Source organism: Castor canadensis, chromosome 6 (assembly GCF_047511655.1).
Source record: "Castor canadensis chromosome 6, mCasCan1.hap1v2, whole genome shotgun sequence".
Lineage (NCBI taxonomy): Eukaryota > Metazoa > Chordata > Mammalia > Rodentia > Castoridae > Castor > Castor canadensis.
Window position 1 is genome coordinate 7,238,264 of NC_133391.1, and position 136,203 is coordinate 7,374,466.

Sequence of the window (136,203 nt, forward strand, 5' to 3'; positions counted from 1 at the left end):
ACATAGAATAAATATGAGAAGGGCAGCCTTAGACAAGAACTTTGGAACCGTGGGGAAGCAGAGCCCAGTCCTGCCTGAAAGATCCCCATTCAAATTAAAAATAACAACAGCTGGGTGTGGTGGTACATACCTGTAATCCCAGCACTCTGGAGGCTGAGGAAAGAAAACTGCAAGTTCCAGGACAGCCTGGGCTACACAGTGAAACCTTGACTCAAACACACACACACACACACACACACACACACACACACACACACACACAATAACAATGCAATAACAATATTAGCAAAAACTAAACATGTGCCACCCTGGCAGGCAGGACATGGATCAGCCCCAATGTCAGTTTATGACCCTTGACCTTGTCATTCTGCCTACCATACATACTCCCCAGCCCTGAATTTCTCCTAAAAGACTGTCTCCCAAATCTCAATGGTGGTCTCCTGTAAGTTTAGTGACCCTACTGACCGCCCCCTCCTAGTGTGGCTCTGTGGCCTGACCCCTGCCCTCTGCACCCTCTGAGGACTCAACAGTGATTCTTTCTTTCTAGCCATTCTCACCCAGTGTGACTTTGAGGATGACTCCAAACCCTTTTGTGACTGGTCACAAGTGTCTGCTGATGATGGGGACTGGGTTCGAACCAGTGGGCCCTCCTCCATGGACAACTTCGGTCCTCCTGGCGGGTACCCCAATGGAGGTGAGGGGGCCCACCGGAAGCCTAAGATTTAAGGAGGATGATGGGGCAGTAGGTGGTGATTTGGATGGAAGGAGAAGGGGGCTTCTGGAAGCAGCTGGGGTGCGGAGGGTCGGGGTGGCCCTGGGGGATAGCAGAGCCTCAGCATCCTACTTACCCCAAAAGGCTACTACCTGCACATGGACTCCAACAGCCTCCCGGAGGGCGGAGTGGCCCGTCTGCGCAGCCCCGAACTATGGGAGCAGGGCCCGCTTTGCGTGCATTTTGCCTACTACATGTTCGGCCTTTCATGGGGCACCCAGCTCAGGCTGCTACTGCTCATGGGGACACAGGATGAACGTCCCAATGTGCTCTGGAAACACGTGAACACCCAGAGCCCCTCTTGGATGCCCACCAGTGTCACTTTGCCTGCAGAGCTCATCCTGCCTAGCCGGGTGAGATCAAGGGCAGACCCAGGCCCCAGGGGGATTCTGGGTAGCCCACGGATGGGGCTGTGGCAAGGCAGGGGCATGGGGACCAGGCTATCTGAATTCAATAAGGAAACCAGGAGCCAGAGGCAAAGGGATAGGAGGGAGACCTGGCCAAGTGGCTCATGGAGTTGGGGGTCCCTTTGTCTCCATCCTACAGCTGATATTTGAAGGAATGAGGGGTAGCACCGCATACCTGGACATTTCTCTGGATGCCCTCTCTATCCATCGGGGCACCTGCAGTCGGAGTGAGTCCCTGTCCCTCCTCCCGCTCACTTGTCTCTTCCTCCCTGACCCCTGCAAAACTGCCTGGAGTGGGGGTTAGGTCACTTAGAGCCCAAGGTCCTGGCTTTTTATAGGTTGAGGCTGTTGGCTTCTGGCAGCCACCTCACTTCACACCTCTGACTCCAGAAGCATCTGGTCCATCCAGAAATGGCCCTCTAAGCCAATGTTAGAGATCTGAGGAGAGCAAATTCAAAGGAAAGAAAATTTCAGACACTGGGTGAAATGAACCAACCCTGAGCATAGGGATTGGTTAGAGGTTCACACACAGTTCCATGGATTGAAATTGCAGCTCCACGGAGCAGGAGTTCCCAGTTTATAGATGATTAAACCGAGGTTGGGCAGATTATATCTGGGTACATAATCAGTACCCAGAGCACAGCCATGTCTGGCTCTGAATCCCACCATGGTTCAACAGAGGATGGAGATGGAACCTCAGCATTCTGACTCCAGACTGAGGCATCCTTTTCAGACCCACCGCATCTCAGAAAAAGCTCTTCCTTTCCTCTCAGTCTGCCCGATGCAAATGTGCAACTTTGATACTCTAAATGATCTTTGTGGCTGGAGCTGGATACCGACTGCCACTGGAGCCAAGTGGGTTCAGAAGAATGGGTTGTCGGATCAGCCGGGTGTGGGGCCAGAAGATGACTTCTCTAGCCCTGGTCGTGAGTACTCACCATGTTCCCTCCTTTGACTTTCTGGGTGGCTCTAGTGACCTCTGCACACCCTACAACAGCTGCCTTGGGACAGTCAGGGTAACCCCAACAGCCTCAAGCCTCTCTCAGCTCAACTTTCAATGGCAGGAAGTAAATGTCATACACTCTCCCCACCTCCAGTTTCCTCTGCTGCCATCCCATGATCACTAACTGGCAGATCCAACACAGCCTATTTCTTTTTTTAAAATTGGGACTGGGGTTTGAACTCAGGGCCTCACACTTGCTAAGCAGGTGCTCTACCTGAGCCACTACCTGAGCAACCTTGAACCACTTTGTCAGCCTTTTTTTGTGCTGAGTATTTTCGAGATGGGGTCTTGCAAACTATTTTCCTAGACTAGCTTCAAACTGTGATCCTCCTGATCCCTGTCTCCTGAGTAGCTAGGATTACAGGCATGAGCCATTGGTGCCTGGCTACGCGGCCTGCTCCTTACCTCCTTTCCCTGGTGGCTTTCATTCTTCATTCATTCAGCCATTCATCTGATACTTACCAAGCATCTACAATGTGGCAGGCAGTGTCCTAGGCACTTGGGAATCAGTGTGCAAAACAGACAAGGAGTGGTGCCAGGGAGGGGAGTAGACAGTTACCAAAAGAGTCCTATGGAAAAAATAAACCACCGAATAAGGGAAAGTTTGCAAATTTTAAATAGAAATTTTAAATTTTAAATGAGACCTGTCAGAGCAGGTCTCATTCTGGTCACAGGTGAGCACAAACTTGAAAGAGGTGAAGGAATGAGGCATGACAATATTGGGAGTGGGGCAGAACATTCCAGGCAGGTGGGCCAGTTGTGCAAATGCCCTGAGACAGCAGCAGCCTGCAGGGGAGGAAGGGCTTTGAAGTTCAGCAAAGAGCCAGGTGGGTAGGATGGGAAGGGTGAGCTCAGAAATATCACAGGATCCTGTGGCACTTTAAAGGCCATTGTTAGGACTGTGGCTTTTTTAAATTTTATGTGAATAGGGGGCAGTTGCAAGATTTTGAGAAGTATGACTTGATCTGTTGTTTTTATTATGTGTAGTGCATGGGATGGAGCCCAGGGCCTGAAGCATGCTAGTCAAGTGCTCTACCACTGAGCTACATCCCCAGCCCTCAGATTTATTTTGAAAGGACCACTTGGGCAAGCCGGACATGGTAGTGAACATCTGTAATCTAAGAATTCAGGAGTCTGAGGCAGTGGAATCACGAGTTTGAGGCCAGCCTGGACTACATAGTGAGACCCTGTTTCAGCAAGCACAACAAAAAGGACCACTTGGTTTGTGTGTTAAGAAGCAACAAAAGGGGGAGTGGTAGAGTGGTCCAAGTGGCAGAGCCTCTGCGTAGAAAGTGTGAGGCCCTGAGTTCAAACCCCAGTATTGCCAAAAAAAAAAAAAGAAAGAAAGAAAGAAAGAAAAAAGCCACAAAAGGAACAGCAAAGATAGATGGAGACCATTTAGGAAAATTTGCAGTCATATGGTGATCGCCATTCCTCCTGTTCTTTCTATCCACAGATATTCCTTGCTTCCCCCACCCCCTTCCTTTTTTAGCAGTACTGGGGCTTGAATTCATGGCCTCACACTTGCTAGGCAGGCACTCTACTACTTGAGACACCCTGCCAGCCCTTTTTTGTGTTGGGTATTTTCGAGTTAGGGCCTCCAAACTATTTGCCTGGCTTGGAACCACGATTCTCCTGCCTCTGCCTGCCTCCTCAGTGGTGAGTTTACAGACCGCACCACCATATTCGGCTCCTTTTTTTCATACTTCTCTTCCATTTTTCTTTCACCATTTTCCCATTTCCTTTCCTTACCTTTCCCTCTTTCTTTGCTTTCCCGCCTGATCCCTCCACTTCAGCCTTCTTCTCCGTCACCCCCAAGCTCACACCTGCCTGGCATGGCGCCCGAGCGCTCCTCCTCCCAGACCCAAAGGGAGGCGGGTCACGAGCCAGCGGCCTCTTTCCTCTTCACCCTGACGACTAGTTGCGTCACGAGGTGAGATCCAGGCTGATTGGCTGCTTGAGTTGGAGGACGCGTGGGATTGGGAGCTGAATGTTCTTCAGCGTCTTGACTGGTGCTCTCTCACCGGTTTGTGTGACTCGGCCTTGTCTGGTATGTCAAGGAAAGAAAAATTTCGACTAAGGTTAAGGGACCTGAAGAAGGAGCCCTCTAAGGACACAATTCAGGCTGCTGTTCTGAAAGGATGCTGGCCTTTACTGCGGTGCCATCCACATGTTTTATTCCAGTCCAAGTGTTTCTGGGAGGGTTGGCAGCCTTAGCAGGTGCAGGCTCACCTCAGCACTGACTGATTCTAGGTGGATGTTGGCGCTCCAAAGGGCTAGGTTCCCACCCTTCCTGGGGCCCTGTCCCTGTGGTTATAAGTCCCCTGAATTCCAACTGCTCCACCTTTTCTTTTTATAGGTGGCTTCTACATGCTCCTGGACCCCAAGAATGCAAAGCCAGGGCAGAAGTCTGCCCTCTTGAGCCCCCTGAGCCAGTCCGATGGCTGTCTGACCCTTTCCTTCCACTACATCCTGTGGGGCCCGTCTCTTGACACAGCCCTCCGCGTCTATGCTTCAGTCTTAGGTTAGAAGGGAGACTTCACTGGATTTGTACTGACCTGGGTGTATCTCCAAGGGCTGAGCTCCTAGGCGTGCTTCAGGATCTAGGGAAATCTGAGATTATACATGAGATTATTTCTGAAGTGGAAATAGGTAGGGCACTGAATTCTAGAAAAGTAGGTAAAGGTACCTAGAGAGAGAGATAGAGGGAAGGGAGGAGAGAAGAGGAGAGAGAAAGAGGGAGAGAGAAGAAAGAGAGGGGAGAGAAAGAGGAGAAAGAGAAAGAGAGGAGAGGAGAAAGGGTCGGGGGGAGAGGGAAGAGAGATGGGGAAAGGAGTATTATCCAAACACTTTCTGGACAACTCCTCCTTCATTTCCCGGTATCCACTTCTCTTTCTCTGATTTTTACCATCATAGGCAGCATGCGGAAACACACACTCTTATCAGCAGAACCCGGACCAAGCTGGAAGCCTGTTTCTGTCAATTACACAGGACAGGGGCAGATACAGGTATAGAGGAGCAAGGGGTCGTACACATGGTAGGTACCCCTGATGTTGGGATGAATTCATGATCTGAACACCAAAAGCAAAATGGAAGAACCAGATAGGAGGATGTGGGGGATTAGGCTTCATGCTTACTCTAGGCCCCTCTCCCTCTCTCTTCAGTTCACTGTGGTGGGTGTGTTTGGAAAGATCCCAGAGGCAACAGTGGCGGTGGATGCCATCAGCATTGCTCCCTGTGGGGGTAAGAGCATGGGGCTTGGGAGACCACCAAGAATTGGAGGTGGGAGTGATGGGGAACCTGACTTGAGTTTCTCACACCTCCCTCTTGGACCCACTAGAGAACTTTCCTCAGTGTGACTTTGAAGACATTGCCCATCCGTTCTGTGACTGGACCCATGAACACAGTGATGGCGGACGCTGGACCTGGGGAAGTAACAATAACCCTATCCCCATCCCAGACTCCTTTGGAGACTCCCCATTTAGAGGTGAGGAGATTGGGGATATGTGGCCAGTGAATCACTGAGTGTGCTCCCAGATAGGTGCACTGGCTGGAGCCCGTGCTCTGGAGGATGTGGTTGGAGGGGGTGAAGATCAGCCAGCAGGTGTTTACTGAAAAACTGCACAGGCTAGAGATGAGGCGTTATGGGTGCTTGAGGATCTGAGATCACTATGACCCCACAGAAAATCCATGCTTCCCACTTCACTAAGTCCAAGGCTTTAAAACCCACTATCTCAGGTTGGAGGCATGGCTCAAGCAGTAGAGCTCCTGCCTAGCAAGTGCAAAGTCCTGAATTCAAACACTAGCTCCTCCTCGCCCCCCAAAATAACCCCACTATCTATCTCATTTTCAGCCAAGACATTTGCGGGCACTGCCAACCATGGAATCTTGGTGGCAGGCTTGTTTTCTCTGTAAAGTCCAAAATGAGCAGAGAAAAATGCTGTGGTATATGGTTTGGTTGCTTTCTTACACAAAAACTTGGAAAGTCAAAGGTTACAAAGCTCACGCCTATTATCCTAACTACTTGGGAGGCTGAGATCGGAAAGGACTGATGTTTGAGGCCATCCCACGCTAACAGTTCTCAAGATCCCATCAGCAAAACAACCAGAGCAAAAGGGACTGGCTCAAGTGATAGAATGCTTGCTTTGCAAGTGTGAAACCCAGAGTTCAAATCCTAGTCCCACACACACACACAAAACGCCATATATGACTATAGCAGAAATAGACTTGTCTTGTATGGGGGTCTTGCCTTACTGGTTCCCCTCTTTTCTCCAGGGCAGCACTATGTCTATTTTGAGGCAGAGAAATTCTCTCAGGCAGGACAGTCTGTCAGACTGGGAAGCCGGCCCTTCTGCGCCCCAGGGGACATCTGTGTGGAGTTTGCTTATTGCATGTATGGCCCGGGAGATGGCGCCACACTCAAACTTCTGCTGGGCAGTCCTGCAGGAAGTTCCCCTATTTCTCTGTGGGACCGTGTTGGCTCTCAGGGCTCTGACTGGCTGAACAACTCTGTCACCATCCCTTCGGGATATCAACAGCCCATGCAGGTAAAAGAAAGAGGGTCCTGTGTATGTCTGCATGGGGCATGGTTAAGGGGTCCAGGGATGTCGGGTGTGATGGTACACGCCTGTAATCCCAGCTACTCAGGAGGCAGAGGTAGGAGGATGTCAGTCCATGGTCTGTCTGGGAAAAGTGTGAGATGCTGAGAAACAAACTAGAAAAGCAAAAGTACTGTGGCCTGGTTCAAGTGGTAGCACCTTTGCTTAGCAAAGTACCCTGAAATAAATCCCCAGTACTGTCAAAAAAAAATTGGGGAGATGGTTCAGAGTTGGATGATGAGCTGAGACTGTAGAGGCTCCAACAAGTTGACATTTTTTTTTTTTTTTGGTGGGACTGGGGTTTGAATTCAAGGCTTTGAGCTTGCAAAGCAGGTGCTCTACCACTTGAGCCACTCCTCCAGTCAATTTTGCTCTGGCTATTTTTGGAGATGGGGGTCTCTAGAACTGTTGTCTGGACTGTTCTCAAACTGTAATCCTCCTGATCCCAACCTCCCAAGTAGCTAGGATTACAGGCATGAGTCACTGGCACCTGGTTCAAGGTGACATTTTGGCAGAGGACATGCTCAGGGCAGAGATGCCAGAGACTGATTTTCACCTCTCTCTCTCTCTCTTTCTGTCTTTCTCTCTCTCTTCCTTCCTCCCTCCCTCCCTCACTTTTGGTGGTACTGGGGTTTGAACTCAGGGCCTCACGCTTGCTAGGCATGTGCTTTGCCACTTGAACCACATCCCCATTCCTTTTTTTCTCCTTCATTGCTTTCAGTTGTTCTTTGAGGCCACCCGGGGTGCAAACAGCACCTTTGTTATTGCCGTGGGTTTCATCCTGATTAGTCACGGGATCTGTCGAGGTAAGATAAAAGTCAAAGTCCCAGCAAGGGTGCCATGCCTACCCTGGGTTTCTCTCTGCAAAGTATGAAGTATGTAAAATGCAAGTCCTGTGTGCCCAAGGTCTCACACAGCTGTCATTGTTTTCTGTATTCTGCTACTTTCCCTTCCCTGCACCACCAGGATGCTTGCTTGAGCGAACGTGTCTTTGATACCGTGGATTCTTTTGGCTGGATCTAGAACCCTCACCTAGTGATCTCAAAGACAGGGCTCATTTTCTATCCATTTTATTCATTTTTGTGCTTTCTTCTTCTTTTTTTTTTTTTTTTTTTGTTGGTGATACGGGGGTTTGAACTCCAGGCCTCACACTTGCTAGGCAAATGCTCTACCACTTGAGCCATCCTGTCAGCCCTGTTTTGTGTTGGGTATTTTCAAGATAGGGTCTCATGAACTATTTGTCCAGGCTGGCTTCAAATCTCGATCCTCCTGATCTCTGCCTCCTGAGTAGTTAGGATTATAGGTGTGAGCCACTGTGCCCAGCTCATTTTTTGTATTTTCTAAACCCAGCACAATATCAGACCTATGCTGGGAGCACGGTTGAGTGTTTGTTAAGTGAATGAAGGTTGAAAGTTGGGGAAGAGGAGAGGTGACTAAGTGGCTATCTTGAGCCCACACTCTCCGGTTAGATGTGGTGAAAGGGGAGTGTATGTCATTCTGGCTAAACTACAGGAATTTGTTTCTCTTTATAGCACCTGTGCCAGAAATGATTCCTACTGGACCTGCAGTTCCACCCACTGGCCCTTCTAAAGCCATTGTCCCCACCGAAGTGACCACTGTCCCCACTGAAGAGGCCACTGTTCCCACAGAAATACCTACTGTTCCCACTGAAGAGAGCACTGTCCCTACAGAAGCAACCACTGTCACTACTGAAGAGACCACTGTCCCTACTGACGTGCTTGCTGTCACCATTGAAGCGACCACTGTCACCACCGAAGAGACCACTGTCACCACTAACGCGACCACTGTCCCCACTGAAGAGACCACTGTCCCCACTGAAGAGACCACTGTCACTACCGAAGAGACCACTGTCCCCACTGAAGTGCTCGCTGTCACTATTGAAGCGACCATTGTCCCCACTGAAGCGACCACTGTCACCACTAAAGAGACCACTGTTGCCACTGAAGAGACCACTGTCCCCACTGAAGCAACCACTGTCACCACTGAAGAAACCACTGTCACCACTGAAGTGACCACTGTCACCACAGAGAAACCCACTATTCCCACAGAGAAACCAACTATCCCCACAGAAGTCACCACTAAAGAGATCACTGTCACCACTGAAGAGACCACTGTCACCACTCAGCAGCCTTCACTTGCTCCAACGACCTCCACGACCAGTACCACCCAGACCACTGCCACAACCCCTACACTTACCACAGGTATGAGGTGGATGGAACGTTGCCCAAATAGCTGAAAATAGGGCTGGGGATGTAGCTCAGTGGTTAAGTGTTTGCCTAGCATGCACAAGACCATGGGTTCGATCCCCAGTACCACCAAAAGAAAAAAAAAAAAGCTGAACATAAGAGACACTGAGTAGGAGAGTCAGGAAAAGGGATTCTTCCAGTAGTAAAAGTGCATTCTTAGTGGACAGATGAGACAGTCCACATGACTTTAAAAGAATGGTGAGGGCAGGAGTGGGTGGGAGTGGTTGAGAACCAAGTGCCAGGCCTCCTTTTTACTCTTGTTTATTTTTTTGTTTTGTTTTCTTTTTGGCAGTACTGGGTTTGAACTCAGAGACACACTTGCTAGGCAGGCGCTCTACCACTTGAGCCATCTCCACCAGCCCTACCTTCTTACTCATGTGTTTTATTGAGACACAATTCATATACCATACAATTTACCCCCCCTCCTTTTTTCTTTGGTGCTGAGGATTAAACCTAAGGACTTATGGGTGCTAAGCCTTATGCTGTACCACTAGGCTATACTGCTAACCCTTATCCTTTTTGTTTTTTGTTTTACCCCTTTAGCAGCCATGTCCTATTCCCCCATATATTCTTAGATTTGTCTGTTCTGGACCTTCCTTCCATTTGTTGTTTTTTACTTGTGGGAGGGGGTTGAGCTTTTTGAGATAAGGCCTCAGTATGTATCCCAGGCTGGCCTCCAATTCTCAATATTCCTGCCTCCACCTTCCAAGTGCTGGGATTACAGGTATATGCCACCACACACAGCCTGTGTCCAGCTTTTATAACAGAACATAATGTCTTCAAGATTCATCCATATTGTAGCATGTGTCAGGACGTCATTCTTTATTATTGTTATTATTTTGGTGGTACTGGGGTTTGAACTCAAGGCATCATGCTTGCTAGGCAGGTGCTCTACCACTTGAACCATGCCCAGCCCTTTTTATTTTTTAGTTGTTTTTCAGATAAGGTCTTGAATTTTTCCCCAGGGTAACTGAAGACCATAATCCTTCTATCTATGCCCCCTGCATAGCTGGGATTATAGGTGTTAATCACCATGCTGGGCCCAGTATTTCCTTCTTAGGGCAGGATGAATTTGGCTGTTCTTTTCCAAGAAGTGAGCGGCATCTTAGAGGGAATGACTGTGTTTTCCCTTCAGAGAGCTGTCCCCTGAATGCCCACTACGAATCCTGTGGATGTGCTGCATCCTGTGAGAGCCCCAAGCCCAACTGTGGGCTGTTCTGCCGGCCGGGCTGTGTCTGCAACCCTGGCTTTTTGTTTAGTGGCAAGAAGTGTATCAATGCCTCTTCCTGTGATTGCTTCTACAATGACAACTACTATAAGGTAAGACCACAGGAATGCCTGGCTTCCCTGCAGAAAGTTGATGGCTGAGCACCTGGGCCCTGAGTGCAGCTGCAGATGCAGTTTTTTTAAAGAAATGTTTTTCACCCTGGACTAGTTGAAAGTGCATATGTGAATCTTGAAAATACAGAGGCCTGACAGTACAATAGCAAATATTATTACAATTTTTTTTGTGGGACTGGGGTTTGAATTCAGTCCTCCACACTTGAAAGCAGGCACTCTACCACTTGAACCACACCTCTAGTCCATTTTGCTCTGGTTATTTTGGAGATGGTGGTGGTGCAGGGGGGTGTCTCACCAACTATTTGCCCTGGCTGGCCTTGAACTGTGATCCTCTTGATCTCAGCCTCCCAAGTAGCTAGGATTACAGGTATGAGACACTGATGCCTGGCTCTGCAAATATTATTATTTTAATGTTTAATCAAAAAAGAATTATTAGAGCTGATGTCTGACTCAATGGTAGGTCACGTGCTTACATGTGCAAAACCTTGGATTTCATACTCTGTTCCCAAAACCAAAAATAAAAAACTATTGATGAGATGCTTGACTTTTTTCCCATACTAAATCTGCAAAATCCAGTGTGTCTTTTACACTTACAGCACATGTGAATTTGGACTGACTGGTGGCTGGTGTCTAATGTAATAGACAGGTCTACAGTCAGACAGACCCACACTTGTATCTGGGCTCTAGTGTTCATTTACTGGGTGACCTTAGGACAGTTTGGTTTTTTTTAATCTCTTTATTTATTTTCTTTTTTTGGAGGTACTGGTGTTTGAACTCAGGGCCTCATGCTTGCTAGGCAAGTGCTCTACCACTGAGCCACTCCAGCAGCAATTTCTTATCTTTTTAAATCTGTATGTCTCCTTATCTATAAAAGTATGCACAATAAGATTTTGTCTCATGTGATACTGTTGTAAGGACGAAATTTGATTCTACACTTCCCAATTAACTAATGTTCATTATTATAGTTAACAATTTATGATAAAGATCATATGCAACTTATTAATTAAAAGTACATTAAGGGATTGGGGAGGTGGCTTCATGGTAGAGCACTTGCCTTGCATGCACAAGGCCTTGAGTTCAATCTCCAGCACTGCAAAAAAAAAAGTGCATTAAGTGCATGTCATTAGTCCCAGCTACTCAAGAAATGGAGACAGGAGGATTACCATTTGAGACCAGCCTGGGCAAAAGTTAGTGAGATACTAGCTCAAAAACATGCTGGCCACCTGGCACCAGAGACTCACGTCTGTAATCCTACCTACTTTCAAGGCTGAGATTTGGAGGATTGCAGTTCAAGGCCAGCCTGTACAAATAGTTCTTGAGATCCCAACTCTAAAATAACCAGAGCAAAATGGACTGGAGGTGTGGCTCAAGCTGTAGGGAACCTGCTTTGCAAGTGCAAAGCCCTGAGTTCAAACCTCAGTCTTGCCAAAAAAAAAAAAAAAAAAGCTGAAAAGCTGGGCATGGTGGTACACACCTGTATTCCCAGCTGTGAGGGAGGCAGAGATAGGAAGATTGAGCTACAATGCCAGCCTGAGGAAAAAGCACAAGACTCTCTCTGCAAAATAACTAAACAAAACGGGCTAGAGGCACAAGCACAAGGCCCTGAGATCAAACCCAAGTACTGACAAAAACAAAAGTGCATTAGGCTATTCGCTAGTGTCCGGTGCCTCCTCTCAGCCCCAGGTGCTCTTCCTGTTGCCCTCAGAGCTCCTCCTGTCTCTTCAGGGGCTGTTTCCTCCCCTTAACCCCTGTTAACCATTCTCCATGGGTCCTAAACAGCCATGACCATCAGCATCAAGGGTCTTTCCCAATCAGTTGTGTGGCATGTGCCTGTAATCCCAGCACTTGGGAGGTGGAGGCAGGAGGATCTCAAGTTCGAAGCCAGACTGGGCTACATAAGACCTTGTCTCAACAAAAAAAATAAAAAAAGAAAAAAGAAACAAAAAGAAGGATCTTTTCCCTCTGCCCTAGAAGGTATAGTTAACTTATTGTATATTCATTGATGAATTTCTCAGGCTGGTGGAGTGGCTCAAGTGGTAGAGCACCTAGCAAGTACAAGGCCCTTGACTTCAAACCCCAGTACCGCCAAAACCAAACATTCACTGCTTAGGTCTTTCCACCCTCCCTAAGCCCTCCTGGTCAGGAAGGGCTGGGGAGCCTTCCTGAGAAAACTGCCTTTATCTGAACTCTGGTGGTTGCAGAGGAATGATTTAGAAAGATGGGAGAGGGAAAAGCATTCTAGGATGAGAACTCAGCATGTGGTCAGTGGGGTGGGTTGGGGGAGGGGGCATGAGCAATCTTAGGTCTGTACTTGGGAAGCATCCGGTTCCCTGTGCACAGTGGAGGAGGAGAAGGAGAAGGACCCCAGAGCTATGGTTTTGTGATTCCTGAGCTTTGGCTTCTAGCCTGGGGAAGAGTGGTTCAGCCCCAACTGCACAGAACGCTGCAGCTGCTGGCCTGGCAGCCGGATAGAGTGCCAGATCTCTCAGTGTGGGACACGTACGGTGTGCCAGGAGAAGAATGGCCAGTATGGATGCCAACCCTATGGTAAGCATCTCCCCCCATGCTATTGGAATGGGCGGGGCACCAGAATCCTCAGTGCCCCCCCGGGGGGTGGGTGGAAGGGAGCTGGATGTGGGGCCCGGTTCAGTGGAACAACAGAAGCAGCTTCCTGTGTGCCCCCTTTCCCGCCTTTGGCAGGCATTGCTACCTGCTTCGCCTACGGAGCCCTGCATTATGTCACCTTTGACGAGAAGCACATTGGTTTCATGGGCAAATGCACCTATATCTTGGCCCAAACCTGCGGCAAGTGGACAGGTAGGGGCTGGAGATGCTGACCACAATCTGGGGCAGAGATCTGAGGTTAGAGGTGCCAGGCATGGGGACATGTGGTGGGGGGGCAGGGCAGGGCTGGGCCCAGATGATGGGAAAAAGTCATATTGGAGCAAAGTCCTCTGCAAGGCAAGGGTTGCGATGTACAACCTACAGGCCACTCTCTCTGAGGCCTGGATTACTAGGGAAAACGCAGTTTAAGATACCAGATAACTGCTGGGGTACCTGTGGCTCATGCCTGTAATCCCAGCTACTTGGGAGACTGAGATCGGGAGGATTGCAGTTTGAGGCTGGCCCAGGAAAATAGTTCTCAAGACCTCATCTCCAAAATAACCAGAGAAAGTGGCTCAAGTGGTAGAGCTCCTGCTTTGCAAGTGTGAAGTCCTGAGTCCAAATTCCAGTCCCACAAGAAAAAGAAAAAAAAAAAGTTATCAGGTGTTTGCTGCTATTGAGGGTCTGTCTAGCATTGTGAAAATCGCTATAAAAGAGGAGAGTCAAGAAGAAGTGTAGTCTCCTGGAGGATGTTCCAGTCCACCGAGGAGAGACATACAGGCAGTAGTGACGGGTTGTTCTGGCACAGGTCGTACATTCATGCCCCTTGCAGGATGAGAAAGGAGCACGTGCAAATGGCCTGTGGTGGTGGTAACATGAGGTCAGTGGAAGGACGAGGGAGTGTGTGCTTTGGGGAGAGCATCCTCACTCTGGGCATGGTGGAGGAGGAAGAGGAAGGACAGAAGATCTATAGCTTTGTGACTCCTGACCCCTTGCTCCTAGCCTGGGAAGAGTAGTGTACCCCCTCTTTTGGATCCTGCCATAGTCCCTTCTGAACTACAGGGGGCTTTGTTACTGCAGCCTTCAGCCCTGCAGTGCCAGGCTCAGGCCCACAGCTCAGAAATGCTTGTTGAATGACTCCCTGGGTTCTTTTCCTCCCTTTCCCCACCCAGACCCATTCTTCAGGGTGACAGCAAAGAATGAGGAACCAGAAGTTAAAGGCGTGTCCTGTCTGAGTAAAGTCTATGTGACCCTGCCAGAGACCACCATTACCCTGTTGAAGGACAGACGCACACTGGTGAGCCTAGTCTCCCTGCTGACCCTTGCCAGGGCCACCAGCCCTGAGATATGGCCTGCTCTTGGCCAGTGCTGCCAGGGACAGCCTTAAATAAAATAATGACAGATGCCAGTGGCTCACGCCTCTCATCCTAGCTACTTGGGAGGCTGAGATCAGGAGGATTGTGGTTCGAGGCCTACCCTGGGCAAATAGTTCATGAGACCTCCCCCCCACCTCCAAAATAACCAGAGCAAAATGGACAGGAGGTGTGGTCGGGAGGTAGAGCGAGCACCTGTTTTGTTAGTGCAAAGCCTTGACTTCAAACCTAAGTTCCACCAAAAAAAAAAAAAAAAAAAAAAAAAAGATGATGAAACTGGAAGCAATTCTAAGTGAGAGGTTGGTAAGACGATGTGGAGGACTTCATGCCTTCCAGCCACGGACAGGCTGAAAGGGTCCTCCTTGACCCCCAGATCAGTCTTTCTCTATCTCTTTTTCTTCTGTGGCACTGGGGTTCGAACTCAGGGCCTCACGCTTGCTAGGCAGGCGCTCTACCACTTGAGCCACTCTGCCAGCCTCTGTCTCCTTTCTGTGCCAGGTCGGGGTTCAGGAAGTTATCCTCCCAGTCATGCCTTATAAAGGTGTCTTTCTGAGCCTAAGTGGCCGATTTGTGGAGCTGAAAACAGCGTTTGGTTTGCGCGTGAGGTGGGATGGCAACCAGCAGCTGTTTATATCTGTGACCAGGTGAGGGGACGTCCCAGCCAGGCAACTGCCACTTCTCCCTGCTCCACACTCTCTCCTGGAACCCTCTCAACCTCACTCTCCTTCCTTCCATTCCGAGCTGCATCATGTCTGTACCTCCCAAAGGGTAGGAAGCCCCTAACCCAAGAGGACAGGGAAACAAGAGGAAATGGTTTCACGGCAGTGGGATAATAGCAGGGTGTATACACAATGCTTTGGGAATGTGCTAGAAGGAATTGTTCAGGGGCTCTGTGGGCTTCTAGAAGAACTGTCGAGAGAGTGGCTCCCCAGATGGACGGACAAGGGAAAGAAAGACTTTATAGAAATAGTGACTAAGCTGGAGAGGTGTAGGGCCACCAAGAAAAGCTTCATGGCTGGATGACACGCGGTTGAGCAGAAGGGACAGAGGGAGGCTGTACAGATGGCTCGTGGTAGGGCTATGGAGTCCTTATGTGCACCCCTCATCCCCCCTTCCTCCTCCTACCTCAGCGTTCTCAGCTCACTGTCCCCTCTGATGACTAAGTCCCCTTCTCCCCATTCATTGTCACCCCTGCCTCCTGGGCCCAACAGCACCTTCTCTAGGAAACTCTGTGGTTTCTGTGGAAATTACGATGGAGACAGCAGCAATGACAACCTGAAGCCAAATGGCAGCCCAGCACAAGATGAAGAAGAGTTGGGGAACAGCTGGCAAACAGCTGAGGATGAAGACAAGGAGTAAGCGGGAGTCCCCACTAGTAGGGGACAGGGATGATGTCCCCTCCTCCCCTTCTCCACCCTTCTAGCCTTTGCTTCTCTTTAAAGATGGACTAGAGCCAGGCGTGATGGCACACACCTACAATCCCAGCACTCAGGAGGCTGAGGCAGGGGATTCACAAGTTCGAGGCCAGGCTGGATACATAGCGAGACCCTGTCTCAAAAATCTAAGGCCTTGGGCTGTGGCTCAGTGGCAGAGAGCTTGCCTAGCATGCACGAGGCCCTGGTTTGACCCCCAGTACTGCAGCCACACAAACGAATGAAAACTGGAACTGGGCACAAATGAGGCCCACTGTAATCCCAGGTACCTGGAAGGAGACTGAGGCAGGAGGATGCATTGAGATCCAGAGTTCGAGGCCAGCCTGGACAGCATAGCAAGATCCCATCTTCCCCCCATCCCTCCTCACCCCAAAAAAAGACCAGGTTGCATTGCCCTTTTCTCTTTAACTTGCTGGACACTCCAGATTTTTTACCTTCTTTGGGCTCAGGGCTTTCTTTTAGCCTTGCCAGTTTCTGGCTCAGGCCCCTAATGGGAAACAAGCCTGAGCCCTGAGTGTTTGAGCTGGGTCTCTTCTAGGTGCCAGAAGAATGAGGAAAATCTCCCATCCTGTGACACAGATTTGGTCAACAAAATGTCAGGCCCCAACTTCTGTGGCCAGCTGGTGGACTCCGATGGAGTTTTTGAGTATGGAGGAGGGCAGATGGGCCATGTGGGGCTGCTGGACCCCCCAAGCTTCTGCCCCTCTTGCCCTCTGACTCGGCCCTCTGTCTCTTCAGGACATGCCTGCTGCACCTGAAGGCATCTCCCTTCTTCGACAACTGTATATCTGACATGTGCAGCTTCCAAGGATTCCAAGAGATGCTGTGTGTCCATATGTCAGTCATGACTGCTGTCTGCCAGGATGCTGGCTATGAAGTGAAACCCTGGAGAAAATCCTATTTCTGCCGTAAGTTTGTGTCTAGATGCAAGGGAGAAGCTAAGGGGTTCATTTTCTTTCAGATGCAGACAGGGTGTTCACTGGGGGGTGAGATGCACCAAGTTGAACCCACTACACAAGGACAGGGCAGTGGGAAAAGTTAGTAACATCCCTGAGAATATCACAGTCATATTGCAAATGCCACAATGTATCCCCCACCCAGCACAACAGTAAAAATAGATAGATAGACAGACAGAAAATCACAGTCACTTGAAGGGCTGGGGTGTAGCTCAGTGGTACAGTGCTTGCCTAGCAGGCTCAAGGCCCTGTGTTCCATCCCTAGCACCACAAGAAAAATAAATCAATCACTTGAAAACTCTAAAGGAGCCAGGAACAGTGGTTCATACCTGTAATCCCCGCTACTTATGAGGCAGAAATAGGAGAACTGAGATTCAAGACCAGCCTGGGCAAAAATTTAGCAAGATCCTATCTTAAGGAGCAAGTAGGGCATGGTGTTTTACACTTGTAATCTCAGTTATAAAAGAGGCAGAGGTAGGAAGATCTTGGTCCAAGGCCAGCCTGGGCAAAAAGCTTGAAACCCTGTCTGAAAAAGAACTAAAGCAACAAGGGGAAGGAGGGTACGTGGCTTGAATGGTAGAGTAACTGCCTAGCAAGAGCAAGGCCCTGAGTTCAAACTCCAGTACCACCAAGACAAAACAAAGCAAGATTGGCCAGAGCCTCTCAAGATGGGGCCTTCTGAGCACATTCTTCCCTTTTCTCCCCTGGTCTCATCTGTGTCCTTCTTACCCAGGCTTCTCTTTCCACAGCCCTGGACTGCCCGCCCAATAGCAAGTACTCCCTGTGTGCCAAGCAGTGCTCAGATTCCTGCCAGAAGGTATACTCTAACACACCCTGCCCAGAGCAGTGCATGGAGGTCTGCGAGTGTGACCCTGGCTACATCCTCAGTGGCTTTGATTGTGTGCCCCCATCTGAGTGTGGGTGCATCAGCTCCTCAGGGGACTACTTCAAGGTGAGCAGGTGGGGGGGCATCTCAGCTCTAAACTAGAAAAGACTTGCTCTGTGTTCCAAAACCTTCAGCAGACCCAGGTCAAGAGGCAGGGGAGAGAAGGCCAGGGAAAAAGTCAGGATTTAGGGCTGGGATTAGGGAAATTCTGGCTTGGCTCTAATTTAGCCTTCCTCCCTACTTCCTCCCTCCCTTCCTTCCTTCCTTCCCTTCCACCCTCCCTTCCTCCCTTTTCTTGTTTTTTTTTTTTTGGAGGTAATGGGATTTGAACTCAGGGTTTACCACTTGAGCCATGTCTTCAGTCTACTTTTTTTGAGATAAGGTCTCACTTTATACCCGGCCAGCCTGTACTGTGATTCTCTTACTTATGCTTTCCATGTAGCTGGGATTACAGGTGTGTACCACCACTCCCAGCTTTTATTAGTACAGGTGAGATTTGGTGAACTTTTTGCCTGGGCTGGCCTCGAACTGTGATCCTTCTGATCTCTGTCTCATGAGTAGTTTAGGATTATAGGTTTGATCCACTGCACCTGGCTCTCTCTTTCTGTCTTTCTTTCACTGGGAATGGAACCCAGGGCCTTAAGCCTCCTAGGCAAGTTCCCTACCACTAAGCTACCGAGGCTCTCATAAATTCCCTTTCACATTCTTCAGCCCAGTTTTTTTTTTTTTTTAATGAGTACTGATGAGTACTGGGGTTTGAACTCAGGGCCTCCCACTTGCTAGGCAGGTGCTCTGCCACATCCCCAGGCCTCTTCTGCTTTAGTAATTTTCCATTGGGGTTTCATTTTTTGCCTTGGGCCAGCCTTGAACTGAGACCTTCCTACCTCCAATTCCCATGTAGCTGGGATTATAGATCTGCACCACTGCACCCAGCCATCTCTGGTCCTTTTTTACAGAGACTGAGATGGGGTTCCAGTACAGTTCTTTCCCACACTGCCTTGCAGAGCCTAAGATCCCTGTTCTGTCCACTCCCATTTTCCCAGCTGCCCCTGTCAGCTGTCACTTCACAAAATCATTTTGCTTACATGTTCTGTCCTCTGAACGTTTCTGTACTCTTTCCAAACTCTGTCTTCTCTCAACCAAGGGTCCCTTTCTCACTGAAGGACCTCAGTCCTTCCCTTGTCCATTTTCACCGTTCTTGGAGGCAGCATTTGAAGCCGGGCCCTTATCTGACACTTCTTCCTTCTTTCCTTTGCCTGGCCCCTTACTGAGACACATGAAAGGTACTGGTGTCCAGCAAAGCTCTCCACTATCAGATGTCCACCCAGCCTTCATCTCCTGCAGCCCCTGTTCCAGGCTGAATTCCTGAATCTCTCAGTCCATGGCCTGTTGTAGCCTGTTTTCCCCCTCTGTGCTGGGGATGGAACTCAAGACTTTATACAGCCCTGGCCATGCTAGCCCCTTTCTCCTCCTCCTCCCCTTCTTTCTCTTCCCCTTCCCCTTCCCCTTCTCCTCTCTCCTCCTACTCCTCCTCCTTCTTCTTTCTTCTTCCTTCTCCTCCTCCTTCCCATGCTAGCGCCTTTCTCCTCTTCTTCCTCTTCTCCTCCTCCTTTCTCCTCCTCCTTCTCCTCTCTACTCCTCCACCTTCTTTTTTTTTAGATTTTGAGACAAGGTATCACTGTGTAGCCCAAGCTAGCCTAGAACTTGTGATCCTCCCACTTCAGTCTCCTGATTGCTGGGATTACAGGCAGGAACCACCACACTTGTCTCAATGTCAGACTTTTTCAGCTAAGCATGGAGCTTCAGGAAGACAGGATGTCCCCATGAGTAGACCAGCGATCACCATTGCAGTGGGCTCTTAGGTCAGACCCGGGAACAACTGCTTTTCCTTCCTTCCCTCAGATGGGGGAGCGGTGGTTCAAGCCAGGCTGCAAAGAGCTTTGTATCTGTGGACACAGCAACACATTTCAATGCCGGTCCTGGAGTTGTATGGCCCTGGAGACCTGTGGCTGGCAGAATGGCATATATGGCTGCCATGCCCAAGGTGAGCCACCAGGGTGGAAGGTGAGCAGGGAGCTTCAAGTAAGGGCCTCACCAGGGAGCAGGGGCTCAACCATGGGTTGTATGTCAGTCAGCTTTCTGATGTTGCAACAAAGTACCTGAGAGAGATCAACTTACAAAGAAAACTGGTTTACTTGAGCTCACAGTTTGGGAGGTTTTAGTCTATGGTCAGTTGGCCTGGTTGCTTTGGAGCCTGTGGGGAGGCAGCAAGTCATGGTGGGGTCATGTGGCAGAGCAAAAAGCTGCTCATCTTATGACTGGGACATGGGGGAGAGAAAGAAGAAGAGGCCGGGGTCCCATCATTAGGCTTAAAGGTTTCACTACCTTCCAATAGCACGAAGCTGGGGACCAAGCCTCTAAGGCATGGACCATCTGGGGACATTCCAGATCCAAACTATACTTTGTTTTCTTTGTGGTTGTTGGTGGGAATCAAATGTAGGGCCTTGTGCATGGTAGGCAAACACTCTACCACAAAGCCACACCCCCAGCCTCCAGATCCAAACTATAAAGGCTGTTAGGTGGTTGGCCAGAACAGAAGCAGCATCTTCAGGGCTCCGAGAGTGAAGTTGGGGAGGACCACCCCTCTCCTTGACATCCCTGAGTCAACCACACTTCCTAGAAGTCCACCAAGTCCAAGCACAGGCATGAGCACCATAGCAATGCAAGTTCGCCAAGATGGCAGCCCTGCGTCAAGGTTTCCAGGGCATGGAACAATAAGTCTCCAAAGCCTGTCCTCTCCTCCCCAGGTGGCGCCACCTGCACTGCCTTCGGGGACCCCCACTACATGACATTCGATGGCGCCCTGCATCACTTTATGGGTACCTGCAATTATATCCTGACCCAACCTTGCTGGCATAGTTTCATAGAGCAGTACTTTGTCGTGAGTGCCACCAATGAGATTCGTGGCGGGAAACTGGAGGTCTCCTACGTCAATGCTGTCCACGTGTGGGTCTATGACCTCAGAATCTCATTGCTCAAAGACCACAAGGTCGTGGTGGGTGCCTCCCTCTGCCTCCTGGACCCCATGTCACCCAGCCTGCTTAGTCCTTCTTCCATACTCCTCCTCGTCTGCATGCACCCCTATCATATCGTCATCATTTTCTTTTCTTTTTTGGTGGGACTGGGATTTGAGCTCTGGGCTTTGAGCTTGCAAAACGGGCACAATACTGCTTGAGCTATGCCTCCAGTCCATTTTGCTCTATTTATTTTGGAGATGGGGGTCTTGTGAACTATTTGCATTGGCAGGCCTCGAACTGTGATCCTCCTGATCTCAGCCTCCCAAGTAACTAGGATTATAGGTGTGAGCCACTAGTGCTCAGCACCTCTCAGCTTCTTAGAGCCCCTTAAGGGTACCTCTCTTTCTCAGACCCCATTGTACCTCTGGGAAACACCCTTTTCCCTCTCCTGCTGTCAGGCTTTTGGGCTCCATTTGGTCTTTATCCCAAGTTCCTGACTCTGCCTACTGTGTCCCCCCAAAAAAAACCCGTCTCTGCAGCTGGACGACCATCGGGTGGCCATACCTTTGTGGATTTCAAAGGGCCGGGTGGCCATTAGGCTTAGTGGCTCCTTTATCCTGCTCTACACCAACTTTGGGCTTCAGGTTCGCTACGATGGGAAGCACCTGGTGGAGGTGACAGTACCTTCCTCCTATTCCGGCAGGCTCTGCGGGCTGTGTGGTGAGCTCCCTGGGAACCTTTGGGGAAAGCCAGGACACTCCCATCTCCATTAGGTGTCCTCAGAACTTGTCAACTGATGAATCGGTTGAGGATACACTGGGCATGCAGAGTAGGTGTTCATGAAAGTCAGAGATGAAGCAGAGAGGACATCGAGTCAGGGCCCTCTTCTAGTCGGGAAGGTGGTGGCCCCAGAGCTGGGTGTGTCCACAGCTCCTCTGTCACTCCTGTCATCCTCCCACCTCTGCAGGGAACTATAACAATAACAGCTTTGATGACAACTTGCTCCCCGATAAAAGCCCCACAACCAACTCTACCCAGCTGGGGGCAGCCTGGAAGACACTTGAACTTTCTGAGCATGGGTGAGCTGGGGACTGGGACTGGGAGCTGTTCAGGAAATGCTGGACCTGGGGAAGAGCCTCAGGGAAAAGCCTGGAGGTGTCTGGGCCCTGTGTGTCTCCAATCTGTTTTGTGCTCTCTTCATGTGTCCCTTGGCCAAGAAACTGGCCAAGTCTCTTCTTCATTCTGAGGTTGAAGTTTTGAAAAGTTGTTCCAAATTCCCATGTCTATGCCAGCACTGCTTTGGAAGTCCCTCCTGACATCTAGCCTTATTCCTTTCTGCTGAATCTCTTAGCCATCATAGTTGAGGACACTATTTTCTTTTCTTCCCCTGTTCCCCTCCTCCCCTCCTTTTTATTTATTTATTTATTTAGCCTCTCTACACTTGCTTCGATTTGCAGAAAGTTTCCTCAGCCCTAAATTTCTATTTTTTTGGTGGGGGGGGTTACTGAGGTTTGAACTCAGGGACTTCACCTTGAGCCACTCCACCAGCCCTTTTTTGTGAGTTTTTTCGACATAAGGTCTTACAAACTATTTGCCTCCTGAGTAGGTAGGATTACAGGCATGAGCCACTGGAATGGCTCTAAATTTCTATTCTTTTCTCCTATTCTCACTCAGCTGCTTCCCTGCAGCTGGCAAGCCCTCCAGCTGCAATGAAAACAATGTAGCAGTGGCCTGGAATAAGACCTGTGAGCTCTTGATAAACCCTGAGGGTAAGACACATTTCTAGCTGGCCTTTTGTCCTCTCCTCAGGTCAGGAGACCAAAGAGGGACACTGATTAGGGAAGGAGAAAGAGCGAGACCAGAAGCAGATTTTGGAAAGTCAGGGAGGCCACTGGAAAAACAGAGTGGCCAGTGGTCGCCTTCTTGGGTGTTATGATTGAACAGCCCTCCTTGGTGTCTCAGGTAGTAGGTTCTCAACTGGGTGCCAGTGGCTCACACCTATGATCCTAGCTACTCGGGAGGCTGAGATTAGGAGGATTGTGGTTGGAGGCCAGCCTGGGCAAATAGTTCATGAGACCCCCCAAAAAAATCAGCAGAGCAAAATGGACTAGAGGTGTGGCTCAGGCGGTAGAGTGCCTGCTTTGCAAGCTCAAAGGCCTGAGTTCAAACCCCAGTTCCACTCCCTAATTCCAAAAAAATCAAGTACTAGATTCCCAATAAATCCAGGTTTTGATGGAAGTAGAAGTCCCTGCTCCCATCTCAGGCTCACCCTCCTCTTCCCCACCTGTCTCGTCCTCCAGGGCCTTTCTCCACTTGCCACCAAGCTGTGTCCCCGCAAGCCAGCTTTGCCAGTTGTGTGCGTGGCCAGTGTGGGACCCAGGGCAAAGTCTCGGCCCTGTGCCGCTCCCTGCAGGCTTATGCATCCCTATGCGCCCGGGCCGGCAAAGTCGTTACCTGGCGTAATGCCACCTTCTGCCGTAAGTGATCCCATCGCCCACTCCTGCAGGCTGGAGGGAGCCCCAGAATCCCGTCCTTTCCACCTCAGCCTGTAGGACAACCGCACCCACAAGGGCCTTCCTCCCTTCCCCACTCTGTCTTCTCCATCCCTCCTGCTTGTCTCCATGCCTTCACGAGCCTCCTCCATCTGATTCTCGTCTCATCAGAAAGTTCTGCCTTGCCCAGGTGCCAGTGGCCCATGCCTGTAATCCTAGCTACTCAAGAGTCACAGATCAGGAGAATCAAGGTTCAAAACCAGCTCTGGGAAAATAGTTTGTGAGACCCTATCTTGAAAATACCCAACACGAAAACAGAGTTGGCAGAATAGTTCAAGTGGTAGAGCACCTGCTTAGCAAGTGTGCCTGAGGCCCTGAGTTCAAACCCCAGTATGACCAAAAAATAAATAAATAAAAAGTTCTGCCTTGGTTAGGTGCTGGTGGCTCACACCTGTAATCCTAGATACTTGGGAGGCTGAGATGGGGGAGGATCGAGGTTTGAGACCACCTGGACCAAATAGTTTGAGGGACCACCATCTTCAAAATAACCAGACCAAAATGGACTAAAGGTGTGGCTTAAGTGGTACAGTGCCTATCTAGCAAGCATGAGGCCCTGAGATCAAATCCCAGTACTTCAAAAGAAGAAAGAAAGAAAGGAAGAAATGTTGTTAGAGGCAAAATGTGGGAACAATTCGAATTCCTGTCAACTGAAGAATGAATAAGCAGAGTGTGGTCTATCCATAAATGGGATATTATTCAGCCATAAAAAGGAATGAAGTACTGACATCCACTGAAACATGAATGAACCTTGAAAGCATTATGCTAAGTGAAGAAGTCAATCATAAAAGATCATATGTGATAACATTTGTATGAAATGCCCAAAACCATTTTAGTCATTTTTAAAAATTATTTATTTATTTTCAGTACTGGAGTTTGAACTCAGGGCCTCACACTTGCTAGAGAGGTATCCTACCACTTGAGCCACTATGTCAGCTCTTTTTTTGTGATGGGTTTTTTTGAGGGGGTCTCAAGGACTATTTGCCTGGGTTGACCTTAAACTGTGATCCTCCTAAGTAGCTGGGATTATAAGTGTGAACCACTGGTACCAGGCTGTTTTGATGTTTTGTTTTTGTTTGGTGAGACTGGGGTTTGAACTCAGGGCTTCGAATTTGCCAACAAGGTGCTGTGCCACTTGAGCCACATGTCCAATCCATTTTAGCCATTTTTAAGAGGACAATTTGGTGACAGGAAAGACATTCACATTGTTCTGCCTCCATCACTGTCATCCATCTCATAAGCTTTTTTTTCCCCCCCAGCTGAAACCCGGACCCCATTCAATCCCATCCCCCCCTCCTCCCAGTACCCAGCAACCACTACCATTCTCCTTTCTGTCTCTATGAATTCAATTCTTGTAGGAACTTTATATAGAGGAATCAGCACTAAAAGTGTGGCTCAAGTGCTAGAGTGACTACTTTGCAAGTCTGAAGGACTGAGTTCAAACCCAAGTCCTGCCAGAAAAAAAAGGGTAAAAGAGTAAGAGGAATCATACAGTATGTGTCTTTTAGTGATTGGCTTATTTCACTTGGCATCATGTACTCGAGGTTCATCCATGTCGTAGCATGTTTTACGATATGCTTTTGTGTGTGTGTGTGTCTGTGATGCTGAGGTCTCAGGGCCTCTGCAGGTGCTCTACCACTTGAGCAAGGCCTTCAGCCCTTTTTGCTATAGTTATTTTTTCAAATAGGGTCTCTCTTTTGCTCAGGGCCAACCCTAAGACCTTGATCCTCCTATCTCTGCCTCCCAAGTAGCTGGGATTACAGGTGTGAACCACTACTCCCAGATTATTTGGGGTCTTAGTAACTTTCTGCCTGGGTAGGCTTTGAACCATAATCCTCCTCTGCCTCTAAAGTAGCTTAGATTACAGGCATAGGCCATCAGTTCCCTGAAATCCTTCCTTTTTAAGGCTGAATAATAGTCCATTATAGGGCCAGGCATGGTGGCCCACACCTGTAATCCCAGCACTCAAGAGGGTAAAACAGGAGAATCTTGAGTTTGAGGCTAGTCTCAAACCCAAGAGGAATAAAAACAAAACCAAAACCAAAAACAAAAAAACCCCACCCTGGAAGAAATGGTCAAAACACAAAACAAATTTAAAAAGTGGGAGAGGTGGCTCATACCTTAATTCCAGCTACTTGGGAGGCAGAGGTAGGAGGATCCAGGTCTGAGGCAGGCCTTGGGCAAACCAGATGCTATCTAAAAAATTAACTAAAGAAAACAACAACAACAAAAAAGGACTGGGACTGTGGCTCAAGGGACAGAGCATTTGCCTACTCTGCTCTTCCTAACATTCGTGTTCTTCTTAGCTCTGAGGTGCCCACCCAACAGCGCCTACAGCCCCTGTGCCAGCCCCTGCCCGGACACCTGCCTTTCCCTGAGAATCCCAAAGGAATGTCCGGCAGCTGTGCCCTGTGGGGAGGGCTGTGAATGCCAGAAAGAGCACATCCTGAGTGGAACTTCCTGCGTGCCCCTCAGCCAGTGTGGCTGCGTGGACTTCGACGGCTTTTACCACCTGGTGAGCAGCCCGACTGAGGGCAGAGGGGATACCCTGTCCCTTCCAGTTCCACCAGTAGCAAGGAGCAGGCAGGACGAGCCCTGGCCCGGCAGCAGTAGGGCACCGAGCCCATAAAGATGGAGGACAGGCTAGGGCTGGGGGAAGAGGACAAGGGCCAGATGTAAAGCTATGTCATCAGGCATCAACCAAGCGCAAGGAGCCTGGGAGGGTGGCGTGGGGGGGGGGCGGGGCCATCTCCCCGCTGCCGTGTTCCTATTGGCTCTGCTGATCCCTGTGCCCGCAGGTAGGGGAGCGCTGGTACACAGAGAGTAACTGCACCGTTCAGTGCACCTGCTCGGTCTATAACAACATCACCTGCAGCCACACCGCCTGCAGGGCTAACCAGAGGTGCTCATCCCGGGATGGGCTCGTGCGCTGCCGGACTTCAGGTAGGAGACCCCTTAGCTAACAAGAGCAGCTCGCCAACGCCCCCCACGCTCTCTCTCTGACTGTCCCCTGTAGCACTCAGGTGTGAATTTGCAGCCTTGCTATACCAAACTGCTTCTGGCAAGATAGATGGCCCCCTGCTGCCTGGAAGACCATCTTAGGGTTTACCCACTGTGTTAGTAGCCATTTTCTGTTGTTTCTAGTGTTCCAGAATCCGGGTAATTTATACGGAAAGCGATTGGGAGTGAGGGGTGAATTGAACCCAGGGCCTTGAGCTTGCTAGGCAGGCCCTTTACTACTTGAGCCATACCCCCAGCCCAGAAATATACTCTCTGGCCCTGGGGGTGGGGTGGGGATGAAATTCAGGGTCTCATGAATGCTGGGCAAGTGCTCTACCACTGAGCTACATCCTCAGCCCAGGAAATGCATCCCTTATAGTTCCAGAGGCTGGAAAGTCCAAGGTTGAGGGCTGCTTATGGTGAGGGTCTTCTTGCAAGTGGTACGTGGCATGCCCAAACAGGCTTTTATACAGATCCACTCTCACGATAACTAACCCACTTCCTCAACTCGTTAGTCCATTAACCTGTGAAAAACCCATTCATGAGGGTGGAACCCTTGTGAGCCAATCACTTCCCAAAGACTCCCCCAAATACCATTAACACAAAACTTTGGGGATGCAATTTGCAATGCATGGATTTTTTTTTTTTGTGATACTGGGGCTTGAATTCAAGGTCTACACCTTGAGCCATTCCACTAGCCTTTTTTCGTGATTTTTTTTTTTTCAAGGTAGGGTCTCACAGAACTACTTGCCCAGGCTGGCTTCAAACCGTGATCCTCCTGATCTCTGCTTCCTGAGTAGCTAGGATTACAGGTGTGAGCCACCAGCACCTGGTACCAATGCATGGATCCTGAGGGAAGAACATTCAAACTGTAGCATCCATCCTTCTCTTGGAGTGGCCAGGAACTTATATGGATATTATAAACCCTTTGCTGGCCAAATCACACCCTGTTTGCCCTCAAGTCTCACTCCATCAGGTTCTTGGGCCTTGATTCTTTTCCAGAACATGGTCCTCCTTTTTCCTTCTTGGGTCTCTCTGACCTTTACCAGGCAGACAGAATGCAGAATCACCTCCCTAGGGACCTGTTCTTGCCATAGGTGGGACAATCCCTCAGCTACCTCTCTCCCCTCAGGTGTGGGAATGTGCTATGTCTCAGGGAATTCCCAGTACATGAGCTTCGATGGCAGAGGTCATCCTATTTTGGGGATGTGCACTCATGTCCTGGTAAAAGTATGCCACCCCAGCATGCAGCTGCCTTTCTTCAAGATTAGTGCCAAGAGTGAGAGTCATGAAGAGAAGACCAAGACTTTCCGCCTCCACCGGGTCTACATAGATGTCTTCAATTTCCATATCATCCTGCAAAAGGAACACCAAGTGCTGGTGAGTTGGACACATTGACCAGGCCAGAAGAGTAGAAACAAGTTCTGAGGAAAGGACTCTGATCTTTCTTCTTACTCATGCATGTCACTTCCTCTTCAGATCAATGGCAAGCTGGTCACACTTCCTGCCACCTCCCAGATCCAGGGAGTCAGCATCACTTCCAGAAGCATACACACCATCGTCAATATTTGGAAAGAAGTAGAAGTCAAATTTGATGGTAGTCATTTCTTACAGATCAAAGTCCCTGCGTCCTATTACGGAAAGGTGAAGAAAATGCCTAGCTCTCTTGGTGTGGGAGGTGTCCTTTGGGGGACAGAGCAGCATCCCCCATCCCACTATACCAAGAGGTCACTTCCCAGTTCAGAGGACTGCTGAGTGCCTCTTTCCATGTAGGGTAGACAAAAGTACTCCAAAGCAAAATGCCCTAGTTGTGGTGGTGCACACCTGTAATCCTGGTAGTTAAGAGGTTGAGGCAGGAAGATTTCAAGTTACAGGCCAGCCTGGGCTACATAGTTGGACCCTGTCAAAAGAGAGAGAGAGAAGTGAGGAAGGAGGGAAGAACGGAAAGAGGGGAAAGGAAGGAGAAAGAGGGAAAGAAAAAAAAGAAACCCAGTTCAATTCCAGTACCTTAGGAGAGAGGGGAGAGAGAGGAGAGAAGAGAAAGGGAAGGAAAGGATGAGAAAAAGAGAAACTGAGTTCAGTCCCAGTACCAAAGGAGAGAAGGAAAGAGGGAGGGAAGAAAGGAAGGAAGGGAAGAAAGGAAGGAAGGGAAGAAAGGAAGGAAGGAAGGAAGGAAAGAGAAAGGAAAAGGAAGGAAGGAAGGAGGAAAGGAAGGAAAAGAAAGGAAGAAAGAGAGAGAAAGGCCATCCCCCCACTGAAAACTCCCTCTGTCCACCCAGGTCTGTGGAGTGTGCGGGAACTTCAATGGAGATAAAGATGATGAATTAACCATGTCCAGTGATGAACTAGCCCAGGATGAACAGAAGTTCATGAACAGCTGGAAAGATAAGGCCATCGACCCAAAGTAATGGTCCCCTAAGACAGTCTACCTTTTCATAACAACTGTCTGGGAAGCCAGGCTGCAGGGCACAGCTGAGATAGGAAGACCAGAAAGTTCCTTCATGCGTGTGCTTGTGGGGGGTGAGGCAGGGAGAGACGGGGACTCTGGTTCTCAGAGTTGCTGGAACCTACTTGGGGAAATGTCAGTCTTCCTTCCTTCACTTAGAAACTTGAAAGGAGATGGAGGCCGCACGGAAGGTTGGAACCATTGTACCAGCTTCCCTGTGAAGCAAGAGGGGTCTCAAGTCCCTTAGAATTTTCTCAGGATCACAGATGGGGCAGTGGCAGTCCCTCTGCTGATCCCTTTCTTTTCCCTTCCCAGTTGCCAAAAGATCAGAGATGAGGAGAACACCCAAAACAGTCATCTGGGGGTGGTGAATGCAAAGTGCAGGCTGGCCGACCTTCTAAGTGCTCGGGAAACTTGCCAAACAGCCTTCCAGACTCCTGCCTGGGCCCAGTGTGTGTCTCATGTGATTCTCAAGCCCTTCCTCCTGGACTGTACAAACAACCTCTGTGAGTTTGGAGGACTCAACCATGCCCTCTGCGAGGCTCTGCAGGCCTTTGAGGCTGCCTGTCGGAACCAGGGACTCAAGCCCCCAGTCTGGAGGAATAGCAGCTTCTGTCGTGAGTGTCCCCTGCAGTCACCCCCAAGCCATTCCCAAACCCTGTTTCTCTCCATATATCTCTCAAGATCCCTCATGCTTCCTTCTGGTTGTTCTGGACCTATTTCTGACCTTGTGGTCTCTCTGATGAGGGCTATTTGCAATTCTTTTTTTTTTCCAGCAGTACTGGGATTTGAACTCAGGGCCTCATGTCTGCTAGGCAGGTGCTCTACCACTTGAGCCACTCCCCCAGCCCTACAGTTCCCTCTTAACCAATGTCCCTCACACCAGGACAGTCCTTGATTCTTCCATCTACTCATTTAACGCCATTTTTCTTTTTCTTTTGTTCTTTGGTGGGGTTGGGGTCTGAACTCAGGGCTTTGTGTTTGCAAAGCAGGTGCTCTACTCTTTGAGCCACACCTCCAGTCCATTTGTGTTCTGGTTGTTTTGGAAATGAGGTCTTGAGAACTACTTGCCTGGACTGGCATCCAACCTCAATCCTTCCAATCTTAGCCTCCCATGTAGGTAGGATTACAGGCAGGAGCCACTAGCATCTGGCCTAATGCCATTTTTCTAAAGGAGATGTAACTACTCTCCTATATGACTGTTACCTTGAAGATTAAGTCCAAGCTCCGTAAGTGATATCTGAGGTCCTGTAGGCTGTCCTAGCTTCCCTGTCCCAGATCTGCCTCCTGCTTGTATATCAACTTGCACCAAATGATATAATTCCCTACACAGGACTTGCATTTTTTATGGTAGTATTGGGATTTGAACTCGGGGCCTTGCATTTGGTAGGCAGGTGCTCTACCACTTCAGTTATGTCCCAAGTTCCTTTTTTATTTTTATCTTTTGGTGATATCGAGGTTCGAAATCAGGGCCTTGCACTTGCTATGCAAGCACTGTACCACTTGAGCCCCACTTCCTGCTCCAGCCCTTTTTGTTTTAGTTTATTTTTCAAATGGGGTCTTGCTTTTGCCCAGGGCCTGCCTTGGACAGAGATCCTCCTATCTCTGGCTCCCTCATAGCTGGGATTATAAACATATACCACCATGCCAGCCCAGGCCTTGAATCTTCACACTCCTCACACTCCTCCCTGTGCCTGGAAAGCTCCTCCTTCTCCCTTCCTGGCAGACAACTGAGCACCTTCTGTAGCATTTCCTTTTAAAATAAAATTTTTAACTGATGTTATTCATCCCTGTAAAGGTGGATTTTAGAGGCTGGAGGAGCTCAGTGGTAGAGCTTACCTAGTGAGGCCCTCAGTTTGATACTGAGCACTGCAAAATATAAATAAATAAATACATATTTAAAAGGTGGCCTTTAGTATCTTCACAGAATTGTACAATCATCACTACTATCTAAGTTCAGAGCCTTTTAAAATTTAAAACAGGAATGTTTCATAGTTATAGTTATCCCTAGGTATCCACAAGGGATTTATTCATGCCAGGACCCCTGAGGATTGCAAAATCTGAGGATGCTCCAGTCCCCTGGATAAATGGCATACAACCAGGTGTGGTGGTACCTGCCTGTAATCCCAGCACTTGGGAGGCTGAGGCAGGAGGATCTCCAGTTTGAGACCAGCCTAGGCTACGTAGTGAAACCCTGACTGAAAAAGCCAAATAAGTGGAGTAGCAAAGTGGTAGAGCACCTGCCTAGCAAGCATGAGGCCCTGAGTTCAAACCCCAGTACTGCCAAGAAAAAAAGGCAAATAAGTAAATAAAGTGAAAAAGTCATAATATTTGCATAGAATCTACGCATGTGTTTAAATCACCTCTAGATGATTTATGAATACCTTAACACAATGCAATTGCTATGGAAATAGTTATCATATGTATTGCTTGGGGAATAATGACAAGGAAAAAATTCTGTACATGTTCTGTACAAATGCAGTTTTTTCTCCCAGAAAAATAGTTTAAGTCCGTGATTAGTTGAAAAAATAGATACAGAATCCATGGACATGGGGGGGCCAAATAAAATACATTCTCATGGCTCAAAAATAAGTTTCTTTTTGTAGTGCTGGGGATCAAACCCAGGGCCTTGTGCATACTAGGCAAACACTCAACCACTGAGCTATGTCCCCAGCCCTATGTGGTTCAAAAACTATTAAAATATTAAACAATACCCAGTGAGACGTCTCCCCCATCCCCTGACCTTTATGTGTATGAAAATTCAGATTAGTAGTCCTTATTTCTGTTTTTCTTACAAACAGTACCTTACAAGATACAAGTTAAATTATTAACAGTACCGGGGATGTGGTTGGGGCCTCACCCTTGCTAGTCAGGGGCTCTATCACTTGAGCCACTCCACCAGCCTTTTTTTGTTCTGGGTATTTTTGAGATAGGGTCTCAAGAATTGTTTACCCAGGCTGGCCTCCAACCTTGATTCACCTGATCTCTGCCTCCTGAGTAGCTAGGATTACAGGCGTGAGCCACTGACGCCTGGCCAACTTTTTGTTATTTCAATCAGCCTTGCATTGACTAACCTTATGCATATACGGTTTTCCATGTGTGTGACTCCATCTGTAAAGATAAATTCATAGAAATGGAATTGTTTATGATAAACTGTGCATTTGTGCTTTTGAGAAATATTGCCAAATGACCTTGCAGAGGGGTTGAAGAATTTACACTCCCCGTATCATAGAAGAGTACCCGTTTCCTCAAAACCTCAGCATGCTGGGCCCAAGTGGCTCACAACTGTAATCCCAGCTACTCAGGAGGCAGAGATCAGGAGGATCAAGATTTGAGGTCAGCCCAGGCAAATAGTTCTCAAGACCCTCTCTTGATAAAACCATCACAAAAAAGGGCTGGTGGAGTGCCTCAAGGTGTAGACCCCGAGTTCAAACCCCAGTATCACACACACACACACACAAAAAGCCTCACAGCACACTGCTATTTTTGCCAATCTGCTAATTGAGAAATAATAAGTCTTAGGTGCATTTTTCTCATTATGAAATTTCTTTCAAATGTTTAAGAGCCAATTGAATTTCTCTTCCTGTAAATTATCTATTCATATCTACTTATCATTTTTCCACTGGGTTGTTAGACTTTATCAAATGATTTTATAGAAATCCTCTTTTTATGAAAAATAGACCTTCATTAGTGCTCTAAGTTTAACACATATTTTTCCAGTTCTTTCTTTGTTTTTTGGCAGTACTGGGGTTTGAACTCAGGGCCTCATGCTTGCTAGGCAGACATTCTACCACTTGAGCCACTCTGCCAGCCTCCAGTTTCTTTTTTTTTTTTCTTTTTGACATCATTTAACTTTTTCTTTTTGCCACATAGGAAAAAAAATATCTTATGGGATTGAATATATTAATCTTTGCTTTATGGCTTCTCCATGTTGGGCCATATTTACAAATGCTATTCCCACAGAAATTAAAAAAAAGAATTTGCCTGTATTTTGCTCCAGAATTTTATGGTCTCTGCTTTCCTTCCTTCCTTCCTTCCTTTTTTTTTTTTTTTTTTGCAACAGGGTGTTACTATGTAGCCTAGGCAACCCTGGAACTCTCCATCCTCCTCCCTCAGCCTCCTGAGTGCTGGAATTACAGGTGTGTACCACCATACCTGGCTATGGTTTCTTTTTTTATATTTAAAATTTTGACCTAAGAGGATTTATCCTGATGTGTAGTATGAAATGTGAATCAATTTTTAAAAAATTTTTTCTTTCCTGAAGGCTAGCAAGTTGTTCCCTCATTATTAAATGACTAGTCTGTCTTTCCCTGACGGCTGAGATGCCACAATTTCTCATATGCTAAATTCTCACAGATATTTGGGTGTGTATCTGGGTTTTCTGTCCTGTTCCATTGACCCAGCTGTATCTGCACATGCCAGTAATGCAATGTTGGTAGGGGCTTTTCACTAAATACTGCTCTTTTTGAAAGTTTTCCTGGTGAGTTAGGCCTGTAATCCCAACACTCAGGAAGCTGAGGCAGTAAGATCATAAATTCAAGGCTAGCCTGAGAACTACATAGCTAGACCATGTCTCAAAACAAATAAACAAAATAAAGATAAAATTTTTCTTGGCCTTTTTTTTTTTTTTTTTTGTGGTGAGACTGGGGTTTGAACTCAGGGTTTTGCATTTGCAAAGCAGGTGCTCTACTGTTTGAGTCACACCTTCAGTCCATTTTGCTCTGGTTATTTTGGAGATGGGGTCTTGTGAACTATTTATCTGGGCTGACCTAGCACCATAGTTCTTCTGATCTCAGCCTCCCAACTAGTTAGGATTACAGGTGGGAGACACTAGTGCCTGGCATTCCTGGCCTTGCTACACACACACACACACACACACACATATATATATATATATATATATATATATATTTTTTTTTTTTTTTTTTTGCAGTGCTGGGGCTTTAACTCGGGGCCTACACCTTGAGCCACTCCACCAGTCCTTTTTTGTGAGGGGTATTTTCAAGATAGGGTCTTGTGAACTATTTGCCCAGGCTGGCTTTGAACTGCAACCCTCCTGCTCTCTGCCTCCTGAGTAGCTTGGATTATAGGCGTGAGCCACCGGTGCCTGGCATTCCTAGCTTTTCTAGATTGCTTATATCTTCATTCAGCTTTAAAATCATCTTGTCCTATTCACATACACACACACACACACACACACACAGGTCTATTTTATTGGAGTGAAATTAAATTAACTGAGGGAGAACTGACATGACCAGCATGTTACTAACTCTTCCTATCCCTGAACATGGTATATATTTCCATTAAAGGCCTTTCTTTTTTTTCTTTTTCTTTTTTATTAAGGCCTTTCTTAAACTTCCTGACAGAGTTAACACCTTCCTGCTCTGTGTCCCCATTACACCTGGTACTCACCTGTCTGTTGAACCCTTACCAAACACATCAAGGTCATGCAGCTGTTGCCGGCTGACCTTGATTGATCTCCTGGATCAATCTCCTGGAGAGAGACATTCCTATTGCTTTCTTTCCTCAGGGCCTGGCCCACAGACCATGCTCAGCAATGTTTACTGAATGAGTAAGGAAAGGGAGAAAAGCCCCAAGCCTGTTGATCATTCTTCCCTAACCTCTACTTCCTTTGACCCCCCTCTGGCCCTCTCCACTTACCCCAATCCCCTTCCACCCACAGCTCTGGAATGTCCAGCCCATCATAAGTACACCAACTGCCTTCCCACCTGCTCACCTTCCTGCTGGGACCTGGATGGCCGCTGTGAGGGTACCATAGTCAAAGTCCCCTCCACCTGTGCTGAGGGCTGCATCTGTCAGTCTGGTTATGTGCTGAAAGAGAACAAGTGTGTGCCCAAAAGTGAATGTGGCTGCAAAGATGCCCAGGGTGGCTTCATCCCTGTGAGTGGGAATAGAAATTGGGATTAGGGAGAAGGGGGAGGGCAAATACCTTGAGGATAGTGTTTTCTTCTTTTCTTGGTCTCTCTCAGCCTGGGTTGCTCTTGTCTCTATGACTGGCCCTGGGGTGTGAAGGCTGCTGGTAGTAGTACATGATTTGGATTTTGGATGTAAGGAATCCACACAGCTAGGACACAGCAAGGTACAGTAGAAAGAGCAGGGCTTTGGTGCAAGGTGACTTTGTTACATTGGTTTCTTCACCTGTAAAACGGGTTCAGTCCAATAGCACTTTCTTAACAATATACATGTAGGATGCACAAACAATGCTTTTTGGGAGTGGGGGATACAGGGTACCAAGATGTAAATGGGACTGTAACTACCTCCAACCAGGGCCAATTGATGTAACTGGATATCCATGGGGTGATTGGTTCCAGAACCCACCGATACCAGAATTCACCTTGTTCAAATCCCTTAGAAAAAAATGGCACATTATTTGCATAGAACCTGTATAGTCCTCTTATATGCTTTAAATTACCTCTGGGTGACTTATAATGCCTAATACAATGTAAATGTCATGTGAGTGTAATGACAGAATGTACAAGTTCAGTACAGATGAAATTGGTTTTGGTGGTGCTGGGGCTAGAACCCAGGGCCTCATGCATGCAAGGTAAACAGCTCTACAACTAAGCTACACCCCCCCAGCTTCAGACGCAATTTTATTTTCAAGTATTTTCCATCCATAGTTGGTTGAATATTGGTTGTGGAACCCACAGATAATATGGGTAACTGTGAACCTTCCAGGTAGGGGGCTTAGGCTGAAGGGGTGAGAAGAGAATGAGTCCTTCCTTCCTCACTCCCCTGCTCTTCTGGTGGTTTCTGCAGCTGGGAAAGACTTGGATCTCCAGTGGCTGTACCCAGAACTGTGCCTGCACGGGAGGAGCCATTCAGTGCCGGGCCTTCAGCTGCCCCAGTGGGTCCCACTGCCAGCAGGGTGAAAGTGACAGCAACAGCTGCGCCCCTGACAGTAAGGGAGCCACCTGGGAAGGTGGAGAGGGTGTGCTCCGTGACTGAAGGAGTCAGAGGCAGGGCACACAGGGACTTAGCCTGAGGAAGGGGATGAGTACAGGCATACAGGATGGGCAACTGTAGTCAGGAAACCTGACTACAAATTAGGGGCTCTCAGCTGGGCGCTAGTGGCTTACGCCTGTACTCCTAGCTAATTAGGAGGCAGAAACCAGGAGAATCACAGTTCAAAGCCAGCCCTAGGAAAATAGTTTACTAGACCCTATCTCAAAAAAAAAAAAAAATCACCATAAAAAAAGGGCTGGTGGAGTGGCTCAAGGTGTAAGAGCACTTGCCTAGTAAGGATGAGCCCTGAGTTCAAATCCCAGTGCCCAAAAAAAATTAGCGTTCTCACCAACTCTGGCCATGTACAAGTTGATAATACCTTCTGGAACTCCCTACCATAAGGGCAAAAAGAAGGGGCAGTATGAGGAGATCCAGATTAAGATTTTGGAATTTTTTTTTTTTTTTGTGATGAAACTGGTGTTTGAATCCAGGCTTCTCACTTGCAAAGCAGGTGCTCTACCACTTATGCCATACCTCCAGTCCATTTGTTCTGGTTATTTTGGGGATGGGGGTCTCAAAAACTGTTTACCAGGCTGGCCTCCAACTGTGATCTTCCCAATCTCAACCTCTCATGTAGCTAGCATTATAGGCATGATTCACAGGGACCTGGCTCCAGATTAAGGTTTAATGGGGCCTAGAGAGGGGGAAAGTTGAAAATAAAGTATCTAGGGATCATGGGCCTAAGGAGGTGACAGAAGGCACCATGGTAGGGGGAGGATTCTGGGGACTCATAGCTGAGCAGAGTCCCTTCTCAGTATTTACCCTTTTTGGCAGAGTCGGAACAATGCACCGTCTTCGGGGACCCCTATTACCAAACATTTGACAGGGTCGGCTACCACTTCCAGGGCCGCATGACCTACATTCTCATAAAGACAGTGGACAATCTTCCCGATGGGGTGGAGCATCTGCTTGTGCAGGGACGCAACAAGCTGTACAGGCCCACGAGCCCAGCCTTGCACGAAGTGACCACCCTCGTCTATGGCTATAAAGTCCAACTCCAAAAGAATCTGGTGCTTATGGTTCGTAAGAGGCCGGCCAGTTTTGGAGGGTCGGGAGGCCAGCTGGGAAGCCCTGTGGAGCTGGTAAAGCCAGGGTGCCCTGCTCTTAGTGAGCACAGGCTGACTGTAGAAGTCAAAATCAGTGTCCTTTCATGGGGATGAGGGGAAGGGCAATGGGACTGAGTGAAAGACCAAGAAGGATTAGGGAAGAAAAAAAGAGGACAGCATAGGTGAAGGTGAAGCCCACACAGGAAAAGGACCAGGGGTGTCCACTGTGCTAATTTTTCACAAGGAAGGACCTGGGACTTCCACAGGAGTTGACCTTTGGGAGGACTCTGGCACTAGGGCGTAAGGAAGCTTCCGGGGGTGTACACTGAACGATGTCATGGAGAGGTAGGGAGATAAATATATACAGTAGACCCTGGGTATCTGTGGGTATAGTGTTCAAGGAGACTGCCTTTAAGGAAAAGCCATGAACACTCAGGATGCATAGAATTTTTTTTTAAAACACAAACATAACTCAGGATTGACTGAAAGATTCTCTGCCTCAATTGAACCACATACTGTGTGCATGGGGTTTTGTTTTTGACCAAGGTTGGTCAAAAACTTCGTATAAAGCCATGCACCAGTGGCTTGGACCTGTAATCCTCCAGAGGCAGAGATCAGGAGGATCGCTGCTCGAAGCCAGCCTGGACAAATAGTTTGTGAGACCCTATCTCAAAAAAACCCATCACAACACGGGTGGTGGAGTGGCTCGAGGGGTAGAGCGCCTACCTAGCAAACTCGAGGGCCAGAGTTCAAAACCCTAGTCCTGGAAAACAAAAACAAAAACAAAAACAAAACCCTAGTCCTGGAAAAAAAAACAAAAACAAAAAAACACAGGCTTACTATAAAGGCAAAGCCAGGCATGAGCAAGAAGAGCAGAGGGTCAGGTTCATCCTGTAGAAACTCTGCAGTTTCTGTCTTCCCTCTCTAGGTCAACAACCAGAAGATGGCCGTCCCCTACAGGCCCAATGAGCACCTGCGGGTCACTCTACGGGGTCAGCGGCTGTATCTGATCACTGACTTTCAGATGGTTGTTAGCTTTGACGGAAGGAATGACCTAGGTAACCAAGGGAGGGGAACAGAGAGCGGAAGGAACATTTCTAGGATGGAAGAGGGAAAACAGCTCAGACAGATCGTGGGGAGAGGAGATCTGCCTGGGGTGCAGTGGGGCCTCCTGCTTGACGGTGGAGACCCAGCAAAGAGTGGGGGCTCACTCCAGGGCACCCCTTCTTCCCACAGTGATCACCCTGCCAAGCATGTACGAGGGACTGGTACACGGCCTGTGTGGGAACTATGACAGGAACAGCATGAATGATTTCATGCTGCCCAATGGCGCACTCACCCGGGACCTCAATGTCTTTGGCAGCAGTTGGGAGGTGAAAACGGAGGACACCCTCCTTCGCTTCCCAAGGTGAGGGCTGGGGATCAGGGAAAATCAGTAACAGTCTCTGGCCACAGTCCTCCAGTCCTCGGCACATCTCTTCTTCACATTCTGTCACTTTGACTCATCCTGACCATGGCGGCACCTGATCAATGGAAACTCCAGCCATTCTCTTAGCCTTTCTTCCTCCCCAAGTTCACCTCCCCCTTACCTGGCCCTTGGTTTCTCTACTCCAGGGCCCTACAAGAGGAGAAAGAGGGAGAGGAGGAAGAATCAGACACCATTCGGTCAGAATGCAGCCCAGAGCAACTGGCACTCATCAACAGCACCCAGGCCTGTAGCGTGCTGGTGGACCCCAAGGGCCCCTTTGCTGCCTGTCACCAGACTGTGGCCCCAGAATCCTTCCAGGAGTGAGTCAAGGGATCCAGGATGTTCAGGAATGGCCCAGGCACCTGCTCTGATCTTTCTCTAGATCTCTCCCCTAAGCCTCCTCCAGCTTTGCTTGGCTCACTTCCTCCTCCCTTTAGCCTTGTTTCGTTGTGCCTCTACCTCAACACTGCCTGATGTCTTCCTGTTCAGGGTTCCAGGCCCCATTCCTGCAGGGCTGAGTCTCCTTACCTTCCCCACTCTGACCCCTACTCTGACAACTTCCCTCTTCTGCCTACCCCTCCAACCCAGGCACTGTGTATCTGATATGTGTACTGGCCGGGACCCCAAAGAACAAGAGGAGCTGCGTTGCTGGGTCCTCAGTGGGTACGCCATCATTTGTCAAGAGGCAGGTGCCAGCCTGGCCAGCTGGCGGAACCACACCCACTGCGGTGAGGCACTGCTCCTGCTGAGCAGCTGGCCCCAACCCCTCCACCATCCCACCCTCTGCTCTACTCCCAACACTGCCCTCACCATGGGTTTCCTGTCTTGGTTCCTCTGTCCCTCAATTCTCACCAAGTTCAAGGCAGCACATTTCCAACCTGACTCCTTCTCTGCCCTTTCCTGGGCGCCTATTCCCAGTCACCCCATCTCCTTCTCCTCCCTAATGCTCATCTTTGGCTCATTCATCTAGGTCCTTCAACATGGGCATATAAAGTCTTCAGATAAAGCCAGCCCACTTGTTCTGGCTTCCATGACTATAGGTGGTTCTGTGCTCTGTCCTCTTTGGCCCCATAGTCCTTGTCTCTGGCTGACCCCAAGCCTGACCAGCTCCTGACTATGCCCCTGTCCCCTCAGCCATGACATGTCCAGCCAATACCGTGTATCAGAGCTGCATGACGCCTTGTCCAAAGTCCTGTGCCAACCTCCTGGACCCCGAGGACTGTGAGGGCCCCTGTGTGGAAGGCTGTGCCAGCCTTCCTGGCTATATCTACAGCGGCACTCAGAGCCTCCCTATGACCCACTGTGGCTGCACTGCTGATGGTGTCTACTACCAGGTCTGGGAGGCAATGGGACGAGGGAGCTGAGGCACAGATAGCCATATTCAGGATGAAACCAGAATTTCTCGGCCCTTCCCCTTTTCCAGCTGGGTGACAGCTTCGTGACTGAGGATTGCTCCCAGCGCTGTACCTGTGCCAGCTCAGGGATGCTGTTGTGTGAACCCTTCAGCTGTAGAGCTGGGGAGACCTGCACCCTTGGCAACTTCACCCGAGGCTGCTTCCGAGGTGAGCCTGGACCCCTCTGGGCTCCAAGACCAAGGGTCAGCCCTCCTCGGTCCTCTGCCTGACACTCGTGTCATGCAAGACATGGTCTTGTGTCATGGTCCTCTGCGTGATGTCAGGAAGTCTGCCCCTCTTGTTTTAGGGAGGGACAAAGGAAAAGAACCTGTAGTTCTCTAAGCACCTATTACCGCACAGCCTGTCCCAGGCTCTTCTTTAAGTCCTTTCCTTGATGGCTTGCCACACCTGGTGGCAAGAATAGCACCCCTATTTTATGGGCATGGAAAATGAAGTTCCAAGAGGTTAAGCAATTTCCCTAGAGCCCAGGCTAGCACAGGCTAGCCCAGGATTGCTGTGATGACCCCCAACAGGCCTCTCTGTCCTGTGAATGCTTCTCCTGGGATCCTCTTACACTGCCCCCCCTCTATCCCTGCAGAAAGTCCGTGTCTTCAGAATCCCTGTCACAATGATGGTCGGTGTAAGGAGCAGGGGGCCAGCTTCATCTGCGAGTGTGAACTCGGTTACGGGGGAAACCTCTGCACAGAGCCTCGGAATATCCCACTCCCTAAAGAGCCAGGTGATGGCACATCCCCCACTGACAGCTGACCCAGAATTATCCTATATACGTGATACTAACATGCATTATAGTGTCTATTATGAATACCTAGAATATATATCACAGATATATTATGGGCTGGAGGAGTGGCTCAAGAGGTAGAGCAGCTGCCTAGCAAAAACAAGGCCCTGAGTTCAAACCCTAGTACCACCAAAAAATATAGAGAGATTATACATACACTATAATATCAATTAATAGATATACTGTGTATATATTAATATATTGTTCCATGATACATATTACTTATAATGTGATATATATCACTACATTGTGAATATGTCATGTAACATGCTTGCATATTATAAATAATGAAATATTATATAACACGATATATCATTGTTACAGATTTTATATTATACGTATTATATTTATACAATGCATTAGATTGTATCTATAGCACGTTATAATATAATTATATCATACAATATTTTAATGTAATGTTAATATGCTAACATAATATATTATAGTATAAAATAGTGTATTATGCTATAATGTATGATGGGGTCATGTCACAATATGATTCCTAGTGATTTAGCAGGACAAGGACCCTTAATTAGTCCCTGTGGACACATCCTACCCACATTCTTTGGAATCTTCTCTCTGAACCCCCAGATCCGCACTGCTGACCTCTCATGTGCCTCACCTTGTTTCTCCCCCACACCTCTCCAGCCCCTTTTACTATGTTTCCCTACCCCAAGCTCCAATTCTGTTGCAGAAGCCTGAGGTTCTCCAAGTCCATCCTGACTTAGACTGTGAGGTAGTTTAATTAAGGCACATTCCAGAACTCCTCAAGATTTGGGTTCAGTAGGTCTGGAGTGGGCCCACACACCTGCCTTCCCAGCAAGCAGCTGGGTGCTGACTGATGGAAGCTTTTTTTGAAAAACGGTGGCTAAGGTAACATCTGGGACTCCAGGGACCATCTGGATGAAAGTCCCCTTATGAGAGTTGTGACTGAAAGCAGAAAGAGCTGATGGGGGCCTGGTGCCAGTGGCTCACACCTGTAATCCTAACTACTCAAGAGGCAGAGATCGGGAGGATGGCGGTTCGAAGGCAGACCTGGGCAAATAGTTCAAGAGACCTCCACCTCAAAAAAAAAAAAAAAAATCACAAAAAAAGGCCGGCAGAATAACTGAAGCAGAAAGAATGCCTGCCTAGCAGGCATGAGGCCCTGCATTCAACCCCAGTGTCGCCCAAAAAAAAAAAAGAAGAAAGGGCTGGTGGGGGTGGGCAGCAACACCAGAGGTGACAGTCTCCTGGGATAGGCCAACCACACCCAAAGATTTAGGGGGATGAGGTCCCCCATGAGCGGGGACAAACAAGGACCAAAAGAGAGCGCCACCTCCTGCTCACCTCCGTCCCATGTCCCATCCGCTAACCCTTTTGTGCCCCATGTCCCTGTTTCTTTTCCCACCCCTAGAAGCATTTAACCTTGTGGCCATCCTGCTGGGAATGCTGGTGTCTGTGGTGGTCATAGTGCCAGTGTTGACCAGAGAGTGTGTCTCCAGGATAAGAAGGAGGAGATGGTAAGTCCTGGCCGGGGTGTGAGGAGGGGGTGCATAAACAGGGCAGAGGGGCCTACGTCTTCACCACCAACTGCATCTCGTTCCTTACTGCTTCCTAGGGACAAAATATGGAGGCGGAACAGAAGCCAGCTGGCAAACCAAGGTGAGCGCCAACCCTCAGGCCAGGACTTGTGTGGCCTGGAGTTGAGTCAGCCTCCAACACAGGCTTTCTCCATTTCTCCTCAGACATTGTTCCAGAGTCTGCCTTCAAAGCTGCTCCGTTTTGATTAATCCTCAAGGAGATAAAATAACTTTTTTTGATTATGAATTTATTTTTGTGATTAGGTTGGAAGCAGTCGAGTCTGTGAGGTGGCTCTTGGGGGGAAAAAGAGCAGGGAAACAGGCATCTGAGGGCTGGGTGCTGTGCAAAATATCCAGAGGGAAGTCAGGTGCTGGTAGCTCATGCCTGTAATCCCAGCTACTCAGGAAGCAGAGATCAGGAGGATCGTGGTTCAAAGCCAGCCCCAGGCAAATAGTTCACAAGACCCTATCTCGAAAAAACCCATCACAAAAAAGGACTGGTAGAGTGGCTCAAGCGATAAGAGCACCTGCTTAGCAAACATGAGGCCCTGAGTTCAAATCCCAGTAGAGCAGATATGTCCAGGAAGATGCAATTTAGGTCTCAGAAGGTGAGAGGAATGTCCCTTAGAAGCCACAGGTGAGTGGCCCATTGGTCCCTGGAACTATCGATGGGACAGAGAGGAGGAAGGAAGGGTGGGAATTAGCCCCAGGCTCCTGGCTTCTGGGATACAGTAGAAAAGCATTCACTTGTCTGTGGCCTCTGAGGCTCCCACCAAGGAAAGTGAAAGACCTGAGAAGTTACATGTTTTATTTTATTTTATTTTTTGTGGCACTTCCTAACTGTTCTACCACTTGAGCCAGGCCTCCAGCCCTTATTTGCTTTAGTTATTTTTCAAGTAGGGTCTTACATGTTTCTCTGGGACCAGCCCGGACCTTGATCCTCCTACCAATGACCTCCCTATAGCTGGGACCACAGGCGTCAAGATGGGGGTCTTGCTAACCCCCCCATCCCCACCCTTCCACCCCACAGGGCTCCCAGTCTCTGCCCCGAGGGTAGCTGGGATTATAGGTATGAACCACCTTGCATGGCTGGTTGCTGCTTTTTCTAAGGAGCCTGGGGGTTGCCCTGGGAACTTAGTGTGGGCTTACTGTTTGGGAGGAGTTCTGACACCACCCAGGCAGAAGAGTCCATCCAGCCTAGCCTGACACCAAGGTACATGGTTTCCACTCAGAGGGGTTCAGGCCTCACACCAGGCAGCTCCTGGCTTGGGAGACGGAGCCATCCTCTCTGGGTTCTAGAGAGGAAAGGAAGGTGTCCACCTGGGTAAAAGAGAATTGAGATGTAGGACCTCAGGGGCAGGAGACTTGGGTCTGGGAAGAAGCAGTCCTTGGATGGTGGTATTACTGTGTGCTTAATCCTCTGAGAAAACCAGCCCCAGGGGCCTCCCTGAAGAAAGCCACACCCAACCTGGGTGGGAAAAGGACCCAGGAAAGGAGTGCCCCCAAAAGCCAGCCTTCCCTCCCTTAGTCAGGGGGTCTACACAGGAAGATCTAAGGCAGCCTCCAAAACTGGGCTGGCCATCAGACCCCTGTTGTCACCTGCCCTGAGCCCAGCTCCACACCTGGTCTTCATCTTTGTGTCTGCTCTCTCTGCCCAGCTCCTTCAACCCTTATTCCCCTCAGAGTTAGTTCTTGAAGGCCACCTTATCTAGCCAGGATGTCTACTTGGCAGGGGAAGGGGCGGCTAGGCTGGCCTCCTCCAAATATACCCCATCTTTCCCTGGCAGCACTGAGTCCCATCCCAGCTTGTGGGATGCAAAAACATAGGCACAGTATCATCAAGGGAAAGGGAGTAGAGTGTTAGGTTCCCCATAAGAGGCCTATAGAGTGAGGAAAATAGACAGGATCACTGCCTTTGGCTCCCAAGGCTGGGAGATTCCGCACTGACCCCCAGAGGCCAACAGGGGGCAACTGAGAGACAGAAGTAGGAAAGTCAGGCTGGCCAGTCAGGACCTGCCCCTGCAGGTGTTCCAGTGGGAGGGCAGACCTGGGCAAAAAGGAGGAAAGAGAAAACAGCAAGAGGGAAAATGGGGTGTTGGAGTGGGGGACTGACCTCCTCTTCCTGTCTGGAAGGGAGCTGTTGGGAGCAGGCACACTTGGGTGGTTCCTCCTCCCTTCCCAGGAGGCTGGAGAACCTGCCAGAGCAGCATGGTGAATAGGGAAATTGTCCACCGGCTGCACACTCACGTGGGGCCCCTTCAGCCACTCCCAGCTCTCCCCCTCCCCCACAGTCAATGCCAGCCCCAGCTGTCAACATCTGGCCCACATCTGTCTCCTTCATCTGACTGGACTCCCATCCCCACCTCCCTTTCAGGGGGCTGTAGGGCAGAGCTGAGTTGCAGACTTGTCCCCCCGCCCCCCCCCAGGAGTAATGAACCAGGGGAGGAGTGGGGGGGGTCAGCCCCACCCCGGAGGTGCCCAGGGCTCTTGGCAGAGCCAACTGGAGCCGTTAGCAGCAGCTGGTAATGACTCATCCCCATGGCCCCCACCCCACCACCTCAAACACACCCTAAGGCTAGAACCAAGCACCCAGCCCCCAACGGACTGTCATATGACCCTCAGGACCCAGATCTCACACTCCCCAGAACTCTAATCCCATCCAGCTCCCAATCACTCCCAGAACCGGGACACATCCCATTTTCTTTTATTTATACAAAAAAAAAAAGTTTCTTTTTAAATATAATTTAAGAGCCCCTCCAAGCACCGGTGTCTGTCTCTGGTTTCCACCACAGCCCTCCTGCCCCTTTTCATCCCCCACCATGCCCCCTGCACTCACTCATGGACATAGCTTGGGGGCCCTTGGGGGACAGAAAACTGTCTTGGGTGGCGGCATGACCAAGGCACTGTTTTGGAAAGACACACTGATGGATCCCTGTTTCAACTTGGGCACAGGAGGAGACAGTGAAACAGGTACCCTCCAGCACAAAAAAAATTAGGACAAGGATGGTAGAAAAACAAAAACAAAAAGGGAGGGAGGAAAAAATAAGACCAAAACCAAAAAAATATATAAAATTCAGAACCTTCAATATGAAGGCAGCAGATAGGGGAGGGGCATTTACAAGGAAAAGGTGATTGTGTTTGGTGGCAACAGCAGCAAGTTGGGACGTCAAAATCCAATGATTGTGTCACTGGGCCATGATATCCCTTCCTGCCTCCTGGGACAGGGCTCCACTCCAGAGCTGGCAGGCTGGCCACCCTCTCTCTTTGGTCTGCAGGGGCATGCCCTGTCAAGGTGAGGGGAGCGCCATGGGGAGGCGGGGAGATCACAGGCACTTCCTTTCCCTCTGGTCACACCCAATCCTGAGGGAAAAGCATCCTCACCCTGGGTCTGGGGTTCCCTGCCTGGAATAAGGCAGGATGTGATTTCCACACTCCCATATGGCACAACCCCCAAATCTCTCCAAGTTGCCAACTCCACACCCCCACGGGTTCAAAGTGCAATCCAGTGGGGAGCAGGGATGGGGGCCTCTGTGAGTCCCCACCCAGCTCTGCCCCAGGAAGAAGAGGAGGCTGTGATCCCTGGGGTGGCTAGGTCCTGGAGGTCAGTACTGCGATGCTGGTCCTCCTGTCCCACTCGGGGCTCCTGGCTTGGCTTGGGACTTCATATGCTGGACACTGGCCAAAATTTTCTTCTGGTGTCCCGCCAGAGTAACTCCAATTCGGAGCAGGTCCCTATGGAAGAACAGAGGACTCTGTGAGGCACAGGACTCCCGGGGCTGCCTGCCTTGTCTGGGTTTCAGGACTATCAGCTAATCAAAAAGGCTTATGACATCAATAGTTGCCGGGCAGTTTCCTGAGGGTTTAAGTTCCAGAGTCGTCCTGCGCAGCTGCAATAGGGGGTGGGGCAAGCTTGGGGGCCCAGGGGGCGGATCTTCAGGAGGTGGGATCAGAGGAAGGGAAAAGCCTGCACAATGAGGTTGGGGGAAGGGACTGCACAGATTAAAGGGGAAATAAGTGAAAAGGAAAGGGCAAAAGAGAAAAAGGAAGGGAGGGAAAGAGAGACAAACTGGGAGAGTAAAGGAAAACCCCTGGCACAGGGTTGAAGGGACCTGCCTCACTAGGGACCCTCTGATTGCAATTTCTCTTCCTTCTATTACTATTATTGAAACCTATATAAGCAGAGGCCTTGAGAGAGAAATGGAAAGGCTGGAAGGAGGAATACCCGAGAGTCTCCCAACCCAGGGAGAACAGTTATTTGGGAGGCTATGGAATCATAAAGGATTTTCAAAACCCAGTCCCTTCTCTCCTTTTATGGGTGGGAAGAGAACCAGAGTTGACACGTTAATGTGAGCAGTGGCTCTGGAATGCAAATAGATGCACAAGGATAGATACAGGCTGAGAGAGGGAAGGGAGATGACCGAGGGCTGAGAAGGCTCCAGGAGCCTAGATGGGCAGCTAGCTGGCCTCAAAGGGGCCCTGGTTCTCAACTCCAGCATCATTTACTGCTTGGGGGGCTGCTCTGGGCATAGCAGTGAGTGACTTACTTAGCACTGCTCCACTGAGATTATGACTAGCTCTGGAAGTTGACCCAAGAGGTGGTCTATGTTGAACCTGATGGCCTGACCACTGGGCCCCCACCTGCTCTGACAGCTCTTCCCTCCACTTACTCAGCAGAGATCTGGCTGACAAGCTCAAAAGAGCCGAATCCAGCTGCTGCAAAACTTTCTTCATATCTTCCCATCTTGATGGCTCGAAGCCACTCGCCCACAGAGCCAAAAGCTGAGTAGTGAGGCTGCCGTTGGTCCAGGAGTGGGTGTGAGGCCCTGGTGTTGGGGGGAGAAGTAAGAATAGGGAGGAATACTGAGTCCCAGACTGGAGTCAGGGGAAGTTGAGCCCAGCCTTGGAAAGGCCAAAGAGACCATCTCATCTACCACCAAAGGATGGATACTTCTGGGCCAGTTGGGAAGGTGGGAGGCTCTTGGGTAGTGAAAGAGTGAGGGATGGAGGGCCTGTTCTCTGGTGTCCTCACCCGCCATTCTCCCTGGCCACGATTTTGAGGCTGGCAGGATTCCGGATCATCTTGTCAAGGGCGCTGACCACCTGGGGGAAGCGGGGCCGTGCGTTCCGGTCCTTCTGCCAACAGTCCAGCATGAGCTGGTGGAGGGAGGTGGGGCAATCTGGGGGTGGGGGAAGCCGGTAGTCTTGTTCAATGGCGTTGATCACCTAGAATGAAGGGATGAAGCACTGGGTGAAGCTGTCCAGAGAAAACAAAGAGGACAAAGGGGTCCCAAGGAAATGGCAACTTAGCTGGTGAAAGGATGGGAGCCACAGCCTCCCCACTTCCAAATCACAGATCTAGGAGTCCCTTCTGGCTGGGTCATGGCTGGACACCCCAGCAGCTCTTGGATTATGATCTGTACTATAACATCCCAACCCTGCCCTCCATCTTTCCATCCTACTATGATCCAAATACACTGTATCAAACTCTTGGGTGCAAAAATCACTTCTTTGAGCCACCCCCACCATCCCAAGGACCTACCATTGATGAGTCTGGGAAGCCCATCCCCCCACCCTGTATTCCAGGTGAAAGGATACCCAGGTATGACAACAGGACACTTACATCCTGATTGCTCATGTCCCAGTACGGCCGTTCCCCAAATGACATCACCTCCCACATCACAATCCCATAGCTCCAAGCGTCGCTGGCAGATGTGAACTTCCGAAAAGCAATTGCTTCGGGAGCTGTCCATCGGATAGGAATTTTTCCTCCCTGCCGAAACAGGCCAAAAAAGTAAATCCAGGGGCTCCTCTCTTCTGGGACTTTGTTTCCCACTCCCCCAGCTCTGGTTTCCTTCCTTTTTGGCAGTACTAGGGTTTGAACTCAGGGCTCAAGCTTGCTAGGCAGGAGCTCTTACCATTTGAGCCACGAAAGCCGCTCTACCAGCCTGTTTTTTCTGCTGAGTTTTTTCAAGATAGGGTCTCTTGAAGTATTTGCCAGGGGCTGGCTTTGAACCATGATCTTCCTGATCCCTGCCTCCTAAGTAGCTCGGATTATAGGTGTGAGCCACTGGCATCTGGCTGATTTCCTTTCTTTCTGTGACCCAAACCCCCAACTCCTCAACTGTTTTCCTAGACACCAGAAGTCAGTCCCCCTTCAGTCTGGTCCTCTCCCTGGACCAGAGCTGCCAATCCCTGGCCTCCTGCCTTTCTAACCCACCCTCCTGACACGGGCCTGAGAACCCAGCTCGTACTCCTGCCCTCTGTCTCACCAGAGAGCTTGTGTAGGTGGGATCCGAAGAGTTCTCCTCCAAGAATCGGGAAAGGCCAAAGTCTGAGACCTTGCAGACCAGGTTGCTGTTGACCAGGATGTTGCGGGCAGCCAGGTCTCGGTGGACATAGCTCATCTCGGCAAGGTACCGCATGCCTGAGGCAATGCCTCGCAGCATGCCCACCAACTGGATGACAGTGAACTGCCCATCGTTCAGCTGGAGAGAGGACAAGGAAGAGGGGCTTGGTTAGGACAGCCCACCCATCATTCCCCTTCCTTTCTACTTCCTACCGTGGCACCTGTCACTTGCAAACCTATCAATCAATTCACCTGTACAGAAGCCCGCCAACTTCCCTTCCTTGTTCTTACCCACAGCTCTCTGAGCTCTTATGATAACATCCTAGCACAATGCTTACCATTGTTCCTTTTTCAAAGCTGTGCATTCAGTTTCTCAATTGGATTACAAGATGATTCTTTTTCTTCTATTTAACCTCGTCCAGTACTTTACACTCAGAAAAAAACTCAACCAGTCTGGCGTGCATGGCCTATAATCCCAGTTACTTGAGAGTTCAAGACCAGCCTGGGCCAGTTAGTGAGACTCTATCTCAAAAATAAAATAAAATGGCAGAAACAAACAAAAAGAGGTGGGGAAGTGTGACTTGAGTGGTAGAGTGTGAGGTCAGGGTTCAATACCCACTACCACCAAAAAAATATACTTTTAATCTAACATGCTTCTTGATTTGACAACCAGAATTTAGCCAATTAGAAGTGTGCCCTGAGCTACCTGTTTACAGTGGAAATATCTTTGCACTGAACTAGCAGTTTTTGGTTTTTTTTTTTTTCCGGGTGGGACTGGAGTTTGAACACGCAAAGCAGGAGCTCTAGTGCTTGAGCCATATCTCCAGTCCATTTTGCTCTAGTTATTTTGGAGTTAGGGTCTCTTAAACTATTTGCCTGGGCTGTCCTCGAACTGTGATCCTCCTGATCTTTGCCTCCTGGATAGGAGGATAGCTAGGACTACAGGTGTGAACCACTGGCACCTAACTGCAATCTTATTTGGCCCTCTTGAACCAACTGTGTTTGATTTTGTAATAAGGAACTTAGGTATACGAAGCCAAAGCTGAGATCTAATGCCCAACCTTGACCTTTCCAGAGATTGCTCTCACAAGAAAATCAAACAGGCACAGAGTTCACTGATCCCATCTTCTGGCTTTGGTTAGAGTACTGAATCATGAATGTAGTGTGCAAAAACCAAATTCTAAATCCATCCTCCAAACCTGCACCTGCCCTTGGCATCCCACTGGGGTTCATGGAAACACCACCTGGACAGTGGAGACCCCAGTGTCTTCTCCACTGCCCAAATAACTACACCAGCTTTCGAGTTTTTTTTTGGGCAGCACTGAGGTTTGAACTCAGGGCCTCATGCTTGCTAGGTAGGCACTCTTACCACTTGAACCACTCTGACAGCCCTACAACTGCTTTTTTATGGACTTTTGGCTTCCATATCAGTTCCTAAGCACAGATAAAGGGACTGTCTTCAGTCATCTCCCTCTCCTGCCCAATTCTCTCCAAAGGCTTCCCCCTCACACCTGTCTCAAGATGTACTGTCACTCCTCTGTTCACCTGACTCAAGCACATTGGTCTTTCTGGCTTTTTTGTTTGATGGTTTTGTGACACTGGGCCTCGTGCATGAGTTTTATCACTTGAGCCATGACCCCCCACCCTTTTATCGGAATTTTCTTTGAAAGCTAGGGTCTTAATAAAGTTACCCCGGCTGGACTCACTCCAGATCCTGCCTCCAGCTCCCAAGCAGCTGCGGTTACTGGTATGCACTGCTACACCCAGCTAAGCTGTTTCTTCTTTCTTTGGAGCAGTGCTTGGGTTTGAGACCAGGGCTTTGCACCACTCCTCCAGCCCTTTTTACTCTAGTTCTCTTGGAAATAGAATCTTGCTTTTTGCCCAAACCAGAATAGACTGTGATCCTCCTATTTACACTTTGCTGGGATGACAGGCACACAACACCACACCCAGCTGTTTTCCACTGAGATAAGGTCTTGCAAACTTTTTTTGTCTTGGCTGTCCTGGAATGGTGATCTTCCCAATCTCAGCCTCTTGCATACCTTGGCATGACAGGAGCACACCACCATGCCTAGCTATTGGTTGAGATGGGGTCTCAAGAGCTATTTACCCGGGCTGGTCTTGAGCCAAAATCCTCTGATCTCAGATTCCCAAGTAGCTAGGATTACAGGCATGAGCCTCCGGTGTCTGGCTTAGCCTTTTTGTTTCTCAGACATGCGCTAGGTCTCTATACTTGGCCTCAAACACACTTTTTTGAATTTCACAACTGATTCTTTCTCATCTATCCAAGTGTCATATCTTCTCCCATCTTCCTCCTCCTGTTTCTAACATAGGACCTTTGTCTGGACCCAATGTCAAAGCATAGATTCCTAGGAGGGGTCAGGCTGTCCTCTAGCCACTCCAGAGTCTGTTCTAACACCATTTATGGTGGGAATGAGAGTGGGTGTCCCTTGATGTGACCCATGTGAAGTATACAGATATCCCAGCCACAAACATTCATTTCCAACTTAACAGAACATTGGACAGAACTTTGCTATAGGAAATATAGAGAAACAAGCTAAATGTCCCCCACAAGGAAGAAGCCAGAAATCTGGCCATTCAGAGGAGCAAGGGGTCAGGCACCTCAACATGTCAATGTGATGACGAACTCTCCAAGACATGAGAGTCTAAGCCAGGAGCTGATGGTTCACACCTGTAATCTTAGCTACTTGGGAGGCTGAGATTGGAAGGATCCAGGTTCGAGACCAGCCCAGGCAAATAGTTCTCGAGACCCCCCCATTTCCAAAATAACCAAAGCAAAATGGACTGGAGGTGTGGCTCAAGCATCAGAGCACCTGCTTTGCAAGTGCAAAGCCCTGAGTTCAGACTTCAGTCTTCCCAAAGGAAAGAAATTTAGAGAGGCTTAAAAAACAAAACACCAAAAGACAGCTAGGTGCAATGCCTGGTCATGAACTGGATCTGAGTTTGGATAAACCACTAGGATATCTGAGAAGTAACTAGGTAAACATGAATATCAACGAAGTATTGGATGGTACTAAGGATCGTAATTATGTTAAATGCAATGTTACTTTACTGTGCAGGAAAATAATATTTTTTTCTTTTTTAAAAGAAAAGAATGTGGTGGCTTATGCCTGTAATCCCAGCTACTTTGGAGACTGAGATCTAGAGGATCAAGATTGGAGGCCAGCCTGGGCAAAAAGTTAGCAGGATACATTTCAACCATTAAGCTGGGTGTGGTGATATGTGTCTGTCATCCTAGCTACAAAGAAAGTGGATCGAGGTCCAGGCCAGCCAGCCAGCCCAGGCAAAAAAACACAAGACCCTATTTGAAAAATAACTAGAGACACTCAGTAAATATTTGTGAAAAGAAGAAATGTCATTCCTCTCAGCTGGATGGGTCAGCTGGCCCCACAGAGAGGATAAAGGAAGGGCTAGTCTCAAGTCCTTTCCCAAATGAAAAACTAAGGGAAGGGACACAGAGTGTGGCTGAGGGAGAGAGCTTACAGCTGAGGTGGGCTCCATTCTGTCCTGGGTTCTTTTTTTGAGACTGCCTTGCTATGTAGCCCAGGCTGGCCTTGAACTCGAGATCCTCCTGCCTCAGCCCCTTGAGTGTCAGACTGCAGATGTGTGCACTGCTATGTCTGGCTTTGTCCTGGGTTCTGAGCCCAACTGGCCCTACTTCTTGACTCCCCCTGGGAATTTGGGCAGATGTGAACCCAAGTGGGGTGGCTCACCCGAAGGAAGGAGTCCAGAGCACCATTCTCCATGAACTCTGTGAGGATCATGACAGGAACACTGTTGGTGACCACGCCCTCCAGGCGGATGATGTTGGGGTGTTCGAACTGACCCATGATGGAGGCCTCACTCAGGAACTCACGCCGCTGCCTCTCCGTATAACCACCTTTCAGGGTCTTAATGGCCACACAACTCTCCTTCTTCCCCGGGGCCTTCAGTCGCCCCCGGCACACCTCACCAAACTCACCTTCAACAAGGACAAGAAGGGTCAGCTCTCTTTTACGCTAGAGTGGCCCTGGCTCCCCTTCTGCCTCACCTGCTCCTTCTCAGGCACCCACACGTCCTCTTACCTGCACCGATCACTTCTTCAATCTTGACATAGGAGACATCAATCTCTTTGGCAAATTCCCTCACTGCCTCGTTAGGGTCTTCGTAAGTGAAGGGGTCAATGTAGACCTTAGTACCTGAGGAGTCACACAGGGTCCCATTAGCCAAGAACTGGCTTCTACTGAACTCAAGACGTCCTGACTCTTGGCTCACAGGGCCTGTATTTCTGTTAGGGCAGGGTAGGCCTGCTTACCGTGACCAATGAGGTACTGTCCATGTTTATCTGAGCACTCCGCTTCCCTCCCACTGCTCTGCTTCCTATAGCCAAAGAGAAAGAAGCAAGAGGTAAACTGAGTCATGCATCTTCGTAGAACAACATAGGAAAGGAAGAACAGGAGCCAGCAAATGAAAACAGCACAGTGAGGCAGGCAGCATGCCATGGAGCATACAGACAGGCAGACATCCATACTGGGCTTGGATTCAGAGGCCTTACCTGAGGCAGAGAACAGCGATGACAACAACCACCAGGACCAGCACCACGCCCACAACCGCTGTGCCTGCAATCAAGGCCAGCTGCTCCCGCCAGCTCTCACTCTCTGGGGGAGAAGAGGACACTAGTCAGGAAAACCCATGGTCCCTGCAGCCTGGGCCCCAGCCTTGAGCAATAAACTGAGATCTCCTGAAAACAGGCCCCAGCCCAGTGTGACAGGCAGAGGACTGGAGTGGGCTTCAGACTGTTCTCCATGGCCCAAGAACTCCTCTGAAGTCCCTTAGGACAAGGGAGGAAGTTTCGCAACCTTATTACTGCCAAACCACTTTTGTTTTATGATAAATATTGGTAGGGGGAAAGGGGGGAAAGAGAAAAGAAGGAAGGAAGTTGGAAGGAAGGAGGAAAGGAAGAAAAAGAAAGAAGGGAGGGAGGGAGAGAGGGAAGGAGGGAGGGAGGGAAAAGGAAGGAAGGAAGGAAAGAAAGAAAAAGAAAAGAAAGAAAGGCTGGCCACCCATGGCTCACACCTGTAATCCTAGCTACTCAAAAGGCAGAGATCAGGAAGAGTGCAGTTCAAAGCCAGCCAGTTCAAGAGATCCTATCTTGAAAGTACCTAACTACTCAAAAAGGGCTGATGGAGTAGCTCAAGGTGCAGGCCTTGAGTTCAAACCCCAGAATCAAAAACAAACAAAAAAACCAAAACAAAGTAGAAACAGCCCAAATGTCCACGAATGAATGAATGAAAAAGGAGAAAAGTCCAGTTACAAAAGACCACACGTAGGCTGAGATCAGAGGATCAAAGTTTGAGGACTGCCATGAAATACTAAATTCAAACCCCAGTCACACCCAAAAAAAAAAAAAAAAAGAAAGGCCATACATTGTATGGTCTTATTTATATGAACTATTCAGAGGAGGCAAATCATTCAAGGCAGAAAGGAAATTAGTGTTTGCCAGGGTTGGAGGGCAATGGGAAGATAGGGAGTGATGGTCTCTTTTCAAGCTGCTAAAAAAATGTTCCAAACTGAATTATGGCGATGGTTGCAAAAGTCTGTGAATATATTAAGAGCCACCGAGTTGTACACTTCAGTAAACAAATCATATGGCATACGAATTACATCTCAATAAAGCTGTTTAAGATAAAAATACTACCAAGTTGCTGAGTGGCAGAGCACCTGCCTAGCAAGCACAAAGCCCTGAGTTTAAACCCCAGTACCAACGAAACGAAAAACAAAAAATAAAACAAATAAACAAAAACTCATGCCACGGAAGAAAAAACAGTTTAGGGTTTGGGGACATTGCTTAGTGGTAGAGAGCTTGTCAAGCATTGTGTGTAAGGCCCTGGGTTTGACCCCTATTGGAGTTTTTTTTAAAAAAAGAAAAGCTGACATGGTGACGCACACCTGTAATGCTAGCTACTTAGGAAGCAGAGACAGGAAGGAGGACCACAAGTTCAAGGCTAGCTTGAGCAAAGTTAGCAGTGAGACCCTGTCTCAAGACCAAAGTATAAACAAAAGGAGTTGTGGAGAGGGGTAGCCTTAAGTGGTAGAGTGCTTTCCTTACACATGCAAGACCCTGACTCAGTCTCCCGTATAGCAAAAAAAAAAAGTTTAGAAAACCACTGGTCCAGCATATTAAAAGTAGTATGGGTTACTTCATTTTATCCTTGAAGCTCTGTAGTAAAGGAAGGCCTCTTGATTTTTCCATCTGGTTGGAAGAGCGAGCAGGGTCAAATTGCTGCTATAAAGGTCACAGAGCTGGTAAGCCACCAAGCTGACTTTACACTTTACACCCAGCTGTTGGATGTTACTTCCTGTTTTTTTTTTTTTTTTTTTGCAGTAGTAGGGTTTGAACTCAGGGCCTACATCTTGAACCACTTCACCAGCCTTTTTTTCTGAAGGGTTTTCCAAGTTAGGGTCTCAAAACATTTGCTTGGGTTGGCTTCAAACTGTGATCCTCCTGATCCCTGTAGCTAGGATTACAGGCGTGAGCCTCCCGCGCCTGACTAGGATGTGATTTCTACACCCTACACTCTCTTCACGAACCATTCCTTGTGGCTTAAAGAGGGAAATGAGGGTGTGACTCTGTGGGTAGCAGGGGCAAGGCCTCCCATCGGGTAGGGACAGCAGCAGCTCCCCGTCTCCGCCCAGCTCCCCAGGCTCACCATCCAGCTGGGTCTGACTGTGATGTTCCTGACCAAAGGGGCCGTATCCAGCCTCTGAGCGTGCCCGAACCTGAACCAGGTAGCTGGCTCCCCGCTTCAGCCCTCGAAGCTCTGCACGGTTTTCTGATGTTTTCAGGAACCGTACACTGCTTGGACCCTCCGCACCCTACCCAGAAAGAGGAAGAGAAAGCCTGTAAAACAGAACCCCAGTTTGTGCTATTCTTTGTCCCTCCCCCAGACCCATGCACCCTTGTCCTCATGCCATCTTGATCCTGCGTGTGGCAGGTGAGGTCTTTGAGTTGTTTAAGGTGGGCTCTGTGCTGTGTGTTTTGCATTTACTACATAGTTGAATCCTTGCAGCAATTCTGTGTGATCAATACTATTATAACTATTTTATAGATGAGGATACTGACGCTCAGAGAGGCCAAGGGGCTGGCCCAAGGTCACACAGCTAATACATAGTTGACCTGGAATTTAAATACCCACCAAATGCCTGACCCAAGGTCAACCTTCCCTTCCCCTCCAGCACCACCAGGACTTGGCCTTACCTTTTCGTGATACTTGACTTCATAGTCCAACACAGCCCCACTGGGTGCTCGGGGAACAGCCCATGCTAGGCTCAAGCTGCTGGGTGATGACCGTGTCACACGAATGTCAGAGACTGCAGGTGGCACTGTAAAAGAGGCCAGTGGGGTCCTGATGCACAGTATCTATTGCTGTGCTAGCTACACCTAGCTAGGTCCTCCAACTGATTCAAGAATTTCTTTGGAGCAGGGCACTGGTGGGTGGCTCATACCTATAATTCTAGTTATTCAGGAGACAGAGATCAGAAGGATCTCAATTTGAGGCCAGCCTGGGCAAATAGTTCTCAAGACCCCCGTCTCCAAAATAACCAGAGCAAAATGGATTGGAGGTGTGGTAGAAGAGTACCTGCTTTATACATGCAAAGCCCTGAGTTCAAACCCCAGCGCCACCACCACCCAAAAAAAAAAAATTTTTTTGACTTTCTCCCCACGTGCCCAGCCTATCCACATCCCTTGCTGGTCTTTCCCATAGACAACTGTCCTATCAGACCACATACTGTCCCCAGTCCCCCAATCTCACCCTCACGGTCGGTGGTGACATTGACAGGCTCAAATGGGACAGGCCCTGTGGCTAAGGAAGACACACCATTCAAGGCAGTGACCTCAAAGGTATAGGTGAAATCAGGACGCAGCCCTCGAATTGCCACCCATGGCTCCACCAAGTCCCGAGGGCCAGGGTCGAAGGTCAGGTCTCCCCCACAAGGCATGCAGGAGCCCCCAGGACGGCACTCTCGGCAACGCAGAGCGTAGGTGAGGTCATCTCGGCCCCCAGACTCAAGTGGGGCGCTCCACTCCAGGCGCAGGGAGGAGCCATTCAAATGGGGAACCACACTTCGTGGAGCAGAGGGAGGGGCTGCAGGAAACAAGAGAGTCAGTCAGGGTGGGAGGTGGCGGCTGGGGGACACGGGCAGCCACACTGACCTCAGGTCACCTTGGATATGGCAAGAGCCAAGAGGAGCAAATCCAGGAAGGATGGGGGCTGTGATGGAAGGGGTCCAACCCAGAAGCCTCCCTGATGAACTGTACCTGGTCACCCATCACTTACTGGTGCAGGGTGCACCCCGGGGGTCTGCTCGGGCCCGGTAGTACCCGATACGGCACTGGCAGACAGGTGATCCGATGGTATTAGAGTGGCTGTTGGCTGGGCATGGCTGGCAGGACCCCTCCCCTGCCTGGGGCTTGAAGGTACCCTGGCCACAGGCTGAGAGAGAGAAAAGAGAGAGAGTGTGTATATTTGTTCATCAGAACTATGCACCAGCTGGGAACTAGTGGCTCATGCTTGTAATCCTAGCTACTTTGGAGGCTGAGATTGGGAGGATCAAGGTTTAAGGCCAGCCCAGGCAAATAGTTCCAGCGATCCCATCTCCAAAATAACCAAAGTAAAATGAACTGGATGTGTAGCTCAAGCAGTAGAGCACCTGTTTTGCAAGTGCAAAGCCCTGAGTTCAAACCCCAGTCCCACCAAAAAAAAAAAAAAAACCCAAAAATTATGCACCAAAAACATCCACCTGTTTCTGAGGTTGCATGCAGTGCTAAGGCGGAATGGAGGAAGGATCTGATAAACCCTGCCTCTAAGAAGAGAAAGGGAGGTAAACACCTGGGCTTATGCCTGTAATCCTAGCTACTCAGGAGGCAGAGATCAGGAGGACTATGGTTTGAAGCCAGCCCCATGCAAATGGTTCAAGAGACCCTATCTCCAAAAAAACTTCTCAAAAAAAAAAGAAGGGCTGGCAAATTGGCTCAAGTGGTAACAGCACCTGCTAGCAAGCATGAGGGCCTGAGTTCAAACCTCAGTACTGCCAGAAAACAAAAAAAAAGAGAAAAGGGGGGTCTCCTTCCAGAAGCATCCTATTCTATTGTTTTACCACCTTGAGCTTGGCAATCTGGTGAAGCCTTCAGACCCTGGCTCAGAATAACGATTTCAAATGCACATCACAAAATACAGAGGATAACCAAGGAAATCAGTTAAGCTAAAACACAATGATCAAAGTATTAAGAAAACAAGTTTGCAATGGAGCACCATGCACATTTCTCTGTGACAAGATACAAGCCAAGCAGGGTGCAGGCCTATAATCCCAGCACTTGGGAGGCTGAGGCAAGAGGACTGTGAGTTGGAAGACAGCCTGAGCTACACAGTTAAAACCCTGTCTCCAAAAACCCAGAAAACAGAAACAAAAAGTCAGGTGCTGGTGGCTGTAATCCTAACTTCTTGGGAGGATGAGATCAGTAAGATCTTGGTTTGAGGCCAGCCTGGGCAAATAGTTCATGAGACCCCCATCTTCAAAATAACCAAAGCAAAAATAGACAAGTTCAACCCAGTCCTACCAAAATAAAAAAAGAGGCCCTAGAGAAAGTATGAGAGTAAGATGGAGAGTAAGTAAATCGGAGGAAAGCCAGAATGAACAAGTATGGGGGCCATGTCAGCATGTTCTTGTCCTGAGCATAACAAGCATGAGGCCCTGAGTTCAAACCCTAGCTCGGGCAAAAAAAAAAAAAAAAAAAAAAAGTGAGTCCAAAGGTGGGGAGTAGGTGCCCCTTCCTCCCCCCCACAGGCAAGCTTCATAGGAAAGCTCCAGCTCACCTTGGCACTTCATGTTCCCCTCAACGGCCTCGAATCCTGGGGCACATCTGCAGCCGGTGACTGGCTGCTCAGCCCACTGGCCATCTTCCCGGCAGTACAGGCTGGGGCTGGGACCAGGGGCAGGAACGGCGTTGGCCACACAGCTTCCTGCCACGGGTACCACAAGCTCCCGAGGCACAGTTTCTGGGAAGTAGGTCAGGTTCATGATCTTCTGGGGGCACTTCTTATAGAAGAGGTGCAGGGACAGTAGAGCCATGCAGGCACCCTGGTCCTGGAAAGCCAGGTAGAAGCCAGCCTTGCTGAGTGGACCCAGGCGCAATGTCTTGACATTCACCTTCCCGGTTGCCTCGGCCCCAGGGCGCTTCCGTGTCAGATGCTCAGCAGCCACTGTGTCCACCTGTCAGATGAATTTAGACTCACCAGCACTGTCCACTTCCCTCTGGAGTGTAGACTGTCTTCTTCCCAGCTCCCCCTCTGCACTGACCAACTTGGTTCTTGTTCCAGAACTTTCCACCTTCCTAATAGCTCTCCTGCAGGCCTCACAGCTGTCCATTAATTCTTGCTGAGTTCTTACAATGTGTCCAGCCTCTGTCCTGCCCTTTCCCAGTCATTCATTTGTCCTACAAACATTTATGGATACCTACACCATGCCAGGACCTGACTTCAAAGCCAAGGAGATAAAAAAAAGGATGAACCACAGAGAAATGACACGCCTTAGAACAGAGTGGTGCAGAGCCCAGAACAAGAAGAAGCAGTCAACCAAGGTGGCCAAGGTGAGATCTGGGAACTGGAATTTAAAAAACAAGTAAGGGGCTGGATGTCTGTAATCCTAGCTATGTGGGAGGCTGATAGCAGGAAGATGTCAGTTCAAGGCCAGTCCAGGCCTCAACACTCATCTTCAAAATAATCAGAGCAAAATGGACTGATTTTGGCTCTCTACTACTTGTGTGGCTCAAGTGATAGAGAGCCAGCTTTGCAAGCTCAAAGCCCTGAGTTCAAACCCCAGTCCTGCAAATAAATAAATAAATAAATAGGAGCTTGGTAGAAGAGCCAGAGAGAAGGCACCAGGGGGAAGCATCAGCTGATACACAGATCCAGCACTATAGAAGGGCTCCATGTGGTCAGAGAATGGGAGGAGTACAATATGGCTGCAGCACAGTGGGGTAGGGTGACCAAGATGATGGGAGAAGCAGCCTGAGACCTGGACCTCCCTGTGCAGGAAAGGCAGCCCACCTGTCTTCCACCCACACAGAATTCAACCTTCTTCCCTCCCCAGACTTAAGCCTGCTGCTTCCAGCCTCAAGAGCCCCGCCTCACTCTAAGCCATGGGCTGGCAGCTGGAAGCCAGCACCTTGGCCATGGCCATGGTGCAACTGAGTGCCTAGGTACCTTGATGTAGGGGTTCTCCATCCAAGCTGGCGTATGTGCCGTGGCAGTGTCAGCTTCGCTCTCGTAGTAGAAGACAGTGAAGGTCTCCTTGCAGGAGCGGCCAGCCCGAGGCAGGGACAGGCACTCCAGCATGGTGAAACGCAGTGTGGCATACACGTGCACTGCGCCTCGCCTAGGGACCCAGCCGGTGCGCAGCCAGTGGGCCTGGCCGGGGGCGCGCTGCAGGTCACACACCTCGTAAGTGCGCACGCTGTGCTGCTCCTCGTCCAGGCCGCTCAGCTCCTCCCACTGTGCGGAGAAGTGTGTCAGTCTGGGGGTTCTGCAGGAGCTAGGGGACCACTCAGAAGAACACCTGCTCAGGGCACTTGTATCTAGAGCAGGATGGCACAGGAGTACTTCAGGTGCCCCCACCATCCTCCTTCCTGCTTCTCCCGTGGACCCCAAATCCCAGGTCCAGCTCTTACCTGCCCCTCCACCTGAGGGTATGTCACCCACTTCAGGTCTGCAGTTTCCAATTTTGTGTTGAGCAGGGTGTCTGAGACACAGAGAGAGAGACAAGTCAGCACCTGGGAGGGAGGGAATGGGGGACCAGGAAGACCAGATCTCTGGAAACTCAGAACTGGTGGAGAGGGAAAACCCTGCCTTGTGCACCCGCCTCTGATTTCATCCTCTTGTTCTGAGTGCCAACCCCACCCTCAACAGCTGGCAGGTACTGAGCTGCCCTCAGGACATCCAGGTCTAGGCCTCCCTGAGTGGCTGTGTCCTAGAGGAGGAATGGTACCAGTGCTGGAAGAAAAAGGTCCATGTTGGGGAAGTCTTAAGAGCCCTGCTCTGGCCTTGACCCCACATAGGCCAGGGCTGCTGGCATTGGCCACCCCTCCTTAACGGAGCTGTCTCCAGCTCCACATTCTCTTCCCCCAAGTCCCAGAGTAGGCCTCTCTACTGCCTCTACTCCTCTTCCAAGTCTCCACCCCCTTGCACGCCAAAGCCCCAGTCCTTCTCTCCTTCAAGGTGGTGCCCTGTGCCTGAGGCACAGCTCCTCCCCCCCATTTGCTGCCATCAAGGAGGAAGCACTGGAGGCCAGGGACGCTTGGGTTCCCGCCCTGGCTTCTGCAGAGGCCCCACATCTGGATTTGGTTACGGGAAGGAAAAGGGGAAGAGATTTTAGGGTGTGTGTGTAGGGGGGCTGCAAACACACCTGGCTGGGCTCTGCATCATGTGGGTGGAGGGGAGAGAGGGGATTAGAAAAAAACTCCAAAATGCCCCTGGGAATCCCCCTCAGAGGCCAGGAACATCGTGGGGGGCAGGAGACAGGAACCTGGGAGGAGCAGAGAGTAGGCCCCCAGGGGAACCAGCAACACACCTGGAACCTGCTACCCACCCCACCCCAGGGAGAAGACAGGGCAGATGGGGCAGTCCTCCCTTGGAGTAGGTGATGTCCACTGTGCAGTGGGCAGGTGGGAACCTGGCCAGCCTGAGGTGAGGCCCAGGGCCTCTGTGGGTGGCAGGAGACAGCCCAGCACGTTGAGGACAGGATGCCTGGGTTCTGGGAAGGGGGTGGATAGAGGCGGCCGTCTCCACCCTCCATTGTTCCAGCCTGGATCTGTGTTTTCCTGTCTACAATTTACACACTGTCTCTGCTGCAGGGCTGTCCTCAGCGCTAGGAGTGGGCTCTTGAAATGAGCAAGTGAACACTGGCTCACTTTCTCTCCCATCAGACCTGCCAGCCTCCAGCTGCCTCCAACTCACTTTGATCTGTCAGTTCACTTGCCTCTATGTCCACTTCCATTTCTCATTCTGTCACTATCTCTCCCTTCTTTGCTGTCTCCACTTTAACCAAAACATGGTTTTGGATACTTAACATTTCTAAGCCTCAGTCTTCTCATCTGGAAAATGGGAGGAGGCAAACCTCCCTCCCCCGGGGTTGCCTCTTCCCTCCCCCAGGGTTGCTGGAGGAGAAAATAAACTTGTAAATAAAATGCATTCTGTGCAGGCGTGTGGCTTGGGAAGAACCCAGGTAACAGACAGGAAAATGAGCATTTCCTCTTGCACCTTTCTTTCCCAGCTCACTACACTTTGTCCTGGTGGTTTTCAGCCCCTGGATTTCCTCTTCCCTTGGTCCAAGTCTCCCCCACTCCTTCGGCATACTTAGCCTTTGATCCCCAGCCCAGAGCGGCTCTGCTCAGAGCCTGGGGGAGAAGGGTTTTCCAACTGCCTTTGATTCTTCCCGGTCAGCAGCCCTCCATGGCCGCTCCCCACAGACCCCTTTGATTCTAAACAGCTCATTGGAAGGAGATTAGGGACGCAAAGAGGAGGGTATATAGGGCTCTTGGCCACTCCTCTGGGGAACGAGGAGGGAAGTGAGATTCACAGATCTTGAAGAAACATTTGGAGGGGAACATAGAAAAAAATATATATCTGAGGTTGAGTTAGGACAACGAGAGACCATGCAGGGCAGTTTCTCCTGCCTCTTAGGACTGGAGGAAAGCCAAGGTTTCAGGCAGAGCTGGGGGCTTAAATGGCATTTAAAAAGATGGGGTACAGCCTGGGGAAACCAGGGAGTGGTCACCTGCACAAGGCCAACGGCCTGGCAAGCCATTTGGGGTTTGGAGTGTGACTGCAGAAAGGGGCCATTCTGACAGGGGTGAGGAGTTGTAGGATCAAGGTGTGAATGCGAAGGAATTGGCGGTGGGGGTCGTTTTATGGCCTAGCACAAAGTTCTGCCTGGTCTGCGGTTGTTCAACCAGAAATGTTCCCTCATGTTTTAGCCAGAGGTGGGAAGTCGGATAGAAACTTCGGGGATCGTTTTCAAGACTGGGATGGAGGGGAAAGGAAGGGTTGCCAAAGGCGTTTGGCATTGGCAGTGAGAATTTGGGGAGCCGGGATAGGGGAATGTCCCAGGTCTGAGCTCGACTCCATCTCTTTCCCAAACAAAAGAAAACTCCACTCCCCGCCGGGCCGCCTCCTCCCCGCCCCCCTCCTGTTCTAGCACTATTGGTCCGAAGTGTTTGGGGTCGCGGTGCCAGGATAGGGATAGGGAGAGGTCGGCCCCTCCACTTGGAGGCCCAACTTTGGGGGCCCCAGGAATGGCGGGGTGCCCCCAAGGAAACTCACCTTCTAAAGCGGCAGCGAGCGAAGCCCAGCAGAGCAGCGCCCGGAGCTCCATGGCGCCTCCTCACTGCTTGGATCCGATCCGAGTTTGGGGGGCCCTAGCCCCCCCAGGTCTGACCCTCCCCTGGGCGGGTGGACGCCGATTCCCCTCGTGGGACTCTACGTCGGGGCCTTCAGCACTGGCCCATGCGGGGCGCGCCGGGCACCGGCTGGCGGCGCTCAGGTGTGACCCCCACGTCCCCGCCGCGCGCGCGGGAGGCCGGTCGGGGGGGCGTCCTGCCAGTGGTCGCGCTGGGCGGGTGCCGAGAGAGACGTGGCTGGAGTCGGGGTCCCTCCGGGGCCTCGGGGTCCCGCCCAGGCTGGCTGGGTCGGCTGCTTCGCGGTCTCCCCCCCTCCCTGGAATGGCTCTGCTCGCGCCACCGGGCCGAGTGCTCTCCGCACGGGCGAGGAGGGTGGGAGCCCGAGCAGGGACAGAGCGGGAGGGAGGGAGACTGCGACGCAGGGCCGGGCGGGCCGGGCCGGGGCTGGGCCGGGCTGGGACTGGGCCGGGCTGCGCTTGGCCCAGGAGGGAGGGGGGCACGGGGGGCGGAGGCAGCTTCTCCCAGCCCCGGCTCCGCGAGGGGGCCCGGGCACGCTGATTGGCGCGCGCCCTGCTGAATAATTCATGAGGGAAGCGGAGCGGGGCGCCGAACGGAGCAGGTCGGGAAGTTAGGAGAAAGTTTGGAGAAGGGGGAGGGGCGGCAAGCGAGGAACGGAGGACAGCCCAGACATGCACAGTGGCCCGGCGTCCTGCTACGGATCGCGCGTGTTGGGCACCGGGACCAGCAGGCACCAGAGAGCAAACGGCCAGCAATGAGAAGGGCTACATAGACGTGTGCGTAAATGCGCACCGCACACACAAAGCCAGATCTGACTTTGCTTCGGACTTGAGTTTCCACTCCTAGATGCGCCCACCACCCCCCCTAGTTGGTTCAAGGAACTGCAATTTGGGGGAAAGGGAGGAAGAAAGGGGTGGAAGCTTTTGAGGATGGAGGGCTGCCCTGCGTTCCCCAGACAACAGTGCTCTGGGGAACTGTGGAGCGAACGTTCATTCCATACACATTAAGTTTTGGGGACCTACTGTGCACTGAAAAATGAGCCGAGAGGGTGGGGCACAGAGGAAAAGGAATGTAGAAAAACCAAGGAAGCAAAGGCAAATAAAAGGTAGGCGTGTCAGAGACGGTGAGGGGTCCCGGAGAGATCACCAAATCACCCTGCTCACTCTCACTCTCGCTTTTTTTTTTTGTTTTTGCGGGGGGAGCTCCCTTGCAGCCATGACCCGGGGGCGGGAGCTGGAGCTGCTGCTGTCTTTCCTGAGGCTGTTTCCTGTCTGGCTCCTGGGGGCTCTCTGGATGGCTGGGAGGGGCCCTTCCTCTCATTACCAACCCCCTCCCCCAAGTCAATCAATTAGAAGAGAGAGTTCAGGAAAGACATGCTCCTTCCACCAAAACCCCTTAAACTTAGGCGCACTTATAGTGTGTGTGTGTGAGTGCTCCCCGGGTGGATGGCAGGGGGTGCCGCTGCGGAGCCGCCGGGAGACAGCTGGAAGAGAAGGGCTTAGACTCAAAATGTAATTGGCTAGGACAGTATCTAGAGGTGCTGAAAAGCCTAGACACAGGGAAGGAGGAGTCTGGGACACCTCGGGAGGGTTGCCAAGTGTCCTAACCCCCTAGAGAGGACAGCCAAGCCGGAATGACCTCTTGTCCACGTGCACTTATCTTCCTGCCACAAGAGGTGCTCCCCACACCCCTGTCCTTCCTCATTGCCCTGCCTTGGTCCTGCTCCGGGGTGGGGGGTCACAGAGGGCAGGAAACAGCCTGCTTGGTTGGAGCCAGGCAGACCGGCTGGGACTGGGAATCCCCTCCTCCCTTCCCATTCCAGGTCCAGTCTCCCCTTCACTTATTCAGTGTCTTCCTCTAGTTTATCCACACATTCCCTTTTTGTGGCTCTTATTCTGTAGTCAGATCCTCTAGCCTCTCAAAGCATGTCTTCTGTCTCCCTGTGGGCTCTGCCTTGAATCCCCTTCAGTCTTTTGTGTGTGTGTGTTACTGGAGTTCAAACTCAGAGCCTCACGCTAGCTAGACAGGCACTCTACTTGAGTCACTCTGCCAGCCCTATTTGTGTTGGGTATTTTCGAGATAGAGTCTTGTGAACTATTTGCCCAGACTGGCCGCTAGTCACAATCCTCCTGATCACTGCCTCCCTACTAGCTAGGATTACAGGTAGGAGCCACCGTTGCCAGCTTCCTTCAGGCTCTTGACTGCTTAAATTTTCTCATTTAGTGGGAGATGCAGTTCATCACTCTGTAGAAATAAGGAGTCACAGCCGGAATAGTGGACAGACAGGGGATCCGCAGGGAAATGGGCATGGTGGAGGGAGGAACTGACAAGACTGAGAGCTGAAGAGATGAAACAGCTCAGTCATGTTGGCCCCCTCAGTGAGAGCAAAGAAAAGCCCAAGGTCAGAAAACACCCACCCTATTCCGTATCAGACCATCAGTGCCCCACCCCTCAGCTCCTAGTACTAGTGTGTACCAATAAAATGAACAAATGAAACCTTTATTGAACAACTACTATGTGCTAAGAGATCACTGTGCTAGTTTGCAAGATTTGTATTGTATTGGTGGAGAAGAGGCCAGACAGCATCTTACTGTATAGCCCAGGCTGGCCTTGAACTTTCAGTCCCAAGGACTGGGATTATAGGTGTGTGGCAACTGCACCCTGCTCAAGATTTCTAAAACATGAGGGTTGACAACATAGCTCAAATGATAGATTCCTGCTTAGCAAGTGTGAGGCCCTCAGCACAACACCCCCCACCCCATTATAGAGGGGGAGGAAAAAAGAAAGAAAATTGTAAAACATGGTTCCTTAAAAAAAAATCTGGTGGTGGGGCACCCTATTATGGGGACCCCCCCAATCTCTGGGGCTTTACTCTCCCACTTTACACTTTTCTATTTCAATAAGCTCTCCTGCTTTACTTGCAAAACACCACCACCAACAACAAAATCTGGTGAAAATCCCATGATTTCCCCTCTCCATGGAGGTGACACCTGAGATTTTTACTGTAATACTCAGAACCACCCTTCCTGTGAGTCTGAGATAATTTCTTCCACCCTCAGACAACCAGAGCCACTTTTCAGGCAAGCTAGGGGTCTGTTGAGTTGCATGACACAGGTGACATTCATGTCACTATACCTGAACCCGTGCTTATCCCGAAGACTCAAATCTCAGGGCTGCCTTTCCTCAGTATTAGAGTACTGGAGATCTTCTCTGTCCCCAATTCATCATGTTGATAGTTATGTGACCATATTGTGACAGTTGTTTTGAGCAATCTTGGTTCCCTATATATATGTAATAAACAGCACAAAATAAATCTCACTCTTCACCGTAAATTGTTGAAATGCTCACTTCTCATATTCCAGCCTCCCTTTCTTCTGGCCTACCTAACTCTGGCAGGTCCAAAGTTCAAGTTTACAGCAAAGATCATGAAGTTTAAACTTTAGCGCCCCTCACTTGCCTGCTGGCTCCTTCCAATATCCTGGTTAATGAATGCCATCCATTTAAACAGTTCTTAAAGTGAGCCACGGTGCAAGAACACTTGCAATGGCTTACAATCTAGAACTAGGTGTGGTGCCACAGGTCTATAATTCCAGCACTTAGGAAGCTTAGGCAGGAGGATTGCAAGTTTGAGGCCAACCTGGGCTACATAGTGAGACTGTGTCTTAAAAAAAAAAAAAAGCTGGTGGAGTGGCTCAAGCGAAAAGAGCGCCTACCTAGCAAGTTTAAGGCTCTGAGTTCAAACCCCAAACCCCAGTGCCACCAAGAAAAAAAAAAAGAAAAATGCAAGTAAGGCAATTTATAAAGAAAAGAAAAAAAGGGGGACTCAAGTGGTAGAGTGGTGGGACCCTGAGTTCAAGCCCTAGTACTGCCATCAGATTTTAGACAAGTGTACCATGTTTTCTCTCATTTATGGAAGCTAGGAGAAAACAAAATAAAATAAAACAAACAAACAAAAAACTAAGGTCATGAAAGTAAAGGGATTTATAGGGAGGTGGAAGAGGAAGGGAGGATAAGAAAGAGAAAGATGAGGTGAATATAATAAAAGTACACATTACATGCACATATGGAAATGTCATGACTAACCCCTTACTATGGACAATTTAATACATACCAATGTAAAAAGCATTCATATGGCAGTAATATTGCATTTGGTGATTTCTTTTCTCACTTAATATGCAATAACTTTAATATCTTTTTTTTTTCTTTTGATAGGATTGAGGTTTGAACTCAAGGCTTCACATTTGCAAAGCAGGCATTCTGCTGCTTGAGACACACCTCCAGTTCATTTTGCTCTGGTTATTTTAGAAATAGGGTTTTGCCAACTATTTTCCCAGATTTGTCTGGAACCTTGATCTTCCAGATCTTAGCTCTACTGCTTGAGCAACTCTACCAGTCCCGTTTTGTGTTGGGATTTTTTTGAGCTAGGGTCCTGCAAACTATTTGCCTGGGCTGACTTCGAACAGGGAACCTCCTGAACTCTGCCTCCTGAGTAGCTAGGATTACAAACAAGAGCCACTGGTTCTGGGCTTTGTTTTCACTTTCTTAAGGAGGTTCCCCAAAATGGTATGAACTTCAAGACCCATAAAAGGTGGACCTGTTCACAACAAAGCTTCTGGAACTCATCATATACAAAGTTGTAATAGAAACGTGTGTAGAGGGATTGATGGTACAAGTGTGTAATTCCAGCATTTGGTTCTGAATTTTTTTTTTTTGCGGCACTGGATTTGAACTCAGGGCCTCACTCTTGCTAGATAGGTACTGTACCACTTGAGCCACTCCACCAGCTAATTCCAGTCTTTGGAAGGCAGAGGCAGGAGAACCTTGAGCTCAGGACCAGCCTGACTACATAGTGATACACTGATTCAAAAAAAAAAGAATTAGCCAGCAGACTGGGCAAATAGTTTTTGAAGCCCCATCTGGGGAAAAAAAAAAAAAATCACGAAAAAGGGCTGGTGGAATGGCTTAAAGATGGTAGGCCCTGAGTTCAAGCCCCAGTACTACAAAAATAAATGAATTATAAAAATTAAAAAGAAAAAAAGAGAAAGAAAGAAAAGGATTGTGTGCATAAGGTTTGTTCATTTCTTTCTTTCCTTCCTTCTTTTTTCTTTTCTTTTTCATGGTGCTGGGAATGGAACCCAGGGCCTCACATATGCTGTACAACTGAGCCAACCCCCAGTCCCTGGTGGTCTGTTTACTCCCATGTGGTTCTATGTTTCAGACCATTATCAGTCTGGCCCATTGTCTATCCAGGTCCATGATATGTGTTCAGTGAGTATTTGTAGGCTATTTATTCTTTAATTGACTAGTCATTCTTTGATTTATTCAATATTTATTGAATATCTCCTGTGGGCCAGGACAGAGAACATGAAGTCACCTTTGCCTTCCAGAACTAGAAGGCCATGGGTACAAACAGCCAGGAGGCCTTGACAAGACCTGAGTGGGAGAGGGGCAGTTAGTGCTGAGCACAGGTGGGGCATGCAGAGGATCTCAGGGGAATCACAGAAGAACAGTTAATGTAGCTTGCGGCTTCCGGGGAAGCTTTCTAGAGAGGTGATGCTCGCTGAATGAGTCCCAGAGGAGACTAGTAGGAAAAATTTAAAGGCCGGAAGAACAGCAATCACAAAGCACAGAGATGGTGAGATTGTCCCATTCCTACAGCTGCCAGAGTTGACAATGACTCCAGGACAGAAAATACAAGGTCAGTGACAATGGATGAGCTGTAAGAGGTGATCCAGGACCAGCATCCGTTGTTACAGGACTTTCCAGGAGGGTGGGCTTGCCCTGACTCGCACCACCAGCCCTGGTACAATGTTTTTAAAATTTTTTTGTGTGTTATTGAAGATGGAATTCAGGGCCTCCAAGTACACTAGCACTTGAGTTGTGCCCCAGTCCTTTTGCTTTTATTTATTTATTTTTATTTAGATAGGGTCTCATGATTTTGCCAGGGCCAGCCTCAAACAGAAATCTTCCTACCTTTGTCTCCCAAGTAGCTGAGATTACAAGTGTGAGTCATCATGCCTGGCCCATTTGTACAACTTTGGAAAATGGAGTGAAAGTAATCAAGACCGAAAGCAGAAAAATCAGTGCAAAACTGAAAAAAGAAACTAAAAGAAGCCAGGCACCAGTGGCTCATGCCTGTAATCCTAGCTACTCAGGAGGCAGAGATCAGGAGGACCGTAGTTTGAAGCCAACCCAGGCAAAAAGTTCATGAGATCCTACCTTGAAAAAAAAAAATCACAGAAAAGTGCTGGTGACTCAAGGTGAAGGCCTTGAGTTCAAACCCCAGTACTGCAAACTAAATAAATAAACAAAATAAAAAAGAAAAATAATCTAAAAGAAAAAACAACAACAAAAAGATTAGTGTAGTATTCAAATAACTTCAATCAAAATAGGTGTGTGTGTGTGTGTGTGTGTGTGTGTGTGTGTGTGTGTGTGTGTGTGTGGCTGTGAGAGGATTGGAGGGCTGTTTAGGGGTTAGAGGAGGTCGAGCTTGGAGCCTGGGGACACAGCAACCATTAGGGAGACTAAAATCAAGGATGACTCAAGTTCAAACTTGAACCTCAATGTGAGAGCTGGGGACACTGGGGACACAGTGACCATCATGGACACATGGAGTTTTAAATCTCTGTGCACCAGTGTCCAGAATTCAACAAGATCTGAGTCCATGGGTCTGGAGTTCCAAGACAGCTTTTGGCTGAAGATCCACGTTTGGGAGTGATGGTGAATGATGGTAATGGGAGCTGGGGGAGTGGGAATGTGGGTATGCAAACTGGGTTTTGTTGTTTTGTTTTGCTTTGCTTTTGGTATTGGGGCCTGGCACATGCTAGGCAAAGGCTCTACCACTTAAGTCCTTGTTTTGTATTTTGTTTTTGAGATAGGGTCTCTCAAACTATTTGCCCAGGCTGGCTTTGTACCTCAATCTTCCTGATCTCTGCCTCCGGAGCAGAGTAGCTAGGATTACAGGCGTGAGCCACTGGTGCCTGGCTCACCTTTTCCTTTAAGTAAACATTCACATATTTAAGTCATCATAAAACCTTGTTGGGTGGTGGGAGAAGGCATGGCGATACATGCCTGTAATCTCAGCACTTACTTAGACTTACTTGGGAGGCCAGCCTGGGCTACTTAGGGAGACTTTGTCACAAAAATGAACAAACAAACAAGGAAAAGGTCCTTGTGCCAGGTATACACCTGTAATCCTAGCTACTCAGGAGGCAGAGATCAGGAAGATTGCAGTTCAAAGACAGCCTTGGCAAATAGTTGAAAATCTTATCTCGAAAATACCCATCATAAAAAAGGACTGGTAGAATGGCTCAAGATATAGGCCCTGAGTTCAAATTCTAGTACTAAAAAAAAGAACCTTCCTACAGGTGAGATAAAGATGAAGAGACAGGCTGACAGAGAGGCAGGTAGAGCACCTGCCTAGCAAGCAGGAGATCCACAGTTCAAATCTCAGTACTGCCCCCTCCAAAAAAGATGGATAGACTGTTCAGAAAACTGAACTGTTCAGTGACCAGTCAAAAGCTCCTAGGCTGGCCTGACCTACTGTTGCCTTCTTCTACTGCATAGACACAGGCTCCTAGCCCCACCTCCAAGGACCTGTAAGACCCCTCAGCAAGTTCCTGCCCAGGTCAGGCAGGGGGCTGAGCTAATACTTTCCACTGTCCATTAAAGGTGTGTGATTTACCCTTTACCATTTCAGGGAGACTTTTGCACTCTGCCCCCAACCTTGGTACCATGGAGAGAGGAAGGGCCCCTGACTGCTGTTGGGATAGTGGGAGTTGATGAGAAAGGGAAAGGGAAGGGCAGAACCTGCAGCAGAGGCCAGGGATAGCAGAGGGCACAGAGGTGAGAGGAGGGGAGGCTAAGGGACTAGGGACCAGAGTAAGAAGGGAGGGAGAGTGGAAAGGTGGGGGGAGTGGGAGGGTGGGGGAGAGGTAGTAGGAGGCTCATTGTCCTGGTAGGGGGAAGTCTTTTGTTTCCTCTCTTCCCTTGGCAGCCTGACAGGATATGAGGCCAAGCCCCCACCATGCCAGCATCCCCCCACCCACTGGACATGGCCCTTCCCTTTCCATTGTGTCCCAGATGGGAATGCGGGCAGGGGGGCAGGCAGGACACTGACTCTAGGTGGGACTATAAGAAGGAGTTTGTGGTTGGGGTCTAGTCTACCAGAGTACTGAAGGGACTTGAAGCCCCTGAGCTGGTTAGTGGAGCTTGGCAGAGAAAGATTTGGCTTGGGGAGGAGCAGGAAGCCAGGCCTGGGTGGGGCCAGCACAGAGGGTAGCAGGTCGGGCCAGGGGGAGGTAGGCTGGGCCCCAGAGGAGATGACGCAGGGCTTCAAGCCTCTCCCAGCCCCCACTATTCCCGCCTGGGGGCCAGAGAGCTCACCTGAACCCCAGCGGCCCCCCCGACACCCCCTCCATTCCCTAAAGTTGACATCACCCCACCAGGAGAGCAAGGATCTGGTGAGAGCCCAGCAAACCCAGGAGAGGTGCCTGGGTCCTCCACTTTCAGTTCTCTACATGCTAGCTCTCCCTAGGACCCAGGAGACTGGCCTCCCAGTGTCCTGGAGGAACCCTGGAATGTCATCCTGCCCCTCGGCTCCCTCCTGGGCCTTTTTGCTCCATCAGCTGTTCCCGCAGGAAGGGCGCCCAGCTCAGCCTCGCCTCTCTTCCCGAGCCTTTTGTTTGCTAGATCTGCAGGAAATTGCAGGGGCGGTGGCCAAGGGCTCATCTGCCCCAGGGACCTGGGGGACAAGTGTGTGTGGGGGGCACCGGTCTTAATCATGGGGAACGGACGGAGGGAGTGGGGGCTGGGATGGAGCAATGACTAGGAAAATGATTCCAGACCTAACTTGGCGTCCCCGTGCCGCCTGGACGTCCTGGTCCAGGTCCCCTCAAACTGATGGCTGGTTTGACACCCTGAGTCACCTAATAGGCGTTGACAAGAGGAGAAAAGCCCAGACACTGAATCTCAGGACCTAGTTCTACAGCTGGGAATCTCAAAAGGCAGAGGGCGGCAGGCAGGCCACATGACGCTGTCTCAAAGACTTAGGGCTTTTTGTTTTTTAAACCCCACCTTTAAGAATAGTGGGGAAGAAGACGTAGCTCCAGAATTCGCGCCTTCCCAGGACGCAACCGCAGAAAAGGAGGCGGTGTGGACGCTCTGGCTGATCAGCGTCTTCTCGTTGGTTGCCCTTTCTCTGAAGCCACCCTGGGCGCCGCCATCTTCCCTCCTGAGCAGGCGGGGCCGGGATGCTGCAGTCACGTGAGCAGAAGCCCAGGCCACGCCCACTATCAGCTGTCAGATGGAGTGGAGAGGGTTCTTGCAACCACGGTCAAAATGAATGAGTTCTGCTTGTCTGCTTGAGATAGGGTCTGGCTACGTAGGACAAGCTGGCCTCCAGGTTAGATGCCTCCTGCCTCAGTCTCTCCAGTGCCTGGTTTGCAGACATGCACGACCACTCCGGGCAAAATGAAAAGTTTTTAGAGCTAGGGATTTTTCAATGCGCCAGAGTTACGGCAGCAAAGAAAATAGAAGCTGCCGTTTCAGGGAGCTTAATTTTCCACTGGTAGTCAATGAACAAGATAAGTAAGCACTATATATTAATGGTATTAAGTGCTATGGAGGAAAAAAAATAGGAAAGGGATTGAATGGGAGGAAGATGTTGTTCGATTTTAAAAGGGGCCAGTGCTGGTGGCTCATACCTGTAATCCTAGCTACTCAGGAGGCTCTCAGTTCAAAGCCAGCCCAGGCAAAAAGTGAGATCCTATCTCAAAAATACACAACATAAAAAAGGGTGTGTGGGGGGCTAGCAAAGTAGCTCAAGGTACTCACCTAGCAATTATGAGTTCAAACCACAGTACTACCAAAATAAATTTTTAAGGGACTAGTGGGAAGATGTCACTAAGAAGGTAACATTTGAGTTGTGCAAGGTGGGATAGGCCTGTAGGCTGAGACAGGAAGATGTCAAGTTCAAGGCTAGCTTGGGCTGCATAAGGAGATCCTGTCTCAAAACAAAACAAACAAACAAAAATCAGAACAAAACAATATAAGGAAGGGGAGAAAGAGGGAGGGAGAAGGTTAGATTTGAATCCAGAAGATCTGTAAATGAAGGCTTATCATACCTGTGAGCCATAGAGCTTTTTTTGAGTTAGTCAAAGCAGAGCCCAGAGGCCACTGTGGGTCATGAAAAGGAGATGAGAGAAAGGTTGGGGTACAGATCCAACAGGACTTTATGGTTAGTATGGGACACTTCTGAGCAAAAGGGGACTCGATTAATATAATCCTTACTCCAGGCCAACAGGCATGAACCAGGACTACTGTTGGTAAATCAGGCCACCCTACTGATAGGTAGAGTATTTGGTTTTTACTTTGAGGAAAAGGGGAGCCACTGAAGAGTTTTGGAAAGGAAAGCTACATGAACTGATGTGTGCTTTGAAAGCATCACTATCTACTATGTTGAGAAGAGACTGTAGAATCCAGGACAGACTGTAGAGTCAAGTACAGAAGCAGGAAAATCAGTGAGGGCAGAGATGCCGGTGGCTTGGGTGGTCAGATATGGTTAGATCCTGATTATATCTTGAAAGTAGAGGCGAAGGGAATTGCTGAGGGATTGGATGTGGGGTGTGAGAGAGAACATTCAAGTATAATCTCGAAATTTGTAGCATCAGCAACTGAAAAGATGAAAAGACCACAAGAGGAGTAGGTTAGAGGGAAAGTTTAGGTGTTTGATTTGGGATATACACCAAGTTCGAGCTACTAATTTGATGTCCAGGCAGAAATGTTAGTAGGTGTTTATGTTAACAGACCCAAGTATAGAAGCTCATCTCACAGGAAAAGCAAAACAAAAAACAACATCCAAAAGACAGGTCTTGGAGAGAAAGGTTTTATTTAGTGGCCAAAGAATGAAGAAGTCTGGATGCCCATGGCTCATGCCTGTAATCCCAATTACTCAGGAGGCAGAGATCAGGAGGATTGAGATTCGAAGCCAGCCTGGGCAAATAGTTGGAGAGACCCTATCTCAAAGCTCCTCAGCACAAAAAGTAGTGCTGGTGGAGTGGTTCAAGTGGTAGAGTGTCTGCCTATTAAGTATGAGGCCCCAAATACTTAAAAAAAAATAGGAAAGGACTTTGCTCACAAACCGGCTTCTCCACTCTGGAGATTGAAGGGTTAACAGATAGATACAGGATGGAAATAATGAGGGAGAGGTATAGGATAATGAAGGGGAGGAATATTAATGTCTTTCTGGGAACAGGATGAGCTTTTCCAGGAACTTGGGTGCCACCTCTTTTCACTTTTTCATGGTTTGGTCAAGATGCCTGGGTTGGGTAGGTGGCTTTAGCCTTGAAGAGGAATGAGACAGAGACAGACAGAAAGAGAGAGAGAGAGAGAGAGAGAGAGAGAGAGAGAGAGGCAAGACAACAAGGCAAGTCTCATTTTGGATAAAACACTTTTTAAATGTCTACATTCAGGGCTGAGTAGAATCTGATCCAAAGGTTAAGATAGCAAAGGGACAGAAATGGAAAGCATTTTCATTCTGTTTCAGTTACCCATTGGACCTCTGCAGGCTCAAGTGAAGAGTCAGTGTTTTCAACAAGTCACCTTTGTGTCTCTGAAGAGTATCCTAGACAACTGTTATCATAACCCACAGGGCATGGCTGGGTGCTGGTGGCTCACACCTGTAATCCTAGCTCTTCAGGAGGCAGAGATCAAGAGGATTGCAGTTCGAAGACAGCCTGGGCAAATAGTTCTGGAAACCCTATCTTGCAAAAACCCTTCACAAAAGGGCAGGTGAGGTGGCTCAAGGTGTAGACCCTGAGTTCAGCCATAGTGCCACAATAAATAAATAACCCACAGGGCAGAGGTATTTTCTATTATACAGATGGTGTTTAAAACTGAGATTGACAGATCACCAGGGGTGTGGGTGTAAGTGGTGAAAAGAAGTCTGAGAACTGAACTTACAGCACTCAGTGGAACTCCATTCCACAATGGCCTCTTGGCTGTTCCTCTAACAACACCTAGAGGTGCTTCAAAGCTGAGTGACGAGGAAGAACCAGCAGCGGAGGCTGAACGGGAGGAAATCCTGAATGTGGGCCCTACAAGCCCCAAAGAGGAAAGTGTTTGAAGAGAAGGTAGTGAGCCAAGTATCTCAGATATTTGGTTTTATAAAATGAAGGGACAGACAGAGACTATTGCACTGACCACATGGAAGTCATTGGCGACTTGGTGAGTAGTTCCCCTTTTGTCAACAGGCAAAATTCTAAGTATAGTGGGTTTAAGGAGAAATGCGGGGCAGGCCTGGTGGTTCGCGCCTATAATCTCAGCACTTGGCAGGTGGAGGCAGGAGATCATGAGTTTGTGGCCAAGCCTAGGCTACATAGTAAGACTTTGTCTAAAAACAAATATACTAAAAGGAAGAAGTAACCATGGGGAGGGAATTAGAAACAGCTATTACAGACAACTCCTAGAAGAAGTTTTGTTACAAAGAAGAACAGAGGAGGCTGGTGGAGTGACTCAAGTGATAGAGTGTCTGCCAATCAAGTGTGAGGCCCCTGAGTTCAAGCCCCAGTACCACACACACACACACAAAAAGATCTGGCTAAATTTTAGTCAGTTTCCTCTGAGCCCACTTCTCCACGAGGCCTCAATGTTGCCCCCCCCCGCCCCCAAGCCTTGCCTGGCCTGTGTAGCCCAGTTTAGAAAGAATCTGTTCACTCTTCATAGGGGCTGCCTTCAACAAGAATCCTACTAAGTTGGTTTAACAAGAATCCTTAGCTGCGCAGTGCTGGTGGCTCACACCTGTAATCCCAGCCCTCAGGAGGCTGAAGCAGGAGGATCAAATTATAAACCAAGCCGTGTGCCGGTGGCTCATGCCTGTAATCCTGGCTACTCAGGAGACAGAGATCAGGAAGACTGAGGTTTGAAGCCAGCAGGAGGCAAATAGGTTGAGAGACCCCATCTTGAAAATACCTACCACAAAATAGGACTGATGGAGTGGCTCAAGTGGTAGAGCACCTGCTTAGCAAGTATGATGCTCTGCGTTCAAACCCCAGTGCTGCAAAGAAAGAAAGAAAGAAAGAAAGAAAGAAAGAATCCTTTTAATGGTGATGCACACCATTAAAATGGTGTATTCTCAGCACTCAGAAGGCTGAGTCAGGAGGTTCACGAGTTCAAAGCCAGCCTGGGCTATGCTACATAGGAAAATCCCTTTTCAAAACAAAAATTGAAATAAAAAAATTTCCTTCCCTTGACATCTCTTCTTAGTAATTTTCCATTCACTGAATCCCCTCCCCACTCTAGCTATAAACCCCTAATTGTCCTTGGTGCATTTGGACTTGAGTTCAGCCTCTTCCCTATTGCAAGGGTCATCAAGACAATTGTAATAGCCATCAATAAAATCTTCCTAGCTGGACACCAGTGGCTCACGCCTGTAATTCTAGCTATTTGCTACTTGGGAGGCTGAGATTGGGAGGATCGAGGTTCGAGGCCAGCTCAGGCAAATAGTTCGAGAGACTCCATCTCCAAAATAACCAGAGCAAAATGGATTGGAGGAGTGGCTCATGCTGTAGAAAGCCTGCTTTGCAAGTGCGAAGCTTTGAGTTCAAACCCTAGTCCCACTAAAAAAATAAAAATTAAAAATTAATAAGACTTTTCTGATGGTGTTAACAAGAGTTGGTTTAACTTTTTTTTTTTTTGGTTTTTTTTTTTTTTTTTGGTAGTACTGGGGTTTGAACTCGAAAAGCAGGCACTGTACCTCCTGACCTATATTTCCGGTTCATTTTGCTCTGGATATTTTGGAGAATGGTTCTTTTGAACTATTTGCCCAGTCTGGCCTTGAACTTGATTCTCTTAATTTCAGTCTCCTAACTAGCTAGGATTACAGGCGAGAGTCACCACCACCTGTGTGGGTCTCACATTTTTGCTCAGGGCCAGCCTCAAACCTTGACACGCTTATCTATGGCTCCCCTCATAGCTGGGATCACAGGTTTATGCCACCTCTTCTGTCTCATAGCTTGAGATGGGGATCTCACTAACTTTTTGCCCAGGCTGGCCTCAAACCTTGATCTTCCCAATTTCTGCCTCCCAAGTAACTGGAATTATAGGCATGAGCCACTGAGCCTGGCCCAGATTAACCTTTTAACAGGAAAACTGGAAGAAGATGGGCTGCAGATATTACTAAAGACAAGTTCTAAGACACAATTGCTGGAATAATTGGGCAATTTGAAGTGGAGTCCAGGTCAAGGTGTTAGAAGTCTCATCAGTGTAAATATTGAAACCACAGACAATTGCGATTAGGAGTTTGGGCAGAAGAGATGTTGCAGAAAAAGCCATGTTCATTTCCTGAGGCTCAAATGACAGTGTGACCATAAAGGTCTGTATAAAGTTAAGAAGATATTACTAAAAGCCAGGTGCTGGTGGTCATATCTGTAGTCCTAGCTACTCAGGAGGCAGAGATGAGGAGGATCAAGGTTAGAAGCCAGCCCAGGCAAATAGTTCTAGATACCCTAGCTAGAAAAAAACATTCACAAAAAAGGGCTGGTGGAGTGGCTCAAAGTGTAGGCCCTGAGTTCAAGCCCCAGTAAACACACACACACACACACACACACACACACACACAAAAAGGAAAGGAAAAAGAATATCTTACTAAAGCTTTCCAAACTTCAGTTCCCTATTCTGAAAAATGGAAATTGTAGTAGCACCTACCTTACAGTGTGGCAATGTGTATATAATGTACATTTAGGCTTCTTCTTTGTCTTCTTCTTTTTTTTTTTTTTTTTGATGGCACTAGGGTTTGAACTCAGGATCTCACCCTTGCTAGGTTGATGCTCTTACCACTTGAGCCACTCTGCCAGTTCTTTTGTGTGTGTGTGTGTGTTTCTTTTTTTTGAGATAGGTTCTCCCAAACTATTTGCCCCCAGCTAGCTTCAAGCCGTGATCCTCCTGATCTGTGCCTCCTGAATACCTAGGATTGCAGGAGTGAGCCATGGGCGCCCCACCAAGGCATTTTTCTAAAGGGCTAGGAGTGCAACTCAGTGGTAGAGGACATACCTAGTATGCATGAAACCCTAGGTTTGATCCCCAGCACCAGGGATCATACTATTCCAGAAAAACAACACTAAAGTGCAATTTTAGGAGGGATTTTCTAATTTTCCCCCATTTTACAGGTACGGGATCGTTGCTGCCGTTGGAACCTGAACGAGTGAGAAGGGGGCCCCAACTTGAGAGTTGGGTTCACAAGTTATTTGCTCTCTGTTGGAGGTAAAGACGCCAAGTAGGGAGGCACGGAAGCGGGCAGCAGAAGATGCCGACTGACCCAGTCCAGCACCTCCCGGGCTCCCTCGGGGACCAGCGGCCCAAGGCTCCCTCCGGTGGCGGAAGAGAAGAGCGCAGCAGGCCGGCTGGACCTGGCGCTAGCGGAGGGTCACCTCTGGGAGTAAGGGACAAGACTGGGACCCCGGGGCACGTTTTAGGACTTTGAGAGGCCGCAAAAGTGCGACTCCGGAAGGCACTGACAGACGCAGCTGGGAGTTCCTTTCAACGCACCTGAGCAGGTGTCTCGGCCCCGCCCACCCCAGGCCGCCTTCCGCCGTCACCATACGCCCCTTTCAGGTGACAGCTACCCCTGGGGACTCCTGGGAGTTCGTAGTGGAGTCGGACGCCTGTTTGCACCAGGTTGATGGGGTCTATAAGGATCTTGGCCCACATGCAGCGGGAGACGCAAGGCTGTGGGACTCCCGGGCAGCCCCCTGGGTACCCATGCAGTGGGAGCCGAGCTGACAGAGGACTGCGGGAGGCGGAGCCTCTGTGACCACGCCCCCGTGGCGGGGCCGGAGCCGGGACCAATGAGGCTCCTTGCTGGGGGGGGGGGCAGGCTCTGGGCCTGGCATCCCGGTAGCCGTCTGCCTTTTCCGGCCCCGCGCCCCCGCCTCGCGTAGCGGACCCCTCCAGGGTGCGGAGATCGTTCCGAACGAGCCGCTGCTTCCTCTGGGTGGTGAGTGAGCGCCCTGCAGCGCCGAGCTTTGGGGTGCGCCTGGCCGGCGAAAGGGAGATCCTGTCCGCCTGCACCGCTCGGTCGGAGCGAGTGGGTAGGAGCCGGTGGATGGGGTGGGAGGACCCCAGGGACCTTGTGTAGCGGAATGCCTGTCGACCTGGGTTTCTGTTTGGGAGTCGAGGGGTGTGTTTGGGTTGGTGGAGTTTGGGGGGTGCTTTATGTGGATGGGAGGAGTCTGGTGAGGATCAGGAGAGGAGGAGGGGGCTTGAGATGGGTTGAAGGTGGGGGTTGCAGAGGGTGGGCTTTTGGGAGATTTGCAAGTTTGTTTTTGCCTGGGTTGGGGGCGGTGAGTGATTGTACGGGGGTTACTTGGGAGGGGCGGCTCAAGACTCTGGAGGAGGGGTGTGGAGGCTTGCTTTACCCGTAACTTACTTCCCTTTTGAGAGATTTGCTTCCTCTTGTACCTTTAGTTAAGGTGGGAGAAAGGCTGGAGCAACAGGAGCTGTCAGAGGAGATCTGTGTCCCTTTCCAGAGCCGCTGTCATTCTTGTCTCAGGGATATGGAGGAAGGGACGACCCCCAGAAGCTGGGAGGGGCCCTGATAACCATGCTGAGTGGTTTGGGGTTCAGGATTGTGCAGCAGTGCCTGGGACTATCTGCAACTCCATGGGCTCTTTTGAGTTGTCTGCAGCTTCTGTGTGTGTGTGTATGTGTGTGTGTTTCCTTGCAGATCTCCTTTAGGAGAGGCTTCTGGAAGTTTGGTTACGGTTTGTTCTGGGGGCGCTCTGTAGAGTTGCTATTCACACAGTATAATCTCTTTTACAGGCCACCTGCTCCATCTGTGGCTTCGTCTACCTGTGTTCAGCCATGGCCAGCGAGAGCTCCCCTCTGCTGGCCTACCGGCTCCTGGGGGAAGAGGGGGCTGCCTTCTCTGCTGGTGGACCTGGAGGTCCTGGAGGGGCTCCTGCCCGGAAGCTCTCCACCTTCCTAGGTGTGGTGGTGCCCACTGTCTTGTCCATGTTCAGTATAGTTGTCTTCCTAAGGATTGGTGAGTTGGGGGAGGACTTAAGAGGGAGGAGGATGGGCCTGGGCTGAGGTTGGGTGGGATCCCCGTAAAGTGGGTGAAAGGGCTTGAACTGGAGGCTCTCTGTGGCCTTCTGTGCAGCTCTTCCCTGGAGCTCTGCTGCCCAGTGGGGTGGGGTAAGTGGGTGAGGGGCGAGAGATCCCCTGTGACCTTTGCCTCTTCTGTTCAGGATTTGTGGTGGGCCATGCTGGGTTGCTGCAAGCCTTGGCCATGCTCCTAGTTGCATACTTCATTCTGGCGCTCACTGTCCTGTCTGTCTGTGCCATCGCCACCAATGGAGCTGTGCGGGGGGGCGGAGCCTACTGTATCCTTCAACGGTGATGGACAGGGGTCCAGGTTGTTCTGTAGTGAAGGGGCCAGTATTCTCCATCTGCTTGGGGCAGTGCCAGCAGGCAGGCTGGGAAGGTGAAGGTGACCAACTTTGCCCCATGTTAGTGCCACTGTTTAATCTCCTGACAATGTTGTCTATTAGCTATTATTTTACAAATGAGGACAGTGGGGTTCAGAGGGTATTGGTGACCTATGCAAAGAGCCACAAGGCCTGAATACAGTGCTGCAGGGAACTGAGCTGGCATTTGCAGAGAGATAAGGCCCAGAGGCCAACTGCAGAGAGTTTCATATGTGGCCCCTTCCTCATGTTCCTTTTCAGTTTCTTTTTCCTTAATAGTCGCCCTCTGCTTCCATTTTCAGTCATGATCAGTCGGACCTTGGGGCCTGAGGTTGGAGGCAGCATCGGCCTCATGTTCTATCTGGCTAATGTCTGCGGTTGTGCCGTCTCTCTGCTGGGGCTGGTGGAATCTGTGCTAGATGTCTTCGGGGCTGGTCTGTGTTCTCTTCACCTGGTCTAAGTTCTCCCCACCCAGTCCAGATGGCTGTGTGTGTTTGTGGGTCTGGGATTGAGGGAGCAAGCCGTCTTCAGAAGAACGTGTTTGTAGGTTTTTTCCCACAGTGTGGCCAGCCTCATGTAGGAAATGGGGACATCCCAGAGATCATTCCTGCCCACAGGGAGCTTACCATCTAGTCAGAGAGAAAGGCCAGCCTAATATCCCCTAAACTTACAGAGCAAGATTGGTACCCACCAGTCAGACCTTCTAACTAACTCTGTCCTGCCTCTCTCTTCAGATGCTGCAGGGTCCAGTGGACTCAAAGTTCTGCCCCAGGGTTATGGCTGGAACCTGCTCTATGGCTCCCTGCTGCTGGGCCTCGTAGGTGGAGTGTGCACATTGGGTGCTGGCCTCTATGCCCGTGCCTCCTTCCTTACATTCCTGCTGGTTTCTGGCTCCTTGGCCTCAGTGTTAGTTAGTTTTGTGGCAGTGGGGCCCAGGGACATCCCCTTAACTCCTCGGCCTGGCTCCAATGGCTCCTCCCTGCCAGCCCGGTTTGGCCATTTCACCGGCTTCAACAGTAGCACTCTGAAGGACAACTTGGGTGGTAAGCTTGGCATTGCAGTGCCAGGGTTTTCTGGGGCAAGGGGTAGGCATGCATGAGGGGGCCTAGCCCTTAGAATCACCAGGCAGAGAGAATCATGGGCAGGAGGTCTGGACCCTAGAGCACTGCAGTTAAATTCAAATCTGTCCAGCATGTGCTTGGCCCAGTGGGGACAGATCACAAAAGTAGTCCCTGCCTGGGAAGAACTTGTGTTCAGGTTGGAGAGTGTTCAGGCAACAGTAAGACTGAGACTGTTTCAAGTTGAGAAGATAGGCATGACCATAGGCTGGGGAGGACAGGAGCATGGGGACCTGGGGCTGCCCTGAGCCAGACAGCAGAAGGGAACAGGGAAAAGAAACATGACAGGAAAGAGCATGGATTCGAGCCTGTAGGAAGAAACAGAGGTTGATGGGGGGAGGTGATGCAGGGCCCACAAAGGGGTCAGGGCTGGAGTCTTATTGAGGGCAGTCAATGGGAGATGGGCATTTTTGGATTGTGAGGATGGATGGCAGGGGCCATGATGCTTGGATCTTTAAGAGTGATGCTGACATCATTTCTATCCTGGGAATAAAACCCCCAGCTGGCTATGCCCAGGACTACACCACTGGGGCCATGATGACCTTCGCCAGTGTCTTTGCTGTTCTCTTTAATGGTTGTACAGGCATCATGGCTGGGGCCAACATGTCAGGTGAGAGTCTCCCTGCCTGCCACTTCCTGTGGGGGACAGGGGTGTGGGGGGGAGGCTGCTGCCCTGAGGGATGTCTGGGAATGGCAGGAGAGCTAACCTCTTTCCTTCTGCTCCCCTCCCTCCAGGGGAGTTGAAGGACCCCAGCCGGGCGATTCCTCTGGGCACAATTGTTGCGGTGGCTTACACCTTCTTCATCTACGTCCTGCTTTTCTTCCTCTCCAGTTTCACCTGTGACAGGTGCTTGGGGAGGAGGGGTAGGCCAGGCCCTCAAAGGGGTGGGGTGTTGGACTAGGTCAGTACCTTGGGTCACTGAGGGAAGCACAGGCTGGGAAGCAGGTACCCCATTTGTCAAGGCAGAGACTCTGGGGACAGTTTCTCCCATTGGGAGAGAAAAGCAGTTGCTCCTGTCCATGGGGAGGGCTGACTACGTGATGATAACCGCTGTCTACCTGCTTCAGTTGTGAGCCCTTAGTTTAGGGGTGGGGTGGGTGTGACTTTTTAGTAATTTTTATTTGTACAAATATTTGATGTCTTGTGCATGTACTGTTGGGAATTGATTACTGACTGAGTGATAAAAATCCAAGTAATCCAAAGATCACAAGTAAATACCAAGTCCTCCCCTGGATCTTGTTAATACAGAGTATCATTTTGATCCTTGAGATCAGGTTTATGGTCAGTGGAGAGGACCCAGCTCTTTTTTGTTGGGTCCACTGGGGCCATGATGACCTTCGCCAGTGTCTTTGCTGTTCTCTTTAATGGTTGTACAGGCATCATGGCCAGCCTGGACCACCCAGTCTGGGTTATATTCAAGACCAGGCTGGCCTTGAATTTGCTATATAACCCATGGTGGCCTCCAACCTGTGATCCTCCTTCCTCTACCTCTCAAGTACTGGGGTTATAGGCAGGTACCACCATGTCTGGCTAGGACCCAGCTTTTTAATTATTATTATTTTTGGTGGTGCTATTAGAATTTGAACTTGGGGCCTTGAGCTTGGTAGGTGCATGTTCTACCATTTGAGTCATACCTCCAGCCCTTTTTTGCTTTATTTTTGACAGGGTCTTGTGCCTTTTGCCTGGGCTGGCCTCTGTGATCCTCCTACCTAGGTCTCCTAAATAGCTGGGGTTGCAGGTATGAGCCACCTTGCCTGGCTTGTTTGTTGAGATAGGATCTCACAAACTTTTTGCCTGGACTGGCCTCCAGTGGCAGTCCTCCTGATCTCTGCCTCCTGAGATGATGCTGGGATTATAGGACGCAACTCTTAACCACAGGGTGTCATCAGCACTTTTCTCACAAGAACCCTGTGATGGATACTCATTGGTTATCCATATTGTCTTCCTTCCCTTCCCTTCTAGAACCCTGCTGCAGGAAGACTATGGGTTCTTTCGTGCCATCAGCCTATGGCCTCCGCTGGTGTTGATTGGGATCTATGCTACAGCACTCTCAGCCTCCATGAGTTCCCTCATCGGTGCCTCCCGAATCCTGCACGCCCTGGCCCAGGATGACCTCTTTGGTGTGTTTCCCTCTGTCTCCATGCCTGCCCTGGGCATGCCCTCCTGGGTCTGTCTTGTCCTCACATGGCCCAGACTGACTTATTTTGTTTTTACAGGAGTGATCTTGGCACCAGCTAAGGTTGTGTCTGGAGGGGGGAACCCCTGGGGAGCTGTCTTGTATTCTTGGGGTCTAGTCCAAGTAAGCCTTCCTTTTTTCTTTTGATGGGACTGGGGTTTGAACTCAGGGCTTCACGCTTGCAAAGCAGGTGTTCTAACACTTGAGCCACACCTCCAGTCCGTTTTGCTTTGGTTATTTTTGGAGATGGGGGGTGGTCTCTGGAACTATTTGCTGGGGCTGGCCTTGAACTGCAATCCTCCTGATCTCAGCCTCCCAAGTACCTAGGATTACAGGTGTGAGCCTCTGGAGCCCAGCAAACCTTCCTTTTCAAACTGCCCTGTTACTTGCACTGTAGCTGGCAGGATCAGGATCAGGCTTAGGTCTAGCAGGATTCACTGACACCCCTTAAGGTGTACTGGCATTTTTCAGGGATGCATTGGCATTTAGTTTATTGATTTATTTTTTTGCTGCTAGGGACCAAACCCAAGGCCTTGTGCTTACTAGGCAAGCGGTCTACCACTGAGCTAAGCTTCCAACCTCTATGTATTATTATTATCATTATTATTATTATTGGTGATACTGGGGCTTGAACTCAGGGCCTTACACTTGCTAGGATTGCTAAGCAGGCTAGCTCTTCATTTGAGTGCCTTTCTCAAGCCTTTTTCTATCACCAGCCCTTTTTGTATTGGGTTTTTCAAGATAGGGTCTTGTGAACTATTTGGCTAGCTTTGAACCTCAATTCTCCTGATCTCTATCTGCTAAGTAGCTAGGATTATAGGTGTGAGCCACCGGCACCCTGCTTATTATTATTTTTTTGAGACTGGGTCTTGCTATGTAGCTCAGGCTGGTCTTGAGCTTTCAATCCCCCTACTTCCCCCTCCCAAGTGCTTGGTGTGCTTTGGCACCTCTTGGGGTGCACTGGCATTGCATGGGTGTACATTGGCACCATTGATCAAAACACCACTTCTTGGTCCCTACCTAGCTGGTGCTCCTGGCAGGGAAGCTGAACACCTTGGCTGCCGTGGTCACCGTCTTCTACTTGGTGGCCTATGCAGCAGTGGACCTGTCGTGCCTAAGCCTGGAGTGGGCCTCAGCCCCCAACTTCCGGTGAGAAATTAAGATACCTGTGTCCCCAGAGTAAAGGAGGGAGGATAGATAGGAAGGACTGAGGCACTGGGGGCTTGACTGGGGACTAGAGCAAGTGGCAGTTCCTTGTTCAGGGCCAGACCTGAGTTTTCTTTCTTCCTTCTCTCTGCCCACCCCAGCCCCACCTTCAGCCTGTTCTCCTGGCACACCTGCCTGCTGGGCGTGGCCTCCTGCCTGCTTATGATGTTTCTTATCAGCCCAGGGGCAGCCGGGGGCTCCTTGCTTCTCATGGGCCTGCTGTCTGCCCTGCTCACAGCACGAGGAGGCCCCAGCAGTTGGGGCTATGTCAGCCAGGCCTTGCTCTTCCACCAGGTTGGGGGAACTTGCAGGATGGGAGGAGGGAGGAGGCAATCTGGGACAGCCCCGCACTCCTGCCCAGGGAGCTGATGTTCTGTTTGAGAAGTATGGGAACTGTCTGATCAAGCCCTTTTCCTCCACTATCTCATTTGGGTCCCCAGGTGCGTAAGTACCTGCTCCGGCTGGACGTCCGGAAGGAACACGTGAAGTTCTGGCGGCCCCAGCTGCTGCTCCTGGTGGGGAATCCCCGGGGTGCCTTGCCTCTGCTGAGGTTGGCCAACCAACTCAAGAAGGGGGGGCTCTATGTACTGGGCCACGTCACCCTGGGTGACCTTGGTGAGTTGCCCTATCACTTGCTCCCATCCTTCCTCTTCCCCTCCATAATAGATGCCTGATGCTTCCTATGACTTTCCAACCAGTCACAAATCCCACCTGGAATTTGGACTTTAAGATAAAGAGGAAATGAATTTGGCCCACGGTCGTTGCTTCTTTTTTTTACGTTCTCTGCAGACTCCCTGCCCTCGGACCCTGTTCAGCCGCAATATGGGGCATGGCTGAGCCTGGTGGACCGGGCCCAAGTGAAGGCCTTTGTGGACCTCACCCTCTCATCCTCTGTGCGCCAGGGAGCTCAGCATCTGCTGCGGATCTCAGGCCTTGGTGAGTTATTCCTCTCTAGGTCCCTTTAAGCCTTCTCTGTGGCTCTGTTATTTTATTATTATTATTTTTTTTTGTGGTACTGGGGTTTGAACTCAGGACCTACACCTTGACCCATTCTACCAGCCCTGTCTTGTGTTGGGTATTTTTGAGATAATGTCTCTTGAATTATTTGCCTGGGCTGGCTTTGAACCTCAATCCTCCTGATCTCTGTCTCCTGAGTAGCTGGGATTACAGGGGTGAGCCACCAGATCCCAGCCTCTGTAACTTCTTTAAATCTCCACTTCCATCCTCCAGAAAATAAACCACAGATTGCAAACTGCAAAAGGAACTCAAAGCCGAGCAGATAAGAGAGCATTCAAAGATAAAACAGCCACAGACAGTGTACAAGTTCTGATAGGGGAGACTGGGAAATAGACAGAGTGACACTGCTGTATTTCTTTTCATTTTTTTTCTGAGCCAAAAATTGGAGAGTATTTGGGCTTCAAAGAGTATTTTTCTAGAGTCAATGGGAGAATTATGTGAGAATTATTGGGCTTCCCTATCAGAACATCTGTTTTGTTTTGTTTTTTTGCTGTGCTGGGGCTTGAACTCAGGGCCTACACCTTGAGCCACCCCACCAGCCCTTTTTTATGATGGTTTTTTTTTTTGAGATAGGGTCTTGTGAACTATTTGCCGGGGCTGGCTTTGAATCGCAATCCTCCTGATCTCTGCCTCCTGAATAGCTGGGATTACAGGTGTAAGCCAGCAGAGCCCAGCTAGAACATCTGGTTTCTAATCACCAGAGTTCAGAAAAAGCAAAGATTAGTAGGTACAGATGTAGTCAGCAAGGTTTTGTGGACAGATGGTAACTCAGCCAGTCCTGAAAAGGCTCAAAGAGAAGGGAGGGGTATAATGTAGTCCCTGACACTGCAAAGGATGCTGGAGGGTGAGTGGGGCAGATGTTTGTGTTTGGGGTTGAACATTCCTGGCTTCTGCAGCACAGAGGCCTTCAGGCTCCTCCAAATCTATGCTTGTAGTCTTCCTCCTCCCTTAATCCCAGGACAGTGTCTGTCACCTGAGTGCTCATCTCCTTCTCCACTTCCTAAGAGTCTGGCTAAAGTTCAACAGTGTTGGACATTGGCCCTGCTTGGTGCAAATCATAACTCTAGAAAATGCTTAGAAGGGTGCATGACTAGTTTAATTTACAAGATCAGCTGGGGCTACTGAGGTTTGAACTCAAGGCTTCATGCTTCCTAGGCAGGTGCCCCCAGTAGTCCTTTTTTTGCTTAAGTTATTTTTCAGATGGGATCTGATGCTTCTGCTCCAGGGACTGCCTTAAACCATCATGATTTTCCTATGTACACTTCCTACGTAGTTGGGATTACTGGGATTATGGATGTGTACCACCATACCTGACTTGTTCTTTGAGATGGGATCTTGCTACCTTTTTGTCTGGGCTGGTTTCGAACCTTGAGCCTCCTGATCTCTGCTTTCTGAGTTGCTAGGACTACAGGTGTAAGCCACAGGTGTTCTTTCATGAACTTTACCTTGTAGAAGATGATTCCAACAAAAAGGAAAGATTTCCTCCGAATAGTAAATTCTCCAGCATGGAAGATTTGATTTACTGGTAGACTTTTTTTTTCCTTTTTTACTGGTAGATTTTGAGTAGTCTGTTCTATAATGAGAGATCTTTTTTTTTTTCCTTGTGGCACTGGGGTTTGAACTCAGGGTCTCACACTTACTAGGCAGGTGCTCTTACCGCTTGAGCCACTCTGCCAGCCCTAAGAAGTTGTCTTGGAAGAAGTTTCTGAATCTTCTGCCTGGCCTCACTGACTGAAGGGGGAAATTACCCAATTTCACACTGGTGTTTGAAACATCAAAAACTAGTATTGGCATGGTGGCTGACACCTGTAAGTTCATCTGTGGGGGAGGTGGAGCTCCGGAGGATTGAGGTGCAACCAGACAAAGAAAAGTAAATGAAACCCCATCTCAACAAAAAAAATCTGTGTGTTGTGGTGGTGTGCCTCTGTCATGCCACCGGTGGGGGAGGCCATAAGTAGGAGGATTGAGAAGGCAGGAGGATTGCTGTCCAGGTCAACTGGGCAAAAACAGGAGCTCTGTCGGGCGTCAGTGGCTCACACACCTGTAATCCTAGCTACTCAGGAGGATTGAGGTTCGAAGCCAGCCTGGGGAAACAGTTCATGAGCCCCTATTTCAAAAACAAATCCTTCAAAAAAGAAGGGCTAGTAGAATGGCTCAAGGAGTAGGCCCTGAGAGTTCAAACCCTAGTACCACAAAAAAACCCGAGTACTGCAAACAAACAAACAAACAAAACAGCAGCCCCTATTTCAAAAATAACCTAAGCAAAAAGGGCTGGTGGAGTGGCTTAAGTGATAGAGTGCCTGTCTAGCAAGCACTAGGTCCTGAGTTCAACCCCCAGTGCTGCCAATAAAAATAAAACTAGGAGCTGTGGTTAGGAACTTGGGATGTTAAGGTTGGCCCATGCCCAGCTTGGTGGCTCAGAGAATGGCCTCTGGTGTGTGTGGACTGTATTCACCCGCTTGCCAGGAACCTACCAGCCTTGAGGCTTTGGGCCAGTGACTTCACCAGCGTGGGGCCTCAGGTTCCTTATCTGTAAAGGAGGAAGACTAAATAGTACCTATCTCATAGTGTTGCTTCAGGTGAGATAAAATACAAAGTGCTTTCTACAGGATGTGCCCCTGCCACAAGCATGTAGATGTTAGCTGTTTCCTCTTGGTGACCAGGCTGTGGACCACCATTTGCAGGGCTTTGCAGTAGTATAAGCAAAAGGCCAAGCCCACCCCCATTCTCTTATCCTCCCCTAGCAGACTCTGGGATGTTATTTTCCTGGTGGTTAAGGCTATGAACTTCAATGATCGGAGTATCTGATTTGCCCAGTGGAGTTAAACTCCCATCTTTTCATCACGAAAAAGGTGCACTCCTTAAAGCTTCACTGGTAGCATGGATCTCAAGTGCTCATTAGTTAAAAGAATCCTAATGTGGCCTGGGTGCCTGTAATCCTAGCTACTCAGAAGGCAGAGATCAGGAAGATCACTGTTTGAAGCCAACCCAGGCAAATAGGTTTTAAGACCCTGTCTCAAAAAAAAACCCATCGCAAAAAAGGACTGGTGAGTGGCTCAAAATGTAGACCCTGAGTTTAAACCCCAGTACTGCAGGGGAAAAAACGAAACCAAAAAGAATCCTAATGTGAACTTGCCCTATTTAAGTGGAGGAGATTAGACACAGAGATAATCAAATAAGTGCATGTGAAAGTGTTTAGGAAAACTAAGTCATTGTGCAAACGAGCGTGATGTTGCCATAAGAGTCTAACACAGTGGGGATGACACATGTCGCTGTCAGCGTGTGTGAGTGGGCGCATATTAGCTTGGTGTGAACTCAGCCTGCGAGCCTGATTCCCGTCTGTTCCTCCTGCCTCCCTCTTTCTACCCCCAGGTGGCATGAAGCCTAACACGTTGGTCCTGGGTTTCTATGATGATTCTCCACCACAGGACCATTTCCTGACAGACCCAGCTTTCTCCGAGCCTGCAGACAGTACCAGGGAGGGTGGGTCCCCAGCCCTGAGCACTCTGTTTCCTCCACCACGTGCACCTGGGAGTCCCCGGGCTCTCAGTCCCCAGGACTATGTGGCCACCCTGGCAGATGCCCTCAAGATGAACAAGAATGTGGTTCTAGCCCGGGCCTGTGGGGACTTGCCCCCTGAGCGATTGAGCCGGGGGTCTGGAAGCTCCACTCAGCCTCATCATGTGGATGTGTGGCCTCTCAACCTGCTGCGACCCCGCGGTGGTCCCGGCTATGTGGACGTCTGTGGTCTCTTCCTCCTGCAGATGGCCACCATCTTAGGCATGGTGCCTGCCTGGCACAGTGCCCGCCTCCGGATCTTCCTGTGTTTAGGCCCTCAGGAGGCCCCTGGGGCAGCTGAGGGGCGTCTCCGGGCACTGCTGAGCCAACTAAGGATTCGGGCAGAGGTGCAGGAGGTGGTGTGGGGTGAAGGGGCTGTGGCTGGGGAGCCAGAAGAAGAGGAAGGGGACTTTGTGAACAGTGGGCAGGGAGAGGCAGAGGCAGAGGCCCTGGCCAGCAGCGCCAATGCCCTGGTACGTGCCCAGCAGGGGCGAGGCACTGGCGGAGGGCCTGGGGGGCCAGAGGGTAGGGATGGTGAACAGGGGCCCATCACAGCCCTCACCTTCCTGTACCTGCCTCGGCCACCTGCCGATCCTGCCCGCTATCCTCGATACCTGGCACTGCTGGAGACTCTGAGCCGTGATCTGGGCCCCACACTGCTGGTTCACGGTGTCACCCCAGTCACCTGCACTGACCTCTGATGCTGAACTTCCTAGGTTGGGTAGGAAGGGCCCAGGCTCATCTTGACTAACGAACCATTTGCCTGCACTGGCCCTGCCCTCGGGAGCACGGAACCTGGCTGTTTAGGGAGATCCTGGCCTGGCCCATCTCCTTTGGGAGAGGGACCTCATGCACTAATGTGGATGTTTGACCCCACTGTCCAGGACAGGGCATCCACAGCCCTCCCCCTAACAGGCCTCTCCCTTCACTGGTGCCTTGATGGGAGGGGCTGGTCTCCTCTGCAATGCTAGGCTACCTCAGTGTCCCCATCCTGGCCACAGATGCATCGGCCCCCTGGGGTGGTGATATTTTTTTTTTGTTGTTGTTCTGTTTTATTTTTCTAACTGCTGACCGTGAATAAAAGACCAAACACTATGGGCTGGCTGAGCACTGTTGGCACGTAGGTGAGAGGGAGGCGGGTGGGAAGGGAGAGGTCTGCACGGGGGTGGAGATCAGGAGCTTCCAGCTTCCGCAGCCTGGCTGCCACGTGCAGAGCTGGGACGCCTGGCTAGGGGGCGGAGAGGGGGGAAATCTTTGGATTTGGAAGTCGTGGGGCCTGTGCCTCCCGTCCTAACCAGCCCCCCTTTGACTCGGCTCTAGAGGAGATTCCTCCCATCTCGGCAGGAGGGGGCCAGTTCAGGGAGGGACAGCAGATTAGGGCCTAGGGGGCCACGTGACCCTCCCCCAGGAATGCAGTGACGTCACTGGGGGCGTGGCCGTCCCCAAAATTGGGGAGGAAGGGGAAAAAAAGAAGCAGAAAAAGTTTCTTTCCTGGAGTCCCAAACGAAGTGTGGGACAGAACAAGAGGTGGGGATCAAGGCCACAGTCCTAGGGCTTTGTGAAGCTCTGACCGCTGTCTGGAGTACCCCCTGTTCCAGGCCATGTCGGGGCCCACCTGGCTCCCCCCAAAGCAACCAGAGCCCAACAGAGTTCTTCAGGGGAGAGCGCTCCCTCGAGGCCCCACAGGGTCGTCATCAGTCCACGGAGCAGGTAAGGGCCCCCCCAGTGGCTGAGGAACCAGCGGCCACTCTTGCCCACCTCTGCCTTTCAGCTCCTGCTCCGTGGCCCCATCTGCTTCCTGTAGCAGTGGTCAGCTGCCTGTGCCCTGCCTGTCCCCTCCTGAAGCCATCCCTGCCTCTTGCCCCCCTCCCAACCCCCAGGTGCATGGGGAGGAGAGCAGCCCAGAGGGAAGCCTCCATGAGGTGCACCCTTCTCTCCATTCCCACTTTTGGTCTCTGTCCCTTCACTGCAGCACTCCAGTCCCACCCCAGGGTCAATTTTTGCCCCCTCCCATCTGAGCAGTGTTACCAGGCCCCAGGGGGACCAGAGGATCGGGGGCCGACCTGGGTGGGGTCCCATGGAACACCCCAGCGTTTACAGGTGAGAACTGGGGTTGAGGGGTTGTGGGGCAAAGGGACCCCCAGACTCGAGGGTGAGCAAGACCCAGGGCTGGAGAGAAGACATTGTGATCTGTGTTCTCCCTGCTTTGGCTCCAACCCAGGGACTCCCCCCAGACAGGGGGGGCCTGCGCCCAGGAAGTCTGGATGCTGAGATAGATTCACTGACCAGCATGCTGGCTGAGTTAGATGGGGGTCGAGGTCATGTTCCACGACGACCAGACCGGCAGGTGACTCTTCTTGTCCTTTCCCTCCTATCCCCAGCTGGCTCCCTTCTCTGGATTCTCAGTTTCATTCCACGCCACCCCTCCAACCTCCACCTGCCCTCTATGTGACTGATAAACACACCTGCATGGAGGAAACAGAAGCTTCCTAGTTTGTCAGCCACTGGAGGGAGGGACCTTGTCAAAAACCTACATGCTTCCCTTGGGGGGATGCATGTGATGTGGATTTCCACCAACATAGGGCCTGGAATGGGCCTCGCTCACCGCTTCTGCTTTGCACTTTCTTCTCAGGCTTATGAGCCCCCTCCACCTCCTGCCTACCGCCCAGGTTCCCTGAAATCCAATGGAGGGAGTGTTCCACCCCCGCTGCTCCCTGCATCCCCCTATGGGGGCCCCACTCCAGCCTCCTATGCTACCGCCAGCACCCCAGCTGGCCCTGCCTTCCCAGTGCAAGTGAAGGTGGCCCAACCTGTGAGAGGCTGTGGCCCGCCCAGGCGGGGGGCCTCTCAGGCCTCTGGGCCCCTTCCAGGCCCCCACTTTCCTCTCCCAGGCCGAAGTGAAGTCTGGGGGGCTGGCTATAGAAGCCACCGTGAGCCAGGGCCAGGGGGCAAGGAGGAGGTAACTGGAGTCTCTGGCCCTGTAGGAGGAGGAAGAGGAGGCGGGCATGGGCCCCAGGTAAGTCTGTGGCACTGGGATTTGGGGTCATGACAGACAGCTGAAAACTGAACCGAAAGAGTGAGAGCTGGGGGGGGGGGTGTTTAAGGTCCTGCTTTTAGAGCAGAGTCAGAGGTCAAGGGGGTGAGGGTGTCCAAAAGGGAGGGGATAGAGCTGCCCACTGGCTCCCGGGCTGAGATGTGCTTGGGTGAGCTTTCTGGGTAGAACTGTCTGGCTACCCCCAGGGATTATTATAGCATCAGGAACTAGATTCCCAAAGATTCCTTGATTATCACTCCAGGTCCACTTGAGCCAGCCTCCGGAGGAGGAGCTGGAGAGACTGACCAAGAAGTTGGTGCATGACATGAGTCACCCACCCAGCGGGGAGTACTTTGGTGAGCTGACCCAGTGGGTAGGATAGGAAGGAGGAGGGGACAGTGGATCTAGTGTCCTGGGTCTGTGCAAATTGATTTAATTCCTCCCTGTTCCCAGGCCGGTGTGGCGGCTGTGGAGAAGATGTGGTCGGAGATGGGGCTGGGGTTGTGGCCCTAGACCGTGTCTTCCATGTTGGCTGCTTTGTGTGTTCCACGTGCCGGGCCCAGCTCCGGGGCCAGCATTTCTATGCAGTGGAGAGGAGGGCCTATTGTGAGAGCTGCTATGTGGTGAGTGACTAGGCTGGGGGGCCCTGAAGTCATCAACGAGGTACAGGGTTTCTTCCAAGGGGAAACCAGAATTCAAGCCCAAAAGAGCAATGTGGCTTGAAGCTGGGGGACTCGATCTGAAGTACAAGAAGAAGGAAAAAAATAGGCAGCTAAATACTGGCAGCTGGAGGGGGTGAACAACAGTCCCTTACAAGTAGGCATTTTGTTTATTTATTTTTGTTTATTTGGTTTTGGTAGTACTGGGGTTTGAACTCAGGGATCCCTGCTTGCAAAACAGTAGATCTACAGCTTGAGCCTATTTTGCTCTGGTTATTTTAGAGATGGGCATCTCTTGAACTATTTGCCCTGGCTGGCCTTCTGATCTTAGCCTCTCATAGCTAGGATTACAGATGTGAGACACTGGTGCCTGGCTAGTAGGAGGCATTTTAGAGGGGAATATATGACATTTCCATAACACCTCTGTGAGGCATTGATTACTACATTTTAAAGGAAAAGGAAGTTCAGATATGCTCAGATTCAGTGTTCTGGAAGCTACAATGCTGGAATGTGAACTCAGATCTGTTCAGGTCCACTTTCCACTGACTCATACATACACAGATTGGTAGGCTTTCAGAGTGTCTTCCTGGCTACTGTGGTTCCCCTTTCTTACCTTCCCATCCTCTTTCCTTCTAGGCTACCCTGGAGAAATGTTCTACATGCTCCCAACCTATCCTGGACCGTATCCTGCGGGCCATGGGGAAGGCCTACCACCCTGGCTGCTTCACCTGTGTGGTGTGCCACCGTGGCCTTGATGGCATCCCCTTCACAGTGGATGCCACCAGCCAGATCCACTGCATTGAGGACTTCCACAGGTCAGGTCTGGGGCCCTGTCCAGTCTTGGGATGTCTGATCTTTTCTTTTTTTTTTTTTTTTGTCACTACTGAGGTTTGAACCCATGGCCTTGTGCTTGCTAGTCAGGTGCTCTACCACTTGAGTCATACTCTCAGTCCTTTTTGCTTCAGTTATCTTTTGGATAGGGTTTTGTGTTTTTGCCTGGAGCTGGCCTTCGAACTTGATCCTCCTAATCTCTGCCTCCAGTAGCTGGGATTACAGGCATAAGCCACTACCACACTGACCTTTCCTGTTTTTCCCATCTCTCCTTCATGTCCCTCTGGCCCCTCCTGTTTCTAACCCCTGGCCCTCTCTCTTCTATTTATTTATTTATTTGATGGTGGGGTGTTTGAACTCAGGGCCTCATGCTTGCTAGGCCAGTGCTGAACCAGTTGAGCCACTCTGCCAGCCCTGTTTTGTGTTGGGTATTTTTTAGATAGGGTCTTGTGAACTATTTGCCTGAGCTGGCTTTGAACTGCAATCCTCCTGATCTCTCCCTCTTGAGTAGTTAGGATTATGGGTGTGAGCCTATTGGTACCTGTCCTCTCTCTTCTCTTTGGTAATACTGTCTTCCCTAAGACCCAAGACCATAGCTCTGGCACCCTCCAATCCCTCCCATCTTCTCTGGGTTTCATTGTGAATTCACTTCCTCCCTGGAGCCTCACGGCCTGCTTGGTTCCCTTTTACTCCAGGAAGTTTGCCCCACGATGTTCAGTGTGTGGTGGGGCCATCATGCCTGAGCCAGGTCAGGAAGAGACAGTGAGAATCGTTGCTCTGGATCGCAGTTTTCACATTGGCTGTTACAAGTGTGAGGTGAGGGGGCTGGGGCAAAGCTGAGAGGTTTGCAGAGTCTGGGGTGCTGGGTTGAACAAGAGGGGGAAGAGACCTGGGAGTGGGGACTGGACTGATAGAAAGTTGTTGCTTCTCCCAACAGGAATGTGGACTGCTGCTGTCCTCTGAGGGTGAGTGTCAGGGCTGTTACCCGCTGGATGGCCACATCTTGTGCAAGGCCTGCAGTGCCTGGCGCATCCAAGAGCTCTCAGCCACTGTCACCACCGACTGCTGAGTCTTCTGAGAAGCACAGGCTGCCATCCTAAGTCCCCATCCATCACCCTCCCTGAAATCTACACTTAGAATTTTTCACCAGATGCTGTCCCTTCTTCCTCCAATCATGAAATAATAATCCTTCAAGAGTTTACAAAACACTGTCAAGTCTGTCGTCTCCAATGAGCTCACAGTAGCCCAATACAAACACAATTGTTGTTACTGTTTGCCTTTTTACACAAGAATGCCAGAGCCAAGAAGTGACATCCCAGATTGTATTTCTCAAATCACTTGGCTCTGTTCCTTTTTTTATTCTTTTGCAACAATACATTTTTTTCCCTTGGTGTTGGACATGAACCTAGGGCCTCATGCATGCTATTTAAGTTCTCCACCACTAAACTACACCCCCAACCCTGTATGAAACTGTTTTTAATGTAGTTTGGTGTAAAGACACCATTTTTTAGTGCTGGGAGCAAGGCTACAACATGCTCAGGAAGCGGGTATTTTTCATTTGTGTGTGTGTGTGTGTGTGTGAGAGAGAGAGAGAGAGAGAGAGAGAGAGAGAGAGAGAGAGAGAGAGAGAGAGAGATGGGATTTGAACTGAGGACTTGCTTTCAGCCACACCTCCAGTCCACCATTTCCCATTAGTAACCCTCGCACTTAATTCATTACGAAGGGACTTGGTGTTATCTCCGGAGTGATGGTGCATTTAGTATGGGGGAGCCCAGATCGTGCTTGTTGCTCAGGACTGTATCTCCTACAGCCTGGGTCAAGTATTAGAGTTAATTTGCCCGTTTCGCGTGAAGATGGGCCGCCCTCGTTGGAGAAGAGCAGGTTTTGCAGGTAGTGCATATACTGCGGTGTCAATGAAGCCTGGTTTTCTGGTGCGAGCAGAAAATGGTGGGGAGAGACGCTTTAAAATGGTTGCTTCTATGCACTATTCCCTAAACGCCCCGTCGTTCCAAGGCCATGCTCTGGGCAAGGAGGGGGCGAAACAACTCCGAGGAGGTCGGGAAGCTCCTCGAGCACCGGGTGTGTGGAAGACAATAAGTAGAAGCGACCTGGGTCACATGCGGGAGACGTCTTGGGGAGCGCGACCCTCAACCTTCATCCGAAGAAGCGCTTCCTTCTCTCCAGGAACGCGCTACCGCCCGCCCTAACCCCGGTTTGGTCCAGCCCGGTTCCCGTAGTTCCTTCCACTAGCGTAGTCTGCGTTTCGGAAAGCTCGCGAGACTTCCGAGTCTCCGCCCCTTCCCATCATCCCCTGTTCTCCCCTCCTTTCCCTTTTTGGCATAGTTCGAGTTCGGGCTGCGCGGGGGGCTTGTTTGGGATCTGAGGCCGAGTTCCGCGGGTGGCGGCGCAGGCGCGGTGCGTGCGACCGCTCATTCTCGGTTGTCCCACTTTCTGACTGAGAGACCCGTGTACCCATCTCATTCTCTCCGTCCTGGTCGCGCGCTCGGGTCACCCGGAAAACAAACCCGCCCGCTCGCGGTGCCAACGGCTGCGACCGCTCCCAGGTGGGGGAGGGGAGGGAAAGGGACGAGAGGGGTGGGCTGGTGTGGGGACTAGAGAGAGCGAGGACTCTCTGTGGGGGTGATGGGGATGGGCAGGGACCCGGAGGATGAGACAAAGTGTCGGAGCCATCCGCTTGCAGGGGATGGTGGGGGCCGCCGCAGGCTGGTCTGGCCGGGAGGGAGGGAGGGGGGCGTGCTGCTTCCCAAGGACCGCCCTTTCTCTGGTCCTTGATCATCACCTTGCCCACCCCTCCTCGGGCCCCAGGCCCCCTCCAACCGCGCCATGGGTGACAGTGATGACGAGTACGATCGAAGGCGCAGGGACAAGTTCAGAAGAGAGCGCAGCGACTATGACCGTTCCCGAGAAAGAGATGAAAGACGGCGGGGGGACGATTGGAATGACCGGTGAGACACTTCAACGTAATTTTATTCCTCCATATTATTCCGTTCTACTCTACTTGCATTGCGTTTTCCTTTAAAATTGCATTAGGGTGAAACATAAATGCATTCTCTCATTGGGCCGTTTTCGGTGGTTCAACCTCATTGCTGTTGGCCAAATAACTAAATGTGGCTTAAATTTTGGAATGTCTTCAAGATAAAAGCGGTAGAAGAGTTTGAGCACAAAACAGGAATATTACACGAACAGCGAAAGTGTGCATTTTGTTGTTTGTAGATTGTATCTCAAAACGATGGCTCAGAAAGTGATTAATAAAGAATTGACCAGACTGGAATGGTTATCAGAGCAGTTCCCTGGCAAGCTATGATTAAATATCTTGTAATTGTTTTGCTTAAAATATTGGAAAGAATTCTTGGGGCAATGTAGATTGTGTTGATTGGTTGAATTCGAGTCAGCTCCTGTTTTGCTTTCTTGAGAGTTTGCTTATTTTTGTGGCACTGGGGCTTGAACTCAGGGTTTCATGCTTGCTGGGTAGGTGCTCTACCACTTGAGCCACTTCGACAACCCTTTTTTGTATTTAGTGTTTTTTGAGATAGGGTTTTGAGAACTATTTGCCCCAACTGGCTTTGAACTTCGATCCTCCTGATTTCTGCCTCCTGAGTAGCTAGGATTATAGGGGTGAGCCATTGGCTCCCAGTTCCTTGGTCTTTTCTAAGAAAGAAGAAAATCAAAGGTGATCTTGTGATTCTGAAGTTAGTGAGATGTAGTTACTGCCTTTAGGAGCTTATACTGGTGGGGCTTGATGTAGGGGCCAAAATGGCCTTTGGTCTTTGTTGCAAATGTGTATGTGTGAGATCTTTGCAAAGATGGTAAGCATTTGAGGGAACGGATGTTCAAGCCAGGGGAGTGGTGCTGGAGATGGGCGTCACGGAGAACTATAGGAAAGTGACAGTTAGCTGAGTTGGAGAGACAGGGATGCTGTCAGCAGCTTGGGGTCATGGACATGATGTCCACTGATAAGAGCAGCGTGCATTCTAGTTTGGTTAATGTAGTGACTCTCAAAATGTCTACAGATCCTAGGGAGCCTGAGGTTAAAATTATTTTTATGGTAAACTAAGATATTGCTGTTTTTACAGATGGTACTATAACAATGGTGGGTAAAACTGCTGTACTTTACTACAAAATCATGAAAATAATGACACAAGGGTTAACCCTCCAGTTTCACTTAAGTCCTTGATGAAGCATTAAATCACAGGGTTTTTGTTGTCGGTTTTTGCGGTACTGGAGTTTGAACTCAGAGCTTCACAGTTGCTCTGCGGGCGCTCTTATCAGTTGAGCCACTCTACCAGCCTTTCAGTACATGGGGGGAGATGAGAAACACGTATAAAGTATTCTACTGTGTGTAGAGCATAGATTTACAGTGTATATAGTGGTTGTTTCCCCCACATTTTTTTTTATTTTCTCCACATTTCTGTTGGTGCATATTAATTGTACATTGTGGGGGGGGTTCATTGTGGTATTTCCATATCTTGAGCAAAATCAGTTGTGTAATTGAGTTGGGAGCTGAACTGAACTTTTTTCTCATACAGTGCCATTTTTTAGTTGAAATGACTGTCAAACAGTGATGGTTCACACTTGGATATTTGGCAGACATTTTCATGAAAATGAATTAAAAGAACCTGTTATTTTGAGGAAAGCTGTCACTATTTTTTGCCAGTTGACTGGAACTTTCTAGTGAAAACTCAAATTTTTGAAAATTTGTATCTACCAATGTGAGTGTGGCAACTTCTTTTCTGATAAGTAGTATACTAATGAAAATGATATTTTGATATTGTATAATGAGACATGTGAAGAACTGTTCAAAGAGCAAGGTAGAACTGTGTTTTCATGTAGCAGAGTGCAAACTGAACTTTCCAAGTAATCTTTAAGAAAGTACTTCTTGGGCTGGTAGAGGCTCAAGTGGTAGAGTGCCTGCCTAGTATGCATGAGGTCCTGAGTTCAAACCCCAGTACTGGAGGAAAAAAAAAGGCTATTAGTTACCTATATATTGACGTATGTAACTACATCAGTGTGAGGACAGATTTTCATGTTTTTTTTTTTTTCAACCAAACAACATATAACAGTTGTAGAAGCTGTCTTCTATTAAGCCAGACCTTGATTTGTAAAAATTAAAACAGTGCTATTTTAATTTTGAGAGGGAAATAGTTATTTTTATCGAATGTAAGTTTAGACTAATGTATAATTTTAAGATTAGGCATTAAGACTTTTTGTCATAATTTCGAATATAGGAAGTATTGATAGACATAATCCACAGAAGTGTACTCCTATATTGGTGTCTGTAATTTTTTTTTTTTATTTTTGGTGTTGCTTGGGTTTAAATTCAGGGCCTCTATTGGTAGGTAGCACTCTACCACCAGAGCCATTCCTTCAGCCCTTTTTGTCTTAATTATTCTGTGTTTATGTCTGGGCCAGCTTGGGTGGAGATCCTTTTATTTTTCATGTAGCTTGGAATGACAGGCACTACTGTACCCAGCTTTTATTGGTTAAGATGGGGGCTTTGGAACTTTTTGCCTTGGCTGGCCTCTCACCTTGATTCTTCTGATCTCCACCTCCTGAGTAGCTAGGATTACAGGCATGAGCCACCCTGCCTGGCTTCCTTAAATTCTGAGAGTGGGGCTGGGGCTGTACCTTAGTGGTAGAGTGCTTACCTTTGAGGCCTTGAGTTCCACCTAGCTTCAGGGGAAAAAAAAATGTAAAGGGGGATCTCAGTTTTAAAAAAAAAAATCAAAAATCTTTCATTATTAGGGGCTGCTGGTTACTGGTAGAGCGGTTGGAGTGAAAGCCAGGAAAGCCAGAGTTTTGAACAGAGTTGTTTGCTGCTTTTTTTTTTTTGGCGGTACTGGGGCTTGAACTTAGGGCCTTCACCTTGAGCCACTCCACCAGCCCTGTTTTTGAAAAGGGTTTTTCGAGATAGGGTCTCACGAACTGTTTTTTTTTGCCTGGGCTGGCTTTGAACCTTGATTCTCCTGATTTCTGCTTCCTGAGTAGCTAGAATTACAGGCATGGGCCATTGGGGCTCGGCTGTTTGCTGCTTTTTAAGCATTTGGAAGATGACTTTGGCAGAGGAGGAGAGAGCAGAGCTGGTGAACACTAGAGAAATAGCAAGAAGTAAGGGTTGGGATGGAATCTGGAGATGGACAAGTAGAAGAGAACAGCTTTGATAGGCTGTGAGGCAGAGGATTAACAAGACAGTGACGTTAGTGGTGAGGATAGTAATGCTTGATAGCTTGTAGATGGTGATTTCGTATAAGCTTAGGAAGCAGGGAGAAAGGAAATAGGGTAGTCCCATTATAGTGGGTACAGTAGACTCCGTTTAGGCATGCATTTGAGGTGACAGTGGACATCTAATAGAGGTTTTTTTTTGTACTGGGACTGGAACCCAGGGCTTGGGGCATGCTAAGAGAAGCTCTACCACTGAATTACGTACCTAGCCCTTGGTTTTTAAGAGATGGGCTTGCTCTGTAGCCTGGGCTGACCTCAAATTCCTGATCCTCCTGCCTCAGCTTCCCAAGAGCTGGGATTATAGGCTGCACCGCCATGCCCGGCAAACTTATTATTTGTTCTTACCTCCAGAGAGTGGGACCGGGGCCGGGAGCGCCGCAGTCGTGGAGAATATCGTGACTATGATAGGAATCGGCGGGAGCGCTTCTCGCCCCCGCGCCATGAACTCAGCCCTCCACAGAAGCGCATGAGACGAGACTGGTGAGGTGGCTTTCTCTTTCTTTAGCCTCAGTTCCATTCGGCCTCAGTTTTGCCCTTCCTCTGCTGAAAGCTTGTTGCTTTCCTTTCTCAAACTTCCCATATACCCAGCATTTGTTTGTCCCTTTAAACCCTTGACTGAGAGACTACTACATTCTGTGCGTGCCCCTTCCTTTGGCCCTCCTTCATGCTGTGGAGAGATGGTTCTGGTTCCTTTTCTGTCTGACTTTTGTGTCCCCCCCCCCACCCTCAGGGATGAGCACAGCTCTGACCCATACCACAGTGGCTATGAGATGCCCTATGCTGGGGGGGGTGGGGGCCCAACTTATGGCCCCCCTCAGCCCTGGGGCCACCCGGACGTCCACATCATGCAGCACCATGTACTGCCTATCCAGGCCAGGTAAAGACCTGGGGTTCTGAGGAGAAGGGAATTGGTAGGCATGGGGGATGGATGAGGCTGCAGAAGACCATGGCTGGAGCCAGGGAGTGGGTGCAGGGTAGAGCACTTGGTGATTGGCATGGTGTTCATGGCGGGCCAAGGAAGGGGCAGAGCCCCCCCCCCCACCTCTCCTCCATAATCAAGACTTTCTGACCTGGCCCCAACAGGCTGGGCAGCATCGCTGAGATCGACTTGGGTGTGCCGCCACCAGTGATGAAGACCTTCAAAGAGTTTCTTCTCTCCTTGGATGACTCTGTGGACGAGACGGAGGCCGTCAAGCGCTATAATGACTACAAGCTGGATTTTCGAAGGCAGCAGATGCAGGATTTTTTCCTGGCTCATAAAGATGAGGAGTGGTGAGTGCCCCTCCTTCCCTGCTACCTTTCCCTGGCATGTTTCCCTGGCACAGCCAGTGGAGCTACAGCCCTGTCCTCAACCCACTCTCCCCAACCTGGGACTTCCTGGGGGTGGGGGAGGGAGAGTAACAGCATTGGCTGATGGGGGTCTCCTCCTTACTTTGGTGACTGCCACAGCCCCTACCCCATCTCCCTTCTCCACTGTCCTCACTGGGACACCTCCAGGCAGCTGGCCAGAGCCACCTGGCCCCTTGGGGCAGCAGATAAACTGCTTCCCACTTGCTGGTATTGGGTCATTGTCATCTCTGATCACCAGGACCCTGTGTGGCTGTGGCATCTTCCCAAAAGCGACGAGTGAATCCAGACAAGAAAAGCAAAGATCTCAGGGTCGTTTGACAGAAAAAGAATTTGAATTTTTTTTCTTTTTGTGGATGTTTTAATTTTAATCAACCATCTTTTCCCCCCTTCCTGCTCCTCCTCCTCATCCTCTTTCTGCTCCTCCTCCTTGAAAAGAGCCAGAACTGGGAACTACACCCGCTCATCGTCGGAGCTCGGAGCAAACCCACCTCCACCCCCACCATACCCAGCCCATACATGAGCCCCTGGGCTGAGCCGCGCTGCCCCGGCCAGGCAGACAGGCAGGGCACTGCTGTGCACAATGCAGCAGTTTAGCTGAATGTGATTGCTCAGGCAGTTAGTCAGTCAGGGCCCCCACCGCGGAGTCCCGCGGGGGTGGGGCATCTGGGCCGGGCGCCCCAGCCAGGAGCCAGCCGGTGGCCCACCAGCCAGCATGGGCCCTGGGCGCCACTAGTTAAATCTTGAGCTCTGTTTGACCAAGCAGCCAAGGTAAAGATCCTGGAGGTGACGCCTGCAGCTTTCCTTTCTCCTATGCTCAACTTGTGGTTCTGTCTGTCTTCTCTGTCTCTTTCTGATTGCTCTGTATGTCTGTCTTGATCTCTCATGTACCTTTCATTCTTTCTCTGTCCCTGTTCTTGCTCTCTGCCTAACACTTTCTTCCTTTCTGACTTTTTCAGTTTGTCTGGTCCTTAGTTTTCCCCTTTGTTTACAATTTCTGGGCCTTCCTCACACTTCCCCCTTTCCTCCTTTTCTCTTTTTCTCATACTCCTAATTTCTTCTGTCTTTTCTCCACCAAGGTCCTATTGAAACATATTATTTTTCATGTTCCACCCTCCACCTTAACCCTCCAGCCTTCCTTTCTCTATCCCTGTGGGCAGTACCTAAGGCTATATGGGCACTGCGGTTCTCCCTTTGGTCTTTTCCTGTCCCTTCACCATCTTGCTTATCTTCCAAAGGGGGGAGTAAGGTGTCCTGCCTTTTGGCGTTTTCTATCCGGTGTACTTCAGGTTTCCTTCTGTCTCCACCTGGGGTGGAGGGAGTTGGCGGGAGCATCTGAATTATGACTGTAGTCTGGGGTTGGCAAGGGGAAGGTTCTCTGGGGCCTACTGTTTCCTTAGCTTTTCTCTCAAGCTTTGGAAAATGACACTTTCTCATGTTAGTGTTTCCCAGAGACTTAGAAATAGATCTGCCTTGCCAACCCTAGCCTCCCCTGTAGTCATTGTCTTCCCAAACCCAGAGCTCTTAGTTCCTGGTTCTCCGCCCCCCAGATCTTTTTGGAGCCCAACCTCTGGTTCCTTTTGGGGTGTTGGGTGGTTCTAGTGCACCCCTCTCCCCTAATCTCTCTGCTTTTATGACCTTTTGTGGGTATGAGAGTATGGGGGCTATGCCCTGCCTTTCCTGGGCCCCTCCCCACATCCTGGCCTTGGCCTTTGGTGACTGTTTTGTCTTTGCCTCCCTGCTTCCTTCCCAGGTTTCGGTCTAAGTACCACCCAGATGAGGTGGGGAAACGTCGGCAGGAGGCCCGGGGGGCCCTGCAAAACCGACTGAGAGTATTCCTGTCTCTCATGGAGACTGGCTGGTTTGATAATCTTCTCCTGGACATAGACAGGGCTGATTCCATCGTCAAGATGCTGGATGCAGGTATGTGTTCTTGGAGGGCTGGAGGGTGTCTGGTGACCAAGATCTTGGCTGAGAAATAGAAACAGGTTGACGGAGTCGGGGTTCTTAGATTGTGACCCTGTCTGCCTTTTGTTGTTAGCTGTGATTAAGATGGAAGGAGGCACAGAGAATGATCTACGCATCCTGGAGCAAGAGGAGGAAGAGGAGCAGGCAGGAAAGCCTGGGGAGCCTGGCAAGAAAGAGGAAGGCCGGGCTGGACCAGGCCTGGGGGATGGAGAGCGCAAAGCCAATGATAAGGATGACAAGAAAGAAGACAGTAAACAGGTAGAGTGATGGGGCCCACAGGAGCTGAAATAAGGGGGCTGGGTACTGGAGGTGGAGGGTTGAACCTCTGGGCTCAGCCGTGGAGAGCGGGAGCCAAGCCTCTGATAAAGCTTTAAGGGGAATGTAGAGTTTTTCATGACTGTCTGTACCTCTAGGCTGAAAACGATGGTTCAAATGATGACAAAACTAAGAAGTCCGAGAGTGAAGGGGACAAGGAAGAGAAGAAAGAAGACTCTGAGAAAGAAGTGAAAAAGGTAAGCATCTCTTGCATGGGGCTAGCACTTCAGGGCTGGGGCCTGGGTTATGACTTTGCTCTGCTTCTGTGGCTCCCATAGAGTAGCAAGAAGCGGAATAGGAAACACAGTGGTGATGACAGCTTTGATGAAGGCAGTGTGTCTGAGTCCGAGTCAGAGTCTGAGAGTGGCCAGGCTGAGGAGGAGAAAGAGGAAGCTGGTAGGTTTTATTTTTTGCTGCTAGTCTTTTATTGCACGGGTGGGGGAAGGTGAGTAGTGAAATTGGTGCAAGGGTAACTTTCAGGGGTGATACCTCTGGTTGTTGTTCAGTAACAGCTTCTCTGCTCCACTGAAATCAGTAATAAAAAACCACCCTCTCCTACCACTTCTTGCATAGAAGATGCCCTCAAGGAAAAGGAGAAGCCCAAGGAAGAAGAAAGGGAGAAGCCTAAGGATGCTGTGGGGCTGGAATGTAAGCCACGGCCCCTGCATAAGACGTGTTCTCTCTTCATGCGCAACATTGCGCCAAACATCTCCCGGGCTGAGATTATTTCTGTGAGTGGGCAAGGAGGTACTGGGGCAAGGGTGGCACCAGGTTCATCCTTTGGGGTTGGGGACAGAAGACAGTCTGTGCTGCCTTTGACATAGGGTGGGTCCCTGCTGTTTGAGAGCTGGTCTTGCTTGCACTGTTGCTGTCTGGGGCTGGTTTTCTTAAGCTCTTAGCTGGCTTTTCCTTGCTTGAGGATGGGAAGGGTTAAAAGGCATCTCCCAAGGTTCTGAGGACAATGGGGACTGGAGGAAAAAGTGAATCCTCTAGTCACTAAATTGGGATTCTGTTCCCTTGATTCTTGCAGCTTTGTAAAAGGTACCCAGGCTTTATGCGTGTGGCGCTGTCAGAGCCCCAGCCTGAGAGGAGGTGAGGTGCTGGACACCTTGCTGGGGGGAGGTTAGTGGCCAGCACCATTTTCATCCCAGGACTGTGTTGATATTCTTTCTCATGTAGGTTTTTTCGTCGTGGCTGGGTGACCTTTGACCGCAGTGTTAACATTAAAGAGATTTGTTGGAACCTACAGAATATCCGAGTAAGTTCTGGGAGTGGACTGTTTGTAGGAAGGAAAGGGTGTCTATCCATGTCCCACACCACTTCTGACCCCCGTGTGCATTCATTCTGCCCCTGCTTTCATACAGTATGCTCACGCTCGTTGAATTCCTGTCTCTGGGTAGTGCTCCAGGGCTGTTACCATGATCAGACACTTCCGGTTCCTGTCCTCAGGGACTTACTCTCTAATCAGTGGAGTTCTCAATAGGACCAGTCTTTGAGCTGCTGCTTCTGGGCCAGTTCGTTTTGTCATGTCCTCTTCCTTTCAGCTCCGGGAGTGCGAGCTGAGCCCCGGTGTGAACAGAGATCTGACCCGTCGTGTCCGCAACATTAATGGTATTACCCAGCACAAGCAGATAGTGCGCAATGACATCAAGCTGGCAGCCAAGCTGATCCATACGCTGGATGACAGGACGCAGCTCTGGGCCTCTGAGCCTGGGACACCTCCTCTGCCAACAGTCAGTGACTCCCCAGGGGATTGTTTCCAAAGCAGCTGCTGCCATCTCATGTGCTCCTGACACCTATGACCTCACTTGATCTGTAGCAGTGACCTCTGGGATTCACCCTACCCTTTCTTGTTTGCCCTTTCATCTGGGTAGCACCTCCTCCAGCTTCCACCAGCACAGACTGATGTAGTCATTTGTGGGTTTGGGTGGAACAAGTGCAGAAATAGAGCAAATCATAGGAGACAAGGGAATGGTTTTGTCAAGTGAGTCCTGAATTCCTCTGCCCTCCATGTTGCCTCTTCTCTATCTCATTGCCTGTCTCCTCCCTACCAGAGCCTGCCCTCGCAAAACCCAATTTTAAAGAATATCACTGACTACCTGATTGAGGAAGTGAGTGCTGAGGAGGAGGAACTGCTGGGGAGCAGTGGAGGGGCCCCCCCAGAAGAGCCTCCCAAGGAAGGGAACCCAGCAGAGATCAATGTGGAGCGGGATGAGAAGCTGATCAAGGTGCCAGTTACAGTTGTATGTGGGGCGAGAAGAGCATGTAGGCAGTGAAGGGGTGAGTGGTCACATAGTGGCTTCTTTTCTGTTTCCCTTAGGTTTTGGATAAGCTCCTTCTCTACTTGCGCATCGTGCATTCCCTGGATTATTACAACACCTGCGAGTACCCCAATGAGGATGAAATGCCCAATCGCTGTGGCATCATCCATGTTCGGGGGCCTATGCCTCCCAACCGCATCAGTCACGGAGAAGGTGAAGTCTGGGTTCCTCATTCCCAAGTCTCCTTCCATTGCCCATTCTCCCTGACTGCTGTTGCAACCCTTTCTGATCCCCTTCTATTACTTTGTCTGTACTGGCCTTTGAACTCGGCCTCACGCTTGCTAGGCAGGTGCTCTTACCATTTAAGCTGCTTCGCCATTCCTAACGCTTTCTTATCCTTTGCTTCCAGTGTTCTCCAACCTTCCTTTCTCTGTTCCCCAACCACAGTGCTGGAGTGGCAGAAGACCTTTGAGGAGAAGCTGACTCCGCTGCTGAGTGTGCGGGAATCCCTCTCAGAGGAAGAGGCCCAGAAGATGGGTCGCAAAGACCCTGAGCAGGAAGTGGAAAAGTTTGTCACCTCTAACACCCAGGAACTGGGGAAGGATAAGTGGCTATGTCCTCTCAGTGGCAAGAAATTCAAGGTCTGGGATGTTAAGAGAAATTGGTGGGCTAGAGTGTTGGGAGGTGGGTTGGGGCAGGAAGTTGTCTCCTAAAGACCTGGATGGGTGGAGGGGTGATGTTCTTTGGCCTAGCCTGAGAGGGAGGTTGCTGGATCTTCTCAGTTTGTCTGGAAGTGAGGGAACCCGACATTACTCTTTACTGACCCTCTCCACCCAGGGTCCTGAGTTTGTGCGCAAACATATCTTCAACAAACATGCAGAGAAGATTGAGGAAGTAAAGAAGGAGGTGGCATTTTTTAACAATTTTCTCACTGATGCCAAGCGCCCAGCTCTGCCTGAGATCAAGCCAGCTCAACCACCTGGCCCTGCCCAGAGTAAGATACGATCCACGAGGGTTTGACAGACATCTCCTCCTGCAGGGATTTCTCTCTTTAGCCTGTCATTCTGCTGGGGGGTATGATTCAAGTGGTAGAGACCTACTTACCATTCCTCAAGTTTCTACCCACCCCTCTTCGACTTAGGCCACTCTGGGTAGTGTCTGTCTGTTTTCCGTGCCTCCCCCCCCCCCCCCCCCCGCAGTAATTCATGTCCCTGTCTGTGTTGTACTCCCCCCAGGCCTGACTCCGGGACTCCCCTACCCACACCAGACTCCCCAAGGCCTGATGCCCTATGGTCAGCCCCGGCCCCCCATCTTGGGCTATGGAGGTAAATTTAGGAGGGAGATGAAAGGGCTCGGTGGTTGTATGGGGCTGGGAGGAAGAAAACTTAGCTAGGCTCTGGTTCTGGTCATAGTTTTTCAACTTTGTGGATCTTTCTCATAGCTGGTGCTGTCCGCCCTGCAGTCCCCACAGGAGGACCTCCATATCCCCATGCTCCATATGGTGCTGGCCGAGGAAACTATGACACCTTTCGAGGCCAGGGAGGTTATCCTGGGAAACCTCGAAACAGGTGAGTGTGAGCTGAGATGTCCAAGCTTTCTTGTCTCTAAGGTCAGGGACCTCAGTTCTCATTCCGCTTGTCTCACAGGATGGTTCGTGGAGACCCAAGGGCCATTGTTGAATATCGTGACCTGGATGCCCCAGATGATGTTGATTTCTTTTGAGCCGTCCACTTCCCTCACTACTAGTATCATCTGTACTTGTGTCTGCCTTGTCCCATCAGCTGAGAATTTTTTGTACGTTAGCCTTTACTGCCAATAAAAGCACTTAAGTAGTGTCTCTTAACTCAATGTATGTAATACACCTTCCCATGGTGGACCATGCCAATTTATTGATGCTGAAGGGAAATAAGTACATAGGTATGAATCAGTTTCAGTTCTGGGCCTTCTCCCTCAGTCCACGGTGTGCTGCTGCTTTTCAGAGTTTCTGCTGGTCAAGCACAGGTTGTAGAAAGAGTTGGGGTCAAAGGCTGTGCTTACCTCTCGCCAGGCTACCCACCCACCTGCCTGTAGTTCACCAGGACTTTTTGGAGTGCCCCAGTAGTGGGGGTCCAGTATCAGCACGTAGGCTTCCGTACCTGGCCCCAGGCAGACTCCCAGCAGGGCCTTGGACTGGGCGTCCGCGTCCCCTCCTATCATCACGGGGCCGCCACCCCCTGAGAAGTGGGAGTAAAGCCTCTCCAGTTCTCCCTGAAGACCCGCTCCACGGGGCACATGGAATAGGCGCCCCTGGGGCCCTCCGAAGTGCGCGAGGCAGAAGCAGGCCTCTACACAGCCAATCCAGCTCCGGGAACCCTGGAACCCGGGGGGCTTGTCGCCCATGTCCTCCAGGGCGCCCTGCACGGCCATCAGCTCAGGCACGCCTGTGGACTGACCCTCTGGCCACGAGCACAGCGTCTGCAGAGTACGATAGCCACAGCCCCAGCCCCGGTCATCCAGCCCATCGCAGCCGTAGTGGTAGTAGAGGTAGTGGCCCGAGAGAAGGGCCAGGCGAGCGGGGCCACGGCACGGCGGGGCCAGGCCCAGGTGGACGTCCTTTAGCGGCCCCAGCGTGGCTGGCGGTCAGTTACCGGTGACGCCGGGTAGACTCCTCTTAGGCGGCGCAGGGCTAGCTCCAGGTTTCAGCGGTTCCTCCACACCCCAGCGAACAGGACTGGAGCGCGGAGTCGCAGAGGCTCACCCAACACAAAATGAGCACGGAGGGCACGCAGATGCCTCGAGGGGACTACCATCGCCTCAGAGCTCCCACAATGCACCGCAACACACGCCCGCCAGCCTCACTGCGCAGGCGCGAGCTCCTCCCCGCGCGGCTGCAGCGGTTCGCGCAGGCGCCTTGCAGCTTCTAGCCTTCGGTCCTGCTCGGACTGGTCCCCAGCGACCCCTGCCTTCTGTCTCCGCCCCTTCCCCGGCTCCCCAGTCGCGCACACATTGGTGGCTGTAACAGTTTATTGGCAGCCCAGAGGGGCGAAGGCACCGAGGGGGAGGGGGCTCGGCCCGAGACATGCAGAGAACGGGGAGCCCCGGGAGGAAGTCCAGATGTGGTGGGCAGGGTCTGGGGCTCGTCTGTGTTATATCCCAGCCCTTAAATAAATAGTATATACAGCTGGGGGGCCGGGCGGGGCGGGGGGACGTGGCGTTCCCCCCGGGGTCACAGGTCTGAGCAGCGATCCTGCTTGCTGTAATGGTCGAACTGGTTCTTCCAGTGCACCATGTAGGAGCTCCAACGGTGGAACTCGGCCTTCCACTGGCGCTCCGCCTCGTCCAGGGTGTCTGCAGCCAGGGCACCCGGCAAGTGGTGGGAGGAGGACGACACGAAGGAGGTGGCGATGGTGGTGGGGTGGATGGATATGAACGGAGTGGGGACACACGGAGAATGTAGGAGGCCACGTGGGATGGTGGACAGAGTATCAGAACATAAGAAAGACAACAGACCAGAGGGAGGATAAGCAGAGAGGCGGGGTCAGAGGATGACAGGAAGGAGAGAAAAGGAAAATGACCGGAAGACAGAGGGGACAGACAGGATCATAAAAGGGGAGGTTCCATGCGTTGGTGGGGGAAAAGAGAAGAGACAGAAATGGTTGACGGTTCCCGCTGTGGGGGGAGGGTGCTATTCAGCCCCGCTCCTCCTTTCCCGCCAACATCAGGCTTAAGCTCCAAAGGATAATTTTATAAAAAAAATAAAATACTGGCTTTCCATTTTTCATTTAAACAAAGGCGTGTGAGTCCCTGAGACCTGTTAATTTGTGTCTCTCAGTTTTTTTTGGGGGGGGAGTGCTGGGTCCCTGAGAGGGGCCTTTCCCCAGCGTCCGACCACGCTTTAGAGGAGGGACCCCTGAGGCCGGGTGGGGAAGAGGCGGTGGTCATAGCCGTTGAAGCCAGGAGAGGAGGAGGAGGGACAGGGGGAGGCCGGGCCTGGGCCTCGGGGCAGCCTCCCCAAGGGCGGGGCTTGGGCAGGTGCTGGGAGCCTCCGAGGCTGGGGGGGAGAAGAGAGGGATTACACCCGGCTCCCACTGCCCCCTCTCTGCGCCCACTTTCTCTCTGCTCCTGCCTCCCTGGCCCCCGCGTACCCGTGGCGCTGAGCAATTTGGGGAGGAAGCGGTTCCAGAAGGCGCAGGCCTGGGCGCGCAGTCCCCTCCGCACCTCCAGCGGCCGCAGGTTCAGGCTCACGTACTGTTGCGCTCCAGTCGTGTACGGTGGCCACTGGGGAGCTTTGGGGTTGCGTGGGTCATTGGGGTCCCTAAGTAAGGAAAGGAAAGGCTCAGTCCCTTATAGACCTGCCCCGCCCAAAGGGACGAGGGACAGGGAGAGAGGTGTCCCCTTCCTGACCCTGAGCCCTGTTCAGCTCCATGGATACCTCCATCCCTTCCCTCCCACCGTTGCTCCAACGCGGCTTTCTCTTCTCCATGTCCTTCATCATCTAAGGGTCTTCCTTTCTTCCTGACCTCCCTATATGTCTTTCTTCCTTTTCCTCAGTTTTTGTTTTGTCTCATTAAAAAAAATGGCTACAATTGACCCTTTACTGTGTAACCAGATGCTGTCCTGTCTCTACAAACATCACGTTTACTTTGGGCAATGCCCATGTGATGCCAAATTTATTGGCCCCTTCCTCAGACAGGTAAACTGGTGTGTGTGTGAGAGAGAGAGAGAGAGAGAAAGAGAGAGAGAGAGAAAGTATAAATCACTGCTGGTTCAACTTCATCTAACTCTAAAGCCCAATTCTAGTATTTCTCTCCCTCTCCCTCTCTCTCCTTTCCTCCCTCTCTCCCTCTCTCCCCACCATGGTTACCTATCTTTCTCTACCCCTCTCTCATGCTGGGCAAGGCCCCCAGCATGCTAGGCAAGTGCTCTAACACCAAGCTACAACACCCCCAACCCTGTTCCTGTCTCCTTGTTCTCATCGCTTTTGTTCCATGCCCCTTGGTTTCCTTTTCTATATGAATATTTCCTCTCCTTTTCTGCCTCTCTCTGAGGGCACACCCTTACCCCCTCCCCACCCCAGTACTGCTGACCCTGTGCGGGCGAAGTTGGCCCAATATTTCATCAGTCGTTGGGCAAAGACTCTCTCCTCAAAGGTGTAGTTCAGTGAGGGATCCAAGGGGAGCCCAAAGATGAACTCGATCTCATAGCCGTGGGGCACCCCCATCCAGAGAGGCCAGGATAGTGTGGAGGCACGATGTTCAAAGATGTAGGCATAGACTCTGGCCCCCTGGGCAGCCAGCCGCCCAGCCAGCTGGGCCACAGGGCACACGACGTTGTGGTCACCCACGACAGCACTCATGGCCTCCCTCAGGCGTGCCGGGTCCTCAGGGTGCAGCCAGTCTGTGTAATGCAGGACCACAGCCTCGGCTGCTAGGTCACTTGCCTGGGGGACCCCGACCCGCACCCCAGCCAGGAACTGGGCCCGGCTGATGAGAGATTCGTTGTCTTTGCTGAAGCCTGGGGCCCCGTAAACCAGAAAATAGGAGCCCTCATCCTTCACCACACCCACCAGCACCTGGGAGTTGGGGACAGGACAGAGGAATGGGGCACAGACAGACAGGTAGACAGAAACATATGGACAAAGAGTCAGAGAGAACAGTTACAGACCAGAACCATGGAGGAAGAAAGTAGGAGATTGGGCAAGGGATGAAAAAAAGAGAAACTATACCCACAGTTCTTTCCTGCCCTGCTGACCGCCCTTGGATTTGAGCCCTCAGGGAGGAGGGGATGACCTTGGGGCCCAGAAGCCTGGACCTCTGAAAGTGGGTCCGGAGGAGCCCTCATGCCTGGGTCTCTGGGGAGAGGGGAGGGGCGGGTGAGACCCAAAGGAACCAGTTCCACCCCCAACAGCCACTGGTCACCTGGAGGCCATGGAAATCTCCAGCATTGATGAGGGCCTCGGGCGTGTCACTGAGGAAGTCTCCATCCACTACAGGCACGAAGGAAAAACGGAAGATACTCTCTTGAGGCAGCACATGCCACTCGTGGTCCACCAGGTCCTGAGCGGGCCTTGTCCGCAGGCACGCTACCAGTTCTGTGTCATTACCACCAGCACCGCCGGGGGGACAGCCCACAAGACGGGCCAGCAGTGTGGCTCTGCGACGGGCCTCTCCCACCCCCACTGTGGCCCAGGGCCCGTTGGGTGTGCCACTCTGCAGGATGGCCCTGTGGAAGAGGCTCCTGCTGGGTGGGGACAACAGATGCATGCCTACCGAGGCGGCGCCTGCACTTTCACCAAACAGAGTCACTGACATTGGGTCCCCCCCAAAGGCTGCTACGTTCTCTTTCACCCACTGTAGTGCGAGCCTCTGATCCAGCAGGCCCACGTTGCCTGGGGCCTCTCGGCTCCCAGGCAGGGCCAAGAAGCCAAAGGTTCCCACTCGGTAGTTCATGGACACTAGCACAGTCCCCTGAGTCTGGGCCAGGAAGCGGCCATCATACACATCCAAGGAAGAGGCCCCGCTGTAGAAGCCACCCCCATAGATCCAGACAAGGACAGGAGTGGGGGACACAGGCCGGGGGTATGGTGTCCACACGTTGAGGTAGAGGCAGTCCTCGCTTAGCTCACGGTTGGGGTTCCACATCTCGGTGCCCTCAAAACCAGGGTACAGGGTGTCCACATATTGGTAGCAGACACTCTGGAAGGTTGTAGCATCCAGCACTCCTGACCAGGGCCGTTTGGGCTCCGGTGGCAGAAAGCGACGGGGGCCCACAGGTGGCTCCGCAAAGGGTATGCCCAGAAAAGCAGAGACAGGGCCCCCAGGTACTTTTAGGCGGATGCCCCTAAGCCTACCCGTGTGCACAGTCACCAGCAGCTCTCGGTCCTCACGGCCCTCAGCCCCTACCCCTCCACCCAGGAGGGAGAGGAGAAGGAGTGAAGAAGCCAGACAGGGTATGGGTAGGGGACACCAGGGGGGCCTCATGGCTGCCATGGCAGGCGTGTGTCTGTTGGGAGAAAGAAAGGCAAAGGGTGAAGGCTGAAGGCAACCAGGAGGGAGGAGATTAGGTAACAATCTTGCTCAAGGGTTATCATGGTACTGCAGAGGAGGTGGGGCATGTTGGCATGAGGGAGACAGGCAGAGACAAGGACACAGGCAGACAAGAGGGGACAGAGATCAGGCGTGCCACACGCACACGCACACACACACACATACACACACAAATGCGGGGAGACAGAGATAAAACCTGCCAAGGTATATCCTTCCAGGGCTCACTGTCCTTTCCTTCTTCCCTAGGCTCTGCGGCCGGGCCCGGTGCGTGCAGTGCGGGACTCAAGAGGCTGCAGACCACGCACAGGCCACAGGACAAGGGGCGGGGCCCTCACAGACGGGCGGCGCCTCTAGGAGAGCTTGAGGCTGTAGGAAGGCACAGCCCAAGTCTCTCCTAGATTGGCCAGGGCTAGGGCCTTAGAGGAGCGGGTTGGGCATCCAAGGTGTGCTACATCTCAAATCCTGCCTCCTCCACACCCTGCCCCACCCTACCCCACTTCATCTTGTCTGGCTTGGCGCGTTGATACCCGCCAGTTCCCAACAGACTCACCCCTCTGGCCTAGACCCAGCCAATTGGCTCTCCTACCCTGGCCCCCCCCCAGGACTGGAGCCCCCATTCGTCCGACGTTGCAGTGCACTCCGTCGCCAGCGGGGGGCAGTAAAGACTGAGAAGAGGACAGCGCTCCCCGCCCCAAGCCCTGGAACCGGGAGCTTAGGGTGGGGGTCTGGGGACTCGCCGGCATCACAGAGCGGCCTGGAGGGCGAGCCAGGACGGGTGTGTACCCGGAGCTCCGGAGATCCCCGTCTGCAGGGGCGGGGGCTCTATTTTGGGGCAACAGCTGCTGTGGTTCCGGCATCTCCAGCCAAGGGATCAAAATTCCCCGGGTCGGAACTCCCCCCTCTCCCGTCGTGCACCCCTCACCCAGCTCCATCGCCCTGAGCTGGGGATAGTGGTGGTGCTGGAGATTAACTAGGAAACCTGAGTGAGACTAATTATAACTCGGGGCTTCCGCTAAGCCTCCCCTTCTCTCCCCCCAAAAAAAAAGAACAGACTGAGTCTCCGCGGGAGGGGGGTCTTGGACCTCGGAGGGGGCCGTGGCTAGGGCGCTGCACAGGGGCGCTGGGGTCGAGGTCCTAGGGATCGGTGTGTGTGTGTGTGTGCGCGCGTGCTATTCGGGCGCTAGGAACCTGCGCAGTTTGGGTTCATTACCCAACAGGGGGCATCTTCTAGTGGCCCCAGACTTGGGGAAGAGAGGGCAAGGGGCGTTCGGGGGTCCCCGCGGGAATTCGAGCGCAGAGGCTGCAGCTGGCCCAGGAGGCGTCGGTAAGTATGCGGTGAGGAGGGCAGAGTTACCAAGTGCGGGGCTGCGGGGAGCGCCGCTGGGCAGGCCCGGGGACACGGTGGACGTCTTGTTCGGGGGGCCTAGATCGTTCCAGGGGCGCACGGTCACTAGGATGTGGAGTGGCCGCCGGCCGGGGGAGGGTCCCGGGTGGGGAGGGAGACTCACCTGAGGCGGCCGAGCCGGGCCGGGCCAGGCCGCGCCGGGAGCTGGAGGTGGCCGATGTTCCCCGGCGCAGGCTGAGCCGACTCTGACAGCCACCGCCTCCGGCCCCCCGCACACACCCCTCCGGGCCGCACGGCGCCCCCGCCCGCCCCCGCCCACTGTCTCCGCCCCCGCCCCTCCCCGCTCCCGCGGGCTACCACCTCCCTTCTCTGTTCCTCCCTCCCAGCGGTGACCCGGAGACCCCTGAGTCCAGACGCACTCTAGTGACAGATGTCCACAGACGGACAGACACGCAGTGAAAGATACGACCCGAAGACCCGCAGAGACTGAGGAGACGTCCACGTGACAGACAGACGGACAGTAGCCTGCCGAGACAGACACCACACACGTAGGCGACAGTCTCCTGTAGAGTGACAGCTACAGACAAACCGACTTTCAAAGACGGACGGATACACTGCCGGTCTCATCGAGGCTGGGGAAGTTATCCTAAGAACAAGGGACCGAATAAATGGGCACCTGTGGCCATGACACAGCCAGGGGTGACACAGGAGGAGTGACACGTGAAAATGTGACTGAGGACCCCTTTAGGGTGGCACTGATGAAGAAAAAGATGGTGTGGGACACTCCTGAGGATGAGGGGACACCTGTGGGAATGGAGACGGGAATATGGGATCTCAAGTAGAAGTGAGGAGGGCTTCAAATGGGAAAGAGACCCCCGGGGGAAGAAGAGGTGACACGGGGACACCCGAGAAAGAAGGTCAACGTAGCGGCACGCGCAAGGCTGCAGGGCGAGGTTGCACTCCGCTGCAGCAATGGAAACTTCCGGAACCCCCGCGGGTGGGCTTGCGCTGATTCCCTGACGGGAGACCTCAGACCTTCGTCACAAGGGTCCAGCCAGGGCATGACATCATCAGGCCAAGCTTTCATTGGTCGTCGCGGCCAGCAGGTGGGAGCGGCCTGATCCTGGTGCCCCCAGCCTGCCTGCTCCGAGGGGGCCGGAGTTGCACGGATCCCGGAGCCCCGCCCTCCGGGAGGGGTCACCCACGGGAACGGTGCTGCCACGGCGGTGTCCCCGCGCCCGAGGTGACAGAGGAAACTGTGCAGCTCTGGGCCCACGCGAGTTCGCTAGGAGAAACTGCTAGCTAGCTTCCCGGGAGCAGATGGCTCCAGAGACCGCTGGCCGATGCGTGGGTGACCAGCCCGCTAGGGCGAGCGTCGGGGTGTGCGTGCGTGCGCGCGTGCCGTGGTGCGGGGCGCTGCGGGCGGGGGGGCGCGGGGGAAGCGAAGGGCGGGAGTCGCGCGCGCATGCTCGCTCTGGCCGCTACGCGCCCCGGGAGAGCATCTATTGCCTCCTGGGAGCGGAGGCACCTGGGCTCCGGGGTCTCGCGGAGGGTGGCGGGGTCCGCTGGAACCCTGAGTAGAGGCTCGCCCTGGGCTGCGCATTTCCCAGCCCTCCCAGCCCCGCACACCTACCTGCAGACCAAGACTCGCGCCCGGTTCGCTTTTGGCTCGCTCACGACGCCGCCAGGTGGCGCCAAAGGCAAATGCAAAGGCCCTTGGAGACTGGGGTGGGGTAAGGGGCGTAGGGTGACCAACCGACCCCTTGACCCCTTGCCATCTCTTCTCTGTTCTCTGGATCTCCGCGTTCCACCCTTGAGGCTCCCCAAAGCCCCTGCCTGGACACCGAGGTTCCCTGCATCTGGGTTTCTGCAGCCTGGCCTCATTCTACATAAGAGCTGTGGGTGGGAATGAGGGATAGAAAAATGGACAGTCCATGTTGGTGCAGGAGGAATGGGTCCCAGGAGGTTTCCTAGCGTAGTAATCATGAATTACTAGAATGATGGAAACAAACGGTGAACGAGTGAGCAGAGGTCTGCTCAGTCCTCAAGCTGTTGATATTTGTCTAGTGATGGAGTCTTGTCCTGCTGTCACTTTCTAACTTAGGCAGTGCCAGGCAGACAATTATTACCTCTGTAATCATGAATTCCTTGTAATGAGACAGGGAGGGTAAGGACAGTTTATTGTCCAGAGTGATCACGAAGTAATGACAGTTTAGATAGCTGATTAAGTGAAAAGACAGGACTCGTTTTGGAAGAGGTCAGTGCTGAGCCACGCTGGTTCTGACGCTGTGGAGTCAAGGACAGGGCATCTGGGTCGGGGGAGGCTGAAATCTTCAAGGGAGGTCGAGCCTATAACCTGCTATGTTGAGGTAAATGACTTAGCCAAGGGGAACAGTGCTCAGACATCTGCAGAGGCTACAGTCAGATCAAGGACAAGGGCAACCAACCTCTGTCTTCTTGGGGAGGGCTTCAGTGGGGCAGGCCTGTGGGGGACAATGGGAGGAAGAGGCTGATTGTGGAGCAATCGGAAGCCAGTCAGAGCTTAATTCCAGCAGGGCACTGGTGGCTCACACCTGTGATTCCAGCTACTTGGGCTGAGGTCAGGAGGATCATGATTCCAGGCCAGCCGAAGCAAATAGTTCAGGGACCCACCCCCCCCATCTTCAAAAACAACCAGAGCAAAATGGACTGGAGGTAGAGTTTCTGCTTTGCAAGTGTGAAGCCCTGAGTTCAAAATCTGGTCCCACTAAAACAAACAGACAAACAAACAAAACCAACTTAATTTCTTTTTCTGGGGCTGGCAGTTGGAGGCCAATGATGCGGGGATGGGGGTGTGGCTATTGAGAGCAGTATCCCACTCTCAGGGTCCAAGCTAGGGAAATGCAGGACCAGGGCTGCACAGTGGAGACAGAGGGAGAGCAGTGTGCCCCTGTAGAGGGCTAGATTGGGATTTGAGGAGGGTGTCTTGCTCTTGGAGTTCCTGGTGTGCTTCCCTAGGTCCTGGGTCAAGGAAGGGTCCATGGTAATTGAGTGTGTTGAATGTGCAAATCTTCAGGGAGCCCTGGGTACCTCTGAAGAGGGGCCCAGAGCCATGGGTGTGTGTTCAGCCTTCAGCTTGTCCCAAAATTCTGAGGATGGGGAAACTCCATGAAGATGCTCTTCTTATCTCAGAGTTTTAAAATTGGCAGGGAGCCAGGCACTGGTGGCTCACACCTGCAATCCTAGCTACTCAGCGGGGCAGAGGTCAGGAGGATTGCAGTTGGAAGCAAGTCCAGGCAAATAGTTCACAAGACCCTACTTTGAAAAAACCCAACACAAAAAACAGGGCTGGTGGAATGACAAATGATACAGTGCTTCCCTAGCAAGCGTGAAGCCCCAGTACTGCCAAACAAAACAAAACACAAAACAAAACAAAACAAAAAAGAGATTGCAGGGTGGCTCAAGTGGTAGACTGCTTGCCTAGCAAGTGCAAGGCCCTGTGTTCACACCCCAGTATTGGTCCAATTTTTTTTTTTTCATGGAGACCCATCCCATTCCCTGAGCACAGCCAGGATAAAAAGTGCAGGAGTAAGGAAATACACCCAGTAATCACTGGAGGTTGCTTGGACTGGAGGTTCTGACTCCTGGCTTCTCTCATCCAGAGCTGCTGCCAACTGGACCCCTGGACAGTCACCCTGTTTGTATGGGCCTCAGCTTCCCCATGTACAAAATAATGGATTAGAACTTGAGGATATGTCAGTATCATGAGGGTCACATAGAGGGACTTACTCATTCAGTGCTGGGTGGAGTCCTTACGTTTGCATTCTCTTCTTTTTTTTTTTAAATTTTCTGAGATAGGGTCTCACTATGTAGTCCAGGCTGACCTGAACTCTCTATGGAGCCCAGGTTGGCCTTGAACTCACGATCCTCCTGCCTCAGCCTCCAGAGTGCCGGGATTACTGGTATGTGCCTCATACCTGGCTCTGCATTCTTAGCAAGACCATCCTGTGAGGGTGGTCAGAGGACCACATACAGAGAAATTTGAATAGGTGGCCAGTCAGTCCAACACTGACCTTCCTATGTAGGATCAGCAGGGGGAGCTGTGGTGTTGGAAGAACCTGGATACCAGATGGGTAAGAACTTGACCTTGATCACAAAGATGGGTTGAATTTCCTAGAACAATCTCTCTTCTTAGCTTAAGTCTCTCCCCAACCTTTTGTCAATACAAGAACCTACTTTGCCTAGCCAAGACACCTTTCCTTATACAATCCAATACAGCTTCCTCCTGGCAACCTCCCATCCTCCCAACATGGCCCCCAACTTCCACAGCTGTCTCTGCAGGATTAAAAAAAAAAAAATTTTTTTTTTTTTTTTGCAGTACTGGGTATTGGACCCAAGGCCTCACAGTTGGTAGTTAAGTGCTCTATCACTTAAGCCAAACCTCCAGTACTTTTTTCTTTTGCTTTTGAGGTAGGGTGTCATTAACTTTGCCCCAGCTGATCTTAGGCTTGAGTCCTTCTGCCTCCACCTCCTGAGTAGCTGGCATTAAATGACCTCAACTCTTCTATCTCTTATTTTATCACTTGCGTTTATCCAGAAATCAGTCTTGCTTCTGTTATTAGTTCTACCTATTCAGAGAACTCCCGCTTCTCTTGAAGTCCTTGCTCCACCTCTGATAACACAAAAGATTCTCAGCTTTGTTTCTTGGTTAAGATTCAGTTCAAACCAGGCGTGATCATGCACACCTGTAATCCCAGCACTTGGGAGGCTGAGGCAAGAGGATCTCGAGTTCAAAGCCTGCCAAAACTATCTAGTGAGATCCCCTTTTAAAAAACAAAAACAAAAGAAAACAAAAAACCAAGAGCTAGAGGTATAGCTCAGTAATAGAGTGCTTGCCTACCATGCACAAGGCTCTGAGTTTTATCCTTTGAACGGCAAAAACAAAACAAAACAAAAAACCAACCCCCCCCCAACTAGCTCAGATATGTGAGACAGAAAAACAATCAAGAATGGGTTAAAAGGTTGGTGGAGTGGTTCAAGTTGTAGAGCACCTGCTTAGCAAGTGTGAGTCCCTGAGTTCAAATCCCAGTGCCACTAAAAAATTTAAAGAATGGGTTAAAAAGCATAATAGAAATGTTTTTCTTTCTTATGTAAAAGAGATACAGAAGTCAGCCATTCTGAGTTGGTGCAGTGTTCTTGGTATCAGGGACATGGTTCTTTTATAGAGAATCTTGTTGCTCTTTTTTTTTTTTTGGCACTAGGGTTTGAACTCCGGGCCTCATACTTGCTAAGCAGGTACTCTATCACTTGAGCCACTCCACCAGATCTTGTTGCTTCTTATACAGTATCTTGAAATTCTACCATCTTCATCATGTGACTTCAGCTTCATACCACAAGATGGCAGCACCAGCCACTTGCATTCCAGCCAGGAGGACTCTTTGAAGAAGATTCTCTTTAAGAACATTTCCTGGAAACCACACAGCGCTTGACTTTACATCGCCCTGGCTAGAATGTAGTTCTAACATCATAACTGCTCTAAAGGAGGCTCAGAGATGTAATCTTTGTTTTGGTGACTTAACCTAAAATTCATCTAACTTTGACTGTTCTATTACTTGGAAGAAGGGACAGCAGGTATTGGGGGGACAGCCCTTTGTCTGCCAGACCCCAGGAGCCTTTCCTTTGCCTCTGTGAGGGCAAGAATGAAAAACACTCCTAAAATCTTTCAACCTTGGGAGGCCCCCCATTTCTCTCATGAACATTGTGTGCTTCCCTTCCCACCAGCTCTGTGCCCCAATCCTCCAGCTGCTTCTCTAGAACATTCACTAGTTTTATCTCATGCTTCAAAATAAATAAATAAAATAAAATAAAAATTAAAGGATGGATATAATAGGTTGTTGGACACTAGAGGGCGCCATTTGGGACCTGTGGGGCTCCCAGAGGGGAAGCGTCTAAGGAGTGGGTCTATGAGGTCACTGGGGAGAGGAAGAGGGAAGAAAGGTGTCCCAGATGCTGCAGCCCTGTCCTGTTGGCTCTAGGTCCTGTTGGCTCTGGACCCAGGTGCTTCCAGAGCAGGACAGAGGTACAGGCTCAGGCAAAGGACGTCCTGAGATGTCATTCTGTCCTGCCTAAGGCCCTATCCACACGAAGTGAAGCTGTTGCTAGCAGGATGGGGAGCCTAGGGACATGCAAGGGACATTCCTCCTCCTGTGCACCCATTCATGCATCCCGTACTGTAGGTTGTCCTAAGATTCAGAGCTGGGGGTATGTGACTCAGTGGCAGAACACTTTCTTAGCATGCACAAGGCCAAGTTCAAAACAACAACAAAAAAGCATGCCTATTCTAAGTTATGTTATTTCACACAGGATAGACTAGTTCTTTCTTAGGGCTCATCCATCCTTTGTGTGCCTTCCTTTCTTTTGCTCATTTTAAGCATTTTTCTTTTTTTAAAAAAGCTTATCTCTGGATGGTCTCACTTTCTTTTCATAATTTTGGTAATTAGTAATTTTATAGCATTTCCTATGTAATTCATTCAACATCCTTTTGCTTATTCTTGTCCCTTTTCTGGATGGAGAACGATGAGGCATGGAGTTTGCCCACCCTTGGACCCAGCACTCATCAGCACCTTTCTCAGGCTTGTTTCTGCCCATGAACTTGACAGCTCTGAAGGCAGCGATATATGTAATTTTGTTGTTGCTCTAAGCTGCTGTCAGAATCCTTCAGGAAATCCGGGTGTGGTGGTTCACAACTGCGCTTGGAGGCTGAGGCAGGAGGATCAGGAATTCCAGGAGGCTACATAGTGAAACCCTGATGAGAGTGTGTGACTTTCCCAGCCCCCATGTGATCTCTGGCTTGCTTGCTCACTGCCTGGTCTAATCTTGGCTCCAAGATTCCCATCTAGCCCTGACATGGATTCTTTTACATGCTGGCAACTTGCCTTGGATGGTTTCTTGGGAACAGCTAGTGAGGTCACACTGGGTGCTATCAGTGTTTGACATCTAAGGAGTTCTTGAAAATGGCTGTTCCTGGCTGCTTCGCAGGTATCAGCCAGCCAAGTGCGAATGGTGCTAGAAGCACAGATGCCTTTGATGAATCCTGGCTGTGGTTTTAGGGACACCAAGGATGGGACACAGGGGTGGCACAGAAGTGGGAGGGCTTGTGTAGGAATCCTGACCCCCCTTCCTGGCCTGGGGACCATTCAGGCTGACTGTGAGGTTGGCTGTGTGACACCAGCTGCAACCCTTAGTTGTGCATTCATGACATCAGGGACTCCAGGGTGGGGTTGGGAGTGGCCCAGATCCAGTGTCACTTCTACATTCAGACTTGGAGGTCACACCCTGACCATTCTGCTAATCACCTCATCTGATTCGTGATCACGTCATTCTAGTAAGACTGCAATTTAACAGGCAGGAAGCCAGAACCCAAGGTCAAAGGACCTTATCTCTAGATTATGATATTAAGGTTGCACCGTTTCATCAGCTGGTAAATGGGAGGTCCTGAACTTTGGGGAACTCTGACCTTGAAGTTGGGGTGCTTTGGAGCCACCAACCCCTTTTAGGACTTCAGAAAACTAGCTCCCAGAGTCCCTCAAGCCCTCTTGGCCTCTCCCCAAAAGAGTGGAGATCCCTGCATGGGTCTACCTTTCCAAGATTACCCTTCCTCGCCCCTTTCTTCCTTCCTAACTCTGCCCTCCCCATCTGTCTGTCTCTCTACTTCTCTCTTCCACATAATTTCAGGCCTCAGTGGTGGACCCAGCCTATCAGACCTTCCAGCTGTCCTGGACTGTGGGTGACAAGTGGTCCCAGTACTTTAAGGGGGAGCAGGCATAGGACACCCAACTCTGTGAGAGAAGAAGGAAAGAACCAAGGATTCTTCTCTCTCCCTTGGGACCTTCCCCACCCCCAGACCCAGAGACCCCTCTGAATAGTAATAGGACAGGCCCTCCTCAGCCAGACAGGGCCCCAGGAGTGAGATGCCTGATTTGTTCTATGGCTGGAGAAAGCCATCAGCAGATAGCACCTTCTGAGTCTTCATCCAGTTTCTTTTTTTTCTTTTTTTTTTTTTGGTGGTTTGAACTCATTCTTGCTAGGAAGGCACTCTAACACTTGAGCCACTTCACCAGTCCTTTTTTTTATGATGGGCTTATTCAAGATAGGGGCTGATCTCTGCTTCCTGAGTAGCTTGGATTGTAGGCGTGAGCCACCAGTGCCTAACTGGAAATTGATTTTCATTCTTCCATTACTTATTGATGCAATTACTTTAATGCTATGACTTTTTCTCTGAACACTGCTTTAGCTGTATCCCATGGCTTATGTATATTCTTTTTCATTGTTTCTGTTTTCTAGATGTTCCGTTGCAGTGAGAGCATTTCTCCAAACTGTACCCAGAGTAACTCCATCTTGTACCAAGCTGCCATTTATCTCTTGTATGTTTCAGCCTACAGCCAAACAAAGTCATTCATCCCCTGTTTGGACAGTGTTTGCTGAGACCAGCAGAATCCCTGATAAGAGCAAGAGTAGAACAGAGTACACAAAGATATATAACTTTCTTAGGGTCTGATTTTATCTGTGCCTTATGTTATCTGATCCTTCAACACCAGGTAGTGTTGTAAGCCCAATTCTTCTGTAGATTTAGAATTGTATAAAGTAGGAACTTGATTTATGCATGTTTGGGTGAATGCAGTATTCTATATTCACCCACTGATCTGTAAGTAACCCCTGTTAAACTCATTTTACTCATCAAGCTGGACTTGTATGAGTCATTCTTTGGGCAGTTGGCGCCATCCTAGTTTGGAGACAGACACTTCTGTCTTGCTGGGACAGTCATTCGACATCTCTAAATATGATTTCTATTTCCTCTTTTTTTATTAGCATATTATAGTTGTACAGGTGATACATTGTGACGTATACAGATATGCTTACAATGTATCTTAATTAGATTCACCCCCTCCATCTTTCTCACTCCATTCCCCTTCTCTTTATATTTCCTCTTTGAAGAGTTTTTTATTTTTATTATTTTTTTTGATGGTACTGGAACTTGAATTAAGAGCCTCATGCTTGCTAGGCAGGCGCTCAACCACTTGAACCACTCTGCCAGTCCTTCTTTGTGTTGGGATATTTTCAAGATAGGGTCTCAAGAACTGCTCCCCCCCAACACCCCCCGGGGCTGGCTTCAAACTTTGATCTTCCTGATCTCTGCCTCCTGAGTATCTTGGATTACATGTGTGAATCACCAGTGCCCAGCTCTCTCTCTCTTTTTTTAATGCTTTCTGTTTTATAACTTAAAAACATTTTTGTTATGTGGTTTATGAATTCTTTTGTGTGCTTTTTATGATAATCTTTTTTCTTTCTATTTTTTTTCTGATAATCTTGAATATTGAAATTTTGCTATTAGTAGTTACTGTTACACTGAATAATTTTTATTACAGTTGTATTTCTTTTTTTTTGTGCGTGTGCTACTTGGGTTTGACTCCACCAGGCCTTTTTTGTGAAGGGTTTTTTTTTTTGTTTGTTTTTTTGTTCTTTTGAGATAGGGTCCCACAAACTATTTGCCCAGGCTGGCTTTGAACCACGGTCCTCCTGCTCTCAGCCTCCTGAGTAGTTGGGATTACAGGTGTGAGTCCCCAGCCCCCAGCTATACTTGTGTCTTTAGAGACACCTGTTGATTTCTTGCTATGAGCAAATGTGGCCAATAAACTTTTCTTCTTCCAGCTTCCTCTCCTCCTCTACTACCTGATTTTATTATCTTTTAAAAGTATTTACCTTTGTACTTTAAGTATTTTAATGCATTTTTTACTTGACTAATCAGCTTTAAGTGATATCTACAGATTTCTAGCTATAAGAGGTGAGAAGTTCAGCACTCTTAACTTTTTTCCCTCCAAATAACCCATTCATATTATTTTTATGTTGTGAAGTTTAATAATATATACATTACATACATTACAGTGCTTTTTTTTTGTGGAACAAGGGTTTGAATTCAGGGCTCTGTACTTGCAAAACAGACACTTGACTGCTTGAGCCACACCTCTAGCCCATTTTGCTGTGGTTATTTTGGAGATAGGGTCTTATGACCCATGCTGGCCTTGAACCTTGATCCTCCTTATCTCAGCCTCTTGAGTAGCTAGGATTGCAGGCATGTACCACCAGTGCCAGGCTCATATTTTAATTTTTTGTTTTTTTTTTTTTTTGTTTTTAGCAGACTTGGGATTTGAACTCATGACTTCACACTGGCACAGGAGGCACTCAAAGCAGGTGCTCTACTGTTTGATCCACAATGGTATCTTCATATTTTAATTTTTTGAAAAGGAAACGTAGGGCAGAAACTATAAGTCAGTGGTAGAGTGCTTGCTTAGCTTGTACAAGGCCCTGGGTTTGAATCAAAGTAATTCATACACAAAAAAAGCTTTCTGACTGGTGGAGTGGTGGCTCAAGTGGTAGAATGCCTGCATAGCTAGTGTGAGGCCCTGAGTTCAAACCTCAGTACCACCAATTAAAAAAATGTTTCTGGGAACTGGTTTCTCACACCTATAATCCTAGCTACTTGGGAGGCTGAGATCAGGAGGATTGAGATTCAAGGCCAGCTAGGGCAAATGGTTCACAAGATCCCATCTCCGAAATTACCAGAGCAAAATGGGATGGAGGTGTGGCTCAAACAGTAGAGAACCTGCTTTGCTAGCTTGAAGTCCTGAATTCAAAATAGTATGAAAAAGTTAAAAAAAAAGTGAACTCTTGAGCTGTAGCCTCTTTGTTCTCCTTTCAGTCTGCCAGTTGCTTCAGGTATGACCTGGGGTAGTCTCTTGACCTCTCTTTTTTTTCTTATTTGTAGAATGGGGCTGATAGTAATACTCATAACACAGGGGCCTGTGTGAATATGGGTATGTCCTTAGTACACCTAGTTAAGCACTCTGTAAATGAGAGCATTTAATAATTCTCAGGGGTTGTGTTAGTTTGTGTTTTTTTGCTATACCAAAATACCTGGGACTGGGCGATGTATAAAGAAAAGAGGTTTATTCAGCTCACAGTTTTGGAAGCTCAAGGGCATCATGGGAGAACCAACTCTGTTCTGGTCATGGCAGATGGCATTACAATGGCAGGACTGTGGATGGGGGGGAGAGATCACATGGAAAAACAGAAACCCAGAGAGCCTGGGAAGGGGCCAGTCTGGTTCTTTTACAATAATGCTCTTTCAGGAACTAGTCAGTATCTCATGACAGCTACATTAACGCAATGTCATCCTGATCTCTGCCTCTAGGATTACAGGTGTGAGTCACCAGTGTCTGGCTTTAATTCTTTTGTGTATTATATATGTAGAAGTGACATTGCTTAATCTTATGATGCTATGAGTTACACATATGGGACTGGAATAATGAGGGAGAGAGATATGCTAAAGAAAGGGGGAAATATTCATTTATGGTCTGGTGTTTCTTTTGTGGTGGAAACCACAATGTGGTAACTGGTAGGTATGTGTATGTAGCCTTGAAGGGTTGAAAGGGAGAGTGAGAGAGAGAGAGAGAGAGAGAGAGAGAGAGAGAGAGAGAGAGGAGAGAGAGATACTATAAGCAAGTCTAGGTGAAGTTAAATCTGTATTATGATTTTGAACAAAATATTTCTCAAATAATCAGCATGTCTACATGCACAACTGTGTAAAATCTGACCCAAAAGTTAAGAGAACAAAGGAGATGGTAAGACTTTTTCCCCAGTAGTTTGAATCTTCTTTTTTCTTAGTCCATCTAACTAATTTGCCAATTTTGCTAATTTTGATCAAAGAACCAACCTTTGGTTTTGGTTTCATTTATTTTCTCTATGACTTTTCTATTCTCTACATTGTTCATCTCTGTTCCAATTTTTACTACTTCCTTCCTTCTGGTAGCTTTGGGTTCCTTAAGATATAGAGTTAGATAGTTGATTTGAAATTTTGATATTTTTCCTCCCTCCCTCCTTCCTTCCTTCCTTCCTCCTTCTGTCTTTCTCTCTTTCTCTGACTCTCTCTTTCTCTGATTCATTCTTTCTTTCTCTGATTCACTCTTCCTTCCTTCCTTCCTTTCTTTCTTCTTTCTATCTTGTCTTTCCTTTCTCCTTTTCTTAACAGGGTCTGGCTATATTGCCCAGGCTGTCCCCAAACTCCTGGGTTCAATCAGTCCCCTTGTTTTAGCTTTCTAGTCAGAAAACAACAATGCTAGAAACAACAGTTCAGAATCAGCCATGGTATAATGAACAGGAAATAAAAACTGAGAATGGCAGCTTTTGGTTTCTGCTACTCAGCAAAGTGTCCAAAGCCTCAATCATGCTTTAGGTGAGTTTTTATTGTTCATATTGTTTGCTCTTGAAGGAGCAGGGCAGTGGAGCCTTTGGTATATATAGGAAACCAACTGTTGCTCCCTGATAGACTGTGTGAGGTAAGCTACTGTTAACACAACTTTTGGATCCACCAGACTCTTAACACAGAGTAAGAGAGAAAAAAAATTAACATCAGAGAAAGGCAAGACTTAATTCCTGGCTTCAATTTTACTTTGCTGAACCTTAAGGAAAATCTTCAGGCTCACCTGGGCTGCCTTTTAAGCAATCTTTGGAAAACAATTAACCATAGTAAGGAATGTTTGCACAAGCCTTCTGAGTATTTTTTCAGCCTCATAAAACCATAAATGATGCCATTCATTACTCTGACTTCATGTGAGCATTTGTTCTAAGAATATAAGTTCTATACTTAAGTTTATAAGGTTATTAACCCTCATTAGCTTCAGAAATGATAGTATCTAAATTAAATCATATTGCAAACAGAAGCTGGCATGCTCTTGCTCTCTCCCTCCCCCTCCACAATTTATGATGAATTCGTAGGTGAATTTTTAGACACTGTTATTAAGGCAGTAACGATAAATGATTTGGCCAGTGAGAAAGTTAAGGACAGAAATGGCTGCCAAAGATTTGGGTGTTAAGGAGTTGATTTTCTTCTAGGATTCCCTAAGCATGCATAAAACAAACAAGGAAGGGGAAGGAGAGAGGGTAGGACTGGAGGTGTGGCTCAAGTAGTAGAGCACCTGCTTTACAAGTGAAGCCCTAAGTTCAAACCCTAGTCTCACAAAAAAAAAAAAAAAAAAAAGAATATTGGAGGGGGAGGGGAGAAAATTTCATCTGGAATAAACTTCACATGGAAACAGAAGTTTGAAAAAATTTATTAGAGAACATTTTACTCAGAATTCTCATATAATAGCCATACTATAGGAATCTTTTATTTATTTTTAATTTTTTTCTTTTTCATTTTTTATTAGAATATATTAGTTGCACAGGGGGGATTCACTGTGACAATTTCAAATAGGCTTCTGTTGTACATTTGTTAGACCAACCCCACCATATAGAACTCTTAAATAATCCACAAATCATACTGTCAATCCTGAAAATATCTTAGTATCCAACCCTGTGGTGGTTTTAATTATTTAATTAAAAGTGCACTAAAGGTATACATTAATTTCACAAGATCAAACATATTTCCATTATAAAAATCTTCATACCCATGAACTTAGGGTATCTTTTTCATTTTTTTAAGATAATTCTTTTTGTCTTTGAACAAAATCTTCTAGATTTTCTTATAAAAGGATGTTCTTTCTTGTAAATTTGTGCCTCAATATTTTTCCATTTGAGTGTCTGTAGTGAATGGAACATTTCCACTTTCCATTTTTATCTGGTGAGTTCTAGAATGACTAAAATTATTTACCTTATATTTAGCCATCGTAACAAGGCTTCTCATTAATATACTAGTTTTCTTTTTCCCTCTAGCAGTTTTTGATTTCCTAATTATGTAGCAATTTCATCAGCAAAAATAGGAACATTTAACTTTTTAAAAAATTGTTTATGCCAACTATTACTCCTTTATTTTTATCTTATTATATTCTTTGGAACCTTGAAAATAATGTTAAAATAAAAACGACAATAGTGAGCATCCCTGTCTTGATTTTTGTTTTGTTTTGTTTTTTGTTTTTGAGATATGGTCTGTGTAACCAGACTGGCTTTGAAATTGAGATCCTGTTGACTTAGGCTTTCAACTGATAGGATTACAGGTGTGTGCTACCATGCCTGACTCCTGTCTTGTTCTTGATTTTAATAAAAAATAATTTGAGCTGGGTGCTGGTGGCTCAAGCCTATAATCCTAGCTACTTGGGAGGCTGAGGTTGGGAAGACTGACATTTGAGTCCAGCTCAGACAAATAGTTTGTGAGATTCCATCTCCAAAATAACCAGAATAAAATGGACTGAAGGTGTGGTTCAAGCCTGTTTTGTAAGTGTGAAGCCCTGCATTCAAACTCCAGTCCCACCAAAAAAATAATAATTTGAGTGTTCAAATTATTTAAGATGTATTTTGCTATTGTCTATTCCCTTAAATTATTTTTTATTGAGAAATATGTTATGCGCACAAAAGAATGGAAAGCACATACTTGAGCACACACAGATTAAAGGGTAATAGTAAAAGAATTTCCATGTTCTTACTCACTGCTAAGTTTAGAAACCTCCCCTCCACTCTTCTCATCAGTTGCATACACTATGATTGGGATCACGGCCACGGTCCAGCTGTGGTAGATTGTATGATTGTTGAAATGTTTGCTTTCTCTTCATGGAATGCATTATACTTCCCTGCCCCATTGCTATCAGGCTTTGGTATCTCTTTTGTGGTGCCTCTCCCTGATAGCATTAATATCCTTGTCCTGTCAATTCCAGGAAAGCCATGTGACTTACTTTGGTCAATAAAATGTGGGTGGAAGGGATACACATTATTTCTGGAAGGAAGTTTTAAGAGCCAGCTACCAGTCTGTCATTTTCTTCTGCTGTGAAGTTGACAATGTCCCAGACAGGACTTCTCCATCAACTTGGGTTCCAGAGTAAAAGTGACATAGAGGAAAGGAGACACTGGATGAGGAAGTAGCATAAGTGACAATCCTTTGTGGTTTTAAGACAATGTATCTGTAGGACTGTTTGTTACAGCATCAGATCCTGATGATACACCAACCTCTCACTAGTTTCTATTGGTCTCAAACCCAAGTATTAGCTTTTCAAAAATCTGCCATCAAGAAAATCGATGTCCACATCCCACCCACTGTGACTTTAGAGACAACTCTGGTCCCTTGATTCCTGCCACCTGACACTACCAGTGAAAACAACAGCAGTAATGCAGATAATTGCACAGTGGCCATTCATTCCCAGCCTCCTTCTCCATACCTAACACCTAGGAGAAAGAAGAAACTACCTATTCCCTGGCTTTACTTTCGTTTTTTCTTTTTCTTTTTTATGGTTCTAGGGTTTAAACTCATGTCTTCATGCTTGCTAGGCAGGCACTCTACCACTTGAGCTATTCTGTTAGACCTTTTTTGTGTTGTGTATTTTTTAAGATAGGGTCTTGAGAACTATTTGTGTGGGCTGGCCTCGAACTGTGATCCTTCTGATCTCTGCCTCAAGAGTAGCTAGGATTATAGGAGCAACTGGTGCTTGGGTCCTGGCTTTACTTTCAACATGTCCCTAATCCTTGACATTGAGGCATAGCCCCTAGTCTGTATTTTCCCAGATTCACAGCTTGCCCCAAGTCCCTGTGGTGGTTGTGAGACTTTAGAGAGAGCCAGTGCTCCCACTGACACCCTGTGAGTCCCACTGTAGTCTCACCTGGCCTGTGAATTGAGGCTCCAGGAAGGAGCACAGTGGTGGGTGTTACTGAGATTGGGCTGCCACCTCCATCTTCAGTCTTCCATCTTCTTGTCTCTGTTCCTTCCTTCTCCCCTGTGTTAGTCCGACTTGCCATTGTTGTAACAAACACCTGAGAAAATCAATTAAGGGAGGAAAGATTGATTTTGGCTCACGGTTTTAGAGATTTCAGTCTAGTCTGTGGTCACTTGGGCTTCATTGCTTCTGGGCCCATGTGCAGTGCGGCAGAACATCGTGGTGGGGAGATGTGATGGAGCCACATGGCTCATCTCATGATGGACAGGAGGCAGAGGGAGACTCAGGAAGGGACCAAGGACAAGATGCCCCCAAAGGCTGGCCCATTCCCTCTAAGCCCCACCTCCTGAAGTTTCCAGCACCTCCCAAAACAGCCCCACCATCTGGGGACCAAGCCTTTAACACATGAGCCCACATGTGAGACATTCAGTATTCAAACCATAACACCCCCACAGGCATCTTGAACTCTGGTGGGAAGTGGATTAATGTCTGGAGTGATGTGTGCGCAGCTTAGGGAAAGGCACTATCAGCAGTAGAGCAGGGCCTCCTGGCCCTGATATGGCAAGGAGAGGCCCTTCCATTCTTTCCAGCTTTCCCAGGAAACTTTTACCCCAAAGTGGAGGTGGATCACTCTCCACCAGCAGCAAAGGGACCACGGCTTTCTTAGACTGAATCCTTCCTGAATGGGGCTGGGGCTCCCCTGGCTTTGTAGGCAAAGCAGTCATTGCCCCAACTTAGAATGCAATGATGAGGGCTGGTGGAGTGGCTCAAGTGGTAGAACACCTGCTTAGCAAGCATGAGATCCTGAGTTCAAACAAACCTCAGTATTGGAAAAAAAAAAAAAAAGAATGCAAAGGGGACTCCCTTCCCCTATGGGCAGGCATTCAACTGTCTAGACTTTCAATTAGTAAATGATAAGGAAGTGTCACGGAAGAGATATTGGTACTAAGTCCGATTAAATTTCAGTTTACTTCCTGATCACACATGGCTTCCTGTTAGAGACAAGAAAGGAGCAGAGAAGGAAAGGAAAAGGACGGGAAGGATTTTCACAGGTTAAGAGAAAGATGAGGTGAAATGGAGAGGGCATCCAGGTATAGGACTGGCTCAGGGGAAGGCTGGGAGGTGGCAAAGCCTGAGGCCTGGGAGCCTGTTGACTGGAACAGTAGGAGGATGTGGAGAGAGAGAGAGAGAGAGAGAGAGAGAGAGAGAGAGAGAGAGAGAGAGAGAAAGATGAAATAGAAGGCATGCATTGAGCTCCATCTCCCCAGGAGTCTTGTGTTCCTGCAACACAGATTCACTCATGTCTGTGGTCCCACAGTACAGTGATGGCTGTTTTATGGTGGGTGGTCATTAAAAAAAAAAAAAGGAGCCAGACATGAGTCTCTCATTTCTATAATCTTAGCTACTTGGGAGGCTGAGATTGAGAGGATCTCAGTTCGAGGTCAGCCTGTGCAAATAGTTCACGAGACCCTCCATCTCCAAAGTAACCAGAGCAAAGTAGATCAGAGGTTAAGCTCAAGCAGTAGAACTCCTGCTTTGGAAGCATGAAGCTTGAGTTAAAAAAAAAAAAAAGAAGGAAAACATTGGAAATTCCCACATCTCCAGTTTCCAGCGTCCTTGGCTGGCCTTGGGTTTGACTCTGTTGCTGCAGTTTTTCTATGAAGAAAAACAATAATGAAACTTTTTGAAAATAAATACAAATCTTTCTTGACTCATGGTCAGGTTATATCCTAATGAATCTATTTTAAGTTGAAAATACGTTGTCAAAAATGCTTTAAATATATTTTTAGCTCTCTCTCTCTCTGTGTATGTGTGTGTGTGTGTGTGTGCATGTGCTTTGTTGGGGACACAATGTGTATGTATGTATGTATGTATGTATGTATGTATGTATGAAAATTGTGTAATGAAACCACCAAAAACTTAAAAAGGAAGCAAAAGGAAGGAGGGTGGTTAAGAAGAGTAATATAGATGGGGTGAGTTTTTGGTTTGTTTTGGTGGCACTAGGGTTTGAATTCAGGGCCTAATGCTAGGCAGGCTCTCTTACCACTTCAGCTACTCCGACAGCCCTTTTTTGTGATGGGTTTTTGAGATAGGGTCTTGAGAACTATCTGCCTTACTGGCTCTGAACCATCATTCCCCTGACCTCTGCTTCCTGAGTAGTTAAGATTATAAGCATGAGCCCCAGTGCCCGGCAATGGGATGAATTCAATCATAGTACATCATATACACGTTGTAAGTATCACAGTGAAACCCCTTTATACAATTAGTTTATGCTAATAAAAAAACAAAAAAATGCATCATACCCCTAACCTACCAAATACCACAGCCAGCCTACATGTGTTCAGAACACTTACATTGTCTCATAATGGAGCAAAATCATTTTATACAGAGCCTAATTTTTACTAATGTGTTGACATTTTTGTGTAATTTATCAAATATTCCACTGAAAGTGAAAGATAGAGTGGTTGTAGGGTAGTTACCTCCATCTTAACACTGGGCATTTTGGTCAAATGTTTAATATTAAGAGGAGAGCTCTAAGAGTGGCCCTCCTTCTCCTTCTACCCATGTCTGCTTCCTTCTTTGGCTCACACCAATGATGTCATTGTCTGTCTCTGGGCTCCACCTCATCTAAATGCTTTTTCTTTTATTCCTTTGCTCACTTCCCCAACTTGATGACACACCCTCCTAGGCCAGGACAGAATAACATAGTGTCAGATTGTAACACACATTGTATCCTCCAGATTGTAACTGTAACATATCTTCTAGATTGTAGCATACAGTATATCCTACAGATAGCAAAACATAATGTAGCCTCCAGGTTGCTACATACAACATATCCTTTAGGTTGTAATACACAATATGTCCTCCAAACTGCAATGTATAACATCTTCCAAATTGTAACATATAGCATACTTTCCAGATATGGGTATAGACAGGGCAGGATGTCTAGCATTGCATGCTGGGTATTCACAATGCCTCTCCTTTGGGATCCCTCCTGTGACTCTGGATACAAATGTGGCCCCTCAGCCCCTGGAGGGGGCACAGCCCCTGGAGGATCTCCCCATGGGCCTGGCTTCAGCAAGTTCACCAACTGCCTTTGCAAATTTTTTGTTCCTTTCTTCTTTCTGCACAGTCTGTTCCCAAGGTCTTGGGGTAGACAGATGTATTTTTATTTCTCTTCCCTCCGTCCCTCCGTCCCTCCTCCCTCCCCCCTCCCTCCCTCTCTCCTTCCTTCCTTCCTTCCCTCCCTCCCTCCGGTCCTCCTTCCCTTCCTATCCTCAGCCTCCTGAATGCTGGGATTACAGGCATGTACTGCTATAATCCTCTCAGCCTTCATTTTATATTCATAATTTTTGTTTTGTTGGTGTTGAAGATTGGACCCAGGACCTTGTGAATGCTAGGCAAGCACTCCATCACTGAGCTACATCCCCAGCCCTGTGGTTTTGTTTTTAAAGAAAAAAAAATCCTAATCATGGTGAAGCTGGCACTTGGACCTCTGCTTTCAAATGTTTCCCCTGGATTCCAGTTTTTCCTGCACTTATCTTGAACTCCCTTCTTCACTCTGGTTCCCTTGCATCTCTTCAGTTCACCTGGAGCAGAGGCCCTGCTACCTGTGTTCCCTGGTGCTGAAACCAAGGTCTCCTTCTGGTCTGAATTCACATATGAACTTCCTCTCTTGGCAGAACATGGTTTTCCACAGTGGACTCTGTTTTCCTAGGACAAATGCCTGCATTACTCCAGGTTTGAAATTGTTATCTAACCTGGGAGTGATGGTTCACAACTCAGTACTTGGGAGGGGATGAGGCAGGAGGACTATGAGTTTGAGGCCAGACTGGGTTACTGTACATAGTGAGATCCTGTCTCAAAAAACCAAACTAAACCCAACCAAAAAACAACACTATAATTTAGTGTCTAAGTTGTCAAAGGTAAACAAAGCTGGATACTAGTTGTAGGGGTCAGGACAGATTTATCAGTAATAACTTTTGTAATAGGGAAAAGTCTAGTGTGAGTCAAACTCAACTTTGATTTGTGCAGAGGCAACTGAGAACTTTAGAGGGAGAATGTGGTGATGGGGAATTGCAAAAACCAGGAATGGGTGTTTGTCCTTGTGGCACCCATCTGGGTTTAAGAATTGGCACTTACTGCTCAGTTTAGTCATTCAAGCTTCTAATTCTAATTTCTTGAGAGGCAGAGATCAGGAGGATCACAGTTGCAAGGCTAGCCCAGGCAAAAAGTTTGTGAGACCTCCCTCTTAACCATTGGCTGGGTGCCTGCCTTCCCAACTTTGTGAAGAAGCACAAACAGAGAAGGATTGCAGTCCAGGCAGTCCTGGACCCCATCTCAAAAATAACCAATACAAAAAGGGTTAGTGGAGTGGCTCAAGTGGTAGAGTGTGAATCTTTGAGCTCAAATCCCAGGAACACACACACACACACACACACACACACACACACTCGTGAACTGGCTCTTATTAAAGTTAGGGTCCTACCTTTGTATAAAGGATGGGAAATGGGCCCTAAACACAGGTTTGTTCCAGGTGTTGAATAGGGTCATCCTAGGGAACCATGATAGTGTTTGTTCAAATCTTCAAAGTCAAGGTTGTGGCTGAGAGGAGAGGAGGGCCCAGAGGAGCCTGGCTGGGGTTTGGTCAAGGCAAGTGTGTGATGTAGTTTTCCAATACTATAACAAATACCTCAGATAATTAATTTAGTATTTGTTTTGGAACACAGTTTTGGAGGTTTCAGTCCCTTATTGGTTGGCCCCATTACTTTCAGATCTGGGCCAAGGCAGAAACATGCCAGGAACACATGACAGAGGAAGCTGCTTACCTCATGTTGAAAGAGAGAGGAGGAAGAGACTATAGTCCCACTGCCTCCTCTGAGGTTACGTCCCTAATGATTCAAACACTTCCCACGAGGACCCACCTCATAAGTTTTCACTATCTCCTAGCAGCACCATGGACTGGGACCAAGGCTTTGTTCCATGGACCTTTGGGGGACATGTATCCAAACCATGACAGTGAGAATGTGTCAAAATGTTAGTCCTATATATAGGACTAACGTTCTCCATCATTCCTAGCCCTAGTTCCTGTGCTTCTCAGAGCTAACCTTACCAGGTAGGTGAGTCTTTTTCCACATTGTGAGTGCACTTACATATAGACACATGAATGCATGTATGTATCTGCAGGAACTACATGTCTGTGGGTTTCAACAAAACTACACATACTGCTTTTACTTAACTAGAAATCCTGCCTCCATGATGATAGTTTTTTGGTGGGACTTGGGTTTGAACTCAGGGCTTTACCCTTGCAAAACAGGCACTCTACTGCTTGAGCCACACCTCCAGTCCATTTTGCTCTGCTGATTTTGGAGATGGGGTCTCAAGAACTGTTTGCCTTGGCTGATCTCAAACTGTGATCCTGCTGATCTCAGCCTCAAAGTAGCTAAGAGTACAGGTGTGAGTCACAAGTGCCCAGCCAAATGATACTTTTTTTGGGTTCTTTTCTTCTCTTTCTTTTGTTACAGTAATACTTTTCTTTCTTATTTGAGCATGATATTCCATGTGTGGCTATTCCATAGTCTTCTTGTTTTTTATTTTTGCAGTGCTGAGGGTCAAACCCCGGGCCTCAAGCATGCTCTACCACTGAGCTATATACCACCATTCTCCAAGGTCTTGCTGGATTGCAGTAATACAGTTTGGGTTGTTTCCAATTTCCAGTGGAATTACAATTGATGGATAGCAAAAAACAAAATGAAACAAAACAAAACACCATATTCATGAGTGTTTCCTTGATGTACTTCTTGAACACAGAGAAGTAGGGGTGGTGGGATTGCTGCATTCAAAAATTAACAGATGGGCTGGGCATCAAATTGCCATTTTACAGCAACCCAACCCATTTCCACTCCCACTGGCTGGGTAGGAGCAATTATTCTTTACACCATTGTTGAAGCTAGTTAGACTCAAACTTCCTAATAACTGCTAAGTGGCTACATCAAAATTGTACCTGCATTTTTGTTGGGCTGTCTGTATTTCCTCTTATAGGATCTAGCCCACCTCTGCAGATATTAAAAAGACTTCTGATTGCATTCTGTGTTATGACTGAGGCTTTGTCTGGCTATGGAGTAACAACCTCAGGGTCCTGCTGATGTTGGGATGGGGAGAAGGACAGAAGGGACACGAAGAGGAACAAGTTCCCATGCTCC

General features: G+C 49.6%; 7 protein-coding genes across 17 annotated transcripts; 4 read left to right on the forward strand and 3 right to left on the reverse strand.

Annotated features, from left to right (window-relative positions):
• Window positions 1-429: 429 nt before the first annotated feature.
• On the forward strand, window positions 430-42,963 carry Zan (zonadhesin). The gene is given in 46 exon segments (XM_074077804.1): window positions 430-442; window positions 548-694; window positions 857-1,125; window positions 1,319-1,406; window positions 1,953-2,105; window positions 4,542-4,706; window positions 5,099-5,190; window positions 5,347-5,425; window positions 5,523-5,669; window positions 6,458-6,729; window positions 7,502-7,586; window positions 8,313-9,002; window positions 10,183-10,367; window positions 12,794-12,935; window positions 13,089-13,205; window positions 14,165-14,289; window positions 14,864-15,009; window positions 15,577-15,720; window positions 16,337-16,444; window positions 16,537-16,706; window positions 17,504-17,706; window positions 19,543-19,684; window positions 20,448-20,695; window positions 21,197-21,377; window positions 21,625-21,736; window positions 22,332-22,426; window positions 22,958-23,134; window positions 25,513-25,721; window positions 26,005-26,149; window positions 27,339-27,586; window positions 27,686-27,850; window positions 28,486-28,610; window positions 28,968-29,269; window positions 34,336-34,553; window positions 35,433-35,574; window positions 36,453-36,697; window positions 37,653-37,782; window positions 37,961-38,132; window positions 38,339-38,512; window positions 38,781-38,855; window positions 39,327-39,480; window positions 39,482-39,526; window positions 39,616-39,754; window positions 40,185-40,325; window positions 41,785-41,887; window positions 41,986-42,963. Coding segments are annotated over 46 exon segments (7,599 nt in total). The 3' UTR covers window positions 42,158-42,963.
• A 1,672-nt stretch (window positions 42,964-44,635) lies between these two features.
• On the reverse strand, window positions 44,636-63,195 carry Ephb4 (EPH receptor B4). The gene is made up of 17 exons (XM_020182090.2): window positions 62,672-63,195; window positions 60,022-60,092; window positions 59,558-59,845; window positions 58,169-58,565; window positions 56,633-56,788; window positions 56,108-56,440; window positions 55,552-55,676; window positions 55,004-55,169; window positions 52,849-52,951; window positions 52,609-52,673; window positions 52,379-52,492; window positions 52,028-52,275; window positions 48,217-48,432; window positions 47,568-47,717; window positions 46,977-47,170; window positions 46,615-46,770; window positions 44,636-45,679 (listed from the first exon to the last, which is right to left on the reverse strand). The coding sequence occupies exons 1-17, from the start codon at window positions 62,721-62,723 to the stop codon at window positions 45,550-45,552; spliced, it is 2,964 nt and encodes a 987-aa protein (XP_020037679.2). The 5' UTR covers window positions 62,724-63,195; the 3' UTR covers window positions 44,636-45,549.
• A 15,431-nt stretch (window positions 63,196-78,626) lies between these two features.
• Window positions 78,627-90,399, forward strand: Slc12a9 (solute carrier family 12 member 9). 2 transcript variants are annotated; one of them, XM_020182098.2, is made up of 14 exons: window positions 78,627-78,757; window positions 79,582-79,804; window positions 80,010-80,144; window positions 80,531-80,662; window positions 80,963-81,271; window positions 81,849-81,956; window positions 82,082-82,193; window positions 83,310-83,467; window positions 83,564-83,646; window positions 84,548-84,672; window positions 84,831-85,023; window positions 85,170-85,344; window positions 85,519-85,665; window positions 89,119-90,398. In XM_020182098.2, exons 2-14 carry the CDS (start codon window positions 79,624-79,626, stop codon window positions 90,003-90,005), a joined length of 2,745 nt encoding a protein of 914 aa, XP_020037687.2. In that variant the 5' UTR covers window positions 78,627-78,757; window positions 79,582-79,623; the 3' UTR covers window positions 90,006-90,398. The 2 variants fall into 2 exon arrangements, with proteins under 2 accessions (XP_020037687.2, XP_020037688.2); XM_020182099.2 differs by having other exon boundaries at window positions 78,656-78,851; window positions 89,119-90,399.
• A 341-nt stretch (window positions 90,400-90,740) lies between these two features.
• Window positions 90,741-95,095, forward strand: Trip6 (thyroid hormone receptor interactor 6). The gene is made up of 9 exons (XM_020182102.2): window positions 90,741-91,014; window positions 91,277-91,404; window positions 91,526-91,651; window positions 91,937-92,320; window positions 92,601-92,694; window positions 92,792-92,961; window positions 93,634-93,812; window positions 94,524-94,644; window positions 94,766-95,095. Exons 1-9 carry the CDS (start codon window positions 90,906-90,908, stop codon window positions 94,895-94,897), a joined length of 1,443 nt encoding a protein of 480 aa, XP_020037691.1. The 5' UTR covers window positions 90,741-90,905; the 3' UTR covers window positions 94,898-95,095.
• A 1,041-nt stretch (window positions 95,096-96,136) lies between these two features.
• Window positions 96,137-107,802, forward strand: Srrt (serrate, RNA effector molecule). 4 transcript variants are annotated; one of them, XM_020182093.2, is made up of 20 exons: window positions 96,137-96,392; window positions 96,655-96,794; window positions 100,420-100,548; window positions 100,799-100,945; window positions 101,152-101,340; window positions 103,169-103,338; window positions 103,457-103,641; window positions 103,797-103,895; window positions 103,977-104,094; window positions 104,272-104,429; window positions 104,729-104,790; window positions 104,878-104,956; window positions 105,243-105,431; window positions 105,753-105,926; window positions 106,019-106,172; window positions 106,407-106,600; window positions 106,797-106,953; window positions 107,183-107,284; window positions 107,401-107,527; window positions 107,606-107,802. In XM_020182093.2, exons 2-20 carry the CDS (start codon window positions 96,673-96,675, stop codon window positions 107,679-107,681), a joined length of 2,631 nt encoding a protein of 876 aa, XP_020037682.1. In that variant the 5' UTR covers window positions 96,137-96,392; window positions 96,655-96,672; the 3' UTR covers window positions 107,682-107,802. The 4 variants fall into 4 exon arrangements, with proteins under 4 accessions (XP_020037682.1, XP_020037684.1, XP_020037683.1 ...); XM_020182095.2 differs by having other exon boundaries at window positions 107,195-107,284; XM_020182094.2 differs by having other exon boundaries at window positions 104,275-104,429.
• Window positions 107,803-107,828: 26 nt separating this feature from the next.
• On the reverse strand, window positions 107,829-108,593 carry Ufsp1 (UFM1 specific peptidase 1). Its single transcript, XM_020182097.2, has one exon. It carries the CDS (start codon window positions 108,363-108,365, stop codon window positions 107,910-107,912), a length of 456 nt encoding a protein of 151 aa, XP_020037686.1. The 5' UTR covers window positions 108,366-108,593; the 3' UTR covers window positions 107,829-107,909.
• Ache (acetylcholinesterase (Yt blood group)) lies at window positions 107,829-115,986 on the reverse strand. Of its 7 annotated transcripts, none has more exons than XM_074075637.1 (6): window positions 114,493-114,609; window positions 111,857-112,940; window positions 111,026-111,510; window positions 110,084-110,253; window positions 108,587-109,286; window positions 107,829-107,943 (listed from the first exon to the last, which is right to left on the reverse strand). In XM_074075637.1, the coding sequence occupies exons 2-5, from the start codon at window positions 112,925-112,927 to the stop codon at window positions 109,165-109,167; spliced, it is 1,848 nt and encodes a 615-aa protein (XP_073931738.1). In that variant the 5' UTR covers window positions 112,928-112,940; window positions 114,493-114,609; the 3' UTR covers window positions 107,829-107,943; window positions 108,587-109,164. The 7 variants fall into 7 exon arrangements, with proteins under 7 accessions (XP_073931738.1, XP_073931739.1, XP_073931737.1 ...); XM_074075638.1 differs by having other exon boundaries at window positions 107,829-107,946; XM_074075636.1 differs by lacking the exon at window positions 107,829-107,943 and adding an exon at window positions 113,185-113,350 and having other exon boundaries at window positions 108,949-109,286; window positions 114,493-114,578.
• Window positions 115,987-136,203: the final 20,217 nt, after the last annotated feature.

Bases quoted from the DNA above. Each gene is read 5' to 3' on its own strand.
- Ephb4 (XM_020182090.2), bottom strand. From the start codon at position 62,723: ATGGAGCTCCGGGCGCTGCTCTGCTGGGCTTCGCTCGCTGCCGCTTTA. The intron at 56,789-58,168 runs GTGAGCTGGAGC...TCTCTCTCTCAG, and splicing joins GGGGAACATGAAGTGCCAAG to CCTGTGGCCAGGGTACCTTC. The intron at 52,276-52,378 runs GTAAGAGGACGT...TCCTTGTTGAAG, and splicing joins TGAAGAAGTGATCGGTGCAG to GTGAGTTTGGTGAGGTGTGC.
- Slc12a9 (XM_020182098.2), top strand. From the start codon at position 79,624: ATGGCCAGCGAGAGCTCCCCTCTGCTGGCCTACCGGCTCCTGGGGGAA. The intron at 79,805-80,009 runs GTGAGTTGGGGG...TCTTCTGTTCAG, and splicing joins AGTTGTCTTCCTAAGGATTG to GATTTGTGGTGGGCCATGCT. The intron at 85,666-89,118 runs GTGAGTTATTCC...TTCTACCCCCAG, and splicing joins GCTGCGGATCTCAGGCCTTG to GTGGCATGAAGCCTAACACG.
- Trip6 (XM_020182102.2), top strand. From the start codon at position 90,906: ATGTCGGGGCCCACCTGGCTCCCCCCAAAGCAACCAGAGCCCAACAGA. The intron at 91,405-91,525 runs GTGAGAACTGGG...GCTCCAACCCAG, and splicing joins GAACACCCCAGCGTTTACAG to GGACTCCCCCCAGACAGGGG. The intron at 92,962-93,633 runs GTGAGTGACTAG...CTTTCCTTCTAG, and splicing joins ATTGTGAGAGCTGCTATGTG to GCTACCCTGGAGAAATGTTC.
- Srrt (XM_020182093.2), top strand. From the start codon at position 96,673: ATGGGTGACAGTGATGACGAGTACGATCGAAGGCGCAGGGACAAGTTC. The intron at 100,549-100,798 runs GTGAGGTGGCTT...CCCCACCCTCAG, and splicing joins AAGCGCATGAGACGAGACTG to GGATGAGCACAGCTCTGACC. The intron at 107,285-107,400 runs GTAAATTTAGGA...TCTTTCTCATAG, and splicing joins CCCCATCTTGGGCTATGGAG to CTGGTGCTGTCCGCCCTGCA.
- Ufsp1 (XM_020182097.2), bottom strand. From the start codon at position 108,365: ATGGCCGTGCAGGGCGCCCTGGAGGACATGGGCGACAAGCCCCCCGGG.
- Ache (XM_074075637.1), bottom strand. From the start codon at position 112,927: ATGGCAGCCATGAGGCCCCCCTGGTGTCCCCTACCCATACCCTGTCTG. The intron at 110,254-111,025 runs GTCAGCAGTACT...TTCCTTACTTAG, and splicing joins GCCAACTTCGCCCGCACAGG to GGACCCCAATGACCCACGCA. The intron at 109,287-110,083 runs GTACGCGGGGGC...CCCTGGCTGCAG, and splicing joins CAAATTGCTCAGCGCCACGG to ACACCCTGGACGAGGCGGAG.